At 44.3% G+C, this 144,179-nt stretch overlaps 2 protein-coding genes and 1 long non-coding RNA gene across 6 annotated transcripts; all 3 read right to left on the bottom strand.

Annotated features, from left to right (window-relative positions):
• Window positions 1–58,422: 58,422 nt before the first annotated feature.
• Window positions 58,423–100,232, bottom strand: ZNF232 (zinc finger protein 232). Of its 4 annotated transcripts, XM_036836257.1 has the most exons (7): window positions 100,028–100,173; window positions 95,304–95,373; window positions 70,375–71,591; window positions 63,243–63,666; window positions 61,701–62,178; window positions 61,301–61,427; window positions 58,833–59,636 (listed from the first exon to the last, which is right to left on the bottom strand). In XM_036836257.1, exons 5-7 carry the CDS (start codon window positions 62,118–62,120, stop codon window positions 58,876–58,878), a joined length of 1,308 nt encoding a protein of 435 aa, XP_036692152.1. In that variant the 5' UTR covers window positions 62,121–62,178; window positions 63,243–63,666; window positions 70,375–71,591; window positions 95,304–95,373; window positions 100,028–100,173; the 3' UTR covers window positions 58,833–58,875. The 4 variants fall into 4 exon arrangements, 3 of the variants coding, with proteins under 3 accessions (XP_036692154.1, XP_036692152.1, XP_036692153.1); XR_005017746.1 differs by having other exon boundaries at window positions 58,423–59,636; window positions 61,301–62,178; window positions 63,243–63,568; window positions 68,978–71,591; window positions 100,028–100,232; XM_036836259.1 differs by lacking the exon at window positions 61,301–61,427 and having other exon boundaries at window positions 58,423–59,631.
• ZNF594 (zinc finger protein 594) lies at window positions 86,110–88,658 on the bottom strand. Its single transcript, XM_036836256.1, is given in 1 exon segment — window positions 86,110–88,658. A coding segment is annotated over 1 exon segment (1,992 nt). The 3' UTR covers window positions 86,110–86,666.
• A 9,716-nt stretch (window positions 100,233–109,948) lies between the features above and the next one.
• On the bottom strand, window positions 109,949–127,914 carry LOC118886871. Its single transcript, XR_005017814.1, has 5 exons — window positions 127,783–127,914; window positions 118,099–118,222; window positions 116,041–116,104; window positions 113,376–113,449; window positions 109,949–111,560 (listed from the first exon to the last, which is right to left on the bottom strand). It is a non-coding gene; the product is annotated as an uncharacterized LOC118886871 (long non-coding RNA).
• Between the last annotated feature and the right edge of the window lie 16,265 nt (window positions 127,915–144,179).

Genomic DNA, 144,179 nt, shown 5'->3' with positions numbered 1-144,179 from the left:
AATTAATTAATTAATTTATTTATGGCTGTGTTGGGTCTTCGTTTCTGTGCGAGGGCTTTCTCTAGTTGCGGCGAGCGGGGTCCACTCTTCATCGCGGTGCGCGGGCCTCTCACTGTCGCCGCCTCTCTTGCTGTGGAGCACAAGCTCCAGACGCGCAGGCTCAGTAGTTGTGGCTCACGGGCCTAGTTGCTCCGCGGCATGTGGAATCTTCCCAGACCAGGGCTCGAACCCGTGTCCCCTGCATTGGCAGGCAGATTCTCAACCACTGCTCCACCAGGGAAGCCCAACGTGTTGGTTTTAAAGGGTCACAGTTCTTACCCCTCCCGTGTGATCGTCCCCAGCCCAGGGCCTTGTTTTGACAACTCACCCAAGGGCAGAGCAAACCCAGCAAACAGTATAGTTTACCTTTAAGGTAGGTTTAACATCTTCCCCCTCACCCAAATAGATACTTCTGTGGAGCACACTTTCTGGAAAATAAGCCCATAGATGAGGTTTGATATCTCCCATTAGAAACTCGCAATCTTTGGAACTTAAATCTCAAAGAGGCCTTGAGCAGCAGCACTGACTTTGGGGGACTGCAAGGAACTTTAGAGAACATTTAATCCGTCATCTTATTGTATTTATTTTTAAAAAAAACTATGGAGGGTCTACTGCTTAGGACGCATTCTCCTATGTGTTTTGGATGACACAAAAGTCATATTAAATATCTCTGTCTTCCTCTCCTGCCTTCTTTCTGGAGAGCTCTCTGCCTCCCACCAAATTGTTCTTTACAGACCCCACACTTTTCTGCCTCTGTGTTTTTCCTAGAAGGTCCTCCACACCTGACAGCCCCCTTCGACTGGCTTCCTCCTGGCACCCAGGAGTCTCAGCTTAGCTGCTGTCATCTCAGGAAACCTCAATTCCCTCAGTCTGGGTTGGGGACCCTTTTCCTTTCCAGCTTATCCTGGACACATCTCTGTCACTACATGTACCATGTGATGATGCAGTTGTGAATTTTGTCATCTCCCCTTGACTGTGGAATCTTTGAGGTTAGGGGACTGAACCTGTTTATCTTTGAGTCAGACCGAGATTCTCCTCGAGCAAAGACTAGCAGGAGAGAGAAGCCATCATGAGGCTTATAAAAGGAGTATAACAAAGTAGGCATGGCAGATATCACGAGAACAGTAAAAGAGTAGCATTAAGTCACTCTCGGCTTCTTGGCAGTAGGCTAGAGCTAGAAGTCCACCTCCAGCTGAAGGAAGTAGCCCGGGAAGCAGTCACTTGCTTCTAAACTAAAGACCTTGAGTCCTGGGGAGGTTCTATCAAGCGTAGAAGCCTGAGTCATCAACAGGTGAATGTTCTGATTGACAAGGCAGTGAAGAGTAGGGGAAGGAGCCCAAGACGGGGTGTCAGGAGACCTGGTTCTAGTTCATACTTTTTCCATCTGATCCACTTTGGTCCACATGAGAACCCATTGGCCAAATGGGACTCCCCAATATGTCATATCTTTTCCTCGGCCTAGAACAACTTCTGTCCTTCCCCAACTGTCTTCTGGTCAGAATACTGCTCTCCTTTAAGATCCAGCTCAAATCCCATCTCCTGAGTGAAGCCTTCAACTTCCAAACCAGATATGAGGTAAGGGTGTCTCCTCTTTGCTCTGAACCCCTATGGAAAAATGTATATACCTCTTTTAGGAAACTTAATCTTGTTCTGCTTCACTATTTACTTATGAACTTCTCTTGTTTCTCCTACTAAATTACCCCCATTAATTTTCCCCTCCTTGAGAGCAAAGATCATATTTGTGGAGCTCCCTTATTTTATTACCTAATTTATGGTAGATGCTCAAATCTTTGTCGACTGAGAGAAAGATTCCCTTTTATTCAGTAAAGAGTCGTGGCCAGTGGCATGGACTCTTAGCCACTCACAAGCTGTGTGACTCTGAGCAAGTTACTTAAGCTTTCTGTGCATCAGCTTCCCCGACAGTAAATGGGAATAGTAGTACCTACTTCACAAGGCTGCCTTAAGGAGTCAGTGAGCATTTAGCCTGGAATACTGTGTTAACCATTAGTCCAGTCCTCCTTCGAAGAGTGTCAGCAGGAAATGCTGTCATTAGTATGGAAACACCAACAGGTAATTCGAATTTTTCCCTCCCTGACTTAGTGACTTCTTCCCCCATCCCCAAATCTGCTGTGACCGAACCACTGGTGAGTTGTAAAATCCTCCCAGACGGCTTTACATTGTTCTAGATATTTGTATGGATTCCTTGGTTTGGGTATACAAGTGAGTTTGGAAAAGTAAGATTCTGCATTGTGTTTTCCAGTTAATCTTATAGATTTATTTGTTAATTTGCATTTGTTTTGTTTTTACAAGAAGGAATGCCTTTAGATAGGTTCCTGAGAACACACAGAGGTTTTTCTATTAGTGGAGTTAATTAGAGATAGAGCAGTGATGTCCCAGAGGGTTAATAGTGACCAGGTCCCCCAGTAAAGTCAATGTCTTGTGATGATTAACACAGTTTACAACTTAAGTGAACAAAGACAGCTTTCTATACCAAACACTCAAACAAATGAAGATTCCTGTAACATTCACAGGCTCGAGGCTATAGACAAATGATTCTTAGAATCATGAAAACAGCCCTTCTAATATTGATGGAAAAAGCTCTTCGACCCTTTAGAAAAACTAAAGGAAGGACCTACTGTATAGTACAGGGAACTATACTCAGTATTTTGTAATAACATATAAGGGAAAAGAATCTGAAAAAGAATATATATATATATATATATATATATATATATATATATAAATAACTGAATCACTTTTTAAAAAAATAATTAGGTTGTGCCAGGTCTTAGTTGTAGCAGGCGGGCTCCTTAGTTGTGGCATGCATGTGGGATCTAGTTCCCTGACCAGGGATCGAACCCAGGTCCCCTGCATTGGGAGCACAGCACAGAGTCTTAACCACTGTCCTACCAGGGAAGTCCTGATAACTGAGTCACTTTGCTGTACACCTGAAACGTTGTAAATCAACTGTACTTCAATTTAAAAAATAAGTAAATAAATAAAATAAAATGGGAAGGTTAAAAAGAAAAAGAAAACTAAAAGATCCTGAACCCCAGTTTTTGCAGGACAGGATACAGAACAAGTAAGGATTTAACTTACATTTTGTGGTCCCTAGTATGTAAATATTTCCTCACCTATTTCTTATCTTTCTGGAAAACCAAGGTTAATGGCTAGCCCAGGGCTTGCCTTTCTTAAGCACTTCTATCTACACCAAAAGTATTTGGTGTTATAGGTTTTTTAATTCCACCTGCTAAGTTTGGATTATCAGATGAAAGGGGTTGAGATGCTACAGGGAGAAGAGGTGAGATAACATAACTAGTGGAGTGAAAGGAAAAAGAAACATGTTGCTCTGATTGTGATTCTCTGCTGTTAAGCACGGCGAAGTTGGGTGCTGCTGGCCCCCGGCCTGTTTTGCTGCCCTCCACCACAAATAACTTGTTTCAGAAGCTTTTCCTGTTGTTAAGGCCTGGGTTGGAGCGGTGCTTTTTACAGTACCTGCATCTGGCACCAGGGGGAGGCCTGCAGGGAAAGGGAGCCTTTTCAAGCCCTGCTTTCTTTCAAGGAGGGGACAGACTACAGACACCCTTCTTTGGGATCTTCCCCGGCACGGACCCAAGCTTGTCTGCCTGTCCCCTGCTCCGTACAGGCTGGAGTGGGCTAAGGAGGAGGCTGCCTGGGCGAGCATCGTCCTCCTCTGCAGTTGCTTGTTTCCTTTTAAGGACATTTATTTTGTCTCTGTTCTGACAAACAAACATGAAGATTTTCCATGGAGGACTGGACGATCAGAGCAACTTCGAGGCAGGGGGCCTGTTCCTGCTTCTGTACAGCTTTGCAAGGGGGGACGGAAGGAGAAGGGGGAGGAGACCTTAGAAAGCTTAACTGTGCATCCTGAGCAGGTTTTATGTTTCCATTAAAAGAACACTGCAGTTTACCATCATCACACACTGAGTGCTCCCCTGCAGCTGAGAGGGAGTTCAGGACAGTAACCATGGAGACATGGCACTCCCAAAAGCAGCATTCCGCTGTTGGAATGCTGCATCCAGATTGAAGAAGACTAACAGCCTGAGGAGGTTCAGAGGTTAGACTTCTTTGAGCTTTAGACACTGGACTAAATCGTTGAGTCACTGAGGTTATGAGAGACATAAAGAAGCAATCGCAACATATTCTCTGGTCCCATTTTTTAAAATTTATTTATTTATTTATTTATGGCTGTGTTGGGTCTTCGTCTCTGTGCGAGGGCTTTCTCCAGTTGCGGCGAACGGGGGCCACTCTTCATCGCGGTGCGCGGGCCTCTCACTGTCGTGGCCTCTCTTGTTGCGGAGCACATGCTCCAGACACGCAGGCTCAGTAGTTGTGGCTCACGGGCCTAGTTGCTCCGCGGCATGTGGGATCTTCCCAGACCAGGGCTCGAACCTGTGTCCCCTGCATCGACAGGCAGATTCTCAACCACCACACCACCAGGGAAGCCCTCTCTGGTCCCATTTGTATGAACTATTCAGGACATGTACATTTCTAGAGACAAAGTAGACCAGTGGATGCCTAGGGCTGGGGTGAGGTATAGGATGGAGAGTGACTGCTAATGGGTACATACAAAGTTTCTTTTTGGGATGAAAAAAATGTTCCAAAATTAGGTTATGGTGGTGATTGCACAACTCTGTAAAACCACTGAATTGTACACTTTAAGGAGTGAAATTTATGGTATGTGAATTATATCTCAATAAAGCTATTAAATCAAAGCTTCCCCTACCCTGTCCCCCAAGAAAAGCAAATTCCAAATCTAACTGTAGTTAAGGAGGCAAATGTCCCCACTGAGGGTGGGGTTATAGATGAAATAAGATTGACTGTGAGCTGATGGTTGCTGAATGAGGGTGATGAGTACTTGGAGGTTCCTTGTGCTATTCTCTTGACTTTGGTATGTGTTTGAAAATTTCAGTAGTAACAAGTCAAATGAATTTTTAAAAACTAAAACACACACAAATCACCTAAAATGCTGTGAGAAATGAAAGGACAGAAAATGGGCGATGGTAAAAGCTGAATCCCACAGTTACCACCTAAAGAAGGGTTACCTCACGTGTCAGGGAAACGTGAAGAGAGCAGGTTCTGTTGTAGGCATTGAGAACCTGGCCGACCAACAGAGAAATCTAGAAGGTCCATAGCTGGTAATTTGCATCGTCACTAGTTTTTCTTATCTTTATTCAAGTTTTATTTTATAGATACCAAAAAATGGGTGAGAGAATGGCTGGGCAAGAGAATGCCAAAGCGAAAATAATGTTACCTTTTTTGAGACGAAATAAAGATTTTAAAACAATCACTCTGAAAACAGCACGGTAAAAAAAAAAAAAATTCATGTGAATATGAAAGGATATGTATAAGGAAAAGTAGGTCTCCTTCCTATGGTGGACCTCAAGTTTTTTTTTTTTTTTTTAATCTTTTTTTATTGAAGTATAGTTGATGTAGGGCCTCAAGTTTTATTCCCCAGAGACAATCGCCAAAACTACCAGCAGTTCTTATAAATGCAGAATGTGTGTGTTTGTGTGTGCGCTCGTGCACACGCGCATACAGGTATACACATACACACTTACCTTTTTTCTTATATATATGAGTATATGTATATATAAGGCATACCTCAGAGATATTGCGGGTTCAGTTCCAGAACACAGCAGTAAAGCGAATATCACAATAAAGCGAGTCACATGAATTTTTTGGTTTCCCAGTGCATATAAAAGTTGTGTTTACACTATACTGTAGTTTATTTAATGTGCAATAGCATTATGACTAAAAAAAGAGACTATACATATCTTAATTTAAAAATACTTTATTGCTTGGGCTTCCCTGGTGGCGCAGTGGTTGAGAATCTGCCTGCCAATGCAGGGGACACGGGTTCGAGCCCTGGTCTGGGAAGATCCCACATGCCACGGAGCAACTGGGCCCGTGAGCCACAATTACTGAGCCTGCGCGTCTGGAGCCTGTGCTCCGCAACAAGAGAGGCCGCGATGGTGAGAGGCCCGCGCACCGCGATGAAGAGTGGCCCCCACTTGCCGCAAATAGAGAAAGCCCTCGCACAGAAACGAAGACTCAACACAGTCATAAATAAATAAATAAATAAATAAAAGAACGTGAATTTCAAAAAAAAAAAAAAAGAAGTGGTTACTTAAGAACCATTCCTTAAAAAAAAATAAAAAATAAAAAATACTTTATTGCTAAAAAATACCGTCATCTGAGCTTTCAGTGAGTCATAATCTTTTTGCTGGTGGAAGGTTTAAAATATTGGGAGAATTACCAAAATGTGGCTTAGAGACACAAAGCAAGCAAATGCTCTTGGAAAATGGTGCCAATAGACTTGCTCGAAACAGGGTTGCTACAAGCCTTCAATTTGTAAAAAATGCAAGCACAATAAAGAGAAGCACAATAAAATGAGGTACACCTGTGTGTGTGTGTGTGTGTGTGTGTGTGTGTGTATTCTTTTGCACCTTGCTTTTTTTTCACTTAGTTTATCTTAAAGGAAACTTAATGGTCACATTTTTTTTTTTTTTTGGCTGCACCACGCGGCATGCAGAACTTCCCCAACCAGGTATCAAACCCGCGGCCCCTGCAGTGGAAGCGCAGAATCTTCACCACTGGACCGCCAGGGAAGTCCCTGGTCACTTTTAAAATATCACTAAAATGTCCCCCTTGCCCCCCACAAGTTAGATGGTGATTTTCAATGACCAAAGAGAAGTCTCAGCCCTACAGCAAAATAAATCTCTAAGTCAGGCAAAGGACAATTCTCCCTTTGCCTTTCATGAAAGAATCATAGGTCCCCAGTAGGTCTGAAATCAGGTCTGGAGGCAGGACTGGGAGAAGAAAGAAGGAAAGACATCAAGGAGCGTGGGGCGGTCAGACCTGAGTCAGGCTCCGTGCTCTTAGTCTGACTGTCCACAGCCTTGCTGTTCTCCCTGCCCAGGCACCTTTGAACCCGTGGGGAGAAGTCCCGATCCATTTCTGAGTGTTGTAGACCCTACTTCTCCTCTGTTACTGCAGGAGTTCCCAAACACAACCTGCACGCTGGGGTTTGCCCTGGACCCGAAGGAAGTGCTTGGGTACCCCGGACGGTGTGTGTGCAACATGTGTGAGAAGGTTACCTTTGTTGGGAAGGCTTTTCCTTCATTCTGAAATTATTTCCTTCCTTGTTTTCTTCTTTTTCTTTCTTTCTTTTTTTTTTTAAATAAAATGATGTTGATAGTGTTCCCCTTGCCAAATATCTTTATTGACAAAACTGAAAGACAAGTATTTGTATTAGAAAAATGTTCTAAAATATATGTTGGGCTCCACAATTTAGATTTCCCGGGTAGTAAAATTGAGAATAAAAATGTTGGGAAGCACCATGTTGTCATACAGTGAGCCCCTTTGTCAACACAGCCTGTCTACCCTGTTGCTACAGACTGCTCTCCTTGCCCCATTCCTGTTCGTGGAAATTCTCATCATCCAGGCTCAGCTCAGAATGCCACGCCTGCAAGCACAGAGAGGTTAATAAGAGAAGAGGCATACCTCAGAGATATCCCCTAGTAGTATGAGAATGACGAAGGTCATATTACAAAATTGTGGGAAGGGGGAGAGTGGAAGGATTATTCAATAAATAAATGGGAAGTACAAGTGACCAGTAAGCATATGGAAAAAGTGCTCTCTCTGAATAGGTATCAAAGAAAGACAAAGGAAAACATATTCTATCAATATTTTTGGTTGGTTAGAATTCAGGGAAAGTCTCAAACCCTGCTGGCATAAATTGGGAGATGAAAGAAGGATCTAGTTACCAACAAAAGGAAAAGAAACACTGGGTAGGTAAAAACAGCAAGGGCCCATTGCAAAAGTTTTCAAATTCTGGTCTTTTTTTTTTTTTTTTTCTGGATATATTCCCAGAAATACAATTATTGGGTGAAAGGGTATGGACACATTTAAGGTTCTTGTTTCTTTCCCAAATGATGCTGATTTATCCTCCCATTAGTACAGGAGAAAACCAAGCTTTGAAAATTAAAGATAAAATAACCTATGAACCAAGTGAAAAAGTATAACAGAACTATGACTATATCTAAGCAAACTGTTGAGTGCTTGGGAATCTCAGGGAGTCTAGTCCTGGCTCTGGGTTCTGGGCTTGGCTTGGACACCAAACTGAGCTGTGAGCAAAACTCCTGCTTTTTGTGTCTCATCTTGTACAAGTACTAAAAGAGAGTCTTGGATTAGCTGATTTTAAAAGTCTCTTGCAGCATTAATATTTTACAACTCTAGGGACTTCCCTGGCAGTCCAGTGGTTAAGACTTCACTTTCCAATTCAGGGGTTGTGGGTTTGATCCCTGGTTGGGGAGCTAAGATCCCACATTCCTCGTGGCCAAAACACCAGAACATAAAATAGAAGCAATATTGTAACAAATTCAATAAAGACTTTAAAAATGGTCCACATCAAAAAAAAATCTTTAAAAAAATTTTATAACTCTATAATAGCAGTTTCTATAGAGCTTTCAAAGGTTTGGAGCATTTAACAGAGGAGTAATAGCTGACATTGTTTGTTTCTAGGAGCCAGGACAAGTTGATACCCAGTGGAAGGAGTCCTGAGCAGGAGAAGTGCATGAAATGTCTGGTGTCAGCCTGTGGATGACCAGCCTTGTTCATTGGTACATGTAAGACCTCCTTTGGGGACCCCTACAATTACCTGGGGGAGCACTTTGCCTGGATTTATGGGTCCACATTGTGAGGTAGAGGCAAGATCTGCTACTGAAGACAGAAGAGCACGCATATTGATTAGGTATGTCCTAACTGTACTTTTAGTCAACAGTTATTTATAGAACACGTGTTCTGTGCCAGGCACTGTCCTAGGCTCTAAATATTTAACAGTAAGAAAAAAAAGCCTTTCCCTCAATGAACATTCTCATGGAAGGAAAAGCAATAAAGAAAGCAAATAAGTGAAATAAATAGTATGTCAGATGGTGACAAATTCTATGGAGAAAAATAAAGCAAAGAAAGAGAATGAGGGAGCTGTGGGAAAGATCACAATTTTTATTTTTTTAATTTTAATTTTATTTTTTAAAATTAATTTATTTTTGGCTGCGTTGGGTCTTTGTTGCTGCACGCGGGCTTTCTCTAGTTGCGGCGAGTGGGGGCTACTCTTCGTTGCGGTGCACGGGCTTCTCATTCCGGTGGCTTCTCTTGTTGCAGAGCACGGGTTCTAGGCACACGGGCTTCAGTAGTTGTGGCACGCAGGCTCAGTAGTTGTGGCTCGCGGGCTCAGTAGTTGTGGCACACAGGCTCAGTAGTGATGGCGCACAGGCTTAGTTGCTCCGCAGCATGTGGGATCTTACCAGACCAGGGCTCCAACCTGTGTCCCCTGCATTGGCAGGTGGATTCTTAACCACTGTGCCACCAGGGAAGTACACAATTTTTAAATTTTTTAGAGCAGTTATAGGTTAACAGCAAAGTTGAGAAGAAGGTACAGAGATATCCCATGCCAAGCCTCCCACATTAACAGCATCCCCCATCAGCTTGGTACGTTTGTTACAATTGATGAACCTACATTGACACATCATCAACATGTTCCAAAGTCCATAGTTTACATGAGGGTTCACTCTTGGTGTTGTACATTCTGTGCATTTGGACAAATGTATGATGACATGTATCCACCATAGTATCATACCGACTTGATACAGGGAGGAGGAGGTATTGAATAATATCCTCCAAACTGAGAAGGAACTTTGAGACAGAAAAACGAAGCAGGCAACTCCAAAGTACAATTATGAAGTTTATTGTGGGGAACTTACATATGGGCAGGAAGACTTGGGCAGATGGACAATCCAGAGGGTACAAGGGGATGTAAAGTGGCCAAAGCTAATAATAGAATCTGACTACCAAGTGAGAAGCATGGCTGCACAGACTAGAACCTGGGTTTTTCCTCCCCCGGGGGTGTATCATGACCGTTAACTATCTGCACCAGCAAAAGACATTCTTCCAGCTTTCGTATCAGACGAAGGTAAGGGTAAAAGTTGATAGGAAACTTATCTGGCTTGGGCGCATTCTTTGTGAACACAGAAAGGCGAGGGAATAGAACCGCGGTCCTAAGGTGGAGCTGACAGAATGGAGTCAGTGTGGTGTGGTTCAGCCACACAAGAGCATTTTCACTGCCGGAAAAATCCTCTGTGCTCTGCTTATTCATCCCACCCTTCCTCCTAACCTCTGGCAACCGCTGGTATTTTTACTGCCACCATAGTTTTGCCTTTTCCAGCCTGTCATAGAGTTAGAGTCATACAGTATGTAGCCTTTTCAGATTGGCTTCTTTCACTTAATAATATGCATTTAAGTTTTCCTCATGTCTTTTCATGGCTTGATAGCTCATTTCTTCCTAGCAATAAATAATATTCCATTGTCTGGATGTGCCACAGTTTATCCATTCACCTACTGGAGGACACCTTGGTTGCTTCCAAGTTTTGGCAATTGTTGATAAATTTGCTTTAAGCACCCATGTGCAAGTTTTTGTGTGGACATAAGTTTTCAACTCCTTTGGGTAAATACTGAGAACATGATTGATGGAGCATATGGTAAGGGTAGGTTTAGTTTTGTAAGAACTGTCAACTGCCAACTGTCTTCCAAAGTGGCTGTACCATTTTGCATTCCTATCAACAGTGAGTGAGAGTTCCTTTTGCTCCACATTCTTGCCAGCATTTGGTGTTGTCAGTGTTCTGGATTTGGGACATTCTAATAGGTATGTTAGTGGTATCTCATTGTTGCTTTAATTTGCATTTCTCTGATGACATATGACATGGAGCATCTTTTCATATGTTTGTCACTTGTGTATGTTCTTTGGTGAGGTGTCTGCTAAGCTCTTTAGCCCATTTTTTAATCAGGTGGTTTGTTGTCTTATTCTTGAGTTTTAAGAGTTCTTTGTATATATATATATATTTTTTTTTTTAAATTTATTTTATTTATTTATGGCTGTGTTGGGTCTTCGTTTCTGTGCGAGGGCTTTCTCTAGTTGTGGGAAGCGGGGGCCACTCTCATCGCGGTGCGCGGGCCTCTTACTATCGCGGCCTCTCTTGTTGCGGAGCACAGGCTCCAGACGCGCAGGCTCAGTAATTGTGGCTCACGGGCCCAGTTGCTCCGTGGCATGTGGGATCTTCCCAGACCAGGGCTCGAACCCGTGTCCCCTGCATTGGCAGGCAGATTCTCAACCACTGCGCCATCAGGGAAGCCCAGGAGTTCTTTGTATATTTTAACAGTCCTTTATCACATATATCTTTTGATTTTCTCACATTCTGTCACTTGTTCTTTCATTCTCTTGACAGTACCTTTCACAGAGCAGAAGATCTTAATTTAGTAAAGTCCAGATAATCAATACTTTCTTTCATGGCTCATGCCTTCAGTGTCATATCTTTAAAATCATCACCAAAGCCAAGGTCATCTAGATTTTCTCCTATGTTATCTTCTAGAAATTTTATAGTTTTGCATTTTATATTAAGTCTGTGATCCATTTTGAGTTAATTTTTGTGAAGAGTGTAAGGTTGTAGATTCTAGATTCATTTTTTTTTACATGTGAATATCCAATTGTTCGAACATCACTTGAAAAAAACTATATTTCTCCATTGTATTCCTTTGCTTCTTTGTCAAAGATTGGTTGACTATATTTATATGGTTCTATCTGGGCACTCTATTCTGTTCCATTGATCTATTTGTCTATTCATTTATCAATGCCACAATGTCTTGATTACTTAGCATTATAGTAAGTCTTGAAGTCACATGGTGTCGGTCCTCCAACTTTTTTCTTCTCAATATTTATTGGCTCTTCTGGGCCTTTTGCCTCTTTAGAATCAGCTTGTCAATCTTTATAAAATAACTTGCTGGGATTTTGATTGGGTTTGCATTGAATCTATAGATCAAGTTGAGAAGAACTGACATCTTGACAATATTGTCCTCCTATCCATGAACAGGGAATATCTCTACTTATTCAGTTTTTCTTTGATTTCTTTGAACAGTATGTATGCAATTTTCCTCATACAGATCTTGTATGTATATTTTTAGATTTATATCTAAGTATTTAATTTTTGAGGTGCTAATGTAAATGGTATTGTGCTTTTAATTTCAAATTCCGCTTGTTCATTGCTGGTATATAGGAAAGTGATTGACTTTTGTATGTTAACCTTGTATCTTGCAACCTTGCAATAATAGCTTATTAGTTCCAGGAGCTTTTGTTGTCAGTTCTTTCAGATTTTTCTACATTAAACAATCATGTCATCTGTGAATAAGGACAGTTTTATTTCTTCCTTCCCAAGTGGTATATCTTTTATTTCCTTTTCTTGTCTTATTGCATTAGATTTCCATTACAGATGTTGAAAAGGAGTAGTGAGAGAGGACATCTTTGCCTTGTTCCCGATCTTAGTGGGAAAGCTTCAGCTTTTCACCATTAAGTATGATGTTAGCTGCAGGGTTGTTGTTGTTGTCGTTGTTTAGATATATATTTTTTAAATTAATTAATTAATTAATTAATTTTAAAATTTTTGGCTACACTGGGTTTTCCTTGCTGTGCACGGGCTTTCTCTAGTTGCAGTGAACGGGGACTACTCTTTGTTGCGGTGCATGGGCTTCTCACTGCGGTGGCTTCTCTTGTTGCAGAGCACAGGCTCTAGGCTCACGGGCTTCAGTAGTTGCGGCACGTGGGCTTCAGTAGTTGTGGCTCGCGGTCTCTAGAGTGCAGGCTCAGTAGTTGTGGTGCACGGGCTTAGTTGCTCCATGGCATGTGGGTTCTTCCGGACCAGGGCTCGAACCCCTGTCCCCTGCACTGGCAGTTTGGATTCTTAACCACTGCACCACCAGGGAAGTCCCAGGTATTCTTTATAAGTAGAGGAAGTTCCCTCTATTTCTAGTTTGCTGAGGGTTTTTTTTTATCATGAATGTATGTTGGATTTTGTCAAATGCTTTTTCTGAATTTGATATTAATATGATCATGTGATTTTTCTTCCTTAACCTGCTCATGTGATGGATTATATTAATTGATTTTCAAATTTGAACCAGATTTGCATACCTGGAATAAACCACTTAGTCATGGCATATGATTCTTTTATACATTGTTGGATTCTATTTGCTAATGTTTTGTTAAGGATTTTTGCATCTATGTTTATGAGAAAAATTGGTCTGTAGTTCTCTTTTCTTTGTCTGGTTTGCTGTTAACGTGATTCTGGCCTCAATAGAATGAGATAGGAAGTATTCCTCTGCTTCTATCTTTTGAAAGAAATTGTGGAGAACTGGTATAATTTCTCTTCCTTAAATATTTGGGAGAATTCACCAATGAACCCAAACTACTTTCTGTTTTGGAAGGTTATTAATTATTTATTCAGTTTCTTAATAGAAACAGGCCTTATTCTATTCTTCTTGGTGAGTTTTGGCATAATTGTGTTTTCAAGAAATTGATTCATTTTATCTGCGTTATCAAAATTTGTGGGACTAGGGTTGTACATAGTACTCCTTTCTTATCCTTTTAATGACATGAGCTTTGTAGTGATGTCCCTCTTTTACTTCTGTATTAGCAGAACACATCTTTTTTTTCTTAGTCAGCCTGGCTAGAGGCTGTCAATTTTATTGATCTTTTTACTGTTTTTTATTTTTACTTTTAATTTTTTTGGCTGTGCCACGTGGCATGCAGAATCATAGTACCTCTGACCAGAGTAGAACCTATGCCCTCTGCAGTGGAAGTGCAGAGCCCTAAACCACTGGACCACCAGGGATTTCCCTTTATAATCTTTTTAAAGAATCAGGGGCTTCCCTGGTGGCGCAGTGGTAAGAATCACCCTGCAATGCAGGGGACATGGGTTCGATCCCTGGTCGGGAAGATCCCACATGCCAGGAGCAACTAAGCCTATGTGCAACAACTACTGAGTCTGCGCTCTAGAGCCCGCGAGCCACAACTACTGAGCCCTTATGCCACAACTACTGAAGCCTGCGTACCTAGGAGCCTTTGCACCACAATAAGGGTAGCACCCCACTTGCCCAACTAGAGAAAAGCCCGGGCGCCAGCAATGAAGACACAAAGCAGCCAAAATAAATAAATAAATTAATTAATTAAATAAAAAAAGAATCAGATTTGTTTTCATGATTTTCTCTATTGATTACTGTTTTCAATTTTATTGATTTCTGCTCTAATTTTTTTTTTTTTTTTTGACTGTGTTGGGGTCTTCGTTGTGCACGTGGTGCCTCTCTCTAGTTGTTGCCAAGCAGGGGCTACTCTTCGTTGTGGGTGTGGGCTTCTCATTGTGGATGACTTTTCTTGTTGCGGAGCTGGGCTCTAGGCACGTGGTCCAGTAGCTGTGGTGCACCAGGCTTAGTTGCTCCATGGCATGTGGGATCTCCCGGATAGGGATCGAACCCATGTCCCCTGCACTGGCAGGTGGATTCTTAACACTACACCCCAGGAAGTCCCTCTCTCTAATTTTTAAAAAAATATTTAATAATTAATTTATTTATGACTGTGTCAGGTCTTAGTGTGTCACTCGGGATCTTCGTTCAGCAGGCAGGCTCTTTGTTGTGTGTGCAGGCTTCTGTCTAGTTGTGTTGCACGGGCTCCAGAGCATGTGGGCTCTGTAGTTTGTGCACGCGGGCTTAGTTGACCCAAGGTTATAAGTGCGATCTTAGTTCCCCAGACCAGGGATTGAACCCGTGTCCCCTGCATTGGAAGGCAGATTCTTACCCACCGGGCCACCAAGGAAGTCCCTCCACTCTAATTTTTATTAGTTCAGTTCTTCTCTACTTTAGAGTTAATTCTGGCTCTTCTTTTTTCTAGTTTCCTAAGGTGTAAGCTTCGATGATTGATTTTAGATCTTCTTTTCTAATATATTTCGTTCAATGCTATAAATTCCCTCTAAGCACTGCTTTCACTGCATCCTATAAATTTTGATAAGTTGTGTTTTAATTTCATTCAATTCAAAATATTTTTAAAATTCTCTTGAGATTTTTTTCTTTCTTTTTTTTAAAATTTATTTATTTTTGGCTGTGTTGGGTTTTTGTTGCTGCATGCAGGCTTTCTCTAGTTGCGGTGAGCAGGAGCTACTCTTTGTTGCAGTGCATGGACTTCTCATTGCAGTGGCTTCTCTTGTTGCAGAGCATGGGCTCTAGACGCGTGGGCTTCAGTAGTTGTGGTGCAGGCTCAGTAGTTGTGTGCTCCACGGCAATGTGGGATCTTCCTGGACCAGGGCTTGAACCCGTGTCCCCTGCATAGCAAAGCGGATTCTTAAACCACTGCGCCACCAGGGAAGTCCCACCCCTAGAGTTTTTAACTCTTAGACTTGTTCACACTCTCAGAATTGCCTCCAGTAATTCATCAATTTCAGTTCAGACTTCCCTAGCCCAGCACTGGTTCCAGTGGAGGTTTCTGCTCCAGTATGTTGTGATTCTCTGTATTTGCCTGTCTCTCCAATTTGGGGGGCAGTCGTTTGCCCTGTGACCTCACTTCTCTTATGGATCTTAGGAGAGTTTTTGATTTTTCAGCTTGTTTAGCTTTTTACTTGTTGTTAGGTGGAAGTGGGCAATTTCCAAGCTTTGTACATGTGGAACTAGAAACTGCAACAGATTACAGTTTTAAGTAATGAACTCTCTTGACTTCCTTGCTCTATCATAACCTTATCACCCGCCTGAATTCACATCTCTTCATCTGTCTCTTTTCTAGATTCCAGGATTTTTTCAATTTAATTTTTAAAATAACCAGTACATTTGTGTGGTACAGAAAACAAAACAAAAGGGCATCAGAACGAAGTTTTCTCCCTAGAATAAGGATCTCCATCCTTTTAGAGACAGGCTGTGCATATACAATCAGATTTGTGGGGTTTTCCTTCCTTTGTTTTGTTTGTGTGCTTTTGGTTACACAATGGTAATGTTCAGTAAAGACTATTCTGACCTTATTTTTATTTTTAAGATAGTTTCATATTGGTTTATAAGAGCTTCCTCATTCTTAGTCGTGGCTATAAGGTATCCCATTTTATGCATGTATCATAATTTATCTAACCACTTCCCTGTGGATCCATTTAGACTGTTTCCAAACCATTTGCTATTATGAACAGTGTTGCACTAAATAACTTTGTACGATTGTGATTTTACACACAATAAAGCCTATCTGTAGAAACACATTCTTAGAAGTAGAATTGCTCAGTCAAAGGTGCATGCATTTTTCATTTGGGAAAATTTGCTCTCCCTGGAATTTGTACCAGTTGGCATTCTTCCAGCAATGAACAAGGGCTCATGTCCCCACCTTGCCTCACCAACAAAGTTTTATGAGGTTTTTGTTTTTGTTTTTAACCTTTACCAATGAGTTAGGTGAAAATATGACATGAGTGGCCGAAAAATGTACACCATACTCCATATAGAGTAATTCATACTGGAGAAAAATCATATAAACCTAATGAATACCAGAGTTTTCAAAGGGAAAATGGAATTCGTTAGGTATTATTGAATTCATAGTGGAAAAAACCTTAGGAATGTAAGGAATGTGGGGAAACTTTAGGTGGCAATCTTGACTTGCTCAACATCAAGAGAATTCACAGTGGAAATACGCCATAGGAATGTAATGAGTGTGGGAAAAGTTTCTGGAAGAGTTCATACATTGTTCAACATCAGAAAATTCATTTGAGAGAAACCTCTATGAGTACATTGAGTGTGGAAGAACCCTCAGCTACAGCTTAGGTCTCATTGAACATCAATGAATTCACACTGGAAAAAATCTTATGAATGTAAGGAGTGTGGGGAAACATTTAGATATAATTCAGCCTTACCAGTTCAGAGACTTCATGTTAGGAGAGAACCTTGTAAATGTAATGACTGCAGGAAAGCCATTCCTCAGAGCCCGCATCTTATTCTGCATCACTGAGTCTACTCATGAGAGAAACCCTATAATTTATTGAATGTGGTAAAACCTTTAATCAGCTCTTGAGTCTTATTCAACATCAAAGAATTCATTCTGGAGAGAAACCCTGTGAATAACATCACAAGTGCTGGAAGGCCTTCGGTTATAGTTGAAACCCGGAGAATTCATATGGGAGAGAAACTGGCTGTAATAAATGTGGAAATGTTCTCTGACCTAGGTCAAGCTTTACAGCAACATCAAAGAATTCATTTCAGGGAAGAATCCTATGAATGTAATGAACGTGAGGATACCCTCAGCTAGACCTGTGCCTGTGAATCTGCTTTGTGAAAAAAGATGATAAAAACTTGAGCAAATTGGAATGTCTCTGTGTATTTATTTTGTGACGCGAAGCTGCTAGCTGATTTCTGTATGTACTAGCCTTGGTTCATGTATTTCTTATGCGAATAATGGATCAAATGGTAAACCTGGAAGTAAGTTTGTCTACAGTTCCTCTTTCTATATCATCAGAAGTGCCACATCAGTTGGAAAAGCACTGGTTGCAATTCTTGAAATTATGGAAACATTCTGACTTGTCATGCCATGTAAGTAGCTCAGACGTCCTTGTCAATAAGGGTCAAAGCTCCTGATAGCTCTTGTAGTAATTTCCTACCTGGAATCAGGGGAAATGCAAGAAGGCCTTGAATTGAAGGGTCCTGGCCAATTTTCTCCTGCCAAGTACTTTATACTGGGAAGAAAGATTCCAGGGTGCTGTGGTAAAAGAGGCCCTTATGCCTTGAAACTGTTGAAGGTTAGAGGGGCCCTGGTAAAAATGAGAGAAGTGGATGCTGGCATTAAAGTTATTTTCTGGTATTTAATGTTGATTGAATTACCCATTGGGATGGTGTATATTAAAGAGGAGGAAATGAAGATGCATTCATGCTCATATGAATTAATGCTTGACTCTTTCCCAGGACCTGGCTTCTGTGTTTCTTCTCATACATGCCCACGCAAAACTGAGGGATACAGGTTCCCATGCAGAGACTCTTTCAAGACAAAATGTGGTGCCAGGACGAGAGTGAGTGCCTGGGGTACAGAATTTACAGAGGCACTCGCTATCTTGCATGACCCTAAGAGTGATGCCACCTTAAATATTGTGGCCTTGTGCCTCATTTGCCTCATCCTACTCCTGGCCCTGGAGGGAAGCCCTAGAGCCTGAATGCCTTGCTTGGAAGGGACTAAATGGAAATCTGGATCTTGGCGGTCTTGGAACAGCTGGAGGAGAGAGAAAGGGATGGAAGGAAAAATGAAGGAAACACTTGGGAGGAAGCTAGCCAAGGGTAAGAGCTGTAGGAGTGGGCTTAGTCACAGAACCACAGCTGGAAAAACTGGGCAGCTCTAAGACACAGATCTCACATCTCCAGAGGCACCAGTATTGGCCCTCCCTATATTCATTGACTCATTCACTGAGTGCTGCCACGCTAGACACATTGCTGTTAGAAATATGCTTTGATTGGTCTCTTTCCAAGGAGGTCTTCAGAAGCTAGCTCAGGTAATGGTTCTTTATTATAAAGATGTTAGGTTTATTATTATTATTAATTTTTATGGCTTTATTGTAAAAATAGAGGGAGAACTCAGCAGGTCTGGGCTGCACAAACTCTGCACATTCCCAAGATTTTCAAGACTGGCCCTTAACCAGCTCCTGGGGGAATAACCTTTGAGCCCGGAATATCTTGCCTGCTAAAAGTATCTTTGTATATCTGAGGCCTTGGGCCATACCAGATAGTTTATGCTAACAATGTGATGCATGGTGAATACCTGTTTTTGTATGCCTAGGGGCTTTGGGCCACATCTGGGCTGGAGACTGAACAGCTAAGGTCAGTCACACAGGCTTTCCATGCTTACATGACTGACCCCCAACAGAAATCCTGAACTCCAGTGCTTGGGTGAGCTTCCCTGGTTGGCAACACTTTGTATGGGTTGTCACACATTGTTGCTGGGAGAATTAAGCACTGTCCATGTGATTCCCCAGGAAAAGGAGAACCAGAAGTTTGTGTCGGCTCTCTCCTGAACTCCACCCTATGCCCTTTTCCTCTTTGCTAATTTTAATCTGCATCCTTTCACTGTAATAAACCAGCTTTCTGAGTTTGGTGAGTCCTTCTAGCAAATCATCAAATCTGAGGGTGGTCTTGGGGACTCCCAACATAGATATTCTTGTAGGAGAACCCAGGAAGAGCAGAACAGGAAGACTTCAGATTGTTTTGGATCCAAGGCAGCTTGAAGAACTTCTATTTTTTCAAAAAAAATTCTCAAGGACTTCCCCGGTGGTTCAGTGGTTAAGACTCCATGCTTCCACTGCAGGGGGCACAGGTTCGATCCCTGGTCTGGGAAATAAGATCCCGCATGCCACGTGGCGTTGCCAAAAAAAACAAAAACAACTCAGTCACAGAACTTTATTTTTAAACCAATTATAAGTACCCAAAGATAAAGGTTCCCCAAAAAAAACAATCAAAAAGAGCACGAACAGCTATAGTTGTCTATATGTTGCTAAATCTAGCAGCCCAAGAAGAATTCCACCGAATATCAAACAAAAGACGTCTCTGGACTAGAGGCAAGGCAAAGGGCCTTGTTTGTTTCTGGCTATCTGGGAGGAACCCATCTGTGACTTTCCCATTTAATGGGCCTCTGGTCTTTACTCTCAAAGCATCCCTTTTCCCAGGGGAAATGACTACTACTAAATACGTAAGTACAGTGTATTATCTACTAGTCCTTACTACCATCCCAGAAAGTCTCCGTAAATATAAAAGCGAACTACTTGTTGGAAAAGTGCCTGTCCATGGTGACTCAATAAGGATTTATTGAATTATTAATACCTTAAACTTCACCTCCACTTGTTACTCTCATCTCAGAAACCTTTGGCCTTGATTAAGCCCCACTGGTTACTAGTTTGGTGACTAATTCAAACAGCTAGTGGGAGAGCCCAGCTGTTTCAACAGCAGGAGCTTTGCGGGTCTTCACTTAGTCTTCCCACTCTGGATTTTCCCTTCTCCTTCTCAGACTGCACTGAAAGAAGACTCAAATTAGTGATATTTGTTACTGTATTATTGTCCACATTTCCCCTTCTCTTCTCAGTCTTAAAAGTTTGAGAGTTGTGTTCACATCTCTGTCACCGTCTTCTCTATTCATCTTCCATTCTTTTATCCATACATATATATTTTTTATGCTAGGTTTTCCCCCCATCTTGTTTGTTTATTTATTTATTTATTTATGGCTGCGTTGGGTCTTCGTTGCTGCGTGCAGGCTTTTCTCTAGTTGTGGTGAGTGGGGGCTACTCTTCGTTGAGGTGCGCAGGCTTCTCCTTGCGGTGGCTTCTCTTGTCGCAGGGTGTGGGCTCTAGGGCGCGCGGGCTTCAGTAGTTGTGACTCATGGGCTCTAGAGCGCAGGCTCAGTAATTGTGGCACACGGGCTTAGTTGCTCCGCGGCACGTGGGATCTTCCCAGACCAGAGATCGAACCTGTGTCCCCTACATTGGCAGGCGGATTCTTAACCACTGTGCCACCATGGAAGTCCCTTATCCATATATTTTTAAAATACAAAAGTATTCTTTAAAAACAAAACCAGGGTTCTTACATGGAGTATCAGTTGGATGGTGTTTGGCTATGAGTACCAAAGACCCCAAATAAAATGGCTTACTCGTGATTTAAATTTATTTTTCTCTCACATAAAAGGCCAGAGGTAGACAATTCAGAGTTCCTATGGAGCCCTTATAGTCTCTTGGGATCATCCGTAGGGTGCAGCCCCAGGCTTCAGGTACAAGGTGGAGCTGCTGGCATCAAAACCATGTTGCAGGCAGGGAATGGAGGAAGGTACTTGCCATCTGTCTCTCAAGGAAATTTCCTACAAGCTGCCCTTTCCATTCACGTCCCACAGGCCAGGGCTTAGCCACACGTCCACACCAGCTCAAGGAGAACTGGGAATTGTACTCTTTATTGCAAGAAGCTATGCGCCCCGCTAAATCTCTGGGATTCTAGGAGGGGGGGGTGATATTGGGATAGGCAACCTCCCATCTCCGCCACAGTTGTCACGAATCTTTGTTACATTTTCCTCTTTTCTTTCTCCACCAGGGCCATTGTTTCAATGCCGTATTTGCCAACAGAAATGGCTTGTCTTGTTTGGGATGCCGGTTATGATATTTTTATATTAAGTAATACACATACATACAGTAATGCATGTTTCAACATGTCCCTTGATACAGGAATAACTAGAAAGAATCTGGATGAGGGGAACGGTCTATATATTGAATTTTATGGGTCCATTAAAATGTAAACACCTGACTTCAGACACCACATCTATTCAAAGTGGCAGCTGTGTCAGGTTGACAAGTGCTCTGAGATTCAACTTTTTCACTCCTCATCTACTTTCCCAGGCACGGCTGGACTTGGTTTTTAGGCTTATTGCGCCACCTGACGCCCATTGAGGACACTGCGTCTTCATCCCCGAAAATCTCTCCTCTCCTTATTTGCACCAGCAGTTGCTGCAGTGGTAACTGCCATTGCATACATTCTAGTGCCTGGCATATGCTACGTGCTTTTTGTGCATTATCTCACTTAATTCTCACAAGAGCCCTATGTACTAATATTATCCCATTTTACAGGTGAGGACACCGAGGCACAAAGCTGAGGTAGTTTTCCCAAGTATGCAGAGCTAGTAAGTAGAGTGCAGGGCTGTCTCTAAGTCCATGCTTTACCAGTCGTTCTCAACCCTGGAAAGCACTTTTAATATTTATTTATTTTATTTATTTGGTTGCGCTGGGTCCTAGTTTCGGCAGGCTGACTCTTTAGTTGTGGCTTGCGGGCTCCTTAGTTGCGGCATGTGGGCTCCTTAGTTGTGGCATGTGGGGTCTAGTTCCCTGACCAGCAATTGAACCCAGGCCCCCTGCACTGGGAGTGTGCAGTCTTATCCACTGAGCCACCAGGGAAGTCCCTGGAGAGCACTTTTAAGTGTATCATTGTGTTAATGGATAAATACATTTTTGTGGGTTGTTAGGAAAACTTATCCAATAGTCATAACAATGTTCTGAAGGTAAATAAATGTATTTCTGGTTTCAATAACTAATCTAAAAATGAAATTTAGGAGCAGCTCCTGCATGTAGGCTGAAGGATGCCTGTATACTTATGTGTCTTGGCACATGTTCACTGAAATATTCATCATTCATTCTCTTGAGTGTGAATTTTAGCGTCCAGGCTGGCTGTGTTACTTGGATACTGAATTTAAATTGAAAGGCTGGGAATTCCCTGGCACGGGTTTGATCCCTGGTCGGGGAACCAAGATCCCACAAGCGTGCGATGCGGCCAAAAAAAAAAAAAAAATCGAAAGGATTGTTTCTTAGGAGTAAGGTGACTTTTTTTTTCTTTTTTTTTTTGGCCATGCGGCACGTGCGATCTTAGTTCCCTAACTAGGGATTGAACCCGAGCCCCCTACATTGGGAGCGTGGAGACTTAACCACCTTGGAATTAAAATACAGATAGCTCTGACCCCGTCCTAGACCTTCAAAAGCACAGTCTGCTGAGGTGGGCCCCACAATCTGGAATCTGTCTTCTGCTCAATAAGGGAACTGCCTTATATCTGTGTGGTGTTATTGGATGCATTTTATGAGATGTTGAGTAATTTGAAAGCATGTGATATGAAATCCATTTGATACAAAAAAAGCAAAATAAAGCCAATCCCCTCCAATTAAAACAAAATTTCAGGATTCACAATTTGAAAGCTCATGAAGGAAATTGGATACTGTTCACGCTAATGAACAGGTAAACGAATGACCGCCTCCTTTGTGAGTATCATGAAAACTTGGCAGTTGTTTTGATTTGCTTCTGCGCCTCCTGTGGTGATGTGGATTGAGCTGTTATTTTTAAATGTACTGCACAGCCAGGAGGAGCCTACAGAGGCATGACAAATAAAAGCAATGTGGTGTTCTGGATGGGATCCTGGCATGGGAAAAGGACGTTAGGTAGAAACTAGGGAAATCTGAATAAGATATGGATGTTAGTTAATACCAGTGGATCAACTGGTTCCTTAATTGTAAGATATGTACCATTCTCAGGTAAGATGTTAATGTGGGAGGACTTCCCTGGTGGTGCACTGGTTAAGAATCTGCCTGCCAATGCGGGGACATGGGTTCAAGCCCTGGTCCAGGAAGATCCCACATGCTGTGGAGCAACTAAGCCTGTGTGCCACAACTACTGAGCCCACGTGCCTAGAGCCCGTGCTCCGCAACAAGAGAAGCCACAGCAGTGAGAAGCCCGAGCACCGCAACGAAGAGTAGTCCCTGCTCGCCGCAACTAGAGAAAGCCCGCGTGCAGCAATGAAGACCCAACGCAGACAAAAATAAATAAATAAATAAATAAATAATACATAAAAAGATGTTAATATGGGAAATTGGGTGTGGGGTATATGGGACTCTCTGTAATACCTCTGCAATTTTTCTATAAATCTAAAACTGTTCTAAAGTTAAAAGTTTATTTAAGGGCTTCCCTGGTGGCGCAGCGGTTAAGAATCCGCCTGTCAACGCAGGGGACGCGGGTTTGAGCCCTGGTCTGGGAGGATCCCACATGCCGCGGAGCAACTAAGCCCGTGCGCCACAGCTGCTGAGCCTGCACGTCTGGAGCCTGTGCTCCGCAACAAGAGAGGCCACGACAGTGAGAGGCCCGCGCACCGCGATGAAGAGTGGCCCCCCGCTCGCCACAACTGAAGAAAGCCCTCGCACAGAAATGAAGACCCAACACAGCCAAAAATAAATAAATAAATAAATAAATTCAACTGTTTCTTTAAAAAAAAAAAAAAAAGAATCCGCCTGCCAATGCAGGGGACACCGGTTGGAGCCCTGGTCCGGGAATATTCCATATGCTGCGGAGCAACTAAGCCCGTGCACCACAAATACTGAGCCCACACGCCACAACTACTGAAGCCCGTGCGCCTAGAGACCGTGCTCCACAACAAGAGAAGCCACCGCAATGAGAAGCCCGCGCACTGCAACAGAGTAGACCCCGCTCGTCGCAACTAGAGAAAGCCCACGCACAGCAACGAAGATCCAGCACAGCCAAAAATAAATAAATAAAATAAATAAATTTATATAAAAAAAGTTTATTTAAAATAAATAAAACAAGGAAATTCCCTGGTGGTCCAGTGGTTAGGACTTGGTGCTTTCACTGCGGGGGCCTGGGTTCGATCCTTGGTCGGGGAAGTAAGATCCCCGCAAGCCACGCGGTGCGGCCAAAAAAAAAAAAGGTAAAACAAAGAATTACAAAGGTGGCAAAAATGCGCTGTTATAATTTTAAATGTTTTTACATTCTATAACCTCACCCTTGTACTTGTTGTGTAATGGTGCTAATGTTAGCACTGAAAAATGAAAGTGAGATGTAATAAAACTCCGTAGAAAAGTTTCAAGAACTGCTATGCCACTTGATCCTATACGTTTAGGAGAGAGTACCCTGTTAAATTGTATACATCATAAACATAGCCTTAAAGCAAAACATATTCATTGATTATAGGTTTATGAGCTACGTGATGACACCAGCTCACTTTATTCCTTTTGGGGAAATTGCCTTAAATTATGTGATGTCTCCAGAAACTAATTTCTTGCCTAAAACTGTCAGCTCTGTACTTGGTGGTTTTCTCATCAGGCATATCATGGGCAGACGTGCCATGTCTGCCCATTTTCTGATAAGGAAGCCAAGAGGTTAAGTCACTTATTAAGGTCCCAGAAATACTAAATGGCAGAGCCAGGACCGGAATCCAGGTCTTGTGATGCTTAATCCAACACTCTTTTCACCTCTCCAAAGCAGGAGCTGGGACCGAACCCTTTAAAGGGTACGCCTGCCCCTCTTCCTCCTTCCTGTCAGGAGGCCACTTTCACTCAGGTATCTACACCTGCCTGGAGCACCTGAACTCCAGAGAAGCCAACTGGGTCCCAGATCCAGGTGGCTCCCCAATAGTCTAACCAGGGATTCTTAACCTGGGGGCACTTTGGAATTCCCCCGGGGAGCTTTGCTGACGCTTCCACCTCACCTCCAGAAATTCTGAAATATTTGGTCTACAGAGCAGCCTGGGATTTTTTTTTTCCCTAAAATTATGACATTTTGTGGTTTAATGTTGCTACCAAAGAACAGAAAAGGATCTGCTCATTAAACCTGCTTCAAAGGAGGTCATGGAGTTCTGCATGGATGTGGTTTCTGCTGATCATCTCAGAAGTCAGAACACCTCCCCCTTTGAAGCAAATGCCTGGCTTTAGGCAAAGCTCTTTGGCTCTCCTCCCCACAAGGTAGACATTCTATATCTCAGGATATAAAACAGAATGCATCTGTTGGATGGTGTTAGGGTGGAAGGCTAGTCCCACAAGCTGAGGGCTGAAACAAATCTAGTCATACCTGGACATTGTGCACTGTTGTTCAGCGCGCTATTCTAAAGGGGCAGGATAGTCCTTTGACTGGTCTCTGAGGGGGTTGAAATGTCCATTGTCTCACGTAATTTAACACTTAGGCCTTGTCCAGGGAAGGGAATCCCCCGATTTTGACAAGACCTAATATAATCATTTATGTCCCTCTCCATGAATCCCAGTCTCCTCCAGGTTCAGCCCCTTTCTTCTCTCATCCTAACAACCCACATCTCATATTAAGCAGTATTTGTTAGGATGATGGGAGGTGTGACGTATTTGCCTAATTTAAGGTTGTTTGTCCATCTCCTCCAGGGATGCTGCTTTTCCCTCTGGGCTCTGGAGACTTTCAACAGTTGCCCTCTAGTGCTGGAAACAGTCCCAGATTCTTACAACATCTTGGCACCAAAGATACTGCCTGAATCAGTGTGTCCTCCCTTGGGGTCCAGCATGGTAGGTCAAATTACATACTCAATCATGATTAAGGAAAGGTCTAGTTTGACTATCTAGAATGTATAATTTTATAAGATTGATTGTTGCTTATCCAGGGGTGGCCCTATCCAAAATTAAAGAATGAAATTAACCAAGCTTGATGGTTGATCCATCTGGTTGCTACGTTTTGGTTCACTGACCCTCCTATGTTAGGCAGAACTTGTGGACGCTAGGGTCGGCTAATGTTCCTTATCCACCCTGTGAAAAAGTTACCAATCCCATGATAACTGCTGATCTAATGGGATATAAGGAGTTTTGCAAAGCCAGCTGGCTATATTTGCTCTTTTAACCAGCTTTATCCTGTGCCCTAAATTCCTGCCATTACTCTTCTGGGTTAAGGTACTGCTCCTTGAGGCCATTGTTAAAATTCAGTTTAATCACAGAAGACTTTTCCAGGTAAACATTTCTCAGTCAACATGTACAGACTGTCTCTGGTCAGCGCTGTGCTCTGGGCAAAATCCCAGAGGGCAGGTTGGGTTTTTATCACTAGGTGGGGAGATGACAAATAGTCTTACAAGAGAATACAAGATACAAAAGGTCAAATTAGCCCAAATGCCAGGGGTCAGGAGGACAGTGGAGGAGCGACTGAGATGAGAAGAGAGGAATCAGGGAAGTCTTTGTGGATGTGATTTTTTGGAACCGGGTCTTAAGTAGGGAAGCCAGATAAGTAACCCAAACACCCTCATCGTGCAGGACTTTATTCCAGTAGATGGGGGATACTTTATGTACATGTAAGGCGGGTGTGGATTTTTCTGGATGTCACATTTGAAATTTCCTCTCTGCAGCTGACTCTTGGTCAAAATAGTGGCAGAACAGGCCTGGACAAAACAGAGCCCCATTAAGAGATGGAGGTAGATGTGTATTCAGTGGGACTTTAGGAAGGCAGCCAGATTGGAGTGAGGAGAGTCTGAAGATGTGGGTGCTAATCTAGTCTCCCCTCATCTTTTTTTTTTTTTTAATTATTTTATTTTTGGCTGCATTGGGTCTTTGTTGCTGAGTGCGTGTGGGCTTTCTCTAGTTGCGTGGCCAGCAGGGGCTACTCTTCATTGCAGTGCGCGGGCTTCTCATTGCGGTGGCTTCTCGTTGCAGAGTAGGGGCTCTAGGCATGTGGGCTCAGTAGTTGTGGCTCACGGGCTCTAGAGCGCAGGCTCAGTAGTTGTGGCGCACGGGCTTAGTTGCTCCATGGCATGTGGGATCTTCCCGGACCAGGACTCGGGCCCGTGTCCCCTGCATTGGCAGGCGGATTCCTAACCACTGTGCCACCAGGGGAGCCCCTTCCCCTCTTCTGACCTGAGTAAACCTGGACAAGTCGTTAAATCCTTTGGGTCACCATCACCTGTGAAAGACTCTTCTACAGTTGCCATAGATAGCCTAAGCTTCCAGAGACCCTGATCATGGCTAGTTTATATGAGAGGGCTTTGTAAACTATGTTAGGTATTTGTAAGGTTTGGATTTATTGTTCTTTTAAACCATGCCTCAAAGCTTGTATTTTGCCCACTTGAATAAGATCTATACATCATGATATCGTATATGGATGGCATTAATGTAGTGAGGTTAAGGATCATTTGAATGACTCACTACTGCAGAGAGAGTTTGAACGAGGGAGGAAGGCAACAAGCCCAAGATAAATCTAGAGAGAAGACGTGTGGGTGTTGGCAGCAGAATTAAGCCTCAGAGACAAAGGGATCCTTTTGCTTGAGGAGGACCCTGAGGTGTCATCACAGCTATGGATTTCAGTGGCAGTGGACCCAAGGACAGCATTGTGGGCAGGCGTGTGGCGTAAGAGAAAATACACTATGAAGAGCAAGTAAACAGAGTGTGGGAGATGGCAAGTGGATCGCATTAGCCTGAGAGAAAGGTTGCATCATAGAGAAGGGATCTTGCTGAAGGACTGAATAGTTCATCTAAGATTTTGTTAAAATTGAAGTATAGTTGGTTTACAGTGTTGTGTTAGTTTCCAGTGTACAGCAAAGTGATTCAGATATATATATATATATATATATATATATATATATATATATATTCTTTTTCAAATTCTTTTCCATTATAGGTTATGACAAGATATTAAATATAGTTCCCTGTGCTATACAGTAGGTCCTTTTTGTTTATTTTATATATAGCAGTGTGTATCTGTCAATCCTAAACTCCTAATTTATCCCTCCCCCCCACCTTCCCCCTTTGGTAATCATAAGTTGTTTTCTGTGTCTGTGAGTCTTTCTGTTTTGTAAATAAGTTCATTTATATCATTTTTTAGATTCCACATATAAGTGATATCATATGATATTTGTCTTTCTCTGTCTGACTTACTTCACTTAGAATGATAATCTCGAGGTCCATCCATGTTGCTGCAAATGGCATTATTTCATTCTTTTTTATGACTGAGTAGTATTCCATTGTCTCTTATCCACCACATCTTCTTTATCCATTCATCTGTTGATGGACATTTAGGTTGCTTCCATGTCTTGGCTATTGCAAATAGTGTTGCTATGAACGTTGGGGTGCATGTATCTTTTCGAGTTAGAGTTTTCATCTTTTCCGAATATCATCCATGATTTTTAGGGGTTGTATCTTGAGCTGGGAAAACAGTACCATGAAGACAGAGTGAGGAGTCATTCTGGCCTCCTTCAGGTTCACTAGTCACATTGGAAACTTATATGTCCCTGTGATGGTGGGAGCCACTTGGACTTGATTTTCCTCCCATGTTGTTTCTCAAAATAGAGGCTCAGAAATATTCATGTGGGACTGCCTTGGCCTGGTTGGCAAATAATTTCTACTCATATGGGAATTCAGACTACTTCGCAGCAGTTTCCTGAAGTGTTGTGGTGAGCAGGCTCTAAGGCAGATTCGGGGCTTGGTGGGCAGGGGTGCTGTCACGGCTCAGTGATGTCTTAGCCCTGGTGGCAGGTGGGCTCATTATTTTGCTGACCTTGTGAAGACTCCAGATCCCTGGGGCGGAACCTTGTACCCTGGGGCTCCTGGTTTGTCCTCTGATCACTTGCTCCCCTGTACATTCTGCTGTGTCTATTCCAGTGCATCCCCTCCACCACCTCCGGCTTGCCTTCCTCAAAGCCCAGCACTGACCCCTCTGCCAGGGCAGCCTTCTCTTCTCTGCCTCTCCACCTGGCACTGAACCATGGAGCAGTTCCTGGAGAGTAAGGGTTTTCAGGTGTTGCTGCATTTTATTCCGTGTGAAAGGGGCCATGGTTTCACCTGAGAGAGAGACGTGGACCTTACAAGGACCCTGAGGCACCTCTTAGGTTTAGAACTTGCCCAAGAAGGATCTGCTATCTTGGCTCAGTGGTAATATGACCTTGCTGGATCAGGCTCAGAACTGGTTGGTCTGAGCTCCTTGGGGTAATTGGTAACTCTAGAAAAGGAGGTTGCCTTTTTGTTTTACTTCCTTGTATCTTCATAGCTGAAGGTGCAAGGGGAACACTGAAGACTTTTTTTTTTTTTTTTGTCTCGCCGCAAAGCTTGCGGGATCTTAGTTCGCCGACCAGGGATCTAACCTGTGCCTCCTGCAGTGGAAGCATGGAGTCCGAACCGCTGGACCGCCAGGGAATTCCCTGAAGACTTAATTGAGCCTTGACTCAGCTTCAGCCAGTTGCTTTAGTGTGTGGAGGTGAGATATGAATATTTCAGGTCAGCCTGTTTCTACTAACATGGCCCAGTACGGCCAGCACCTCTCTGGGACATGTAACACAGTGCTGGCTCTCAAGGAACGCTCTGTCTATATGGGGGGGAAGGTATGTTTGTAGGAAATGGTTAAGTCACATAAGGCTAGATGCATTTGTGTCATGCTGAGTGAGACTTTGGTCTGTAGGATGTACTATGAGGTTGTGCAGTTGAAAGGAAGGAAGGCAGGATCAAGGAGAGAGGTGATTGATAGTGATAAAAGAAGTGGATGTGGGGAGTTGGGAAGAGGAGAGAAGTTTACAGGAAGAGAAAGCTATCCAAGTGAGTGTCCTTGTGTCCTGGCCCAGGGTTATTCACCTGGGAGAGAAGGGTTTTGAAAGGCCTGAAGGTTTGCAGGGTTGGTGCTTTTGGTCATTTCTTCCAGAATCCTAACAATGACTTACATTCACAATGTTATTTAAATCTCAGGGGACACTGAGTGCTGTTACTAATAGTTTGGTAGTAGCTTGGAATATGGTCCATAGACAATAGAAAATATAATTATGATCAGCACTAGGTCCAATCAGAGTTGTAAACTAATCTGAGAAATGACACGGTTTTGTAGTATAAGATAGGAGAGTAGCCAGTACTGGTAGCCCTCCTTCCCACATCTTCCACAGCTAGAAGGGACAAGGTCGAGCAAGAGCAGTATGGCTTTTATTTTCCCATGTACCTGTCTCTGTGTGAATTCAAGAGGGTGGCCAACGTTCCTACCTGCCATTTTTTCAAAAGGAGCAAAACTTCTCATACTTGCCTCTAATAAGACTCAATTCGATGGAAGTCCTGAACCTGTTAGGAGACAGTGAAACATAAGCCCCTACCTAGTCATACACATCCTCATACACACTGGGCATGAGAATGGTATTTGTGGACCATGTGCCTTGGCCTCCTTCCCTTGGTAGGTCCCTGTTACTCCAGACGGCCCCTAAATTGGCTAGTGTAGTGAAGCAGATGGTGGGCAGGGGAGCATCCAGGAGGACACAGCCTATCTTTTTCCTGTTTATAACCCACGTACAGCGGCTGATCAAGTGAAAGCACTGTTAATGTCTGGACCAGTGATACCCAAACTTTAGATGCATTAGAAACCCTAAATGCTTGTTAAAACACAGATTGTTCAGCTCTAATTCCAGAGTTTCTCATTCAGGAGATCTGTGGGTGGGGCCTGAGAATTTGCATTTCTAACCATCATTCCAGATGCTGCTGATTCAGACACCACACTTTTTGAATCACTGACCTAAGCTATTGGTTTTTCAACCTTGCTGGCTGCATATTGGAATTGCTTGGAAAATAAACAAAACAATAAAGCCCAGACTATATCTCAGATCATTTTCAACAGAATCTATGTGGGTGGCACCAGACATCAATATTTTTAAAGATCCCCAGGTGAATTAGTCAGTAAGGAAACACAAAGCAAAACCACTATAAGAGGCCACTAGATCTCTATTGTAATGCTCAATTTAAAAAGAAAAAGAGAAAAAGAACTGATCAGATCAAGTGTTGGCGAGGATGTGGAGGAAAAAGACTCATACACGGCTGGTGAAAATGTAAAATGTGCATCCACTTAGAAAATGGTTTGCTGGATTCTTTAAGAGTTAAATATGTGCTTACCATATGATACAGCCATTCCACTCCTAGGCAGCTATCCAAGAGAAATAAAAGCTTATGCATCTGTGCATATAAAGAAGTATACACAAATGTCTTAGCAACTTTGTAATAGCCATAAACAAGAAACCACCTGACTATTAATAAGTGAATAGATAAAAAAATGTGGTGTATTCAAATAATTGAATACTGCTCACTAATAAAAACATATACTTAAAAAAAAGCTCCCCAGGTGATTCCAATGTGCAGCCAAGATTGAGAATTACTGATCTAGGTTCTTGAGACAGAAGACTGTTAATGTAGGTGTACTAGATAAAGACAGTAGAACCAAATGTCTCCCATTCTTGGTCTGCGGCAGGATACTCTCGTAGTATGGACATCTTTCCTTGGGATGAATGCAGGTGGCAGTGATTGTGATGGTGGGTCATGGCTTGGACAGAGGTTCAAGCAGAATGAAGAAGGTTGAAATAGCAATCATGAAAATGGTAGACAAGCTGACTAGGGAAACAGAAGATGATTTCTAGGCAGAAGTGAAAGACCTCTGGGAGACCATAAATTTATTTTGGGGTTCTTCTCCAAAATGTATGATTTTCCCCACTAGCTGTCAGCAGCCTGGGCAAGGAAAATGGACATTTCAACTGATCCAGGGTTAAAAAAACTTCCAAGGCAGTTGCAGACAGTAGGGCAAAGGAGTTAAGGATATTGATGTGAGAATGGCTAAAGTGATGGACCCTACAGTCTAGGGCCTAATCCCATGAACTCAAGCAAAAGCTTTTTTTTCCCTTTTCTTTCTTTCTCTTTTTTTTTTTCTGATAGGTTGTGTACTAGATATATACATATATCACTTTCTGTGAATAGTCACTCCCTTCCTTATTCCATAGGATTATGGTGAGGCAAACACAGAAGCCTGCCCCACAATTGGGGCAGACAGGTGACCCAGATTTGGCTAAACCTACTATCCCTTTCCCCTGAATACAATGATTAGTCCAGGGGTGAGCACCAGACGTAAACAAGGCCAATCATAGTCCTTCCCTGTAACTGATATTTGGGAGGGGTATCATAGTTTGAGGCAACATTAGATAGGATGGAAGGCTTCTCCTATGCAGTTACCTTCTAAGTGAGACACGAATAACAAGAAGCTTGTTGCGCAAAAGAAAGGCAGAGGAAGTAACAAGCACAAAGGTGCTGAGTTGAGAAGGGTCAAGCTGTTCAAGAAATAAGGAGGCTAGGGGAGAATGCTGTTCCCATTGCCGGAACCGCTGTCCCCTTCACTCTTGACACGGGTAATTCCCGCTCAAACCTTCAGATTTCAGCCCAACATCACTCCCTCCAGTAATCCCTTCTTGACTTCAAGAGCGGATCTCCCTTCGCCCCCAGCAGATGACTGGCCTGTTTCTAGGATGTAGGGGTCTGTGTTTACCAGACTCGTGTAGTTCAAGGGAGGGAGTGACGGGATAAGGGATGCAGGTGGGGGCGTTAAGGGGGTCGCATGATCTCTGCCCGGTGAGAAAGCGAAGCCAAATTCCAATTTCTGAAGTCCAGATCAATGCTTGGGGAGTGACAGCAGCGCGCAGAGCGGCCGATCCCAGGGCGGAAGTGCATCCCTGGAGCCTTTCTAGGAAACTCGGAGGACCTAGCTCGTCAGTGATCCTGGGGCTGAAGTGGGCATCGCCAGGCGCACAGGGCCACTTCAGAGAGCTGGTGTGGCAGGCAGCGGCGAGATGGGGCTCGGGTGAGCGCGAGAACCGGCGCAAAGCAAGCCAGGAAAGGGTGAGGAGACCTCAGCCTGCCGGCCACCTGTTCCTCCTGGGAGTGCGGCGCGCGTTGATTGGCTGGAGTGCAGCCCGGGTACCGGAAGTGGCCGATGCCCGTAGCCAGTGAAACCCAGACAACAGCTGCGGGTTCTGAAGCAGCGGGCGGAGCAGCGCGGGGAGCCCGAGAGGAGCGCGTGTGGGGCGGTAGCTGCCTGAGGTGAGACCTCATTCTGTCCCGGCGGGGGTGGAGGGTGCTGCGCTCCCGAACCCCTGGCCCACTAGCCCTGCGGAAACCCGACGTTTAGGCCCGTGCCTGACCCGGGTTCGCTCTGTGACCTTGGACTTTATGGTCTCCCACTCCCCATCGGGTCCCCACCGGCACATACCCTGGACGCGGCCAGGGCCCGTCTCCGCCCTGTTCCCTGCCTGTCAGCCGCGAGCACGGGAGCAGCAGGGACACCCCCTTCCGCGGTCCTTACGTGGGGGATGATGGGAGCTGTGGTTTCCTCTGACATTCATCCCCAAGTAAACTGCGAGGACGAAATGGCGGGCAGTGTCATAAACTTCAGGCCTCCTGGCAGACTGTGCCCAGGGCCGGATATTGGTTTAAGAGGGTTAGTTACGGAAAAGAGACAGGTTTCAGTGCAGAGTTAATAGAGCCCTCCTGATTGTGGGAACCAGGAGGACAGAGGAAAAGAGGATAACAGTGCTTCAAATTAAATGTCATCCAGATTGGGAGAAGGAACTTATTTTTACAAATAGTTATTGATGTCAGCTATGTGTCAGACACCGATCTAGGCTCTTTAGATACAAAATGAATGAAATATCCTGTTAGTCCTCAAGGGTGTCACAGATTAGTTATGTAAATAAGATATTTACACAGATTCATTTAACAGATATTTAGCAGGTACCCGAAATGTGCTTGGCGCTGGGAATATCAAGATGAATAGAACATCATCCTTGTTCATGGTCTGAAGAAGGAAGCAGAGATGAAAATAGAGTAACAGTACAATGAGGTAGCTGCAACAAGGTGAAGGAGTCCTAGGGACAGAGAAGAAGACAGAGGGGACTGTCTGTGTCTGAGCTGAGTCTTGTAGATGTTTGTTAAGTGTAAAAGGTGGGCAGTAGTATTCCAGGAAGTGGAATAACCTGTTCTCAAAGGCAGAGAAGCTTTGAAGAATAAGATAAGAAGTGTTTGAACTGCAGCACCCTGAGCATGACTGCAGCTCCACCCGTCATTGGAGAGCATGGGACAGGAGATGGGAAGGGAGACAGGGGCCTGACCAGGAAGACATGATGAGCCATGTTAAGAAGTTTTTATTCTGTAGCCATTGGAGAGCAGTGAACAGGAAGCGACATGATAACTGTAGTACAAAGAAAGAGGTGAGTGAAATGCTGATTCAGAGGACCAAGAGAGAACCTCCTTCCTGTAGGTGTAAGTGAAGACTTTGGGGAGGAGGTGATCCTTGTACTGGATACTGAGTATTTAATAGGATCTGACCTTTCAGAAGTTAAGGGAAAGTATTTTATGAATTAAGATGCTTTTGTCCATAAGTCACAGGATACAATTCAAGCTGGCCTAAAAAATAAAGTGTATAAGCTCTCATTATTGGAAGTCAAGAGGTAAAGTGGTTTTCAGGAATGACTGAATCTAGTGGCCTTGCTGGCTCCATTTCCCCTCGATTTTCTCAGCTTGTCCTGCCTTCATCCACAGCTGGTAGTGAAATGGCAGCAGCGGTTCCACGCAACAATATGTAGAAGTCTCTTCCGTGGTTCTCTCAGGACAGCAGGAGACTATTCCCAGAAGTTCCCAGCAAACTTCCTCAGAGTATCATTGACCCAGATGAAGGCATTTGTCCATTCCTGAATCAATCCGTACTGTTCTGAACAGTCACTGGCAAGGGGAATGGTATTAACTTAACTGGGTTAACTCACTTGGAGCTCACTCCTGGAGCTCTTGGGTGAGGTCAGATCTCCTGCAAAGAGTGCGAGGCCACTGCAACCTTTTTTGCTCAAATATCCCGTAAAATAATTTGAAGAGCTTTGTGTATCTCCTTACATGTTTGTAAGTTGACATCCAAAATGTTTCATCATTTTTTCATCATGAATTTGAATAGTTGCAGAGGATATTACTTTTGGTATGTTATAAATTTTGACATTTCAAAATTAAACCTCGTGCCAATTTGCAGGATTCCTGCCCTTGATCCGTGTGCTCACCACATCCTTCACCCTGTCTGTAACCTCCACTCTTCCCTCTTTCCCCCACTTCATTTGTCTCTCTGTCTCACTTGGTCATCTCAGCTGTGTCCTGGCTAACATCCTCAAGTCCCTCACTCTCTCATTCTTCCACCACACGTGTCCCCAGATTCCCAGCCTGCTCTGGGGCTGTCAGAAGTGTTGCTGGAGAAAGTCAGGAAAGCACGCCAATTGGCTGATTTCGCTCCTCTCTACACTGATGCCTCCAGCATACTTGTCTCAGCAAGAGGTTGTAAGGGTGTAACAAGAGAATGTGTGTAAGTTGCTTGGCACATAGTAAGAGCTTTCATTACTCCCCAGAAGGTTAGTGCATCCTCACTTATCTTCTCTCCTTCTTTACCCCAACTCTGCACATGCTACATTGAGGTCAGAATGTTCTTTCTGTTCCTTTTCTTATTCCTCCTGTACTTCCTAGTCTCTGAGGCTTTGCTCACCCCATGCTCTGCCCAGAATGCTGTTAAGTGCAGTAGTCTTCAAATGACATACATGGAGGGAGTCCACAAACATTTTCTATAACATCTGTAAGTGCATGGATTGTTGAATGGAAATCAGTCTCTAGATCCTTGACTTCAGTTTGTACCCTTGCCTACCACCAGTGTGCTTGGGAGTGGACCTGTGGCCTATAGATTTCTCTTTTCCACCTCCTTTTTCACAATTGCTCTTTTCCTCCTTTACAAAAGAAAGACATACCTCTCACCCATGCCCTCCTTAATTTTACTATGGCATATCACTCTGGGGTGGAAAAACCTCTGGAGTGCCACACAGGGGGACAGTTTACTGAGGAAGTAAATGATTCTTGGACCTTTTATAACTCAAGTCCCAATCTTTGCTTTTAACAACATTTTAAAAAGACCTAATCAGGCTGTCAGCTGATAGATTATTTAATGATTTTTTACTAAAAATCACTATGTTTTTGGCAGATAAGTTCAGAGGACTAAGTGATATTGCTATCCCAAGAGATTGCTGTAAACTCTGATTTAGGCAGTTTGGGCAAACTCAGGTCCAGTCACAGTAACTAGGGTCAGTCTGATAAGCGTAATGGAAATGTGACCTAGTTAGTTGTATTATATTCCCTGTCTGCTCCCAGAAGTTTAGGGTAGGGGTGGGGGAGGGGTCAAGTTGGAGGGCAGGAAAAAAGAATGCAGGGCAAGAACTGGCAGTGTTATCTGTAATCCTGCTGCTTTGCACATGTGTTGATCTGCTTGGTGGACCAGACCTTGGTAGAGATAGATGCACCAGATTGAGAGTTAGATAACTCCAGTCACTCAGACTATCTAACACAGTGGTTTCCAAACCTGATAGGGCATCAGAATCAACTGGGCACTTGTTAAAAATACACATTTCTTTGCCTACTCCTGGAGATTCTGACTCTGAGAGGTCTGTTGTGGGACCTGGAAGTTAGTATTTTTAGAGGTTTTCCAGTTGACTTTTCTGCATCTAACCTAATTCCAGGCCAAGAATCATTATTTAAGAATCGTTCATTAAAAAAAAAAAAAATCTTCCTGCTATGATTGTAAGCCATCTAAACAATTTTTAGGGTTTTATGTGGCTTCTCATGTAGACAGTATGGTCCTTTTGAAGTTTTATTTCTCATGGTTAATTAATAGGCGGATATTTGGTTTATGCATCAGTATTTTGTGAATGAGGATTTCTGAGTGCATTGAAAAAAAAAAATTCCAGATCTGCAGAGTCGAAGACCCTGTTCTGAACTATGGAGACCCAGTAGATGCTTGTCATCCCCCAGACTGAGGACCAAGAGTGGTCATCCTACTTCTAAGATGGCACATCCATCTTATCTCTCTCCAGAAACAACTAATTTGAAATTTAGAAACGTGAAGAAGTGACAAAATAGGAAATTATGTTTGGAAATTTAAATTTATGCTATGAGTAGTAGAGTGTTTCCATATGAGGACGAGGTCTAATGTGTATCTGTGCCTCTGGAAAATCAACCAAAAGGAGAATGGCTTTGGGACTTCCCTGGCGGTCCAGTGGTTAGAACTCTGCGCTTCCACTGCAGGGGGCATGGGTTTGATCTCTGGTCAGGGAACTAAGATCCTGCATGCCACACAGTGCATCCGAAAGAAAAAAAAAAGGAGGATGGCATTGATTGGTATATGAGAAGGTGTCTATTAAACAAAACAATATTTAACAAATGGCATTAATATCGTGTCACTGGTGGGATGCAAAGTAAAAGAATAATCAGAGGGGGCAAATTTTAGTTGGGGAAGACTTTCTGGACTAGAATTTTGAACCAGGTGTTGAAGTTGGGGATAGATATACATACCTAACTTCTGTGTCTTGCATCTTGTTTTACCGTGGACACGTGATTTTCCATATGGTGTGGGACAGATGTGGGTTTTATGAATGCTGACTTTGTATGGAGCTTGATGCTGGAAAAGAAGTAACTATAGGAGAGATGCTGGTGAAAAGGAAAGGCCAGTAAGGGGGTCAGAAGTAGATAGGGACTGAAATACCAGCTTGTGGAACTTGTTCTTGGCTGAGCATTAGAGAGAAATTTATTTAAGACAGTGCTTTCTAACTCAAATAGTACCATGGATGAAGATAGCTAAATTCTCTACAATGGATTCTTACAGTTACATAGGTACACATTATGTATAATTTTCAAAAATTTCAGTGAAAAGGAGAAATCCAGTTTTTGGGTGCCTGCCCTTATGCCAAGGGAAAATTAGAGAAGGCGCTGAGAGGGGGAAAGTTGAAGAAGATTCCAGGTTATTTTTAGGGGTAGCACAAAGAGCTTCCAACACTTCAGGATTTCAGTAGGAGATCAGGTTCCTTCCAGGTGTCAGGAAAGAGGGCTTACCAGGGCTGCACCCCTGAGTGACTAGGGAGGCCCCAGGGTATGGTCCTGTGGATGACTGGAGGCTGGGCAGAGAAAAAGGGCAGTACAAAGGGCACCCCAAAATCACCCCTTTCCCCTTCCCTTACCACTTGACCCCAGTCTCTCCTGCCTCTCAGGATCTTCATTTCTTCAGTAATCTCATCTTTTCTTCCCTCTTAACCTTTCTCTCTACTGGCACCATCCTTTCTAATATAAGCATGTTCAAATCTCTACCATCAGAGAAAATCCTTCTTTGACTTTCTTTGACCTTTTACACTACTGCCCATCTTGGTCCTCTCCTTCCACCCAAATTTTTTGAAAGAAGCAGCAAATTAATTAATCAGTCCACTGCCACCTGGCTTCTGCTTCTGTCATTCCATTGACTCTGTTTTCACATGTCATCTGTGACCACCTAATTGTCCCAGCAGACGTTTTCCAGTTCTTATCCTACTGGATCTATCAACTGTGTGTGACGCTTTGTAATTCCCTCTGCCATTGCCTTGGTGACTTTTATGATACTTTTTCTGGTTCTTCTCCTACTTCACTAACCATTCTTTCTCTCTTGCAGGCTTCTCTTCCTCTACCTACCCCTTATCATTAGGGTCCTAACAGGAACAGGTACTTCGCTCAAATTAGGATAATTTGAGTAGGGTTTATTTGCAAAGAAGTTAATATAAAAGATGTAGGTGTAGGCAGGGTACTGAGGAAGCTGGGATTGGCAATAGCAGAGTAGTCACCAGCCCTAGGCCAGAGGAGACAAGAGGTAGTGGAGGGCCTGGAACCCACAGAGACAACTGGGTAGGATGACTCCTTGAGAGGAGTAATGAACTTCAATTGAGGGACACCATGAACCCAAGGTGATCTCATGGGAAGGAACCAGGAGGATAAATACTCTGACCTCACTCTCCTCCCTCCTTCCAGCCCCCTGCTGGGGCTCCCCATTGGCAGAACACAACTGGAAGCCAGAGGGCCTCTTGATGAGTGCTATATAGGTTACCTTCTAGGGCAGAGAGCAGGGTGAAGAAAAGTTGAAAGATCTGGAGGGGAACATGGAAGTTAACTGGAGTACTCTTCAGTGTTGGCCTTGGCTTTCTAGGTTTCTGTCTTCAGTATCTGACAGTTGTCACAACTATACTCATTATTGTCTATGCTGAGTACTCTCAAGTCTGTATCTCTAGTCCTGACTGCTCTAAGCTTTAGACCAGTGTATTTTGACTGATTCCTTGGTATTTCTGTATGGATGTGTTGAAACTCATCTTGTCTAAACACAGCTCATTTATCATCTCCCCCCTAAACTAGCTGCTCCTCAATATTCCCAACCTTGGTGGTATCACTATCCATCTAATTACACCTTCCTTACACCTATATCCAATCATACCCCAAGTCTTAGAGAATTTGTCCTCTCAAGCACTTCTCTAGTCTGTTCCTCTTCATTCACACTACCACTATTACCCTAGTTAGATCTCATCACCCTTTGCCTTGATGACTGCATCAGACTTCTAACTGATCTCCTTTATGTCCTGGGCTGCTGCTTTCTGGTTCAGCCACTAACGGCCACTTGTGTGCATCTACCTGAAATGCTAATCTGACCGTGAACTGTGTCATTCCTTGGCTTAAAAACCATTCCATGACTCTGCAATATAAGGATGAAGTCCCATAGCTGCCCCATTCCCCCTTGAGAATCACCTTCTGCAGTTAAACACTTTTATTGATGGGAGGATTGTGTTGCTCAGATTTGCTGTGGTGCACAGATGCACTGCTCTAGGCAAAGGGCCTCTCCTCTTCAATATTAGCTCCTGGTTGCTTAATACCTGAACAGAAGCTGGGCTCATTTCCCCAGCATTTGGACCTTACTTCTGTGAGGGGATAGCTAAATCCCTGGGACCATTGTACCAATTAGGAGCAAGTTTGCTTCATAAATTAAAAAACCGTAATAGCTTAAGCAAGGAAAAGCTTGTTTCTCTGTTAGATTAAAGAAGTCCAGAGGCAGGCATTCCAGGGCAAGTATGGCAGCTCCACAGAGTCATCAGGGACCCAGGTTCCTTCCTGTTCTTGTCCCACTGTAGGGTATGCTGGTGAACTCATGGTCCAAGATGGCACTTCAGCTACCGCTTCATGCCCCAGGCACAGCATAGAAGAAGAGGGTGAAGAGATGTATCCCCTTACTTTTAAGGAGATATCCCAGAAGTCCCTTGTGCTGTCATTTGCATTTTACTGTCTCATTGGCCAGAAACTGGTTACATAGCCAAATCTAGCTGCAAAGAAGGCTGAGAATATATTCTTTAGGCAGCCTCATTGCTACAAAAATAAATTCATTATTCTGTTGCTGATGAGGTGGGGAAGAGTGGAGACTGGGATAGACAACTAAAAATCCTTGCCACAGCCTTTTAGAAGTTTTAAAAAAGTATAGGCTTTAAGATTTATAAAAGTGCTAAGAGGGGCTTCCTTGGTGGCGCAGTGGTTAAGAATCCGCCTGCCAATGCAGGGGACACGGGTTCGAGCCCTGGTCCGGGAAGATCCCACATGCTGTGGAGCAGCTAAGCCCGTGCGCCACAACTACTGAGCCTGCGAGCCACCACTACTGAGCCCACGTGCCACAACTACTGAAGCCCGCACACCTAGAGCCCGTGCTCCACAACAAGAGAGGCCACTGCAATGAGAAGCCCGTGCACCACAGTGAAGAGTAGCCCCTGCTCGCTGCAACTAGAGGAAGCCCGCGCCCCGCAGTGAAGAGTAGCCCCTGCTCGCCGCAGCTAGAGAAAGCCCGCGCGCAGCAACGAAGTCCCAGTGCAGCCAAAAATAAATAAAATAAATTTTTAAAAAACTAAAAAAAAAAAGTGCTAAGAAAATTACATAAAGAGACCAATTACAATATTAGTAAGTAAAAATCAACAGCATTGCTATATGTATGTATATATATATGTGTATATATATATACACACACACACATATATATATATAATAACAACCAGTTAGAAAATATAAGAAAAACTCACTAAAAGAGAAGACATACAGAAACGTGATGGATATAAAAACATCAGGGTAAGTTTGGAAATTTTACAAAATTATACTAAAATTTATTTGGAAAAATAGGAGAATAGACAGGAATATTTGAAAAAGAAGACTAATGAGAGAGCACTTTCTCTAACATATTAAAAAATTTAAAGCTGCAGTAGGTTGAACAGTTTGGTATTAGAGAGGGAATAGATCAATAGAACTGAATGGAGCCTGGAAATTGACCCAGATATATATGGAATTTTAGACTATGGTATAGGAGGCATTTCAAATTAGTAGGGAAAATTAGGTATTGATACAATTAGTAACCGTCTGGAAAGATTAAGCTAGAACCATACTTCATCCAAATATATGGGAGCCAAGGGTGGTTCCTTCTGTCCTGTTATAGCTAAGTCACATTAACCTTTTGAATAGGTAACCCCTACAACATATACAATCCCCTATTCTCTAGAGCTGGTGAGCGCCACAGAATGGGCTAAAGATAGTTCTTCTTGCTACTCATTTCTGGTTTCTTCCTCTATAAACCCAAAGGTTATATTAGTCATTTTTGTCCCTTTCCCAACCTTTTCCATGTACCATCTATTAATATGGCCACAATTTTCCTTAAATGTTTTTATTACCAACCTCAGGTTCTGCCTCAATTCACTGTTAATATTATGGAAACTTTTATCAGCATCTTCTTACCATCCATTTCCTATTTCTCTCCTTAAATCTCTTCCTCTGATAATTTCCCTCACTCTTTTCAGTCAGCGTCAGCTCTTTGTGTAGCATGTCCACCATAATCCTAAATCTTTCTCTTCTCTTCAACAGCGTCCTGTAATCTCACCAGATACAGAGAGTGCTTTTGGGTGCTGTCAGAACCATGTCAAGCTCCATACTCCCTAGTATTGGCTTCATTTAGCTGTGATACAGCCACTTCACAGACTTACCCTCTCTCATTTCAGATTGTGAGATGGGGACTGAGAACAAGGAGGTAATTCCCAAGGAAGAAATTTCTGAAGAATCTGAACCACATGGGGCAATATTAGAAAAACTTCCAAAGGTGGTTTATCAGGGTCACGAGTTGGAGCAGCATGTGAAGAAGACATATTGGAGGAGCATTCCAGAGAGTCCACAGAAGAGATTCTGGAGCAGGTGTCTCCTGAGGAGAGAGACTTTGCATCAGGTTGATTATCTTTAAGAAATCACCCTCAAGTGAGAAAGACCATGAGAATAATGAAAGTGAGAGAGTCTACTGTCCTAGCTCAAACCTGATCACATATCAGGGAGATACTACGGCAGAGGCAGTTAGCACATTTGCTGCTTCTGGCCAAAACTTCATAGAGAATTTAGGACCTAATAAACACATAGAAGTCCTCTGGGAGAAAAAGCCTCATACATGTAAAGAATGTGGAAAAGCCTTTAATCAGAACTCACATCTTATTCAGCATATGAGAGTTCATAGTGGAGAGAAACCCTTTGAATGCAAAGAATGTGGAAAAAAACATTTGGAACTAACTCAAGCCTTCGAAGGCACCTGAGAATTCATGCTGGAGAGAAGCCCTTTGCTTGTAATGAATGTGGAAAGGCCTTCATTCAGAGTTCACATCTCATCCACCATCACAGAATTCACACTGGAGAGAGACCTTATAAATGTGAAGAATGTGGTAAAGCCTTCAGTCAGAATTCAGCCCTTATTCTACATCAGAGAATCCACACTGGGGAGAAACCATATGAATGTAATGAATGTGGGAAGACCTTTAGGGTTAGCTCACAGCTTATTCAGCATCAGAGAATTCATACTGAAGAAAGATACCATGAATGCAATGAGTGTGGCAAAGCCTTCAAGCATAGCTCAGGCCTCATTAGACACCAGAAAATTCATACTGGAGAAAAACCCTATCTGTGTAATGAATGTGGGAAAGGCTTTGGTCAGAGTTCTGAGCTCATCCGGCATCAAAGAATTCATACAGGAGACAAAACCGTATGAATGTAATGAATGTGGGAAAACTTTTGGCCAGAACTCAGAGATTATTAGACATATTAGAATTCATACTGGTGAGAAGCCCTACGTATGTAAGGAATGCGGGAAGGCCTTTAGGGGAAACTCAGAACTTCTTAGACATGAGAGAATTCACACTGGAGAGAAAACCCTATGAATGCTTTGAGTGTGGAAAGGCTTTTAGGCGGACCTCTCACCTTATTGTCCACCAGAGAATTCATACTGGAGAGAAACCTCATCAATGTAATGAATGTGCCAGAACCTTTTGGGATAACTCTGAGCTGCTTCTCCACCAGAAAATTCACATTGGAGAGAAACCTTATGAATGTAATGAGTGTGAGAAAACATTCAGCCAGCATCCCAACTTATCATACATCAGAGAATTCACACTGGAGAGAAGCCTTACGAGTGCCAAGAATGTCAGAAGACCTTTAGTCGGAGTTCTCACCTCCTCCGACATCAAAGTGTTCACTGTATGGAATGATCTGCAAAACATGAAAGCCTTCTGTGGAAAAGCTGAAGTCAGACTTATTGTTCTCAGTCTGTACCCCAAGTTCTCAGATCAAATGAATGGACAGAACCTCCTCTGTCCTTTTACTGATTTTTATTTTAAACAGTGGTCAAAAAGGATGAGGCACTTTTATGAACTATTCATGAGAAGTTTCAGTGTATTGAGTTAAATCATAAAAGCTGTTTCAGGCCTTAATTCTCCACTATCCCTTTTTCCTTTCCTTCCTCCCTCCCCACTAGTGGATCACATAACATTAGGGTCTTTACTGGCCATCTAGCCCAAATGTTACTGTTCAGGAAAAATGGAGGAACATTCCACCATCACTTCCTAGGAATGACAGAGTTGACCCCTTGAATATTATCTCCTGAAATGTTTAAAGTCATGGCCTAGAAGACACACCTCTGTCTTTCCCACTGTTTAGCATTGGAATTTAGTAAGCTTTTATTAGCTTCAAAATCTTCCAAACTTGCTATCAAGTTCCCTTGGAAGATGGCAGCATTAATGAAGAAGCAGGAAGCTTGGGTCATTTCCCATCTCCTGCTAGGCTTCCTCAGTCATCTGAGAGGGTGCCATGATGGAGGAAACTGACAAGCAATTTATAGGATTGTAAGTGAAGGCCCTCAGAATCCAGAGGGGCTGATTAGCAAGGCCAGGGGGATAAACAAGTGAGGCCAGACTACTCAGCATGGGCAGAAGCAGCTCTTTTGCAGCTCTTTCCCACTTCAGGGCCACTCAGACTGACTGCAGAAGCAGCTCTTTTGCAGCTCTTTCCCACTTCAGGGCCACTCAGACTGACTGCAGAAGCAGCTCTTTTGCAGCTCTTTCCCACTTCAGGGCCACTCAGACTGACTGCTCCCAAGAACTCGCTGCATTCACTTTGGGCCCCAGCTTCTGCTGCTGCTGACAGATCCTGTGTCAGGAAATAACAAAGAGGACTGCAGCTTCATCGTCACTAGGCTCCTGGCCACAGTGACGAGCTGGTTCACCTGACTGACCAGGACCCTGCCCTGCCGAAGCACTTAGGCTCTCATGGCCTGGGCCCCACTGCTGGGGTCCCTGGCTGATAGGCCAGGATGTGACAGCCTCTTCTCAGTTTGCCCTTGGCTTTGGAATTCTCTTTCTTCAGCATCTCTACATGTGTTTTCTGTGTTCTCTTACGTGTTTTTTTTTTTCTTCAAGGAAACACATCCTCGATTTTTCATGTGTCAGTGTTTCTGAGGCAGTGAGTGGTAGTGGGAATTGCACTAACGGGGATCCAGCTTGCTTGGGGCCTGGTCTTAGAACTAGACCTTGAATAAGGCACTTCACCTGTTGATCCCTAATTTCCTCATCCGTAAAATGAGGGGAGTTGAACTAAATGATCTCAAGTTTCAACTGGCCCCAATAATTCCTTTTTTCTTTTTTTAAAAATTTAACTTTATATATCTTCAGTGTTTTATTCTTTAATCTCTTTATTACACTAATACTAATCACTAGTGTTTATTGAATTTTTACTATGTGCCAGGCACAGTGCCAGGACAGTTTACATTTTTGTTTCACAGCCTCCCTATGATGTGGGTACTCTTTTTTTAAAACAAACAAACAAAATGGCTTTATTGAGGTATAATTTACATACCATAAATTCACCTGTTTAAGTGTTCAGTTGAATGCTTTTTAATTTATGGAGTTGCACAACCATCAGTGATGTGGGTACTCTACCCCAATTTGAAAGGTGAGGGGCAGGGGAGATGTCAAGTAAACTTGCCCATGATCACACAGCTGGTAAGTGCTAGAGCCAAGACTCCAGCCCTGAGCTGTGCTCCTAAGCACTGTGCTGTACTGTGAATAGGTGCATGCATTACTGCCTTATTCGAAATCCTTTGTACATTTTCTATTCATTATTAATTACTACATGAATTTGAATATAATGGATTAAATCATGTTCTTGGAAACATAATTGGTCATAGCCAAAACCCATCAAGTGGGTTATTCTGTACCCCAATATGTGCCCAACCCCGGGCTCATGCCCTTGGCTTGAGAAAAGGCCTGTACAAGTAAAACAGTTGATGGGGACTTCCCTGGTGGTCCAAAGTGGTTAAGACTTTGCCTTCCAATGCAGGGGTGTGGGTTTGATCCCTGGTCAGGGAGCTAAGATCCCACATGCATCAAGGCCAAAAAACCAAAACATATAAGCAGAAAGCAATATTGTAACAGATTCAATAAAGACAAAAAATAGTCCATATCAAAACAAACAGAAACAGCTGATTACACAGTTTCCAAATCCTTCCAGGTACCTCTGTCTCTAGTAGTTAGACGTTGGCAGAAGTTCTTTAACTTATCTCTTCCATAGGGTGTTTTACAAGTGCAGTGTGCTCTCATTCCTTTTTCATCACTCAAGCTCAATTGAATTATACCCAAACATATCTTTCTCACGTGAAACCTGGATGTTACCTATCCCTTAACTTCTTATTCCTGTGTTTGAATATTTTATTTGCACATTCACCCCTTGCCAGCCCTTAATATAGAATCAGCACCTCTTCAAGCTCCCCAGAAAGGATCCCCTCACAGAAACATCCATGAGTAATACGGACCTTTACTCAAGATTCTGGTGTGTAAGAGGTGGAGAAGGAGGGTTCAGAGAGGGCTGTCACCTCAGCTCCTTTTAGGCCCTTCAATAACAGACCACTCATTGGAACACTAGAAGGCAATTTAGTGACCAATTTTTGTTGTGCCTGATCATATAAAGGGAGGAAGTTCTCACCTCTCATTCTAAGAAGAATTTTCCAACATATATTAGTGCTTTCCCAAGAGAAATTCTGGTGATGAAATTATTTCCACCTTGTTATATACACTATACACACATCCTGTAACCTCACTACCTGCCCTTATCCACCTTACACCCAGCTAGCTCAGAAATATTTCTCTTTTCCTTGTTGCCCCCTCCCCCTTCAAATTTCTTGGGAGCCAAATCTGACCATAATATAATTGACTGCTAGTCATAATCTAGTGCAAGTAGAATTCTATCAAGGAAAGAAAGATGTGAATTTTCTTAATTTTAGACCCATTAAAAATACCAGCCTCACAGTCTCAAAAACCTACCAAAATACCCAGAAATACCCTTCAGAATTTTTGCAGACTTAACCATGTACATTTTAATCCTTCCCTAATTAAACAGTTTTACTGGTATATAACACTTTATGTAAATAAAGTATTTCTTACAATTTTACTGATTTGATGACTTTCTAAGTATATTCCAAAGTACATTGTTTTCATTATGGTCTTAATATGACTTTGTATGCCATTTTCCTGCCATCCTAAAATTTCACCTTAGTACCCCAACATATGCTCTGGTAGCTTCCGGTTTTACGTAAGCTGTTCACTCTGTCCTTTTATTTATTTATTTATTTAAATTAATTTATTTTTGGCTGTGTTGGGTTCTCATTGCTGCGTGAGGGCTTTCTCTAGTTGCGGTGAGCAGGGGCTACTCTTCGTTGCGATGCGTAGGCTTCATTGCAGTGGCTTCTCGTTGCGGAGCACGGGCTCTAGGCTCGTGGGCTTCAGTAGTTGTGGCACGTGGGCTCAGTAGTTGCGGCACACAGGCTTACTTGCTCCACGGCATGTGGGATCTTCCCGGACCAGGGCTCGAACCCGTGTCCCCTGCATTGGCAGGCGGATTCTTAACCACTGCACTGCCAGGGAAGTCCTGTTTACTCTGTCCTTGATCTTCTGCTTTGCTTGGTGAGGTCTTTTATCTTTCATAACAGGGCAAATGTTACCTACTTTGTTTATCTAGATAGATACAGTTTTTCATGATTATCAACTTAATGTAAGGTATTCTGGATCTAGAATTTCGTGGTGATCCAGTGGTTAGGACTCCGTGCTTTCACTGCTGAGGGCCCGATCCCTGGTCAGGGAACTAAGTTCCCACAAGCCTTGCGGTGCAGGGGGAAAAAAAAAGTTATTCTGGATTTTAAAAATATGTTACTGAGATTTCTGTGCTGGTGTTTATTATTGTTTTGTTTTAACATGTTCTCCTGAGTGACTCCTGGTCTGAGGCAGTTTCCTTAGGTTGTTAGGTACGGGATCTTTGAGACTCAGGAAAGCTCTACCTAGAAAAATGTGCATGCAAATTCAGGGAATTCATGGACCATCTGAAACTCATCTTTGGACCCCTGTAGTCCTTTACACGGTCCTGAAATCAAACTTTTACCTATAAAACAAATTACCAAGTAACCCGCAATAACCTCTCCCTCATCACATCCCTCAGCTTTGGGGATGAAGCTATGACAGGACCATCCGCCTGGGTGAACCCCTGAAAGTGAACGGGAGTTGGAGCCTCAGTAAAATCCAGTGGGAAGCGGGGCGTGGTGATTCTGGTGATAACCTGAGGCACGGAGCCTCAACAGCGGGGCCGCTGCACATTCATCAACCACCTGCTGAGCCCCTACGACGCGTTGGGACCTCTGCGAGGCGCGGGGGCTAAGCGCTACGAGGCTGGTGGGGACTTGAGCTATGCAGTAGAGGTCAGCGCTGCGGAGGGGGGAGTAGGCGAGAAGGCTTCGGTTCTCCCACGGAGCAGGAAGCCCGCCTCCTCCCTGAGAGCTGGGGAGCGGCGGCCGACGAGGCAGGCGCGGCCCCCTCCTCGAGCCCCAGGACGCGAGCTCACCCCTCTGCACCCGCTGGCCGTCCCTGCCACGTCCTTGTCTCCAGCCCGGGCCTCGCACTGGGACTCGGCCGCGACTCGCATCTCTCCTGCGGTGCCGCCGACGAGAATGCTGATGTTTTATTTATTTGTACTACGCTTTGCAGGCAGTGTTTTCATCGGTGGACCCAACTTTGCCGGCACCGACACCGACGGACCTCTAAGTCATCGAACGCGCTCGGCCGCCACTGCCTCCGGGACCAAGAGGTATTGATAGGAGCCTCACCGAGCCCTGAGGCTGGGGCCGCTCTCGGAAGCCTGGGGACCCTTGTCCGTGCGCCACCTGGCGGGCGGGGGCGGGCCGGGGCGGCGCGCGACGTGATTGGTCGAGGCCCGGGGTGCCTTTTTGCTGGTGACCGGTGGGGACAGGAGGCTGAGGCGGGAGGGCCCCGAGAGTGGGCCGCTGCGCGCTGCTGACCCCGAAGTCAAGTCTTGGGGCGCCCGCCGGACGGGACCTGGGCTGGTGTCTCTCAGGCCGCCGTGATTTTTCGTTTGTGAGGACGTTTCACATCCCAGGGTGGGATCTATTCCGCCGTTCCCAGATATTCATGGAGTCCTTGCCGCGGCCCACGTTCTTTCGAACTTCCAACCAGGCCTATTAAGATACTTATCTAATAACTAATTATTAAAATTTAATTTAGTGGCAGTGGGAAAGGACATACTCAAGGTACAGAAGGCAGGTTTGGCTTCAGAAAGAAGGAAGAAAGCACTGTCCTCTGAGGCTGCTGGAGGAACTAAGACGACAGATGTGGAGGGAATGAGCGCAGGGTGGCCAGCAGAGTTGATCATTTGAGGCCTTTTGCTAAGAAGGGTGATTATGCATTGGAGTGGGCAGATTACCCAAAACATCCTCTAGAAAGGAGAAAAATGCTTCTGTGCCCCTGATCTGCTGGTTATGTCGGCATTCTCTGAGCTGGGCTGTGCTGGGGCCAGGGCGGAACTTTAGTCACAGGAGGGCTATAACCCACACTCCACTCCACTGACTCCCAAGTGGGAGGAATCCCAGGAGTGCAGCGAATGTGGGGAAGAGCCGAGAGGTCTTCATGGGGTCGGGTGGAGCTGAGATTCTCTGCATCAGAGAGTTCACACTGGTGAGCAACGCTGCTAGTGTAATGAATTCCACCTTCAGACAGAATTCCCACCTTGGAGTTCATCAGAATACTTGTATTGGAGAGGCCCTTGGAATACCAATGTGGAAAAACCTCTGATCTGAACTCTCACCAATTTCAGCGTCAGAGCATCCACAGTGCACAGCCATCTGGGGATTTACTCACTGTAGGACACTTTCATTCCAGCCTGAAACTTCGCTCTGACCTTTCCTCTTCTTTACTGATGTCACTAGACTGGAAATGCCCTTTGCGTCAGCTGATTTTATCCTGCTCCTTGAGGACAGGGCTACCTTGTTGTAGAAGAGCGTATCGCATTCAGCCCAGGGTTGCCACTGAAAAATTAACCAATGAATGACTTAAATAAATAAGAGGCCATAAATGATGAATTGGACATTTCAAATTTAATTAACTGAATGTAGAATCATAATGCCTTTGCTGTCCTTTATTTTTCCATGCAGATCCTTTATCCCCTAAAATGATGGTCATGGCATTAAAGGTCTATATCACCCATCTAATATAAATTGTATCTCTTTATGTGATATGGGGACACGTAAAATGTTAAACAGTTGAGCCAAAACCTTTCTTTAGCTGAGGGAATTGATCCACTATACGATTTACTCAAATACAAGATAGCCACAGATTGCTTTAAACACACCTCTTTTCCTTGCAACTTTCAGCACTGAAACAAAACAAAACCCAAATCAGGTACTTCACCTGTACCATCCTCAAAATCTTTCTTTCATAAGAGCCTTTGTTTACTTCTTGATCTCGTTTCTGTTTTTATACATTATTTCCATCCTTTTGGATATATTATATTGTTTTCTTCATGTGAGCTGTATCTTAAATGTATTTGCTGGGATTCAGTATTCTTATTTTTGCAGCTGCTTCAGCATCATCACAGGCTTATGTTTTCTTCATATGTAGTAGTATGCTCAGGATAATCTTGAAAATTAGTTGTTTTTGTGTGTTTTGTTTTGTTTTTTTTTTTGGCTGAGCCACACAGCTTGCGGGACCTTAGTTCCCTGAGCAGGGGTTGAACCTGGGCCCTCAGCAGTGAAAGTGTGGCGTCCTAACCACTGGATGGCCAGGGAATTCCATGAAAATTAGTTTTTAAATGACTTGTTATTGAAAGGATTAGAATCTATTGCAGGACAAACCATATGTTGGGAGCCTCACTATCTACAGCAGAACCCTGTCAGGCTGGATGTTCTGTCCATTGAATACAGGCAACGCCTCTTAACTCCTTCCTTTTTCTTTCCTTTCCCCCTTCTTCTCCTTCCTTCTCCCTTCTCTTCCTTCCTTCCTCCTCCTCCTCCTTCCTCCTTCCTTCCTTCCTTCCTTTCCTTCTTTCCTTCTTCTTCTTCCTTTCTTTCCCCCCTCCCTCCCTCTCTCTCTCTTCCTTCCTTCCTTCCTTTCTTCCTCTCTCTCCCCCCTCACTCCCCCCCCCCCTTTCTTTCTTTCCTTCCTTTCTACAGAAATTTATTTCTCACAGTTCTGGAGGCTACAAATCCCAGATTGAGATGCCAGCCAATTTGGTTCCTACTGAGAGCTCTTCCTGGCTGTGGATGACCACCTTCTCACTATGTCCTCACATGGTGGAGGGAGAGGGAGGGAAAGAGGAAAGAAGGAGAGAGGGAGAGCGGGAGAGCTTCTTTTTCTCTTAAAATGTTTGCTCAGGTACCTTGGGAAAAAGTGTCCCTTTTTTCTCTCTATGCCACATGGACCCATTCATTAGCTAGAAATAAATTCCAATTAGGCAAAGAAACAGTAGTAATGCAGGAAATGCAAGTGAATCAAGGAAAAAGTAGCCATTTGGTTTTAAGGCAAACAACCAAATAACCAGTGCCACCAGCCTGTAAAGACCCCAAACACACCCAGAAGTCCCTTCAGAATTCATCATGGATTGTCTAATCTTGGTTATTCCCTGAATTTCAATTTCCTTATCCATAAAGTGGGGAAAATACCCACCCAAGTTTGTGGGAGTATAGTACAAAATGGTATATCTGACAGTCCACTGCTTTGTGTATAGTAGGAACCCAATAAATGCAGTTTCTTTTCTCCTTTACCCACTTTCTTTCTCCTCTGATTTACCCCAAGTTAAAGATGCTTTCTCAAAGTGTTAGAATTCAAAGAGAATAAAAATTGCATCTTAACCACTACATTGTACTTATTTTTATTTCCTGTTTTTTTTTTCTTTCTGTGTTTTATTTTAAATGTACATTATTTCATCTACCTTAAGGACACTAAGTAGCCCTTGTGAGTTGACATGGGAAGCTAATTACCATTATAACACTGTTTCTTTGTCAGGGCCAATGTATTATGTTTGCAGGTCTATCACAGAAGATTTCTTCCTTTACAAGTGGGAATTCCATTGTGAAGTGCTTATAGGAAAAGTCAATACTTCTTTCTACTGCTTATATGTTTTAGTTCTTGTTTCTAAAATGAAATTCCATATCTCAAGCAATTCTGTTGCCTATGTATTTATTACTGGCTTTAAGCAATTCGATTTTGATAGTACCTTGGTGTATCTGTCTTCACGTTTCTTCTGCTTTGTGTTTGTTGAACTTCTTGGATCTGTAGATTTATAGTTTACAGCAAATTTGGAAAGTTGTTAGCTGTTATTTCTTCAAATGTTTTTCTGCTTTCCTCTTTCTTCCCCTTGGGACTCTAATTACACATGTATTAGGTTGATTAAAGCTGTCTCACAACTTACTGATTGATGCTTTGTTCATCTATTTTTAAAAAAAAAGTATTTTTTAATCTCTGTTTTTCATTTTGGATAGTTTCTATCCAGTACATTTTTCATCTCAGACATATCTTTCATCTCTAGAATTCAATTTGGGCCTTGTTAATATCCCTTCTCTGTCTTTCTCCGTGCTCATGTTTTCCTTTACCTTTTTGAACATACGGAGTATAATAGCTGCATTCAGTGTCCTTGTCTAATAATTACCATCTATGTCATTGCTGGATCTGCTTCTATCGATCTTTCCCCTCATTATGGATCATGTTTTCCTTTTTCTTGCATGCCTTTAATTTTTGATTGGGTGCCAGGCATTGTAAATTGTATGTTGTTGGGTACTTTTTTTTTTTAAATTTAATTCCTTTAAACATTTTTGAGCTTTGTACTGGGGCACAAGTAAGTTATTTAGAAACAGTTTGATTCTTTTGAGGCTTTGATTTTATGCCTTGTCAGCTAGGACAGAGCAGTGCTCTAGTGGTAATTTGGCCCATCACTGAAGCAATACCCTCTGGAGTGCTCTGCCTGATGCCCTGTGTATTACAAGTTTTCTCCACTCTGGTTCTTTAGAACATAGACTATTCCCAGACCTGTGTGAGCTCTAAGAATTCTACCAGCTTCTTACCAGAGGTTCTTTCCCTGGCTACAGGTGGTTGCCTCACACAAATGTGCTGATCAGTACTTAGCTGAAGAATTGAGGGGAACTTCCTGTAGATCTCTGGAGCTCTGCTCTCCTCTCTGGTACTGTGTTCTGCCTTGGCCTCTCTGAATTCTCAATTCTGTGCCTTCACCTCAGGGAGTCTGCCTGCTCTGTACTGCAGCCTGGAAACTCTCCAGACAGGAAGCTGGGCCAATCCTAGGACTCATCTCAATTGTTTTTCTTCTCTCCCTGTCCTGCACTGCCTGTTGTCCAGTGTATGTTTCATATGTTTTGTCTGGTTTTTTAGCTGTTTAAGAGGAGACGGTAAATCCAGTCCCCATTACTCCATCATGGCCAGAAGCAGAAGTCCTATCTATGTATTTAGGTTTGTTCATTTGATCTCTAAGGTTCTTGTTTATACTGATTGTGTGGGTGACAGACCTCTTTCAAGGTTGTTTTCATTTTTGAAATAAAGACCATCCTTTTTCATTGTTCCATTATACAATTAGGAAGATAGGATTAATTTGTAAACCAGAAATAATTTAATTTTGCCTTGGTCCCTGGAAGGCAGAGAAAGTCAGGTCTCAGATCAAGCACCCACCTATCTTGGCAGCAGTGCTGACCAGAACAGTGAGTGTGGCTCTTCCTGCCTCACATGTTAAGTTAGACGTGCAAAAATCCCCACTTATTCTTCCACTTCCTTGCAGTTTTGTTGAGTAAACAACCTGAGCTCTGTGAGCACAGGGTTTAAGACGCACTTAGGTTCCGATTTTCGCTCTGCCACTTGGAAGTTACGTGACTTGGGAAAATTATTAAATCTCTTTTAGTCTCTTTTTTCACCTGTAACATTGTATTATAAGGTTGGTAGTGAGATTGAGAAACTGCTTCATTAGTTTTCATTGCCTGGAGGAAGAGAAGAAGGCCCCTAGGCTGACTGACTCCCTAGGCCAGCCCTCTGCCATGGCCCCTTCTACTGCTCCCTGGTTTGCAGCTCTCCTCCCTGACCCCCAGATTCCAGCCCACACTGCCCATAGGGCTGCCCCTCTGCCACCAGGACCCAAGAGGCTGGCCCAGGCAGCTGCTCAGGGTCCCCTCAAGTGTGTGCAGAGGCAGGTGTCTGGGAAAGGCTGCGGAGTGGAGCTCCTGGACAGAGTCTGAGGCTCTTGGGAGGGAACCTTGGAGCCACATGCACTACTACTTGGAGCGTAAGTAGAACTAGAGTCTAAGGGAGGAAGGAAAGTAGGCTGGTTTCCACCTGGCAAAGTCAGATCTACCCCCCAAAGTCCTACTGATTCTGCCCGCTTCACATCCTTGCAGTCCATCTCCTCTTCTTCATCCCCGTGCCACTACCTCAGTTTACGCAGCCGTGACGTCACTCTGGAGTTACCCCAGCAACCTCCTGAAAAATACGTTTTCAGTTTCCCACACTGTAGCTTAAATAATCTTTCAGAAGTGCACAGCCAAACCCCTGATGGTGTCACTCCCCATTACCAGCTTCCTGTCCTCTTAAAATCCTTCAGGTGGCGCACAAGGCCTGTGCCAACTGCTAAACCTCAGTTCATTTTTCCAGCCTCTTTCTGTTCCTTGCACTTAGTTTAACAAGTATGCCAGAAAATCTTCCCTCACCTTTCCTGGCCTTTCCGCCCGGAGCCCCTTTCCCCCTCTTCTTTGCTAACCCTCCACATCACACCTGCAGCACTGAGCTCCGGCTGCACCTTCTGTCCTCTGCGCTCCCACAGCAGCTTCCTGCCGGGACACACACCCCAACAACCCCAACCCCCTGTTTACTTGTTTCTCCACTTCCCCCACGGTTGTAAATTTCTTCCTGGTAAGGCACCTGGAATTTGATGAATGGATATGTAAATAAACGGATGCATTGACGCATGACACACAAAAGAGCAGGATAGGCAGGGATCTGTGGCTTCTCTAAGAATTAACGACTTAAAAGTCCAGGCAATTTTTACTTTTCCCCCAATTCACATCTCTCTCTCTTTTTTTTTTTTTAATTAATTTATTTATTTCTTTTTGGCTGCGTTGGGTCTTCGTTGCTACGCGCGGGCTTTCTCTAGTTGCGGCGAGCGGGGGCTACTCTTTGCTGATGTGTGCGGGCTTCTCATTGCGGTGGCTTCTCTTGTTGCGGAGCACGGGCTCAGTAGTTGTGGTGCACGGGCTTAGTGGCTCCACGGTATGTGGGATCTTCCCGGACCAGGGCTCGAACCCCTCTCCTCTGCACTGGCAGGCAGATTCTTAACCACTGTGCCACCAGGGAAGTCCCAGTTCACATGTTTTTACTCTGCTTATTTGATGCTGCCTAATTTTCACAGGTTGAGACCCCTGGGAAACAGGCCTGCAGTGGAGAGTGTGCAGGAAGTCTGCGAGGGAATGCTCTTGGGAACACCTGTGAGAGAAAAGGGGCCATGGGCTGGGCAGAGGGAGAAGTTAAATGGCGATGCAGCTGCAGCGAAAGCCTTCTCAACTCGAGAGAAGTATGGGAGGACCTTTCAGATATGTCTCCCATCAAGAAGGGTGGCCAGGTCTTTGAACCCGTCTCCTTTTCTCCAACCCCCAACCCCAAGCCCATGGAGTAGATGTGGGCTGCTCCTGGGAGGGGACAGACACTTGGGTGTGGCAGCTCCCTTTAGACGAGGGCAGTTCCTGGGCAGGGATAGCTGTCAGCAGCAGCAGTGTCCGCTGTGAACAGAAGTGTGGGGGGCACACCTCGGCATCCACTGCACTAATTAAGACTTCTTTTTCTCTTCTAACTGCTTGCATATGAACAGGACTATCAAGGTACATGAAAAGTGTTTATCAAATACTTTTTCCTTCTCTACTTAACTTATTCCCTGGGTGGTATTTTAGATTCTGGAATACTCAGACATAACTTAGGATACTGCTGCCTTTCAACAATTTCATATCACTAATATAAGCTAACATTTTTTAATGTTACCTGTTCTGGTCACTGGGCTAGGTGTTATTGAATTTAATCCCCATCACCACCTATGGATGGGTACTATTATTTCCCCCATTTTACAGAGGAGAAAGCTGAGACTAGGAGAGTGATTTACCCAAGGCTGAGTTGTGTCTCCCACAGAATTCATGTTGAAGTCCTAATCCCTAGTACCTCAGAATGCGTCTGCATTTGGAGATAGGGTCTGTAAAGAGGTAGTTAAGTTAAAATGAGGTTATTAGGGTGGGCCCTAACCCAGGATGACTGGTGCTCTCATAAGAGGAATTTAGGCCACAGATGCAGAGAGGGAAGACCATGTGAAGACACAGGGAGATGATGGTCATCTGCAAGCCAAAGAAAGAGACCTCAGAAGAAACCAACCCTACCAACACTTTGATCTTGGACTTCCAGCTTCCAGAATCTTAGGAAAATAAATTTCTATTGTTTCAGCCACCCAATCTATTGTACTTTGTTAGGGCAGCCGTCATGAACTCACAGGATCACCACAGCTAGTGAGTCCTGAGCTTTGCGATCTGTACTGGCTGCCTGCCTCCAGAGCCCACCACCGCTGAACTGACCACTGCTGCTGAAAGGGTTCTCTCAACTACAGGCTGCCTGTCAGCTTCCTGAGACGGGGAACAATCTGTTTCTTCCTCTATCTCCTGCTGTGGACAAAAGACCACACTCGTTAGCAGGTACAAGTTCTTTTGTTTATTCAGCTGCACAGCTAGGGGAACTTTCTGCTATCAGTGAATTCCAAAATGCACATGTGAGCAGGGCACTCATACATAGAAACACAAACAGATTATGATTGGACCAGTATGGCACCTTTAACTCCCAGGAGCCCCTCTTGGATACGGAACTAGTTCCTGTAATACAACCAGACTAAGTATACAGAACCTCTGCTGTTGGAATAGCTTCTTTTGCACTAACGAAGTCAAAAGAGATGGCCTCAGGTCAACATTTTGCCTACGAAATATTCTGGTTTCAGCTCTTCTCAGTGACGAATACAGGGTGCTGCAGTCAAAATGATGGCTATTTCTGGAGTGACCACCACCAAGACCAAAGCTCTAATCCATACCCTTGACGTCTTGACCACATCCTGCTGCTTCCCAGATCCTGCTCTGCCTTTCAGGGACCAGGACTCTCCTTCCCCAGTTCAGTCCCTCAGCACCAGGCTGCAGAAGTGGGGAGATGTTCTGTGGGGTGGAGCACTGCTCATGGTCTTCCCAAATTTGTTCTCTCCTTCTCCAGTTTTAATTGGGCAAATTGTCACCCTGCTAGAGGTGTTTTCCAGCCTCCCTGGTAGGTAGATGTGGCTGTGTAGTTGAATCTTCACCAAAGGATTGGGGCACCTTCTGTGACACCTGCTGAAAAGGAAATTGCCTGTCCTTGAGACCATTACGTCACTCCTCCTGGGAGCTGGAATGTGGATACGGTAATGATCCAGCATCAACCATGCAGACAAACACATCCTAATCTAGGGGACAGAGGAGCAAGGTGGGTCCCTGACTTACCTGGTGAAATTAAACTGAGCTGTCCCTTAGACCAGGGCTTGAAAAAAATTTCCTGTAAGGGGCCAGAAGTAAATATTTTAGGCTTTGTGAGCCACAGTCTGTCACTCTTCTTTCCTGCTTTTTACACTTAAAAAAATGTAAAAACCATTCTTAGCTTGTGGGCTTTAAAAAACAGGCCGCAAGATGGATTTGGCCTGTGGGCTGTTTGCTGACCACCTGCTCATGTCTGGACATTTATGTGAGAGAGAAATAAAACTTGTATCTCAGAGTCAGGGAAGGCCTCTCTCAAGAGGTGACACTTAAGTGGAGATCTAGACAAAGTAAAATGTGACTTATGTAACTATCTGGGAGGAGAGCATGGAGTTAGGGAGTGGAGAATGAGGACAGAGGTCCTGAGGTGGAAAGGAGCTTATAACATGGGCCAGTTAGCAAGTAATCACCTCCTCACGCCAAGTCTGCCGTCCCCTGCCGTACTCTGTGAGACTGGAGCTGGACCTGTCGACATCTCCCCTTTGCCAGCTGGCACAGTGTCAGGCTTTGCCAGTGAAGGGCACTGGAGGGACAAAGCAAAGGGGAAGGGGCTTCTCCTTCTGGTAGTTTTCTTTCTTGTCCTTACAGCGCAGCACCCGTCCTCTGGTGTTTGCGGGCACCTCGACCAGTGGCTTCCTGCTCTGAAGCGCCTTGATGAACTTCACCAGCTAGTGTCAATATTTAACAACTAGTTAAAAAAGAAAAGCCCTGATTTGTAGCGTTTCCTGACTTCCACGGCATGAATACTCTCACCATGACCAATTTCAATGCAGGCTGGCGAAAAGAAGTGCAGAACTGGCTGTTGCAAGCCCGTACAGACCAGCTCGCACACACCCCTGGGGCAGCCACACCTGTCCAGTCAGGCCTGAATTTCACCTGTGCAGAGTCTTGGGCTGGGAGTGCGGGGGGTGGGGTGGGTGGGTGGGGGAGGGTTGGCTCTCCTAGGTCTGCTTCTTCCTCTGGTGCTCTCCCTCAGTCCTAGAGGTAGTAGCTGTTCCCCATGCTGCTTTTTTTTTTTTTTTTTTTTTTAACTTTGGGTTTTATTATTTATTTATTTATTTATGGCTGTGTTGGGTCTTCGTTTCTGCGCGAGGGCTCTCTCCAGTTGCGGCAAGCGGGGGCCACTCTTCATCGCGGTGCGCGGGCCTCCCACTATCGCGGCCTCTCTTGTTGTGGAGCACAGGCTCCAGACGCGCAGGCTCAGCAATTGTGGCTCACGGGCCTAGTCGCTCCGTGGCATGTGGGATCCTCCCAGACCAGGGCCCGAACCCGCGTCCCCTGCATCGGCAGGCCGACTCTCAACCACTGCGCCACCAGGGAAGCCCGCCATGCTGCTATTTCTATACTAAGATCTCATTACCTCCTTTAACAGATAATCCCCCTTTACTAGCTAGCACTTCTTTGTATTAAACGTTCCCTGCTCAAAGAACAAGTGTGGTTTCTGTCTCATGCCTGGACACTTGCAGATGTGACCCTGTCCCAAGAGGCAGCTCAGTATGGGGCTGAGGAAGGGCCAGGACCGAAGACCCATTCACAATAATACTAATACAGGATGGTCACTGCCTGCACAGCTGCTCTGTGCCAGGCCCGGAACCCTAATGAAGTCGGCATCTTGGCTGTTACTCGCAGCCAAAGGCATGCTAGTTGATACAGTCATCTCAAACAGAGGGCATGAAGCGATGAGCTGCAGGTGGGACTAGGTAAACATTTTTTCCTAAATCAAGAAAGACACAGGAAAAATCTTAAGGTGCTTATAACTTTTATGGAATATAGTCCTAAAACTGATTAGACAAAAGTACAATTCTGTCTGGAGACTTTCTCACCCACAGTCCATTGGGAAGGCTCTTTTCTGGCATGAACTCTCTGATGTCTGATAAGCTCAGAACTCCATCTGTAGGCCTTCCCACATTCTTTACATAGGAAAGGTTTCTCTCCACTGTGGATTCTCAGATGCTGACTTAGATATGAGCTTTGACTGAAGGCCTTCCCACACTCATTACACTCGTAGGGCTTCTCCCCTGAATGAACCCTCTGATGTTGAACAAGATGAGCACTCCACCTGAAGGACTTCCCACACACATGACATTCATAGGGTTTCTCTCCTGTATGAATTCTCTGATGCTGAATGAGGTTTGAGCTCTGGTTGAAAGTTTTCCCACAGTCACTGCACTTATAGGGTTTCTCTCCAGAATGGATTCTCTGGTGGATTATAAGGTGTGAGTTATAAATGAAGGCTTTACCACATTCACTGCATTCATGGTCTTTCTTCCCTGTGGGAGTTGTCTTAAGGGTGACAACCATCTGCCTGAAGCTTTTCCCCTGAGCGGGGGACTGCTTCAGTCTTTCCCCTTTGAGATTTCTCTGCTGCTGCTCTAAAGGGGCCTCAACTTCAGAGGCAGCTTCAAATGTAGAGGTGCTGGTGGTGAGTTTTTCTCTGAGCACCTGTGATTCCACGTCAGTAATGGGTGGTTCTGGCAACGACCCTTTGTCCTTGGGCTCTGCATCATCTTCTGCAACAACTGATGGAAAATGTAAATATACCTGTTCTGGATGTATGGAGAAATGACACTTGGATTAGGATTTCTGGCATGAAAATAAAAGCTTAAAAAATATTCAATATACACACATGACAAAATTCAGAAGGGAAGTCATTTAAATATGAACACTGGTCATCTGTTGGTGATGGGATTGTGTAGGGGAGAAGGTTTCTCCTTTTTTCTCCCCCCTCCCCCTTATCTGTTTTTTTCTAAATTTTCTTTAATGGAACACTGCAAAAATGTTATTTGAAAAATAAATTTCAAGGCAGGACCTTCTTTTAGGATTTACTCTTAAAAAATATGAGCAAAATAATATTTTCAAGAAACTGGGGAGTGATGTTGTGTGGGAAGGGAAAAATGAGAATCACGGTTGAGGGAAAAGGGATGTTCCTAAACGCACAAAGACCCTGCTCCTCCTGACTCCGTGACCTTCACCTCTTCCCAGTCATTCCCTGCCCCACAAATCTCTAGCCACAGAAAAGGATCCCCAAGCAGCTGGCTCCTTTACTGAAGGGACGACTGCCTTCTTGGTGCTTTCTGCCTTTCCCTTTGAGCTGCTCCTTAAAAAATGAAGAGAAGAGTGCTTTGCGTTTTGGTTTTTAAAACATCTCTAACGCTTTTTGTGTTTTAATTGTAACGCTTTCTGTAGTCTAAAGAGGACAAAAAGCAATTGCTATAAGGTAATGCAAGACTTTAAAAATACATTTTTTTTCAGGTTAAATGCTTGTGGTTAAAGAAATCTGAAACATGCTTGCTGAAAAAAAATGTCAAACAGTAGTTAGCTTTGTACAGAGACTTACAAAACAGAAGTAAAGAAAACAAGGAGAACTCTGCAAGAAAGGCAAGGAAGTGCTGGGAAATATAAACATACTTATGGAGCAGACACTAAGATTAATCTCCATTTCTGGTTTTTCCCATTTTGTTGCTAACAAGAATTTGAATTTTTATATGCTTTTGTCTGGAGGTGGTGGGGTTGTGGTGTAAAACGAAGTTATTAAATAGAGTCTTCTTGATTAGCAACATATTCATGTCACGTTCCCGATGGTTCATGAGGTCATACAGCACTCAGCAAGGACAGTGCGTGGTCCTGAGGCTCTCACTCTAGAGTTTGCCGCAGGAGAGAGGAGAGCATGTTTGTGGGGATGAAGGCAGGCCGGGAAGGAAGTTTCTGTGGTGAATCTGAAGGGCAGAAGTGTAGATGGAAGAGAATATCAAATAGGGCTTTTAGGTGGGGGGTAGGTGGTAGATAAAGGTGATGACAGGCTGTGTCTCACGCGGAGTGTGTTATGGCTTAAAAAGTATGTTTTGGGAGTCATGAGAAAGTTAAAAGAGAAAAGACTTCCAGGCTGGCCTGTAGCCCAGGGCAGTGGAGATGATGAGGCAGGAAGTGAATGAAGTATTTTCTGGTCCTGTTGTAGGGCTCTCTAAAGCCCTAAAGGAGATGCTGGTGAGGCTTTACAGCCAGATATGATTGAAATTTAATCCTTACAGCTACTACATGAGGTAGGTTATCGTTATTCCTAATTTTGTGAGTGATGAAACAGGCTAAGTCTCTCACCTAAGAGGTAAGAATAGTAAGGCCAAGATGAGGAGAGCCAACTTCTGACCACCTACTCTGTGCCCTTTGTCCTCTCTCCTCCTCCTCTCCTTCCCCACAGAATCCTGCTCCTCACCGCTCTCTGGGAAAGGCTGGGTCTCTTTAGGCTGGAGCTGGATGCTTGGTTTCTTCTGGGCAGCTCCCACAGCTTCCTTCTCCTCCCACGGCTCTTCCTGTGCAGGTCCGTGTGCCGGGCCTGGGACCTGGAGGTGATCAGGCACCACTCGGTTTCTGTGGAGCCAAAGCTTCCAAGGAGACTTTAGAGAGCCTCCTCAGAGTCAGCACAGGGGCAGGAAGAGGAGCTAGAGTCCTATTCAGGGCTTGAGGGCAGAAAAAACACACAGAAACACACACTCACTGCTCTACCTGGCCCAAAAGAGTTTTGAACTTGGCAACTCCCCCTACTGCTGCCCCTCTGTCCAGCCTGAAGGTCATTGATCTGGCTCCCACAACAGATCGTATGTTCCCCTTCCCACCTGCAGTCCTGGTTCATCAAGTCCTTTCTCTAAATCCTCCAGCACAGTCACAGCCTCCTCTCCACTCTTAGGGTGATGTCCCCGCACCCAGGACTGGAGCTTCTCCGGTAGGATGGTCAGGAATTGTTCCAGCACCAGTAACTCCAGGATCTGCTCCTTGGTGTGCCTCTCGGGCCTTAGCCACCCACAGCAGAGTACCCTTAGTCGGCTCAGGGCCTCCCGGGGACCAGGAGTCTCCTGGTAGCAGAGCTGCCTGAAGCGTTGGCGGAAGATCTCCTGACTGGGAGAGTGGTTCCCATGTAGCCTGGTCTCATACTCCCAAGACTGTTCCTCTTCCTTTGGCTCCATCATCATAATCTTCTCTTGATCCCGTGTATCCTGAAGGGCCAGAGTTTCAGCTGCTGTTAGTGATCCAGCCATCCTAGCCTGGACTGGCTCTGTAGAAGGCCCATACTAGCAGGAGTCTTTCAAGGGCACCCTGTAACATAAGTAGAAATCATTCTTTTTTTTTTTTTAAATTCATTAACACACACTCAGCATCTACCAAGAGCCAAACCCTGTACTATACCCTTTAATACTTTTTTCTCCATTCCTCTCCAGATTCCTATTCCAGTAAGAGTCATTGCCTTTGAGATATTTACAATCTGGTAGACAGATATGTAAAGAGTTTGCTACACTAGATAATACAACTAGATAAATGCTATAGCAGGAGAAAACAGCAGGAAAAAAAAATGTGTTCCGGGATCCCACTGGAAGAAACAAGTCTTAAGCAAAACCCAAGTTTCCAGAGCTCAGAGCTGAGTAACTTTTCAGTGCAAGGTGACTTGCCTGTTTTCAATTACTGACTCTCAGAGGTACTGAAGAGGCAGCCTCCTCCCAGATGGCCCCTCCACTCTTTCTCAAATTTCTGTAGTGGCCACAACAAAAGAAAAATTTAAATTTCCTATGAGGCAATCTTATTCAAACGCCCAGGATCTGTAGCAGGGTCCTGAGATGCGGCTCCTATGGGCAAGACGTGGTCTCGGGTAAGGTGTCCAGCGTCAGGAGAATCTAAAGGGAAGGAGGTGGGACGCACCCAGAGGCCATTAAAGGCACACAAACAGGGGCGCTGGCCGAGGACAAAGGAAGCGCGGAAGACGAGCGCAGAAGGCTGTTACATCTCGGGGTGATGCTCCGGCGGCGACAGCCCCCAGCTGAACTTCTGCGCACGGCACTGGGCAGGGGACCGCCCGATCGCCTGGGGAGGGGGCTGTCCTCCATACCAGTTACAATTCCCCACCCTTCACTTTAACCCCTGGGATCTCCAGAGAAGAGAAGAGGGGCACCGGGCCAGCCCCCGCCCTCCACAACGCGTGACGCAATCCGTACAACCGGGCGCGGGAACCGTGGGGACCCAGACCCCGTTCCGCGCGGTCTGGCCTCGGTTCCTCACAGGGCTGCCTGAGGGATGTGCTCACTGCAGAAACCGCCGCTGCCTCCCGGGACTGGCCATAGCAGCACGGGCCAAAGAGCGACACCCGGGGCGCCGCCGCTAAGACTCACCTCGCAGGACCCGGAGCTCCCATCTGACCACTTCTGCGCAGCGCGCTTCCAGCCCACCCGCGGGGGCAGCTGTGCGCCTGCGCACCCGCGGTCGTGGCCTCTCCGGTCGCGGAGGGCTCTGGGAATCGCAGTCCTTGGGCAGGGGAGCGGGGCCGGCGTGAGCGGGCCTTTTGGCTTAACGGCTGGAGGGCCTCGCTTTTCTGTTCAGTTGTAGGTCCAGGGGCCGTCCAAGCCGATTTAAACAGCAGGGAAATTCCGGCCTGTGCGTGGCCTCTTTGCAGCATTTCCTCCTCTACGTTCTGTTTTCTAGTTACATCTTCCCAGACCTGATTAGAGGGTCACAGCCGAGGAGGAAGTTACCCCCAGGGAGAAAATATTCCCAACCACCGGCCTATGCGTGTCCGTTAGTAAATAAAATCAATTCCTGCGGAGGAGTAAAAAGAAATGTAAGGTTGCAGTTTACTGGGGTGGGGGGAAAAGGACTTGTTGATAGAGGAAATCACTGTCATCTTCTTTTCCAATAATGAGAGAAACATGCGTCTGATTATGAGTTCTAGGGAAGGTAACCATTATGAGAATGGAAAAGTACAGTAGAACGTCCAAATTAACAAGGGAAAAAAATAGGATGCACTAGAACTTGAGCAAACTAGTAAAAATCAGAAAGAAAATCCAACTGGATCAAAAGAGGAAATCAAAAGCGAAATTACAAACTCTTGAATTCTGCAGGGGGGATCAGGAAAGCCTGAGATAAGAATTTGGACAATTCATTAGCTGTTTAGGGACAGGCAATAAACAGAACACTTCGTGGTAAAATCTATGGGACCTAGCAACAGCCATGCTTGAAAATGTATAACCTTAACTACCTCACTTGTTAATGAAAACAGATATAAAACAATTTAAATCACCTTAAAAAACTTTATTTTTTTTAAAGCTGAATTTTCTTTTTTTTAAAAATTAATTAATTTATTTTTGGCTGTGTTGGGTCTTTGTAGCTACTCCCGGGCTTTCTCTAGTTGCTGTGAGTGGGGGCTACTCTTCGTTGCAGTGCATGGGCTTCTTATTGCGGTGGCTTCTCTTGTTGCAGAGCATGGGCTATAGGTACGCGGGCTTCAGTAGTTGTGTCTCGCGGGCTCTAGAGTGCAGGCTCAGTAGTTGTGGCGCACGGGCTTAGTTGCTCCGCGGCATGTGGGATCTTCCTGGACCAGGGCTCGAACCCATGTCCCCCACATTGGCAGGCGGATTCTTAACCACTGTGCCCCCAGGGAAGTCCCAAGAAACTTTAAAATCATAGTAAAATAAACCCAAAGAAGCAAAGACGAGTGAATCAGTAAAGATAAAAACTAATTAATGGGGACTTCCCTGGTGGCACAGTGGCTAAGACTCCGTGCTCCCAATGCAGGGGGACTAGATCCCACATGCTGCAACTAAGAGTTCGCATGCTGCAACTAAAAATTCCGCGTGCTGCAACTAAAAAAAAAAGATCCCACATGCTGCAAAGAAGATCCTGCGTGCCGCAACTAAGACCCAGCGCAGCCAAGTAAGTAAATAAATAAATACTTTTTTAAAAAAAGGAAAAATTAAAAAGAAGAGATAAATTCAAATGCTAATTTCTTTAAAATGAGCAATAAAACCGATAAACTTGTTTAGAGCCTTATGAAGAAAAAGAAAGATTAACCAGAATGGGAATGAGAAATAGAACATAACCATAGAATCAGAAGAGACGAAAAGAATTACAGACCATTTCATTAGGGTAGGACTTTAGGGTAGGATATTGGAAGACCTAGATGAAATGGATGATCTTCTGGCAAAATATAAATTACCAAAATTGTGTGCACCAGCCAAATGTATATAAAAGAACCCTGACTAGGGGTGGCGGGGGGCGGGTAAGAAGACCCCAAGAAAGTGCTAGAGAGCAATTACATTTAAATGTAACATGAAGCACCACTTTCTGGCAAACAACTGAATTTCAAATGGGAATCATTAAAATACTTAACTAGAGGGAATTCCCTGGAGGTCCAGTGGTTAGAACTCTGGCACTTTCACTTCCGGACCGGGGTTGGATCCCTGGTCAGGGAACTAAGATCCCACAAGCTGTGCGGCACAGCCAAAACAACAACAAAAACACTTAACTAGAAACCAGTCACCAAGTTTAATTTGAAATAAATGGATACTTTGACCAAGCAAGCAAAATTAATTTAACCTGAATTTTTTTCTGCAGTGACTAGTTTATGGTTATATCTGGAACGGAAAGAAAAAAAAGGAAATTACATATACTGTGCTCCTGTGATGACTATAGTTTTCAACAACTGCCACAAAACTAGAAAATTATAAACTCGGACATTCATTCAAACATTTATTGAACAAAAATATATACGTAAGTCTAGGTCTGGGTTGGAGGAGAGGGGATACAAAAATATAGTTCCCTGCTTTCAAAAAGCTAAATGTGTAGGGAGTGTGAAGAAAAAAGGAGAACATGCATAAAAGATTTACAATGTAATAATGGCTTCCGGTAAGCTGTGAGACTGGAGAAACAAAGGACTTTGGTTTGTTCATTCAAACAAGTCATGCTTCAGTGTTTGAATTTTTCTTACAATGAACAATGTAAAAAAAAAAGCGACAAGGCATTTTCCTTTAAAGAATTGAGTGTGTGCCCGTCAGAACCTGTCAGACACGTTGCCTGTGTTTAAAGAAAAAGTTAGTTTAAGCGGTGGGGACTCTGAATGCCGCAGGGGATCAGGAGAGCCTGAGATAAGAGTCAGGACAATGCATTAGCTGTTTAGGGACAGTAATTAGACCAGACCTCAAACTAAACGCCAAGCCAAGAACTTTTACTTTAGGTAACGGGCAGCCACTGGCTACTTTTTTTAAAAAAAGAATTCCTTTATTTTTATTTTTATTTATTTATTTATTTATTTTTGGCTGTGTTGGGTCTTCGTTTCTGTGCAAGGGCTTTCTCTAGTTGCGGCAAGCGGGGGCCCCTCTTCATCGCGGTGCGCGGGCCTCTCACTATCGCGGCCTCTCTTGTTGCGGAGCACAGGCTCCAGACGCGCAGGCTCAGTAGTTGTGGCTCACGGGCCTAGTTGCTCCGCGGCATGTGGGATCTTCCCAGACCAGGGCTCGAACCCGTGTCCCCTGCATTGGCAGGCAGATTCTCAACCACTGCGCCACCAGGGAAGCCCCACTGGCTACTTTTTGAATGTGAGTTTGCATGTTTGTGTGTGAGATAATAAAAGCAGTATTTCAAGAGAATCAAATAGTGGTGTGTATGATGGATTAAAAAGGTGAACAGTTCTGAGGCAAGTAGAACAGCAATGGAAGACCAAGGCTCAGAGAAGCCTAGTTCACTTTCACTCTCAGGATCTCAAGGTGCTGCCAGATCTGATCCAGAGATTCTTTATGCTAAGAGGAAAGAAAGCACATGGGGGTACAGTCTCCTTGATCACACATCTAAAAAATGGTCATGGATACCCTTCAGAGGTAATGAGGAAAAATCATTTTACCCAAGATTCTAATAAAACTCCAGAGACAGAGAAACCAGTCCTTCCAAACTCGTTCCCAGCTGTTCAAGGCCCTCTTCATCACAGGCTTAACTCATGCCCAACCATACAAAACATGGCCATAGTGTCACATGACTGACCAGAATTTTAGGTCTTCTAATCTCATAAACTTCAGAGGTAGGGAGAAAGTTCCTCCAAATCTTTATTTCATGAGAGATTCAGAAGCTGAAAGGAGAAATTATTTGTACTCTAGCTGCAGCCAAAGGACATCAACATATTTACCTGCTCTATTTTCAACATCCTCAGCTGCTACATTCAAACCCATCCTGCTTCAGGGAAGAAATGGTTTGGAGGAAAGGAGCCAGCTAAAGAGGAGATCTGGTGACCAATGTCACTGGTGTGCTTGGTAAAGACAGATTTGACAGTGTGTTGGGAGAGGGATCTCAATGGGTTGAGGAAGAGAGTTAAGAATTGGAGACAATGTGGGAATCCCCTGGTGGTCCAGTGGTTAGGACTCCGTGCTTTCACTGCCGAGGACCCGGTTTTGATCCCTGGTTGGGGAACTAAGATCCTGCAAAAACTGGCTACAAAGGGAGATGATATAGGGAAAAAATGGGTTGGGGTTGAATTTTGTTTGGTTTTTAGGATGCAAGATACTTGAACATATTTGTACACATCTGGGAAGGGGCAGTGGAGAAGGGAGGTGAAGATACAGGAAGGAGATGGGATAATGGGATGGAGTGAGGTCCCAGAGGGAGTGGGATAGGAAGCACAGACAGAAAGATGACCCCCTAGATATGAGAAAAGGCAGTTCTATTAAGAAGGGAGCAAAGTTGGGTACAGTATATGAGAGATGTGTGAGGGAAAGGAATGGAAGAAAAAAGTTGAAAATGTTTCTGTGCAAAGGTCTCTACTTTCTTTGTGAAGAGATTGCGTGCTAAGAAGGGTGGTGGGTGGGTGGTTAGATGTGCAAAGAGAGGGGGAGGTGTTAAGTGGTATTACAGATAATGGGAGAGAGTGCCGACTAGAGATTGCATTAGTGTTGAGTGCTCAAAGGCATAAGTCTCCCTAGGTTTGTGATTTTCTTCCTCAACCCAGGTGCAGGCTCAGGAAAGGACAATTAGGACTGTCCATGGTAGTTTTGTTTTGGCTAGGTACACGTGACTGAAGAATGAGGCAAAAAGGATATTGGTAAAAGAGTGGCTGAAGTGTTGGACAGAGGTATCTAATAGGAAAGGGTAAAAACCAGGGAGGGACAATGGATAGAAAGGTCACTGGACTGGAGACCTGATGAGTTATAAGAACACAAAGATTAAACCATACAACAGTGCCTTGACTCCTTTGAAATAGTTCAGATGGTCGAAAGAGCCTTTCCAACTCACTACAATTTGCCTTTTATGATATGGCCTGTAATTTGCTCCCTTCCCTCTTTCTTCCTTCCCTTCCCTTTCCTTTCTTCCTTTCCTTCTTTCTTTCTCTCTTTCTTTCTCTCTCTCTCCCTCCCCCTTCCTTCCTTCCTTTCTTTCTTTGATATCTTTGTCTGGTTTTGGTATCAGGGTTTTGTTAACTCTGCTCTAAACGTTTGATAGAATTCGCCTGTGAAGCCATCTGGTCCTGGACTTTTGTTTCTTGCTTTCTATCATGTGAAAAAGTTGAGACCTCCTTATTTTCTCTGATTATTACTGTCTCAAAACCAGTTAAGCCACCTACAGGAATTAAAGTTCACTATCATATTTGTAGGATACTTATTGATTTGACCTCTTAATACTTTCAGCTTAACGCTAGCCTCTCCAAGAAAAATCTTAATTCAACTCTATAGTGCTATAGTAACTTTTCTCAGATTCACTGCTAACTTTATTATTCCAAGATACAGCATCCTACAGAAGGACAAATACTGCATGATTCCACTTATACGAAGTACCTAAAATAGTCAAAGTCACAGAAGCAAAGCGTAGAAAGGTGGTTGCCAGGGTTTGGGGGGAGGGAGAAATAGGGAGTTGCTATTCGGCAGGTGCAGTTTCAGTTATGGAAGATGAGTAAGTTCTAGGGGTCTGCTGTACAACACTGTGCCTATAGTTAAAAGACTGTATCATACACTTAAAAATTTGTTGAGGGTAAATCTCATGTTGAGTGTTCTTACCACAAAAAAAAAAAAAGAAAAAAAAAGATACAGCATCCTTGAACATTTGTATAAATCCCCCCCACCCCCGCTTTCCCCAATCCTTACCATTTACTTACACTAAGCCAAGCCCCTTCTGACTTCAAGTAGGATCAGGAAATGCAGAATCATGTAATTTTCCAGAAGACTTTAGCCTGGGAGAATATGTTGTCTCCTTTCCTTCAAAATGCCTTAGATAATCACCGCCCATAGGAACTACTGATAAAAACATCTATCATTTGTTGTATACTATGTGCCTAGAACTTTGCTAAGTGCTTAACAAAATTGTCTCATTTAATCTTCAAGATAGCCCAAGGGAGGTATCGTTATCTTGATTTTACATATGAGAAAACCAAGGCTCAGAAACAAAAAAAAATTGCCTAAGATTACATAGATTAAAGTGACAGAACCTGGATTTCAGTATGTCAGACTCCAAAGTGCCATTATACTTTTAAATCCTACAGAAGAGATTTCATCACAACTTCTACCCTTATATGAAAGAAGGTAACTGTCCTATGATTTACTAGTCACTTCCTTTTCCTAATTAAACTAGCTGCTTCTGTATCTGATTTTACTAGGAATGGAAGAAACAAGCTCAAACTCCCTAATCTACTCATATTGACATTTATTCTAATGAGAAAACATCAGGACCATTTTCAGACTTTTGGATTAGACTCTGTCCCAGGAAGAACCATTCATTCTAGAGTTCAGGATATCACACCTATCTTATATTCCCTTGGTACATTTCATATTATGGATAAAAAGATGGGAAAAGTTATTAGATTCCTGATGCTGCTGAAGAGGACACACGAGGACACAATTTTGTGATGATGTAGGTGCTTTACAAGCAAGTTCTTCCATTTGCAAGATTCCCCTGTGGTGTGGAACCTCTGATGATAAAGTAAGGAGTGAAAATGTAATTAAAGGCTTACCCCATCAAGGTCTTTGTGGAAAGTGTTTAGGAAGGACAAATCTGCACACAGCCTGAGGCTGAACACTCTAAACTGAATCAGATGAAAATCGCTCTTAAGAAGCTTAGAATTTTCCAAGTATTATAGTTACAATGGCTAAAGGTAGACACAACAGTATTTAAAAACAAATATATATATATATAGACATTTTATCATTACTGTCTTCCTAGGGTTCTGTGTGGTGTCTCTGATGCTAAGACCTGAGCTCTGACTGAAAGTTTCTCCATACTCATTACATTCATGAACTTTCTCTCTGGTGTGAATTTTCTGATGCCTAACAAGGTCTGAGCTCCACCTGAAGGCTTTTCCACATTCATTACATTCATAGGGCTTTTCTCCACTATGAATCCTGTGATGTCGAATAAGGTCTGCGCTCTGATTAAAAGTCTTGCAACATTCATTGCATTCATAGGGTTTCTTTCCACTGTGAATTCTTTGATGCTGAATAAGTTGAGAGCTCCCCCTAAAGGCTTTCCCACATTCACTGCATTTATAAGGCCTCTCACCAGTATGGATTCTCTGATGTTCTATAAGGACTGAGTTCCTGCTGAAGGCCTTTCCACATCCACTGCATTCAAAAGGTTTTTCTCCAGTGTGAATTGTTTGATATCTAATAAGATCTGAGCTGCCTAGGAAGGTTTTTCCACATTCATTACATTCATAAGATTTCTTTTCCTTGTGAATTGTCTGCTGTCCGTTAAGTTCTGAATCTGAACTGAAGGCTTTCTCATATTCAAGTTTTTCTCCAATATGAAGTCTCTGATGTTTAAGAGAAACTGTGCACCCACTGAAGGCTTTCCCACATTCAGGGCATTTGTAGGGTTTCTCTCCACTATGCTGAATAAGAAGGGAACTCTGCCTGAGGGCTATTCCACATTCGCTGCATTCATAGGGTTTCTCCCCAGTATGAATTCTCTGGTGGTTAACAAGATGGGAGCTCTGACTGAATGCTTTCCCACAGTCATTACGTTCATAGGGTTTCTCTCCACTGTGAATGCTGTGATGGATAATAAGATCTGAGCTTTGACTGAAGGCCTTCCCACATTCATTACATACATATGGCTTCCCTCCACTATGAATTCTCTGGTGCAGGATAAGGTTTGAGCTTCCCCTGAAAGCTCTTCCACACTGATTACATTCATATGGATTCTCCTTGGTATGAATTCGCGGATGTCGCATGAGATTGGAGCTCAGCTAAAGTCTTTGCCACAGTCACCACAAACATAAGGTTTCCTTCCCGTGTGAATTCTCTGACGTATAAACAAGTTAGAGCTCCTGCTGAAGACCTTTCCGCATTTGTTGCACTTATAGATTCTCTTTATGGTATGGATTTTCTGATGCTGAGTAAGTCCTGACTTCTATTTGAAGCTCTGGCCACATGCCTTGCACCTATAGGTTCTTTCCTCTGTTGAAACTCTCTGATGTGTAACGGTTGGGGTCAGATCACAAATTCTCACTTTCTTATTAACGTCAAGCTTTCCCTCTCCTATAAGGGTTTTCTTAAGGGTAATGCTCACTTGGCTGAACCCCTTTTCCTCAAAAGAAGAGTGTAGCAGTCCAGCCTCTGCTGAGTTTACCTGTTGCCTCTCCAAGCTGTTCTCACTTTCACTGGGTCCTAAAAATTTAGATCCATGGGGTATTTGTACAGGGTGTCCTGATCCTGTTTCTTCAGAAATTTCCTGCTTTAGCTTCCATTCCTCCTTCTCAGTTTTCTTTTCATTATCTGAAACATAAGTTAAAAGTATAAATGCTGTGATGGATAATCAGATCTGAGCTTTGATTTAAGGCCTTTCCCACATTCGTTACATATATATGGCTTCCCTCCACTATGCTAGGAGAAAAGAAATTCTTAGAAGGGGAAACAAATGTTCAAAGTAAAACATTTCTATGATTGGGTTGAGCTTCTAGATTCTCAAAAATGGTGTTATAATCTGGGAAAGAGAAAGGCTTCTAAACCTAACTTTGGTCTCTATGGTCTGTAAAAGCAGTTCCCAAACTCGGCGGATCGTCAGAAACACACGGGAGAGCTACTGAATCAGACTTTGAGTCCACATCATTCTCTCGGCAAACGGTCTTTTTCCTTTAGTACCTTAGCTCCTGGATCTTAAAATTTCCTTTATGCAAAAGACCAGCCCTGTATTAACTAGATTTCTTTAGTTCCACTTCCAAAATCTTAGAAAAGAGAATCAGTTGTCCCAGTTTAGGTCAAGTGTTGACTTTGACTGTAATCGGTGGTGGTAGGGGCTAGGGGGTATCACACGGGATAAACTTCGTTGCTGGGAGCCCACCTCTGGAGGTGAGAAGGGCAGTCAGGTGGATCATGGTGAGCAGCCTTGATACTTCAAGAGTTGTTTATGACATATTTTTGCCTGAGAGGTGAGACCCTTAGTTACAGTTTCATCTTCTTGGCCATTTAGTGGATATACCCAATAAATAGGGAGAAGAATGGCAAGTAGTTTTATCTCAGCTGTCAACCATGAAGGACTGAAAAGTAATTGCCTCAAAGCACCACTTTAAATGCAGAGGCTGCCTCTGGGCCCAGTAAGAACACAGCACTGTGCCTGATTACACAAGTCTGTGGGGAAGTATAGAGAGTAGTGGAGGTAAAGGAAGGATGGGTGGGCTTGCTGTCCCTTCAAAGGAGCAAAGTAAAGATGCCAATAGAACTTGGAAGAGATTACTCTTTAATAATAAACCAGCAAGTATCAACATATAATGGCTGAAATTATCCACATGTAGAAATAACTCAAAGAGGTAAGGAAATCCTGGAATTCCTAAGTCCAATCACAGTTACCAGGACCTGGTTTCAGAGGAGCACTGGATGGAGTATGATTATAATAATCAAGACAGGGGAACTTAATCAATTGTTTTAAACCCGATATGAAGAAACAGTAGGTTTCTACATCTAGAAAAGATGGACTCAGAGAGCAAAAATGTGCCTGTGCCTCCAGCACTGGTTCAGGGGAGGGTGCTCACTCCAGCTCATGGGGGTATTCTCTGTGGATACAGAGAGGGCAGACACCTGCCCTCCTCCCAAGAGCACGTAGATATACGAAGTGATCAGAGCAGGATGACATCTGCATTAATATTACCTGACAACGCCCTTGCTTTGCTTCCATGCCCACTAAGCAAACTTTTCTTTTTTTTTTTGGCTGCCTTGGTCTTTGTTTCTGCACGCGGGCTTTTTCTCTAGTTGCCGCGAGCATGGGCTACTCTTCGTTGTGGCGTGTGGGCCTCTCATTGGGTGGCTTCTCTTGTTTGCTGAGCACGGGTTCTAGGCATGTGGGCTTCAGCAGCTGTGGCGTGTGGGCTCAGTAGTTGTGGTTCGCGGGCTCTAGAGGCACAGGCTCAGTAGTTGTGGTGCATGGGCCTTAGTTGCTCCATGGCATGTGGGATCTTCCTGGACCAGGGCTTGAACCCGCGTCCCCTGCTTGGCAGGTGGACTCCCAACCACTGCGCCACCAGGGAAGCCCTAAGCAAACTTCTGATTAGAATTTACCTTCCTCTATAGGTTTTCCTAGATAGAAAATGTGTTGACAGCCCGCCTCACTTTCTGATCAGGCAGTTGTATTTTCCCGTTTTTATACCACTCTCTTGTGGTTTGGGTAAGTCTGTTCCTGGCCTGAATAATTCTGGATAGGTACACTGACAAGTAAATTCTGGACCTGGAAAGTGTAGGACCAGACCCTGAAATCTGGTGATCAGAGCGTAAGGCCCAGCTAAAGAGCCAGCTGGACTTCCTGGACAAAATCTATACCTCACAACCAAATGAAATGGTGAAAATTTTCTCTTGGAAACCAGATTATTTCTAAATTTACAATTCTGAAACTGGCATGTTTTTCTAATATTCTTGTCTCTGGTAATGCCCTGCCCCAAGTTCCTAATCTTACATTATTCTGAATAATTTTTTCCCTACTGTGCTGCATTAAATGGTGTCCCCCTAAAATTCATGTCTACCTGGCACCTATGGACGTGACCTTATTTGGAAAATAGGGTCTTTGCAGATGTAATCAAGTTAAGATGATGTCATTACAGTGGGCCCTGAATCCAATATGACTGGTGTCATTATAAGAAGAGGGAAATTTGGACAGAGAACCAGAAGTAAGACAACCATATGAAGATGGAGTCAGATATTGGAATTATGCTGCCACAACCAAGGAACCCCTAGGGCTACCAGAAGTTGGAAGAGGCATGAAAGGATCCTTCCCTAGAGGCTTCAGAGGGAGCATGGCCCAGCCAACAGTTTGATTTTGGACTTGTAGCCTCCATAACAGTGAGGGAATAAATTTCTGTTGTTTAAAGCCACTCAGTTTGTGGTAATTAGGAAACTTAATACGCTTACTATGAAGTCCAGTTAATTTTTCAGAAAAAATGTCATTCTTTTCCATTCCTGTAATTTCCCCCTGGCACCACTCATGGCTTTCCGGATTTCAGAAGATACCATAAAGACTGAGCATAGTCATTAAGAACATGGGCTCTGGACATAGGCTGCCTTGTCTGCCTCTTACCATTTATTTGCGGTGTTTTGTTGTGACCTTCAGTTACTTAACCTTTCTGTGCCTCTGTTTCCTCATCTGTCAAATGTGGACAGTAATAGCATTTAAAAAGCGGTTTTGTGAGGATTAAATACATGTAAAGTGCTTAAAATGACACCTGGCAGAGTTAGCGCTCAATAAATAATGGATAGTTTAAATTTTGTTACTTGGTTAATGATCTTGACACCAAGATTTTCCCGCTTCAGTTCAGACTGGACAATGCTATTAGCTATGCATCACTTTCGTCATGTTCATCACTGTTCAGAAACCTTTAATTCTGTGTATTACTGTACCAAATCTAACTTACTTTAGTTGAGTGCAGGAATAACTGCAAGGCATCAGGATGTCGCATTTTATTTGCTAGAGGCATTTTTTGGGGGTGGGGGGGGAGAGGGACGAGCACTGGCGCAGTGAGCCTGACTTTTTAGATAATAGTTCAAAACGGAACAGAGACAGTTCTGTATCCCAGAGGGATTCAGAGGTCTGTGATGCTTGTTCCAAATCCAAGAAGCCACCACCCTGACCCTCATCCAACCCAGAAGAAACTTCGTTTTGCGAAGGTCACAAGGTCCCCATAAATAACTCTTGGAGTCACTTTAGAAGCTCCTTACCCAGCATGACCTGGTCCCCTTCACTCTCCTGCACTCGGTTCTCTCGGAGACCGCTTTGTGCGTGGACTGGCAGCGCACCGGGCCTGGCCGCATCCCGTACGGGCTCTGCTCCCGTAGATAACAGCCCTGGAGGCGCTGAGCCAGGAAGGGCCATCCTGCCTACCCGGGCTGGGTGGGCCGCCCGGAGGACCTCAAAGCTGCGGGCTGGGGCTGCGAGCGGGAGACCACGGGATGGGACCGTGACTGACTGGGGCCCTGGCGGCTGGGCCAGACTGGCGGAGCCAGAGACCTGGGCCCAGGAGCCCAGCGCCGCACACACCGCCACTGCGGGGCCTCGCCGCCGGGCCACCCTCAGTGTCCCCATCACTTAGTGCTACCTCCGCCGCTTCGGCCATTGTGTTCCCCCCAGCAACTTGTCACGGGTGGAGTCGCGGCCAGCCAGGGGACGCTCGGGGCCAGGCCAGCCCGCCCCTCGCCCCGCCCCCCCCCCCCCAGGGCGCCAGAACCGGATGGCCACCAAGTCCAGTCCTCCGGTCTTCCTAGACAAGCCCGGGGGGGGGGGGGGAGGGGCGCCGCACTTCCGCCCACGTGAGCTGTAGTCTCCTCCCCAGTCGCTGAGCTTGCAAAGATGCGGACTGCGTCTTTGTCTAGGGTGGGCTCCGTCTAGTGGGGCGACTAGAAAATTAAAATTACTGTGTTGTGGTGGCTGTGGCCAGTGGGAACAGAGTGGAAGCGCTCAACTCGACTGGGTGTGTGTCAGGGAAGGCGACTGGGGGGGTAATGAGGCGAACGTGAAGGAGTTGGGAGACACAGTACTTAAGTGCCTAAGAAAATGGGCTTTGGAGTCAGGCAGTCCTGGGTTTGAATCCCAGTTTCTTCACGTACTAGTTTCGGGTCTCTGGGCAAATTACGTTGCCTTCTTGACCTTAATTTCCTGTTTAGAAAACGGGGATAACAGTAGTACCCACCAATTAAGACTGAGCCAAAGAATGCAAGAGGAAATAAGAATGCAAGAGGAAACTTACTTGGTGGTAAGTCCTTGTCACAGTACCCAACACATGGGAAGTACTAAAAAATGGAGCTAGGTAAGGAAGGAGAGAGCCCTTCTAGCAGAGGGAACAGCTCGTGGAAAGGCAAGAGGGTAGTGCCTAGGTCTTTGGGGAACTGCAGATAGTTCAGGGGTAAATGTTGGGTTTAGAAAGGTGAGCACTTTGCAGAAAGGTCCCCACTGCAGTGTCATGCCTCTCCTTTGTGCCACTTACAATGGTTGTAATTTAACTTAAGATTCTAATTAATCTCTCCTCTGCTATTATAAATAAGCTCCAGGACAGAGACTGTTGTCTGTTTTTCCTCTTCATACCCCTCAGTGCTTGTGGTATATTAGAAGCTCAATAAATATTTATCGAAGGAGTGGGTGAATGGGGCCAGATCAGAACACATGTGTCCCCGCTAAGGACTGGACTTCAGGCTCAGGTTAGTGGGAAACCACTGCAGAAGTCTGGAGAGGGTGGCACTATCAGATTTATTCTAAAGAACGATCATTCAGGCTGCTCTGTACAGAAATGGAAGCAGGGAGGCTGTGGTAAAAACACGAGATGAAGATGGTGGCTTCTGTAAGTAAGGGCATCAAAAATTAAGAAAAGTGGACTAAATTGGCAGATTACTGGGTAACATTCCCTTCCTCTACTATATTCACACACTCTGTCCCCAGGTTGTAGCAGTCTTGTTTCCTATGAAATATTTACATGGAGCAAACGCTTAACCCACATTCCAGTCACCCCTGTTCCTCAAAGAGATTTGACGCTCTCTCAGCTTTGATCCTGAGTTTAGTTCTTTAGCTTTTTAAGGTCTCATGAAGGTAAATTTTCATCCTTCAGGCTCTTTTCTGAAAGTTCCAGTGTAGGCTACTCCCTAACAGGTAGATCTTATTCTGTAGCACTCAGCTTTACAAATTGGACAGGAAGTTTAATACTTAAGTCTGGTTATGTCATACCAATCAGAAGTATGATTAGTGGTTATACATGAATTTGAATAACAAAAAATAAAAGAATTATTCTTTAATAAATGCAGTTTGGCAAACAAAAGCTTTTGAAACACAGGGCACAAGGGACTAAAAAAGAGGGCTTTGGTGTTTAAAAGTTGGAAACCACTGCATTAAATTACCTTCAAGTCCATTTTCAATATCCTGCTTATCCTAAAAAACATCACTCTCACTGTACAGCACTATAAATACAGGTAAAGGAGACGGGGAAAGGCTTTGCAGAATAAATTCCTAATTCTTTTATAAAAATAGAATGCAAATATGTTCTGGTTAGCTAAAGGTTTTGAATAGTTAGAATCTGGGATAACTCAAAAAATTTAAGTATCTTTAATTTTTAATCCAAGTGTATCACTGAGGATAGCTATTTTGAATTCCTTTTGCATCTCAAATATATTTAAAGATATTCTGATATAAAAAGATTATTCAGTTTATGTGAAGTTGCTAAAGAGCTTAAACCTTTGAGGCAGGTGATGGGGGCAGGCAGGCTCCTGGACCCCTTGTGCCACACATCATCCACAGGCAGGCAGCCAGCTTTCTTTCTTTCTTTTTTTTTTGGCTGCACCGCACGGCCTGCGGAGATCTTAGTTCCCCACCCAGGAATTGAACCTGGTCCCAGGGCAGTGAAAGCACCGAGTCTTAACCACTGGACCGCCAGGGAATTCCCCAGCAGCCAGCTTTCAGGGATGGTGTGGATAGGCTTCTCCACTTCAAGACATCCCACTACTGTTCAGGATGCCCCTCTGGGGAAGCCATAGGCCCCAGTGCTTTGAACTTTAAGGGGTCATATTCTTTTTTTTCAAATAAATTTATTATTTATTCATTTATTTTAGGCTGCATTGGGTCTTTGATGCTGCGCGCGGGCTTTCTCTAGTTGTGGCGAGCAGGGGTTACTCTTCATTGTGGTACGCGGGCTTCTCATTGCGGTGGCTTCTCTTGTTGCGAAGCACAGGCTCCAGGCGCACAGGCTTCAGTAGTTGTGGCACGTGGGCTCAGTGATTGTGGCTCTTGGGCTCTAGAGCGCAGGTTCAGTAGTTGTGGCGCACAGGCTTAGTTGCTCCATGGCATGTGGGATCTTCCCGGACCAGGACTCGAACCTGTGTCCCCTGCATTGGCAGGCGGATTCTTAACCACTGTGCCACCAGGGAAGTCCCAGGGGGTCATATTCTTTACACCAGCCATGGGACACCACTGTATCTTACACATTATATATTTTGCTTGTAAATACTTCATCTTCTGTTTTAAAATAATTGAAGCTCTAGATGCCCTTCTATGTGTCAACAGTAATTTCAGTTTTCTCATTTAAACCTCACAATTACACCATGAGGTAGATCATTTTATCACCATTTTATTAAGAAAATAAGGATCAGAAGGGCTACATAATTTGTTCCAGGTCCTGAAGCCACTATGTCATACTGGGATTCAAACCCACGTCTGTGCTCCCTCTACTACACCACGTTGCTTCTCCTGAAACAGTTCATCAAACTACAGTTTTCTATCAGACTCTGGGTTCCCCTTGGGATGCACTGCCACCACCCACATCACACTGAAGTGCTTGCTTAAGTGGCCCCAGGTGACGTGTTCTAAATATCCAAGGGCAGGGTTTCTCAACCATGGCACTATTGACACTTAGGGCCAGATAATTCTTTGCTGGGGAGGACCTATATATTGTAAGATATTTAGCAACATTCCTGGTCTTTAGATGCCAATATTTTCTTCTCAGTTGTGACAACCAAAATGTCTCTGGACATTGCCAAATGTCCTCTCGGAGGCAAAATCACCCCCCCTGAGAACCACTGATCACCTCTGTGCATCTCACAAGCCACTCCCACTGAGGAAAGATATGAGGTTGAAATTCTTGCCTTACACTGTCCCATTCAGTAACTTTCTTATCTGCTGATTTGTGTAAGTTCATATACAATCTACCAGTAGCTCAGGGTACAAGAAATATTTGACGATTGAGTTTGATTGCACAGATATGCAATGCACAGATATAAATGCAGGGCCTAATTACCAATATCAGTTATCAGATTAAAGATGACTGATCTCTTTTTTTTTTTTACATTTTCACAAGCTTTTTATTGTTTTAATTTATTTTTTATTTTATTTTTTTTAGTTCTTGATTTTTTTTAACATCTTTATTGGAGTATAATTGCTTTACAATGGTGTGTTTCTGCTTTATAACAAAGTGAATCAGCTATAAATATAGATATATCCCCATATCTCCTCCCTCTTGCATCTCCCTCCCACCCTCCCTACCCCACCCCTCTAGGTGGTCACAGAGCACCAAGCTGATCTCCCTGTGCTATGCGGCTGCTTCCCACTAGCTATCTATTTTACATTTGGTAGTGTATATATGTCCATGCCACTCTCTCACTTTGTCCCAGCTTACCCTTCCCCCTCCCTGTATCCTCAAGTCCATTCTCTATGTCTGCATCTTTATTCCTGTCCTGCCCCTAGATTCTTCAGAACCATTTTTTTAGATTCCATATATATGTGTTAGCATACGGTATTTGTTTTTTCTTTCTGACTGACTTCACTCTGTATGACAGTCTCTAGGTCTATCCACCTCACTACAAATAACTCAATTTCGTTTCTTTTTATGGCTGAGTAATATTCCATTGTATATATGTGACACATCTTCTTTATCCATTCATCTGTTGATGGACACTTAGGTTGCTTCCATGTCCTGGCGATTGTAAATAGAACTGCAGTGAACATTGTGGTATGTGACTCTTTTTGAATTATGGTTTTCTCAGGGTATATGCCCAGTAGTGGGATTGCTGGGTCATATGGTAGTTCTATTTTTAGTTTTTTAAGGAACCTCCATACTGTTCTCCATAGTGGCTGTATCAATTTACATTCCCACCAACAGTGCAAGAGGGTTCCCTTTTCTCCACACCCTCTCCAGCATTTACTTTTTGTAGATTTTTTTATGATGGCCATTCTGACTGGTGTGAGATGATATCTCATTGTAGTTTTGATTTGCATTTCTCTAATGATTAATGATGTTGAGCATCCTTTCATGTGTTTGTTGGCAATCTGTATATCTTCTTTGGAGAAATGTCTATTTAGGTCTTCTGCCCATTTTTAGATTGGGTTTGTTTTTTTTGATATTGAGCTGCATGAGCTGCTTGTATATTTTGGAGATTAATCCTTTGTCAGTTGCTTCATTTGCAAATATTTTCTCCCATTCTGAGGGTTGTCTTTTCATCTTGTTTATGGTTTCCTTTGCTGTGCAAAAGCTTTTAAGTTTCATTAGGTCCCATTTGTTTATTTTTGTTTTTATTTCCATTTCTCTAGGAGCTGGGTCAAAAAGGATCTTGCTGTGATTTATGTCATGGAGTGTTCTGCCTATGTTTTCCTCTAAGAGTTTTAGTGTCTGGCCTTACATTTAGGTCTTTAATCCATTTTGATTTTATTTTTGTGTATGGTGTTAGGGAGTGTTCTAATCTCATTCTTTTACATGTAGCTGTCCAGTTTTCCCAGCACCACTTATTGAAGAGGCTGTCTTTTCTCCATTGTATATTCTTGCCTCCTTTATCAAAGATAAGGTGACCATATGTGGTGAGTTTATCTCTGGGCTTTCCATCCTGTTCCATTGATCTATATTTCTGTTTTTGTGCCAGTACCATACTGTCTTGATTTGTAGTATAGTCTGAAGTCAGGGAGCCTGATTCCTCCAGCTCCGTTTTTTCTTTCTCAAGATTGCTTTGGCTAGTCAGGGCCTTTTGTGTTTCCATACAAATTGTGAAATTTTTTGTTCTGGTTCTGTGAAAAATGCCATTGGTAGTTTGATAGGGATTGCACTGAATCTGTAGATTGCTTTGGGTAGTATAGTGATTTTCACAATGTTGATTCTTCCAATCCAAGAACATGGTATATCTCTCCATCTATTTGTATCATCTTTAATTTCTTTCATCAGTGTCTTATGGTTTTCTGCATACAGGTCTTTTGTCTCCTTAGGTAGGTTTATTCCTAGGTATTTTATTCCTTTTGTTGCAATGGTAAATGTGAGTGTTTCCTTAATTTCTCTTTCAGATTTTTCATCATTAGTGTATAGGAATGCAAGAGATTTCTGTGCATTAATTTTGTATCCTGCAACTTTACCAAATTCATTGATTACCTCTAGTAGTTTTCTGGTAGCATCTTTAAGATTCTCTATGTATAGTATCATGTCAACTGCAAACAGTGACAGTTTTACTTCTTCTTTTCCGATTTGGATTCCTTTTATTTCTTTTTCTTCTCTGATTGCTGTGGCTAAAACTTCCAAAACTATGTTGAATAATAGTGGTGAGAGTGGGCAACCTTATCTTGTTCCTGATCTTAGTGGAAATGGTTTCAGTTTTTCACCATTGAGAACGATGTTGGCTGTGGGTTTGTCATATATGGCCTTTATTATGTTGAGGTAAGTTCTCTCTATGCCTACTTTCTGGAGGGTTTTTTATCATAAATGGGTGTTGAACTTTGTCAAAAGCTTTTTCTGCATCTATTGAGATGATCACATGGTTTTTCTCCTTCAATTTGTTAATATGGTTTATCACATTGATTTGCGTATATTGAAGAATCCTTGCATTCCTGGGATAAACCCCACTTGATCATGGTGTATGATCCTTTGAATGTGCTGTTGGATTCTTTTTCCTAGTATTTTGTTGAGGATTTTCGCATCTATGTTCATCAGTGATATTGGCCTGTAGTTTTCTTTTTTTGTGGCATCTTTGTCTGGTTTTGGTATCACGGTGATGCTGGCCTCATAGAATGAGTTTGGGAGTGTTCCTCCTTCTGCTATATTTTGGAAGAGTTTGAGAAGGATAGGTGTTAGCTCTTCTCTAAATATTTGATAGAATTTGCCTGTGAAGCCATGTGGTCCTGGGCTTTTGTTTGTTGGAAGATTTTTAATCCCAGTTTCAATTTCAGTGCTGGTGATTGGTCTGTTTATATTTTCTATTTCTTCCTGGTTCAGTCTCAGAAGGTTGTGCTTTTCTAAGAATTTGTCCATTTCTTCCAGGTTGTCCATTTTATTGGCATATAGTTGCTTGTAGTAATCTCTCATGATCCTTCATATTTCTGCAGGGTCAGTTGTTACTTCTCTTTTTTCATTTCTAATTCTATTGATTTGAGTCTTCTCCCTTTTTTTCTTGATGAGTCTGGCTAATGGTTTATCAATTTTGTTTATCTTCTCAAAGAACCAGCTTTTAGTTTTATTGATCTTTGCTATCGTTTCCTTCATTTCTTTTTCATTTATTTCTGATCTGATCTTTATGATTTCTTTCCTTCTGCTAACTTTGGGGTTTTTTTCTTCTTCTTTCTCTAATTGCTTTAGATGTAAGGTTAGGTTGTTTGAGATGTTTCTTGTTTCTTGAGGTAGGACTGTATTGCTATAAACTTCCCTCTTAGAACTGCTTTTGCTGCATCCCATAGGTTTTGGGTCGTTGTTTTGTCATTTGTTTCTGGGTAGTTTTTGATTTCCTCTTTGATTGCTTCAGTGATCTCTTGGTTATTTAGTAGTGTATTGTTTAGCCTCCATGTGCTTGTATTTTTTACAGACTTTTTCCTGAAATTGATATCTAGTCTCATAGTGTTGTGGTCAGAAAAGATAAGTATCTTTTCAATCATATCAAGTATATGATTTCAATTTTCTTAAATTTACCAAGGCTTGATTTGTGACCCAAGATATGATCTATCCAGGAGAATGTTCCTTGAGCACTTGAGAAGAAAGTATAATCTGCTGTTTTTTGGATGGAATGTCCTATAAATATCAATTAAGTCCATCTTGTTTAATGTATCATTTAAAACTTGTGTTTCCTTATTTATTTTCATTTTGGATGATCTGTCCTTGGTGAAAGTGGGGTGTTAAAGTCCCCTACTATGACTGTGTTACTGTTGATTTCCCCTTTTATAGCTGTTAGCATTTGCCTTATGTATTGAGGTGCTCCTATGTTGGGTGCATAAATATTTACAATTGTTATGTCTTCTTCTTGGATTCCCTTGATAATTATGTAGTGTCCTTCTTTGTCTCTTGTAATACTCTTTACTTTAAAGTCTGTTTTATCTGATATGAGAATTGCTACTCCAGCTTTCTTTTGATTTCCATTTGCATGGAATATCTTTTTCCATCCCCTCACTTTGTCTGTATGTGTCCCTAGGTCTGAAGTGGGTCTCTTGTAGACAGCATATATACGGGTCTTGTTTTTGTATCCATTCAGCCAGTCTATGTCTTTTGGTTGGAGCATTTAATCCATTTACATTTAAGGTAGTTATCGATATATATGTTCTTATTACCATTTTCTTAATTGTTTTGGGTTTGTTATTGTAGGTGTTTTCCTTCTCTTGTGTTTCCTGCCTAGAGTAGTTCCTTTAGCATTTGTTGTAAAGCTGGTTTGGTGGTGCTGAATTCTCTTAGCTTTTGCTTGTCTGTAAAGGTTTTAATTTCTCTGTCGAATCTGAATGAGATCCTTGCTGGGTAATCTTGGTTGTAGGTTTTTCCCTTTCATCACTTTAAATATGTCCTGCCACTCCCTTCTGGCTTGCAGAGTTTCTGCTGAAAGATCAGCTGTTAACCTCATGGGGATTCCTTTGTATGTTAATTGTTGCTTTTCCCTTGCTGCTTTTAATACTTTTTCTTTGTATTTAATTTTTGATAGTTCGATTAATATGTGTCTTGGCGTGTTTCTCCTTGGATTTATCCTGTATGGGACTCTCTGTGCTTCCTGGACTTGATTGACTATTTCCTTACCCATAATAGGGAAGTTTTCAACTATAATCTCTTCAAATATTTTCTTAGTCCCTTTTTTTTTCTCTTCTTCTCCTGGGACCCCTATAAGTCAAATGTTGGTGAGTTTTATGTTGTACCAGAGGTCTTTGAGATTGTCCTCATTTCTTTCATTCTTTTTTCTTTATTCTGCTCTGCATTCGTTATTTCCACTAGTTTATCTTCCAGGTCACTTATCCGTTCTTCTGCCTCAGTTATTCTCCTATTGATTCCTTCTAGAGAATTTTAAATTTCATTTATTGTGTTGTTCATCATTGTTTGTTTGCTCTTTAGTTCTTCTAGGTCCTTGTTAAACGTTTCTTGTATTTTCTCCATTCTATTTCCAAGATTTTGTATCATCTTTACTATCATTACTCTGAATTCTTTTTCAGGTAGACTGCCTATTTCCTCTTCATTTGTTTGGTCTGGTGGGTTTTTACCTTGCTCCTTCATCTGCTGTGTATTTCTCTGTCTTCTCATTTTGCTTAACTTACTGTGTTTGGGGTCTCCGTTTCTCAGGCTGCAGGTTTGTAGTTCCCATTGTTTTTGGTTTCTGCTCCCAGTGGGTAAGGTTGGTTCAGTGGGTTGTGTAGGCTTCCTGGTGGAGGGGACTGGTGCCTGTGTTCTGGTGGATGAGGCTGGATCTTGTCTTTCTGGTGGGCAGGACCACGTCCAGTGGTGTGTTTTGGGGTGTCTGTGAACTTATTATGATTTTAGGCAGCCTCTCTGCTAATGGGTGGGGCTGTGTTCCTGTCTTGCTGGTTGTTTGGCATAGGGTGTCCAGCACTGTAGCTTGCTGGTCGTTGAGTGGAGCTGGGTCTTAGCGTTGAGATGAAGATCTCTGGGACAGCTTTCGCCGTTTGCTATTACGTGGGGGCTGGAGGTCTCTGGTGGACCAATATCCTGAACTTGACTTTCCCACCTCAGAGGCTCAAGCCTGACACCCGGCCAGAGCACCAAGACCCTGTCAGCCACACAACTCAGAAGAAAAGGGAGAAAAAGAAAGAAAGGAAGGAAGGATAAAATAAAGTTATTAAAATAGAAAAAATTATTAAAAATTAAAAAATTAAAAAGTAATAAAAAAAAGAGAAGGAAAGAAGAGAGCAACCAAACCAAAAAACAAATCCACCAATGATAAAAGTGCTAAAAACTATTCTAAAAAAACACAAATCTAAAAACAAAAATGGACAGTCAGAACCCTAGGACAAATGGCAAAAGCAAAGCTATACAGACAAAATCACACAAAGAAGCATACACACACACACTCACAAAAAGAGAAAAAGGAAAAGAATATATATATGTATAAAATAAAAAAAGGAAGAGGGCAACCAAATCAATAAACCTACCAATGATAATAAGCTCTAAATACTAAACTAAGATTAACATAAAACCAGAAACAAATTAGATGCAGAAAGCAAACCCCAAGTCTACAGTTGCTCCCAAAGTCTGCCACCTCAATTTTGGGATGATTTGTTGTCTATTCAGGTATTCCAGAGATGCAGCGTACATCAATTTGATTGTGGAGATTTAATCCGCTGCTCCTGTGGCTGCTGGGAGGGATTTCCCTTTCTCTTCTTTGTTTGCACAGCTCCTGGGGTTCAGCTTTGGATTTGGCCCCACCTCTGTGTGTAGGTCACCTGAGGGCGTCTTTTGGGAAGTCTGAGGTCTTCTGCCAGTGTTCAGTAGGTGTTCTGTAGGAGTTGTTCCACATGTAGATGTAGTTTTGATGTATTTGTGGGGAGGAAGGTGATCTCCACGTCTTACTTCTCTGCCATCTTGAAGGCACCCCCCCACTGATCTCTTTCAGAGTTCTACTTAGACTCTCCAGTTCTCAAATAATTACAAAGGCCTGGTTCAAGATAAAACCACTCTCCTCTAATCACCTGACCTTTCACAGTTGTTGCTTTCTTCTAATTCCCAGCAACTCAGGTCACCTAAATGCTCTTCCCTGGCACTCAGTCAATTCCTATTCCCGACACCCACTGTCCTTTCTTTGCTCTTTCATTTCCTGATACTCCTAATCATCACCATTCTTTCTCTGGGGAATACCTCACTTGGCTCTTGTGTCCTGGCCTTCAGCTCTCCTGTTATCAAGTCATTTCTATTATTTTTTGTTTCTTCTCAATTAATGCGGTGGTCCCCAACCTTCTTGGCACCAGGGACCGGTTTCGTGGAAGACAATTTTTCCACAGATCAGGGGTGGAGGGGGAGGAGGATGGTTCAGGAGGTAATGCGAGCGATGGGGAGCGGCAGATGAAGCTTCAGTTGCTCGCCCGATGCTCACCTCCTGCTGTGCGGTCTGGTTCCTTACAGGCCTCGGCCCAGTACTGTCCACAGCCCAGAGGTTGGGGACCCCTGAATTAATGGATCATTCTAATTAGTATTATCACATATGCATAAGCATATTTTTATAAGGAGATAAAAGGGGAATATGTATAAATATATATCTAAACGGGAAGAACTCATCCCAGAGAAAGATTAATCACTCTAAAGTACCTAAAACAGATTTATACTTGTCACTGGACTAGGTAGTTGAGATTGAAATGGCTCCTTCCATGAAGAATTTAGTTTGGGGGTTGTTGACAAAGTGATTTCTAATGATTTTATTAACAATGGAAGTACCGTAAAACATTCTCAATTAATTTTATCCTGGGGACCATACTCCAGTGTCAACTCTGAGGCAGAAAAAAGGTGATTATGTCCAAGAGCTTTCCCACATTACACTTATATGTTTTCCATCCAGTAGGGCTCTTCTAATGTTTTCCTACCTTCAAAGAGTTTTCAGCAATAAAAACCTTCTATTGTGCAATATGATGTGGTCTCCATCCGGTTTTTCCTATGTTCATTAGGTCTCTGTTACCTATTAGAATAAGTCCTGTTTGTGGACGCTCTTGTGTTCCCCAAGCTCCTTTCCAGTATGAAGTTTCTGATGTTTAAGAAAAGCTGTGTGCCCACTGAAGGCCTTCCCACAGTTGCTACATTCAAAGGGTTTCTCTCCAGTGTGAATTCTCTGGTGACTAACAAGGTGGGAGTTCTGACTGAAGGCCTTCCCACATTCAGGGCATTCATAGGGTTTCTCTCCAGTATGAACACGGTGGTGTTTAATGAGATCTGAGCTGCCCCTGAAAGATTTCCCACATTTATTGCACATATAAGGTTTTTCTCCACTATGAATTCTGTGATGTCTCATAAGGTCTGAGCTCTGATTGAAAGTTTTCCCACATTCTTTACATTCATAGGGTTTCTCTCCTGAATGAGTTACCTGATGTCGGATGAGGTCTGAGCTGCCTCGGAAAGTTCTACCACACTGACTGCACTGATAAGCTTTCACTTCTTGGCAAATTCTCTGCTCTTCTCTAAGCAACTCTTCCTTGCTGAATGTTTTCTCACCTTTCTCAAGTTTCTCTCCAGTATGAAGTCTCTGATGTTTGAGAAAAGCCGTGCGCCAGATGAAGGCTTTTCCGCATTCCTTACATTCATAGGGTTTCTCACCACTGTGGATTCTGTGATGCTGGACGAGGAGTGAACGCTGCCGGAAGGCTTTCCCACATTCATTGCACTGATAGGGCTTCTCTCCAGTGTGAATTTTCTGATGTGTAACAAGGTGCGACCTCTGGCTAAAGGCTTTCCCACATTCACTACATTCATAGGGTTTCTCTCCAGTGTGAGTTATCCAATGCCGAATTAGATCTGAACTTCCCCGGAAAGTTTTTCCACACTCAGTACATTCATAATGTTTTTCTTCCCTGTGAATTTTCTGTTGTTGGATAAGAGCTAAGTCAGAAGTGCAGGCTTTTTCACATTCAAGTTCCTTTACAGTATGTAGTCTCTGATGTTTAAGAAAGGCTGTGCGCCCACTGAAGGATTTCCCACATTTGCGACATTCATGGGGTCTCTCCCCACTGTGGAGTCTCTGGTGTTCTGTGAGGCGTGAACGCTGCCTGAAGGCCTTTTCACAGGTGTTGCACTTGAAGGGTTTCTCTCCAGTATGAATTCTCTGATGTGTGACAAGGTGTGAACTCTGACTGAAGGTTTGTCCACATTCATAACATTCATAGGGTTTCTCTCCAGTGTGAATTCTGTTATGGATAATAAGATCTGAGCTTTGATTGAAGGCCTTCCCGCACTCATTACATACATATGGCTTCCCTCCACTGTGAATTCTCTGGTGCAGGACAAGGTTTGAGCTTCCCTTGAAGGCCTTTCCACACTCTTTACATTCATAGGGATTCTCGTCGTTATGAATTCTCTTATGTCGGACCAGGTTAGATCTCTGATTGAAGTCTTTTCCACATTCATGACATATATAAGGTTTCTTTCCTGTATGAATTCTCTGATGTATAATAAGATTTGAACTTTGATTAAAGTCTTTTCCACATTCACTACATACATATGGTTTCTTTCCTGTATGAATTCTCTGATGTACAATCAGGTTTGAGCTCCGATTGAAAGTTTTTCCACATTCCTTACATTCATAAGTTTTCTTTATATTACCGGTTTTCTGATGTTCAGTTATTTCTGACTTCTGTTTGAAGCTCTGGCCACAGACTTCATATCTGTGGGATCTTTCTCCTGCAGAAAGTATTTTTTCTCTTTCCTTACATCCATGGACTCTCTCTCCTGCAATGGCTTTCTTGGGGATCAGATTCACTTCCCTGATACCTCTCTCTTGGGAAGGGGGATGTCCCACTGCATCCTCTAAGGGGCTTACCCAATACCTCAATAACCTGTCCTCAGGATCACCAGTTTCAACTAACCCACATTCCTGGGAGATCTGTCTTTGGAGTCTTTCTGATACAGCCCTTGCTGAATCTTTTTCTTCAGAAATTTCCATCTTTGTCTTTCAATCTTTCATCTTATTTTTGGTCTCAGAATCTGAAATAATAAGTAGACCATTCTATAATTCCTAAAATACAAATTTTCACCTCTTTCCTACACTGGGAAGTCTCAGAGGGAGGAACAAGGAACTTGGAAGAAGACTCTTCCCTGCTGGAGCTGAGATTCAGACGTTTTTCAGAGGGATTGTGGCTACCACAGGAACACACACCCTATTGGTGGAGAAGAAACTTGCCGGGGTGCAGGCTGGAGCTGGTGTGTGTGGGTGGCCTGCAGGGTGGTGGAAGAATTCACTGGAGGTGGGCAGTCTGGAGCTGGAAGTGGCCTGTTTGATGGAGTAGGAACCTGCTGGGCCCTGAGGCCAGGCCAGAATGGGTTCACAGGAAGCAACTCACTAGGGTGATTGCCACCAGGCCTCCCACAAGTTGATCTGCTGGGAGCCACACCAATAAATAAAATAAAATAGCACACCAGCACCAGGAAAAGAAGTTCCTTCCTTTTCCTATGGCCTTGCATTTCCCTCCAGCATCCTCTATTGACAAAATCTAAATCTTGTACCAGCTGGCAAAGGAGAAATGGTCCATATCCCGTAACTTAAGCAAAGCAAAGAAGGGTAGATTTGGAGTTGAGATATGATAAATTAATAACTGATCCACTAACCATTCCTCCCAATATATCATGACATATTTAAACAAATATGAAACTATGCCTCAGAATAAAAATGCTTGGCTGCCATTTTAATAGAAATCAATTCTCCCTTTCTCAGACCTGGCATTTTTCTTTCTGGTATTCTGGTGGAACTGCCTCCTTTGTATGGCAATTTTGTATCCTCCTGCAACTGGAAGACAGATGAGTTTATTGCTTTTGAGTGTTCATATCATTAAATCCCTGACCTTGCCCAGTCACAAAAACACATTTCTGAGCTCCTTGAGAGAGCCATTTCACCTTGGCCCGGGGGATTGGAACACTCTAGTCAGTAATCTTTTTGCAATGAATAAGAGGCAACACAGCATAGAGATTAAGAGTGTGGATTCTTAACTGACTGTCGGGCAAACTGCCTGGGTTTGAATCCTATCTCCATCACTTACTGACTGTGTGATGTTAGGCAAGTTGCTGCAGCTCTCTGTGCCTGTTTCCTCATCTCTAAAATGGAGATAATAATAGTATTTACCTCATAGAGTTGTTATGAGAATTAAATATCTGTAAAACATTTAGAACCATGCTTGGCATATAGAAAGCACTATGTAAGTGTCAGCTGCTGTTACTATTACTACTATTATCATTAATCATTACCCTTTATGCCCAAGAATTATCATTAAGTAATGTGTCCCTAGCACAAACCTCCATATCTAGGCTGGATTTTATTTATTTAACATTCAAATAAAATACTGGAAAGAATTGGCTTTGTCATAATTTTCCCTTAAAGTGATTTTTTTGGGGGTTTGTTTGATATATAGTGTTCAAAATTTAGAAACAGTTTAAAAGATGGAAAAGGCATTTCTCAAAACCCACTGAAAACAGTTAAAAGAATGACAAATGAGGTGAACTCCATCTTCAAAAAAAAGGTCATGTACAGATGTCTCCCAAAGTATCATATCCTGAAAGGCATGGTCAGTGATCTTCTAATTAGAGTGAAGAGATCTAGAGCCATGGCGTGGAGGCGGGTGACAGAAGCAGGGACTGTCCCATAGAGATCTAGTCTGATATATCAGAGTGGCAGGGGAAGATGCTAAAGAAGAAACAGTGCCGGCAGATCATTTAGGTTGTCTTCCACCTGGTACCTGGCTGAGGAACACTGGCAGCTGTGGAGCAAGATGAAGAAAGGAGATGAATGTGACTGTCAGACTGTGCTATGAAAGTCCAGTGATCTACAGGGCTTTTTCTGTGCCATGTTGATCTCCAAAAGCTGAAGGGAGATAATGCCTGTAGATTTGATGAGAAGGTGTTTGTGGCAGCAGATCTGCCTCTTGCCTCTTTCATAGAGAACCTGCTTCATGCACTGTTGCGTAGTAATCATTCAGGTAACTTTGTGGGATGTGTGCTTGAAAACAGGTGGTTGTTGCTTTAGGAAAGAAAGCAACATGGGTAACAGAGGGATTAGGAGCATACACCCAAGAGGAACAGCAAAGGAATTAATAGGACGCATTCAGCAGAGCTCTCCACTATCTCAAAGAAATTATAGACAAAACCACTGTTTAAATGAAAACTCAAAGAAGACATATAAGAGCTCAAAATAGATTGTAGATTATAAAAGAATAAAAAGAAGTGAGAAGTAATCTGGCAGAGCTGAAGGAAAAAAGTGGAAGGGAAAACTAAATGCATTACGTAGATGAAACTCATCAAAGAAAAAAGAAAAATAATCACTACAGGGACATGATGAGGCCTGGAGAGATGACACAGAATGCAGTGGATATAAATATGATTATAGAGAAAACAAGTTGCTACAGAAAGATATTCAAATATATATATAATTAGTGTTCCTAAAGAAGAGAAAAGAACAAACAGAAGGGGAAAAAAACCATTCAAACATAACAGAAGGAAATGTGGCTGAAATAAAGACTTGAGTCTATTTGGAAGGATACAGTGTAGTCCATAGAAAGTTGATATAGAACAGTCCACACCAAGGCATAGCCTGGTGAAGTAACTAAATTTCAGGAATAAATGAACAAATGAAGATCTGAGGCAGAGGAGCAAGTAATGGGCAAGAGGGAATTTCAGGCTGAGTTTATACTCCTCCATGTTACACTCATGCCAGAGTATAGTAATGCCTGTAAAGTTCTGAAGAGACACAAAGTGTGACTTGATCATTTTTTACTTGGCAAACTGTTCCCTCATATTAAAATAGGCAAACGTTCTCAAGTAGGTAAAACTCAGGGAGTATGACAGGCAGCCCTTTTTGAAAAGAACTGCTGGGCAATGAGATATAGCCAATGAAGAAATGAGTGAAAATAAACATTCAGGACCTCAGAGAACATTGTAAAACAATGGATGAGTAGTGTTGAATCAATTTAAATATGGAACTGACATTAAACAATTGGAAATTATTTTTGTAGAATAGAGGAGGAGAGGTAGTGGGAGTTAAGTATAAATTGTGTTAATTTGCCTATCTGTCATGACAGGGATCAACAGATAGCATCTCAAGTAGAAATACATAATTTTAAAAGAAGATCCAAACCTTTATATGTTTCATGATTGGTCTTTCCCCATAATTTTAGAGGAATAATCTTTCAAAATTACAGAGAAACAGACTTCCCTGCTGGTCCCGTGGTTAAGACTCTGAGCAGTGGTTAAGACTCTGCGCTTCCACTGCAGTGGGCGCGGGTTTGATCCCTGGTTAGGGAACTAAGATCCCGCATGCCACACATAGTGCAGCGAAAAATAAAATAAAATTACAGAGAAACACTTTTTTTTTTTTGGCTGCGCCTCGTGGCATGCAGGATCCTAATTCCCCGACCAGGGATCGAACCTGTGCCCTCTGCAACCCGCGCCTCCTGCACTGGAAGTGCAGAGTCAACTACTGGACTGCCAGGGGAGTTCCCACTTTTTCCATTTTTGATCATAAAAATACTACATGCTCATTATAGGAAAAATCAAGAGTAGAGAAGAGCACAGAGAAGAAACTAAAGATAACCAATATTTTGTTGTATATTCTCCCAGTCTTATTTCTGGGCATAAATTTTTTTCTGATACAAAAATGGGATCACAGTATACATGCCCTTATTGTCCTCTTTGCCCTGCTTGTGATACTGGAGCTGGACCCTGGAAACAGTTCCCTTTTGTTGGCTGGCTTTGTCAATAGAGGGTGCTGGAGGAACACTGTAAGCCACACAAAGAGAAAGGGGTTTCTCTTGGTACTTTTGAGCTGCTTTGTCTTTTGGTGGGGCCCCCAAATCAATATAAGGGAGGCTTGATGGGGTAGACCAACCAGCTCTGGCCTACCCAACCCTCCAGTGAGTTTTTCCACTACCCAGCAGGCCTTTCCTATGGATTACCTCTAGCCTGCCTGCACCCTTCAGTGAATTTCTCTGTCATTTGGCAGGCCATGCTGACAGACATGCCCTCTGACAAATTTCTTTACACCAGCAGGCTATGTTTCTTTGGCAACCACAACCCATCCAAAAAAGTCTGAATTCCTGCTTTGGGTTGGGGGGAGCCCTCTTCTAAATTTGTGGTTCCTTCCTTATTTACTCCTCCTTAGTCCTAGAGGTAAGACGGCTTCCTGCGTTATCTATTTCTATACTCCTTAGAGTTTTCTTTAGATCCTTTTAGTAGTTAGCTACCTTTACCGGTTAAATATTCTTTATATTAAATGTCCCTTGTTTAAACTACTGGTATAGTTTTTGTCTCCTGACTGGATCCTGACTGATACAGGTACATATTATCATTTCATTTTAGATCTAGAACAAAGTGAAGATGATACAAGAAGAATAGGAAGGGGGCTAAGAAAGAGGAAACAAAAATTTGTTTAGAAATAGTGCTAAAAGGACTCCTCTCCGTAAGAATCATTAGGGTCAACCTTTACCACAGGCATAGGTATGGCAAAGTACCCAGTCCTTAGTCCCACACAGCATTCCCTGCAGAGATGAATGGCATTCTCTGCTCAACATTTTCATCCAATTCCATAGGTGAAAGGAATAGGGAGTAATTTAAGGAACTCTTCGCCTCAGAGGATGTCTGGAGAAGGGTACAGTATCTGAAACATAGGCTTGATCAGAGATGAGTCCTCCTCTACAATCCAATCCAGCTGAACTCAGAGCTTCTGGGAAAAGGGCATTGTTATTTCATATCATTCACTGATGTGTTCACCTAACTTACATTAACTAAGCACCCACCATATTCCAGACACTGTACTAGGTACTGGCAATACAAAGGTGAACATCCCTGCCCTCAAGGAACTTACAGTTCAATGAAGGGAGATATATGTGTAAATGGACAAGAAGATAGTGTGGCCAGTGCTGGAATAAGGTGAGCACTGTCCAGTATGGGAGAACCTGAATCAACGAAACATGGTAACTGCAAGTGGGGGAAGAAAGGATTCAAGAATGACTTTCAGTTTTCTGGCTTAGGCAATGGGTGGGATATGGTGCTGTTTATGAAGACAGGGGTCAGAGAAGGAAGAGTAGGTTTGGAGGGTGGGAGAATAGGTCCAAAGATCTGAAGATGAGTCGAGTTTCTCGTCATCTCTTGGTTTCTAACAGGAGCCAAGCTCAGGGAAAGGCAAGGAGTTGTCAACTCCACAGATTAGGCTAGGTGCCCTTCAACAAAGAGCAGAAGCATCTTATCTTGTCTCCAAGAGTCAAAGCCATTGGGAATCCTTAATCCTCCAATTCCACTGAGCTCTTTAAAACCTTTTCTTGTTTTTTGCTTTTCAACTGAAACTCAGAGAATTCGGGGTGCATAGAATCTAAGTTAGAGGACAGAGCCCCTACTCGGTGAGACCAGCTCTGTCTCTTCCTCTAGTATCTCTGCCATGCAGGGATTCCACTGAGTGTGGACCTGAGGCCCAGCATCCTTCTGCGATTCATTCACAGCCACATCCTGCAACATCTTGAATTCCTGAAACAGAAGTTCCTGTTCTGCAACTACCCAATAGGGAGTTGGCAGCAGATACTCCATAGCTTTCCTTTCCTTTTTAAATCTCTACTACTTCCTGCATTCCCTTGGTCTCAGTAGATAATCTTGCCCCTCGCTTTAAAAATATGAGACCACGTGGTAAAAATCACCTCACGTTACTCTCTCTTTGCAATGACTCCTCATCTTTACTGTATTTTGTCTCTTCCATTCTCTAGTATTTATTGCTCTTTAACTGAGCCCCTATGATGGGCCAAGCACCATGCTAGGTGGTTAGAATACAATAATGAGGACAGAGTCCCTGCCCTTGACTAGCGTGTGGTGTTAATTAAATGTGTTAAATGCACAATAAGGGTAAGTGTGGGTGCCGTGGGACCTCATGAGAAGAGCACAACCTGAGGGGGGTGGGATGGATGAGGAAACTTCCTGAAGGAAGCAGCTTCTAAGGTGAGGCCTGAAAGACAATTTGAGATAACTAGACTAAAAGAAGAAGGAAGGGCTTTTCAGATTGAGGCTGAAGCATGTACAAAGGCCAGGAGGTGAGAGAAGCTACGATGTGTTCATGGATGCACAATATGACTGAAGCCCAGAATACAGACAGTAAACGATGAAGCTGGGGAAGCGGCGGTCAAACCATGGAGGGCCGTGTATCCCAGGCTAAGAAGCTTGGCCTTTCTCCTGAAGGCAGTGGGGAACCCCGGAAGAGATTAAAGCAGGAGAATGACACAATTAGATTTATCTTTTTAAAAGACTGCTCTGACAGCTTATGGAGAACAGACTAGAGGGTGCAAGGCTGAAAGCTGGGATATTGCTTAGGAAACTACAGCAGAATCTATGATGGAGACAGTGAGGGCCTCATCACTGACAGTGAGTTACTGGGACTGGAGACATTTTAAAGTATATTAAAGAAGCAAAAACAGGGAGAATCGGTGCTGTCCTGAATGGAAGGTGTGAGGGAAAAGAGAAGGCATTAAGGATGACACCCAAGTTTCTAGCTTGGACAACTGCCTAAGCTGGGTAGTGGGACTAAAAGAGTGGCGGTGAGGGGGAGGAGGTGGTGAATTCCACTTCAGACATGTTATATTTGACGTACCTGTGCGGCATCCAGGAGAAAACTTCTGAGAAGCCAATGAATCAGTGGGTCAGGAACGCAGGAGGAAAATCTAGAATGGACACACAGATTTTGGAATCATCAGCATATAAGTAGTATCTAAAGCAGAAAAGTGACACTGGCGATTACAGCTCGGAGGCAGCTTAGAGTTCTGAACACAACAGGGCTTTGGAAGCAAGCAGAACCAAATTAGAATCCCAGCTTCTTAATCTCCCCCAACTATCATTTCTGCAAATGTAAAGCAGAAATACCACTTACTCCAAAGTGTTATTGTACACATTTTTAAAAACCCACCCCGGGAATTCCCTGGTGGTCCAGTGATTAGCACTCGGCACTTTCACTGCCGTGGCCTGGGTTGGGGAACTAAGATCCGCAAGCCACGCGGCACAGCAAAACAAACACCAACAACAAAAAACAACCCCCCCCCCAAAAAAAAACCCCACCCCAATGTATATAAAGCCACACACCTCTACAGTGTAAGCCTCCCAAGAGTGTAAGCTCTGTGGGGATGGGGGTCTTTGTTTTGTTCAGTGTTGCAACAGTACCTGGACCATAGTGGGTGCTCAATTAAAAATCATTGAAGGGACTTCCCTGGTGGCACAGTGGTTGAGAATCCGCCTGCCAATGCAGGGAACACGGGTTCGAGCCCTGGTCTGGGAAGATCCCACATGCCACAGAGCAAATAAGCCTGTGCGCCACAGCTACTGAGCCTGTGCTCTAGAGCCTGTGAGCCACGGCTGCTGAGCCCATGTGCCACAACTGCTGAAGCCCGTGCACCTGGAGCCCGTGCTCCGCAACGGGAGAGGCCACCGCAATGAGAAGCCCGCGCACCGCAACGAAGAGTAGCCCCTGCTCGCCGCAACTACAGAAAGCCCACGTGCAGCAACGAAGACCCAACGCAGCCAAAAATAAAAAATAAATAGATTCCCAACCCACACTTAAAAAAAAAAAAAAGAATAGTCAATTAAAAAAAAAAATCATTGAATAGGGGCTTTCCTGGTGGCACAGTGGTTAAGAATCTGCCTGCCAGTGCAGGGGACATGGGTTCGAGTCCTGGTGCGGGAAGATCCCACATGCCGCGGAGCAACTAAGCCCGTGAGCCACAACTACTGAAGCCCACGCGCCTAGAGCCCATGCTCCGCAACAAGAGAAGCCACCGCAATGAGAAGCCTGCGCACCGCAACAGAGAGTAGCCCCTGCTCACCGCAACTAGAGAAAGCCTGCGCGTAGCAACAAAGACCCAACTCAGCCATAAGTAAATAAATAAATAAATTTATTTTAAAAAATCATTAAATAAATGAATAGTAGGTTAACTCTCGTCCCTCTTTCCCTTGACTAATCCCTGAAATTCTTTTCTCCCTTGGCTTCCATAATGCATGATACTCCACCCACTCTACTTTTTTTTATTGTCTTTACCCTTTCAGCTTTTCCTTCCTTCTAGTCCTCTCCTTTTATATTCAGTATCTCAATGACCATATCACCTCTGGCTTCAGTGATCACTTTTGTCCAGAATGAATCATAAATCTAAAACTCCTATCCCTCACCTACATTGTAGTCTATATTCACAATGCATCTCCAGTCCAATGTCTTACTGACAGTCAAGAAGAATCAAATGCATGAAAATGAACTCAACATTTTGCTTCTAAATGTATTGCCCCTTCTTACTATCTATTTCTGCCTAAATGACCAGTTTTCACTGAACAAATATTTAACATGAGCCTATAGTGTCCAGGCACTGTTCTAGGCCCTGTGATACTCTGGTGAAGAAGCCCCTAATGGGGCTTGTATTCTAGGGGTTCCTAAGCCAGAAACGCAGTAGTTTTTTTTTTTTAATTAAAAATACTTTATTGCTAAAAAATTCTAACCATCATCTGAGTCTTTAGTTAGTCATTATCTTTTTTCAACAGTAACATCAAAGATCACCAGTCACCATAACAATATAATCATAATGAATAGCTTGAAATATTGCAAGAATTGCCCAAAATGTGACACAGACATGAAGTGAGCAAGTGGGTGTTGGAAAAATGACACTGATAGACATGCTTAACGCAGGCTTGCCGCAAACCTTCAATCTGTAAAAAATGCAATATCCATGAAGCACAATAAAGCAAAACACAATAAATTGAGGTATGTCTGTACTATTGTAGAATTATCTATTTCTCCTTTCAGTTCTGTCAATTTTTGCTTCATATACTTTGCAGTTCTGTTGTTAGATGTGTATACATTTATAAGTCTTACATTTTCTGGTTACTGCCACCTAAAATGTGACCACACACCAGCCACAGTAGCCTGAGGAGCTTGGCTGAAATGCCAATTCTCAAGCACCACCCAGACCTACTGAGTCAGTCTCTGGGGAGGGCCCAGCCAATCTGTGCTTACCCAGCTCACGACTCCAGGTGATTCTCAGCTTGCTACAATCTGAGAAGCACCGCTCTGGGAGGCAAGTCATCTTGGACTCCTCTCTCTCTATCCCTTCTATCCGTACCTACTAACTAACTCTGAAAACTGTTCCAACTCCATCTTAACCCAGAACCTTCTCACCTCATGCTTGGATTCTCGTAAAATCTCTAAACGTTTTCTGGCTCCACATCACTGCTGATAAACACTGTCGGATGAAATAATTTTCTAAAGCACTGATGACACCAATGATCAAAAATCTACCATGACTTTTCTATCACCCATTAAAGGAAATAATAGCTTCTTTTTGACTCACAGAACTGTAATATATCCTAGGGCTGCCATGACAAAATACCACAAACTGGGTGACTTAAAACAACAGGCATTTATTCTCTCACAGTTCTGGAGGTTAGAAGTCTGAAATGAAGGTGTTGGCTGGGTGGCTTCCTTCTGCAGGCTCCTAGGGATAACTGTTCCATGCCTCTCTCCTACCTTCTGGTGACATCTGGCAATCCTTGTGTTCCTTACTTTGTAGATGCAGTACTTCAGCCTCTGCCTCCACCTTCACATGGCATTCTCGCTGTCTCTGTCTCTTCACCTGGCCATCTTCTTATAAGGACACCAGTCATATTGAATTAGGGGCCCATTCTACTCCAGTATGACCTCATCTTACCTAGTTACATCTGCAATGACCCTATTTCCAAATAAGGTCACATTCTGAGGCACTGGGGGCTAAGACCTCAACATATCCTTGTTGGGGGACAAATTCAACCCATAACAATAGCCCCATTCTATGATTCACGAAAGAGCAAACCTATGCTCTCGTATTCTCCCTAAATTCCCATATACTAGGCTTCTTCCCATTCTGTCCCTGTGCCCATGACTCTCCTATTTGTGATGTCCTTCCTACTCTTCTTCATCTACATCAATATCAAATGCAGCAAGAGGCCAGGCAGTTAATCAGAATGGGTGAAGCAAATAAGGTGATAAATGACAACTGATACTTTGCTGCAGTGTCCGGGAGGCAATGATTACTGGGGACTGGGGATCTGCAAATTTTGTACTGAGTCGAAAGGAGGGAGCTGCTACTCAGTTCCTCCTAATTGCACCATGCAGACATGTGTGCCCTATTTGGCCACATCTTCTGATTGTCCAAGAGGTGCTGAAAATCCAGATTTTTGAGTGAGTGGACGTGAAAGAAATTTTCTGATTTTAAAATGTTGGCCACTAATTCAAGTAAAAACAAACAGCATGAGTCAGGAAAATGTGTCTACAGGGAATTCCCTGGCAGTCCAGTGGTTAGTTAGGACTCTGCGCTTTCACTGCAGTGGCGGGGTTCAATCCCTGGTCAGGGAACTAAGATCCCCGGAAGCTGCAGGGAGCGGCCAAAAAAAAAAAAAGTGTCTACAGTCTAATCTGGCCCAGGGGCCATACTTTTACAACCTCTGACTTACACAAATTCCTCCCACTGTTTTAGGCTCACCTTAGTTAGTACCTTCTAACTATTTCAATCCTTTTAATTCATATTCATGTGCATGCATTAGGTGATGCTACACAAGATGGAGTCCCTGCCTAGGGGCCTGGAAGACTTAGATAAACAGACACACAGGGAACCAGGTAGTAAGCGTTTGTGAAATAGACGCCAAACAAGCTAAAAAAAGATGAAAAGCTTAAAGAGGGAGGGAGGGAGTTGGCAATCCTGGAAGGCTTCCCAAAGAAAATAACTTTAGGCGCTACCCCTAAAAGAATATGCAGACGTTTACAAAGAAGAGACCAGCCCAAATCCCTCCCTCCTCCGAACTCCCAACAGTACGAACATTTTAGATCAGGTATTACAACATGTCTGAACCGTACAGTTCATTCCTGTGGTTCAGTCAGTCTAGTCTTCCCAAGGGGTCTGTCAGTTACTCCTGGAGCGTTCTACGCGCCTGACACGGCATTGTGCAAGGAACAGGGTCAATTCATGCCTGGGGTTTGATTCTGGGCCTGGGGGAGATGCGGTTTGCAGTACTCACAGGAGGGAACTGGAACAGACTGGAAAAGGGGGACGCGGCGCGGGGGTGGGGGTGGGGGTAGGGGTGTGTGGTATGTGTGGAGATGGGCGAGGTACGCCGAGACCCAGGAGAGGGCCAAGGGCATAGAAGGTCTGGCCGCGCGCACCCGGCGCCTAAGTCCCGGAGGCCGCAGCCTCTCCCGGTTCGGAGAAATGAGGGGTCAGCGCCCACCTCCGAAGATCTGCTCTCCACCCCGCTTCCCCAGGGGACCCAGGCGCTGGGGCCCCCAGTTCTGCGATCGCAGCGGGGTCTCACCTCCAGGACACCCCTAGCCTCCCGCTCGACCGTGGCCACCTGCACGGCCGCCAGCGATCAGCCCCAGCTCCTCCCTCCGGCGCGGCGCCACCACCCTGGACATCGTGACCGCGGCGGCCGGCCACTTCCGGCGTGCTCCACCAGGCGGCCGTCCTTCGCCCCGACGCCGGACCAGGCTGTGCCCACTAATCCGCGGGCGCGCCCCCAAGCCGCCTCCCACCCGCTCAAGGGTCTTTCCTGCGCAGGTTCGGCGTCGTTCGCTCGGTCTCGCGCGAGCAGAGTCCTGAGGGTCCAGCGCCGTGCAGGTTGGTGCACCTGCAGGCGCCAAGTAACGTATGCGAGGCCACCACCGAGACGCAAGTCCTCCGGGGGGTCCTAGAGTCGCCCACAGCTGGCCTCTGGCCAGTCGGTCTGGGTGGGGGACCCTGTCAGATAACCACGCTTTTGTTCTAATTTTTAATTTTTTTTGTTTCCCTGCGTGCTTTTGTGGTCTCATTCATTGATGCCTTCTGTTTGCAGTGCCCTCTCAAAGGCTTGGTAGTACAGAGATAAACAAGGATAGCGAAATGTTTAAAAGGGCAAGTTCTGAAGTGAGAACATAAAGACACTCAAAGTCAGACAGAATCGCTGACCCACCATTTATGGGCTGTGTGACTTTGGGCAAATTACCTAACCTCTCTGAGTCCAATTTAATGGATTATCCTACTTTTCCTCACTGATTTTTGTTTATTTTAACTTTATCTATTTATTTTTGGCTGCACTGTGTGTTTTTTGCTGCCTGTGGGCTTTCTCTAGTTGCTGGGAGCGGGAGCTACTCTTCCTTGCGGTGCACGGGCTTCTCATTGAGGTGGCTTTGGCTTCTCATTGCGGTGGCTTCTCTTGTTGCAGAGCACAGGCTGTAGGCACGCAGGCTCAGTAGTTGTGGCTCGTAGGCTCTAGAGCGCAGGCTCAGTAGTTGTGGCACAAGGGCTTCTTAACCACCGTGCCACCAGGAGGGCCCTCCTCACTGATTTTTAAATGCTGTTGTTTTTTAAAAAAATATTTATTTATTTATTTATTTATATTTATTTATGGCTGTGTTGGGTCTTCGTTTCTGTGCGAGGGCTTTCTCTAGTTGCGGTAAGTGGGGGCCACTCTTCATCGCGGTGCGCGGGCCTCTCACTATCGCGGCCTCTCTTGTTGCGGAGCACAGGCTCCAGACGCGCAGGCTCAGTAGTCGTGGCTCACGGGCCCAGCTGCTCCGCGGCATGTGGGATCTTCCCAGACCAGGGCTCGAACCCCTGTCCCCTGCATTGGCAGGCAGACTCTCAACCACTGCGCCACCAGGGAAGCCCCTAAATGCTGTTTTTATCATTAACTAAATTCACACATGTCCTTGGTTATGTATTTGAGGTACTTTCTGTCTGCTTATCTGTTTCTCTCTCTCTGCTTTGATAATAAACTGTTATAATTGTGAGCTTTTAAATATGTTTTAAAATCTGGTAGGGGTAGTCCTCTCTTCATTTACTCTTCTTTTTTCAGAAAAAAAACTTATAACCCTGAATGTTTTCTTGTATTTCTTATATTACTTTTAAAAGAACAAAATAGTGTTTTTGTTTTGTTTTAAGAACCAAAATCTGCTTAAGCCAGAAGAATGAAAATGGAGGGGAGAGGGAAGAACAGTAGCTACATTTTTGTTGCGAAATGTAAAGTCGTTGAGAGTGGTTTGCTTTGGCTTTTTAGTCATTTTTTAAAAAAGAACAAAAAAACTGTCTGATCTCATCTGGGTTTAACATGCTGCGCCTGTCAGCAGTGTGAATTCATTATGTGATTCATTTGCTCTACAAATACGTACGGTGTGCTCGCTCTCTGCCAGGCGCTGGTGATTCAATGAATGCTGAGCAAACCCAAGGCTGTCTCATGGAACTTAAGGTCACGAAGAGGAGCTATTTAAACAATCCCATGAATAAATATAAAATGTTAACAGTAGTGAGTGCTGTTCTGGAGAGTACAAAGTGCTCTAAGTGTTTATAAAAGAAGATTTGATGTACACAGGAAGGTCTGTGAAAGCTGCCTGGAATCAGGCTCTCCCTGAAGAGTTAAGCAGATGAAGGACAAGAAAGTAACAGAAACCCACCTCTACTTAAACATATGTGACAGGAAAGTCCAGGGGGTTGACTGGCTTCCACAAAGGCCAGAATTCAAGGATTTAAGCACTGTCATCAGGACTCTTTTCTCTCTCTCCATTTCTTGATTTCGCTTTTCTCTCTGTTAACTTCATAGATTTTTTCCCCCCACATGGAGATATGTTTCAGTGCCCAGGATTGCAGAAGGGCATCTATAGAAATTACAGAAAAAGGACTCTGATTGGTTCTGCTTGGATCACATGTCCAACACTGGATCAATCACTGTATCCAGTAGATAAGGTACTTTGATGGATCAGCTTGGATTACACGTTGGGATAGGGAAAGGGAGCCATGTTACTGCTAGACCCATCGGGGGATGGAAAGAAAAGTCAGTTTCTTGGTTTCTTTTTGTTTTTACCAGAAAAATGAGACAGCTCTTAAGACAGGCAAAGTAGCAGATGTCTACTATGGGAGGCTGCAGGAGAGAGCATTACAGGCAGCAGGAACTATCTGTGTAAGGCCCTGTGGCAGTGTCTGAGAAGCTGGAGGCCAGTGTGAGTGGATGGTGAAAATGAGATGAGCTTGGAAAGATTGGGCCACAGAGTGTCTGGAAAGCCACATGTAGGCTTCTTGGCTTTATCCTAAAGGTAACAGAGACCTATTAAGGGTTCAACAGGGCAGGGTACCTGGGTGTGAGATGGGGGAGCCACCATCCCACTGCACCTGCCTGAAAGACCTGGAGCGGGAACTACCCAGCCCAGCCCAGCCCCTTATGAATTCCTGACCATAGAAACTGCGAGAGAGAATGAGAGGTTGTTGTTGTTTTAAGCCAGTGAATTTGGGGGCGATTTGTTAAGCAGCAATAGATAACCAGAATGTGAAGCATCTGTCACTATCATGTAATCTTCTTTGTATCAATTTTCTTTGCCATATTCTTATACATCAGTGGTGTTGCTTGTGATTCAAGTCATTTCCCCCATCACTTTTATGTACTTTGTGCAATGCTTCTTCTTTTGTTGGAAGATTTGTAACTTTACTTTGTAATAAATTTTCATTGTACAGTATTTTAATTTTATTATACAATGTTTACATCACCTGAGGGACAAGATGTTAACTAGATAGGTGGGACTAGACATGGATATTAAGTCAGGGGGGATTTTTGCAAGGGGACTAATTGGAAGTTGGGTGAATATTTTCCTGTTTTGATGAATTTTCCCTACCCAGATTCATAACTGTGGAGATTTAGATAGGGAGTATTTGAAAAATTAGGACTCCCTGGTAATCATCTTTAGGGCAGGGCTGTTTCGTTGGTGATGAAGGGTAAGAACTCCTGAATCCCTATATTGGAATGATTTTTGGTTGCCTTTGAAATCTTCGTAATTCACCATGACTTCTTTGACATAGTTACTAACGTTCAAGAATCATGGAGATGGAAGACACTCTGAAGATTATAGCCTTCTATCTCTTTTTTTGAGCATAATCAACCTTCCTTCCTCCCTTTCATCTTCTCTCCTTCCCTCCCCACCTTCCTTCCACAATATTTATTGAGATCCCTTATGTGCTAGCCATTGAGGATACAAAAGTGAACAAAAACGGGTATTGAAAAAAAGGCCATGGGACTTCCCTGGTGGCACGGTGGTTAAGAATCTGCCTGCCAATGCAGGGCACACAGGTTCGAGCCCTGGTACGGGAAGATCCCACATGCCATGGAGCAGCTAAGCCCATGCACCACAACTACTGAGTCTGCACTCTAGAGCCCACGAGCCACAACTACTGAAGCCCGGACGCCTAGATCCCGTGCTCCGCAACAAGAGAAGCCACCACAATGAGAAGCCTGCGCGCAAGGAAGAGTAGCCCCCGCTCGCCGCAACTAGAGAAAGCCCCCGCACAGTGACGAAGACCCAACGCAGCCAAAAATAAATAAATAAATTTATTTAAAAAAGAAAAAAAGGCCATGGATGTTTGTGTTTTCTTTATCATGAGCAAACGTTTATTGGGCAGTTACTATGGACTGCTGTTTTTTTTCTGCATGCAGTTTAAAAGAATCTCTCACTATGTAAATCAGAGACCAAGTAAAAGCAAGAAAAGAGGAGAGAAAGGAAAATATCTTTAAGTGAAGACAATAATCTATTAATTTGTTTTAACCATTGATTTTGCTGTTTGGTCTGAGAAATGTTAACAAATTTATCTAAATTATCTTAAGAAAATCCTCCAATGTACGTGCAAATTACAGGGGTAACAAAGAGCTCTATATTAATTATCTCATTTCTAAAAAAATCTTTAATAATTCAATTTTCTGTCTGAATTACAGAATACCTCCAAACAAGATCTGGGCAAAATATTCAGTTATTTTTTTTTCTTAACAGCAAAGACCATTTTGCCCATAACGTGTGGACTTCTTTTTTTTGGGGGGGGGGGGTGTTATTTATTTATTTTTTTTTTTTTTTTTTTATGGCTGTGTTGGGTCTTTGTTTCTGTGCGAGGGCTTTCTCTAGTTGCGGCGAGTGGGGGCCACGCTTCATCGCGGTGCGCGGGCCTCTCATTATCGCGGCCTCTCTTGTTGCGGAGCACAGGGTCCAGACGCGCAGGCTCAGCAACTGTGGCTCACGGGCCTAGTTTCTCCGCGGCATGTGGGATCTTCCCAGACCAGGGCTCGAACCCGTGTCCCCTGCATTGGCAGGCAGATTCTCAACCACTGCGCCACCAGGGAAGCCCATGTGGACTTCTTAATGCACCAGTAGGTGGCAGTAGTTTGCAGCCCGTGGTTATTAACAGATTAAAACACCTTAAATACACTTTTATTTTTAGACAATAGACTCCTTCTATTGTCTATTGTCTTGAGACAATAGACAATAGACTCTAGGAGACTCCTAGTCTCCTACAAGAATCATATGGCTTTTGGCTATTCCTACCCTGTGAACTAAAAGTCTACATCGGTGAAAAATGTCCACGAAATACAGTACAGTTAAATTTTAAAGCAAGTCCAGTGGTTAGGACTCGGTGCTTTCACTGAGGAGGGCACAGATAATGTTTGCACTTTCTCCCTCAGTATCTCTGTCACTTCCTTCACTCCTTACACAAATACTTACTGAGCACCCACCATGTGGGTCACTGGAAATATGGGGGTGAGCAAAGCAGCAATAGTGCAGCCCCCATGGACCTTGTAGTCCCCTGCAGATGAACAGATATGTAAGTTCCACTTTCGTATTACAACAAACAATACTAGAAAGGACATTTTTATACACGTTCTTGAGTTTCTCTTGGGCAGTGGTTCTCAAAGTGTGGTCTGAGCCATGAGAGCGAAACTATCTTTATAAATAATATTAAGATGTTATTTGCCCTTACTCATGCTTGCTGTCTCATGAATGTACCATGGAGCCTTCCAGAGGATACATGATGTTGATTTGCAACACACTGACTGAAGAATCAGATATGAGAATCTGGGTATTTTTTATTAAGCCAGGCATTAAAGAGATTCACAAAAAACATAACACAATGCCACTCTTCTCACTAATTTTTTTTGGTTTGGGAAAATGTAATTATTTTAATTAAATTTTATTTACATTAATATGAAAGAATTGTTATTTTAAATGAATTTACAAGTGTCTTAAGTCTTTCTCGCTTTTACTTTCCAATAAGGTAAATATCAATAGGTATCTTCTGCATAAATGGAATCTCTTTGGTGTTCTCAGTCATTTTTAGAGTATGAGGGAGACCTGGTACCAAAAAGTTCAAAAGCCACCGTTCTAGGGTGTGTATTCTGAAGTAGGGTTGCTGGGTCATATAGGATGTCCACAGTTTTAATTTTGCTAGATGTTGCCAAATTGCTCTCCAAAGTGGCTAAAGCTGACCTTTTTAATAGGAATTTTTTTTTTAAATTTATTTATTTATTTATTTTTGGCTGTGTTGGGTCTTCGTTTCTGTGCGAGGGCTTTCTCTAGTTGCGGCAAGCGGGGGCCACTCTTCATCGCGGTGCATGGGCCTCTCACTATCGCAGCCTCTCTTGTGGCGGAGCACAGGCTCCAGACGTGCAGGCTCAGTAGTTGTGGCTCACAGGCCCAGTCGCTCTGCGGCATGTGGGATCCTCCCAGACCAGGGCTCGAACCCGTGTCCCCTGCATTAGCAGGCAGACTCCCAACCACTGCACCACCAGGGAAGCCCTGACCTTTTTAAAAAATCCGTATACCGTTGTTGTTTTTGTTTTCAGGCAAATATGAAACTGTAAAGAATCATAGAATTGTTATTAAGCTAGGCTAATGATACAATAGAGATTTAATATATGAAATATTGAATATTTTTTCTAAACAACAGTGAGAAATTCAGGGTAATTTTATTTTTAGTGTACTTAGAGGAAGAAGTTTTTCTTGGCCACTGAGAATAGTGTTGTAGAGTGTCAACATTAAAAGTATCGGAAAATTTATTTTTGTTTGGCACGTCATGGGAGGTAGATGTGTACAAGTTATGCAAATAAACTTTTTTTTTTTTTTTTTTTTTTATTATGGGAATTTCATTTTTCTTAAATACTACCTTCTGCAGTTTTAGTTAAAACCTAAGTTATATTCCACTGACACTCAATTTGTAAAAAAGTGCTGAGGCATCTAATATTAGAAAAGTAATAATTCAAAAGCTGTTAGTTCATAGGTCATTTTGTGAGAGTTTATTTTAAGCAACTCAGGGTGCTTTTTTGATTGTAGAATATTCAAATTGTACAAGCGTAGTTGATCTAATACTTTAACTGCCTTAAATTTTGGCAATGAGATGTGGGTAAATATACAAACTGACTTTTACAGTTGAAGGACCAAGATGCAACAGTATTAATTGGCTGTTTCTTACAATGGTTTTGCAGATAGTGATTTGTACACTCCACTCTAGTAAAATGCAGTGTGACCACAGTCAACTGCTACCTGTCTATTTATGGTGGAAGGTTTTCAGCAACCAAGAGTTAACCTAGGTGGGATTTCATTCTGCCACACGGCCATGACAGAGCATACAGAGAAGGTGGATGGGCTAGGTTAGAAACTGAAGCACAATTCAGGAGACATGTCTGAGCAGTAATAAGACTGTTGATGCAATGCACATCACAAGAGCAAATGGAAATTGGTTTTTTGTCTGTTGTTAGGAGATTATCCAGCTACTAGTGGGGCTACCTGAGGGAACTGTGTCTTCAGCTGAGAAGAAGATCTGCTGTATCTATTTGTGTCAATAGCCAGACTCCCAGCAGGTAATGGTCTCTAGAGTTGTTGATCCAGGTGTGAATATGTTTGAAGGTGTAATTCTATATGGCGTGTCCTTTCGAGGGGAAGATAAACTAAATCTGCTGGTTTTAGCCTTTTGGATTACTGACTTTATTTGAATGACTGCAAGCAGTAAAGAACTTAGAAATCATCTAATTCAGCTATTTTTCTGATAGAAGAAAATGAGACCCAGGGAGGGTTGCACATTCATGCATTCATTTGAAAGATATCTTTTTAACACTCACTCTGTTGAGGGCAGACACTGACCTGATCATGATTAAGTAGAGTGAACGTATAATTTATTATCCAAGCCAGGACACTTTTGAGAGTGAAATGGGGTGCTATTAATAATTATGGCGAGGCATTAAACAAAAGCCAACACTCCTGGGCAGGGTCTTCCCTGGTAGCGCAGTGGTTAAGAATCCGCCTGCCAATGCAGGGGACATGGGTTCGAGCCCTGGGTCGGGAAGATCCCACATGCCATGGAGCAACTAAGCCCGTGCGCTGCAACTACCGAGCCTACGCTCTAGAGCCCGCGAGCCACAACTACTGAGCCCGTGTGCCACAACTACTGAAGCCCGCGTGCCTAGAGCCCGTGCTCCAAAGCAAGAGAAGCCACCACAATTAGAAGCCTGCGCACCGCAATGAAGAGTAGCTCCTGCTCGCCGCAACTAGAGAAAGCCCACGCACAGCAACGAAGACCCAACGTGGCCAAAAATAAAAATAAATAAATTTATTTAAAAAAAAAAAAACGGGTTCGATCCCTAGTCAGGGAACTAGATCCCACATGCATGCCGCAACTAAGAACATGCCACAACGAAGGAGCCGGCGAGCCACAAATAAGGAGCCCTGGAGCCGCAACTAAGGAGCCTGTGTGATGCAACTAAGACCTGGTGCAACCAAATAAATAACTAAATAAATATTAAAAAAGAAAGATCCTGTGAAATCCTGATATAGCTAATTATATCATCCAAACTGGAAACAACTCTGTTGGCAGAAAACATGGTTTTATTACAGGTGCCCTGTATAAAATCTCAACCAAGTTACACACACCCAGAGAAAAATAATTTGTTTTTGTCAAATTGGTAGGTTTTCCATTAATGATAAACATTCAATAAATATTTATTAAGTGCCTACTATGTACCAGGGTTTGAGATGGACACTGGGAATATAGCAGTGAGCCAGATAGCTTTCACCCCAAAGAACCCCCAGATTAGGAAGGAGGATGGAAAAGTAACTAGGCAATTATAATGCAGAGCTAGAAGTGTTTCTTTAGGGCCAAGTACAGGGGGAGCAGTGGGATCCCAGAGGAGTTCATTCATTCATTCATTCAGTTGATCATCATTCAGCATATTTATTGAGCGTCTACAATGTTCCTGGGCACTGTGCTAGGAACAGAGAAACAGTGGGGAAGAGAGAGACACAGTCCCTGTCCTCATGTTGCTTTCAGTCTGGTGGAGAGAAAAGACAGGTAAACAGGTAGCTACAGCTAATGCTATGAGAGGGGAGCCTCTAAGAGGGCACTAAACCCAAATTCGGGGTGGTGAGGTAAGGATCTAAGCAGAGATGGGAAGGATCGTAAGGTGGGGAAGAATGTTCCAGACCAAAGGGACAGTACTGTGCATAGTCACAGGGGCAAGAGAGGCCACGGATAAAGTCATTTGAAGTGGATGGAGCAAAAAGCTGGTGGAGTGCAGCTGCAAGGTGGTGGGAAAGGAGAGCGTTGGCAGGAGATAACCAGTGACCAGAGCCTGACAAATCTTGTAACCCAAGAGTTAAGGAGTTTGGGCTTTTTCTGATGATAATGGGTAAAGAAGAGATTTAAGCAGGAGAATGAAGTGGTCAGATGTTCACTTAAGAAAGTCACTGGCTGCCATGTAGAAAGGGGATTGGAGGGTGAGATGCCAGGGGCAGGAGACCAATTGGGAGGCTGTTGAAGTTCCATTGGCAAGTGCTGGCAATGACCTAGGAACATCCAAGGAGAACATGGACTGATCAGAGAGCTACTTGAGAGGCACAATCAACAGAAAGTGGAGAAGGACTCCAGACATATGCTAGTTTCTGACTTCAGCAATGAAGAAGATAGAAGAGCACCAGAAGTTTGGAAGTGGGGATAGGTAATCAGTTCTTTTCAACGTATGTTGACTGTGAGGGGCCTATGGGAGAGGCATCTGGAGATGTCCTGGGGGCGACTTGGTCTGGAACTGAGGAGAGAGCGCAGCTGGAGTCTGCGATTGGAAGTCTTCATAATAGAGGGGGAACTGAGCCCCTGGGTGTCGGTGAGGTCACTCATGAATGTGTGGAGCGAGATGAGGGTGGGGACAGGGACAGGACCCTGAGAAAGACTGGCATTGAAGAGAGGCTTCAGAAGGAGGCAGGCTCGCAAATAAGGCAGAGACAGGCCAGTCAGGCAGGAGGAGAACCAGGTGATGGCGGTGGCCAGAAACCAAGAAGGAATTAACACGTATCTGGTATTTACTTTTAACTTTTGGCGTAGATGTGGATGGTTTACAGACAATTTATAAGGGAAAAGCATACATGTGAAACCCTTCTATCCTTTAGCCTTCTTTTCTTTTTTTTTCCTGTAATTTAAGAAACGAGTCCTCTCTTAGGCTCACAGAATACCAGAGTTCCCTAAGGCCATAGTTAGAGAACCACTGGCCTAAAAGGAGGTATTATAAGACGCTGGAAGTTTCCTTGGAGTCTAGAAAGAGAGAACCGGGAAGGAAGGACACGTCCCCACTGCTCCTGCAGTGGTTGAGGGCGGAAGCTTAAATATGGCAGGAACATATTTTCAATCTCTTGAGGAGGAGCTCAGTCCAAGGGTCACCTTTCCACCATTCATGGTGCTCTCCCTGCAAGCCTGTTAGCTGGATTTCCCAGGGGTCGCTTAGAAGTCAGCATCTTGTGAGTTTGGTTAGAAAGTGTCAAGTCCTCGGGCTCTAGCAGATCAACCTGAAGGAACCGATGATGTTCAGGGGCCTCCAAAGCTGACGTGGGCCTCGGCGACCCCTTAGGACACTTGTTTAACAGGACAGCAGCCCAGCTCCCCGGGCATGTCATTAGCTGCAGCATATTGTATTGGAGTTTCTGCCTCCCAGCTTGGGGACAGGGATCTGGCAGGGAGGGGCTTGACGCTGTTTGCCTTGAACTCTACACAAGGGAGGAAACAGTAATGAAAATATCGGAGGAGGGTATTTAGCCCCCTGAACTCTCATCTAATCACGTAATCACCCCTTTCTTTCCTGTTCCGCATGATTTTTCCTGGGGAAACCTACTTTCCCTGTAGCTCCCCCAATATACAAAATGAACACCTCTGTGGGTAACTTCTGTCCTGTGGTCCGGAAGGTGACTTCTGTTCTTTGTTGATTGTTATGGTGCAGCTGGCAAGCAGTGGAAAAACCCTGGCTGGGAACTTGGGTCTCTGTGGTCAGTTTGGCTGACATCATAGAGAGGCCCTGGGGTTTGGGATCGTGTATTTGGGGAGGGTCCACAAGAACAAAAACACTCCCCCACCCTTGAAGGACACACAGGGCATGACGGGTGGCTTGCACACAAGAGCGCTTAGCTGTAACTACCACCCATAGCCGCTCAGTGTGGGAGATGGGGTGTGGGGGGGCAAGACATGTGCTTGGTGAGGGCTGTGCTGGGGATAGGAGCCTGGGAGGCTCTGTACAATCAAACGCCAAGTTTTAAGATCACTTAGAACCACACAAACAGGGGAAGAGTGCCGGGAACTGAGCGTTTCCTCGGGTGGGGACTGCGGAACCCAGTGGTCCCCTGCCTGGAACCTCGCTCAGCAGAAGCTCAAGGCCTGACTCCTCAGAGCTGAGCATGGGCGTCTTTCCTCTGGCTGCAATTATCTGATCACTGACGCTTCTTCATCTACAATTCAGGAGGTGCTTATCTTACAGAGCTCTGTACCATTACCACTGCCTTTCGGACCCGGATACCCACTGAAGTTCGACCATTCTTGACTGTTTAAAATAAGCTGTATGAACGAACCCTCTTCTGCTTGTCAAAAAGAAGAAACGGTTGTTTCAAGATGATGGTTTTCCGTATGTACAGGGTTATCAACATCATCATAGTCATCTTCAGGCTCAATATAGCTTGGGACGGCCATTGTCTTCTTATTTCTAACTTTATTTACCGATGAGTATGCAGCTGGTGGCCAACTTGGGGTTTCCTGTGGGGCTAGAATACACAAAAAGGTATTAAATGCAAAGCTATTGTGTGTTTATATATTTTTGACCAAGTGGCTCTGCATGATTTTCATGGGTTTCGGTGATCCTCCCACTTCCTGGTGGACCAGATCCCCATTTTACAGAGAAAACTAAAGCCCAGACATGACACAGTCTCAGGCTCACCCAGGTGAATAAGTGGCAAATATTGGTCAGACATCTTGACTGGCGTGTTTCTTTGCCTCACTGCACTGCAGTAGGAACCATGAAACAGAAGTTTAGACAAGAAGCTGACCAGAGCTAGTAGCCAAATGAATAGTGTTGTGTTTATAGATACTAATTCTCATAAGGAAGTGATACAAACTGTATTTCCTTTTGGGCACGTCCCTCACAGTGACTTACACTGCTTTCCAGAACTATCTATAATTGCTCATGTCCACCATCCCTCTGCTAAGAAGGAGGTGGGCAGTGGTGTTTTCAAAAGGTGGAATTAGTGGAGGATGGGTACATAGCAAATGGACTAAAGTGGTAGGAAAAAGATAGTGAAACAGCTCAGCTCCACCTGTGGTGGGGCCTGGAACTGCCTCACCGCAATCTCATCTTTTCCTAAGAGAACCTGAAAAACAACCACCATTTCATTTCACACAAATTAGATCTGCAGTTAGATCCAAGTTCATCTTCAGGGTCCAGCAGTCACTAGCTGTGTGGCCATGAGTAGGTTGCTTAACTTCTCTGTGCCTCAGTGTCCTCTTCTGTCAGAGGGACATAATAATGTACCTGCCTCATAGAGGTGTTGAGAGGATTAAATGAGATAGTACCTATAAAGTGCCTAGCATGGGACCTGACACACAGTTCCTGCTCAATAAATGTTAGCTAATATTATTATTTATCCATTCAGTTAAAACATTTTCATCCATTACCTACTAAGCTCCAGGCACTGTTCTTAGTGGTGGGTAAACAGTGGTGAACAAGACAAGAAAGGCACCTATTTCCTAGAGTTTATATTATAATGGAGGAGATAGATAATGAACAAATGAAGGATAACTAAATAAGCCCATTTAGGATTATTGCCATAAGCCTCATAAGGAAAATTAGCAGGATTTCTTTATATAGGATGGTCAGGAATGGCCTCTCTGAGGTGGTGACATTTGAACTGACACCTGAAAGGTGCGGTAAAGCCAGCTCTGTATACAGCTTAAGGAAGAACACTCCAGTCAAGGGAACCAGGCAGATTTTTTCTGATAGGATGTCTGAGAGGCCCAGTGTTCCTTTATACCCATGCTGCAAGCTGGAATTTGAATATGAATTCACACATTGAATATTGGAAGCATTGGTACTTATTCTACCCCCTTAAAACTTAGTTCATCTCTTTAAAACAGGTTGCTGCCATCTGCAAATTCCAGTGCTATAGACTGAATGTGTGTGTCCCCACAAAATTCATATGGTGAAGCTCTAACCACCAGTGTGGTTGTATTTAGAGATGGGGCCTCTAAGGAAGTAATTAAGGTTAAATAAGGTCATAAGGGTGTGGCCCTGATCCAATAGTATTAGTGTCCTTATAAGAAGAGACACCAGAGAGCTCTCTCCCCTCCATGTGAGGACACAGGGAGAAGGCAGCCATCTGCAAGCCTGGAAGAGTCCTCACCAGAAACCAGATTGGCTGGCACCTTGATCTTGGACTTCTAGCCTCCAGAACTGTGAGAAAATTACTGTTGTTTAAGCCACATTGTCCATGTTATTGTCTTATGGGCAGCCCAAGCTGACTAAACACCAAGATAAATTTATTATTCTACCCTGAATGAGACTGTTATCAACAAAATACACTCACAGGCAACTTCTGGAGAAAGCACACCCCTGGGTGGCAGAGGGGGTAATTGAACTGAGAGTTGATTGGTAACATTCCTGGAAGAGAGGAAGAAGAGGAGTCAGTGTTTGGTTTTGATCACGCCTACTGATTTAAAAGAAAACATCAAGGAAAGTGGATAGAGTTGAACATTCAAATCTTGATCCCTGAAAACTGGAAGCATTTCCTTCCCTTTCTAGGTCTTGTATCCCATTTGTAACTGGCACTCTAAAGAAACCATTTCCTTTAGCCCAGGGACCAGCTAGATTTGAGGGAAGGGAGTTGAAGCACTATAACTTAGAGCTCATCTTCCTGTGTTCATCTGAGCTGGATTAGAAGGGGGAGGTAAGCACCAGGTGTATTTTGATTCGAAAAACAGATGTACTCCTAACGCTAAATGTACACACACCATGTGACAGCAATACTGGGTATATGTCCTGCTGATCACCAAAAGATACGTTATAGAACGTTCATAGCAGCGTCGTTCATAACAGCCCCAAACTGGACGCTACCCAAATGCCCATCAGCAGTAGAATGGATAAATTCATCATGGTTCACTCCCACAGTGGAATACTCTATGGCAATAAGAATGAACAATCTATGACCACACACAATGAATCTCACAAAAAAAGGCTGAGCAGAAGAAGCTAAACACCAATAACACATACTGTCTAATTCCATGTATATGAAGCATAAAAAACAAGGAAAAACGAGCCTACACTATTTCAGGTAGTGGTTATCCTTGGGGTTTAATGGCTGAAAGGGAATATATGGGGCTGAGGAGCTGGTAATTTCGTTTCTTGATCTGGGTGTCACCTACCAGCTCTGTTCAGTTTGTGGAAATTCATTGAGTTGTACTCTTACCATGTGTACTTTTCTGTTTATATTATACTTCAGTAAGAAGTTTTAATAAAAAGATAGACTCCAAGAAAGCTTCCTTACCCAGACACCCCATCCCCTCTGTGTACTCTGATTTCCAAACTGGTACTAGATTCTTCTGAGCTGAGTTTTGGCCTCCTGTATGTGCTTAAGTCCCCTGGAATGCAGAAGCGTTTCTGGGGTGAGTGGAGAAGGGGACATGTGGCTAGAGCGCCATCAGTGACCTCACTCCACCCCTCCATGGCTCTTCCCGGGAGAGGAGGGACATTTACCTGACTTGGGGAAAAATCTAGCTTCTCTCACTTTCTCCTCCAGAGCCGGCCTGAATGCCTAAAGCATATATTCTGCTTGAGTCTTCGCTGTTCAGAGAAAGGGCCCTGCCCTGTAGGGGAGACCTGAGGCTGTCCAGGGCTGCCTATGTACCATGCAGGAAAGTTTGCCTGGTTTTGAATTAGGAAGCAAACTTGGCCATGGAGAAGAGCCACATTCTGCAATGCTGGTTTTATCCTCAATAAAGGCAATACTTTGGTTACCTAACTGCAGGATACATTTGTCTGACTCCTCAAGGGGATCAGAATTGGTGGGGAAGAGATCTGTTATTTGCTGAATCCCTTGAGCCCCAACGAAAGTCACTTTAGAATGACTTTATATTTTTGTTTTTTAATTTATTTGTATTTTTAAGAAACATTATTTATTTATTTTAATTTTTACTTAAAAATTTTTTTGGCCACACCATGTGGCTTGCAGGATCTTAGTTCCCTGACCAGAGATTGAATCCAGGCCCTCGGCAGTGAAAGCGCAGAGTCCCAACCACTGGACCGCCATGGAATTCCCTGTGCATACGTTTTAAAGAAAGGACTGGCCCTGGACCAGCTTCTGGGAGATAATCTCTAAACCCTTGGAATATCCTGCCTGATAAGAGTGTCTTTGTATTAAGGGGCCTTGGGCTAGCCAGATAGTTTATGCTAACAATGTGACTGATGGTGAATGCCTACTGTGTTTGCCAGGGGCCCTGGGTCTTTCTGTATCAGTTTGGCCTCAGGAGACTGAATTACCTAAAGTAGGTCATGCAGGCGCTCCTTGCCTTTGTGACTTGCCCTGATAAAAACCCTAGAAACCAAGGTTTGGGTGAGCTTCTCTGGTTGGCAATGCTTCACACATGCTGTCACACATCAGTGTTGGGAGAATTAAGTGCGGTCTGTGTGATTCCCCTGGAAGAGGACAACTGCCCTGGACTCCACCTTATGTGCCTTTTCCTTTGCTGAGTTTAATCAGTATCCTTTCGCTGTGATAACCTATATAACCTTTTCTGGGTCCTGTGAGTCCTTCTAGCAAATAATCCAGCCTAAATGTGGTCTCGGGGACCCCCCGACAGAGATAGCAATCACAAAGCCTCAAAGATATCAGAAAATACAAAAGTAACGCGAATGGCATATTTTTATTCAACACAATAGCTTTTAGAAGACTCTACTTGTAATCCAGCTAAAGAAAAGAAGGGTAAACCTAACCCTGAGTGGTGGGCCCAGAACACAGCGCCCGACCCGTGACCTCTATCAAACTAGACGAGACTTGGGAGGACTTGGAGAGCAGAGAGAGCCAGGTGGTGCCCTGCACCCCCAAAGCCCTGAGGTCTCTCCCCTTACAGTGGGGAGAGTTGGCAGACACGATATTTCCCTGGAATTTAAGGCACACATTCTTAGCGCGGGCGCAAGAATGGAAGTGAACAGGTGGTTCTTGAAATTAAAAAGCAGAAGTGTTCCCCCCCACTTACTCATACATTGTTTCTTCATCTCTCTGCTTTTGTTTCAAGGGCTTGGTAATTTCCCATTTCTTGCCTAAGGAAACAAATAAGCGTATTCATTTAGGAAGAATTATCAAAATTTGTGATTTTTAGAGTTTAGAAGAGATCAGAGACCCGGCAGGTTCAGGACATGTGGGAGAAGAACCATCCAGAGGAAACAGACTTAGGGACACAGAGCTCACAAGTGATAGAGCCAGAATTTTTTTTTATAGATGTAGTTACATTTTGTTTTATTTTATTTTATTTTGGCTGCGCTGGGTCTTCGTTGCTGCACGTGGGCTTTCTCTAGTTGCGACAAGGGGGAGCTACTCTTTGTTGTGGTGCGTGGGCTTCTCTTCATGGTGGCTTCTCTTTTTGCGGAGCACAGGCTCTAGGTGCGCAGGCTTCAGTAGTTGCAGCATGCGGGCTCAGTAGTTGTGGCTCGTGGGCTTAGTTGCCCACGGCATGTGGGATCTTCCCGGAGCAGGGATCAAACCCGTGTCCCCTGCATTGGCAGGTGGATTCTTAACCACTGGACCACCAGGGAAGTCCTAGAGCCAGAGTTTTACCCAGGCCGTCTGACCACAGAGCCTAGGCACTATCCAATGTAGGCTGTGCCTGTTTCCTCATTGCCTAGTACTATATCTACCTAGCACGTAGCTGGCATTCAGAAATACTGGTCGAGTGAATAGCCAAAAGTATGGTTGGGAGGAAATGAGATAAAGAATGGGAAAAGCAGTTTGTAAACTGTGATATGCTGGACATGTAAGTTCTTATTAATTATAACCTGCTTGTTAATAGGAGTGGGATCAAGTTAAAAGAGAATAGGTAAAGATTTTGTTCAGGATCATATTTTTGTCCATATCTAAAGATGAAATGTTTTAAAAATGTATAAAGAACACTAGGGGCTAGAATACACTTTTTGTATTAAAAAAGACTAATTACCATCAAGGGGTGGAGGGGAAAGAACATTGAACAGGCAGCCCAGTGAACCTGCGTTCTGGTTCCAACTCTGCTACCAATTCCTAGGAGACCTCAACCAAGGATCTGCCTGTCTCTGAACCTTAACTTTCTTATCTCTAAAAAGAGATTGAGAAGAATGACAAAAGTTTTCACTTCTTGAACAGCCCTGACCTTTCAGCACTGGTTCAGCAGGATTCTGAGGCTGTGTCCAGATGCAATGGGAGGACAGTGCCTTGATCATGGAGGGATGCCTGCCCAGGTTACCCCAGGGCAAGATGGCTGTACCTCTCAGTGTATTTACCATCCCCAGGTGTACTCCAGGCCTAGGTCATTATGTAAAGGGATAGGATCTCAAGAAAACACACCATTGAATCAAGGGTTTCATGTTTCTGGAGATGAATGGTAAAGTAGAAACCCACTTGTAGATCATCTAAAGTTACATTTATCCTCCAGGAAGCTGCTTATTTATGTCCGAGAATGCTAAGAACCTCTATCCGAGGCAGATGTAATACCAGAAAATTCAGAGTATGGTCTTAGAGTAGGCGATCATAGTGCTCAGACTTGTTGGTCATGGAATGAATCCATTTTTCATGCCTCAAGACATTTTTTTAGACCACTTTATTGGGGAATGATTGCCATACAAAAAGCTGTACGTATTTCATGTATACAACATGCATACAACTTGACGTGTTTGGAATCAAGACAGTTTTTGACATTCCATGGACTTGTACTCTCTTTCAAGTTCCAGAGGTAGGATGCTGTGATTGGCAACCACACTGAAGAGAGATAGCATTAGTGCACAGTGTGCCCTGAAACAGATTCTGCTTTCACCCAAACCATTGGAGCTGGAAGAGTTCTTGGAGATTAGGTAACCTCCCTCCCTTCACTATGCAGAGGGGGAAACTGAGGCCCAGAGACACAGATTAGTGGCAGGGCTAGGACTCAAACCCAGAATGCATGATGCTAAATCCAGAGTTCAGCCTATACAGGCCCAGAACTAATCTTTTGCCCTAAAGAAACCCTAATACACTGATAACCACCTCTCCCCTCCCCTACCTCCACCTGCCCAAATGAGATGGTCATTACCTTGTCTAAACAGATGCCTACAGACACAGAACAGGAAGATGCTCAGGCCCACGGAGACAAAGATGATGGCCACAGCCAAGATGATCCAGAAATTGTCCCTCCACCAATCCATTGCCATGGGATCCTGAGAAGAATGGAGAGAGAGGAATGAGGCATGAGTGAAAGGCTTCCTGGGGCGGTGGGGGCAGTTATCTACCATGTTGTGCAGCTGCATCTGCTTAGGGACCAGGCAGGCACTGGTTCACAGTCAAACCCTGCTGATTAGCAGCTGGGAGACCTCAGGCAAGTGACTTAACCTTCTCCAAGCCTCAGTGTCCTCATCTGCAATATGGGAATGATACTGTCTACTACCTCAGGGAATTTACGAAGATTAGAGGTAAAGACATGTACTTATTAGTTACTCTATAAACTGTAGACATATTCACTGTTCTTTCTTATACTGTTAAACATGCAGCAGGAAGGGAAAATGCCATTTAAAGCAATAACTCTCTGCAGTTGTTCTTTTTTTAAATTAATTAATTAATTAATTTATGGCTGTGTTGGTTCTTTGTTTCTGTGCGAGGGCTTTCTCCAGTTGCGGCAAGTGGGGGCCACTCTTCATTGCGGTGCGCGGGCCTCTCACTATCGCGGCCTCTCTTGTTGCAGAGCACAGGCTCCAGATGCGCAGGCTCAGTAGTTGTGGCTCACGGGCCTAGTTGCTCCGCGGCATGTGGGATCTTCCCAGACCAGGGCTTGAACCCGTGTCCCCTGCACCGGCAGGCAGACTCTCAACCACTGCGCCACCAGGGAAGCCCTTCTGCAGTTGTTTTTATATCAAAGGGGCAACATAGACTTAATTCATAAAAGGCGAGATAGAATTTTGAGAGCTTTTTTGTTTTTTGAGGTGGGGGTTAGAAAAATACCTTGATGAGTCTCTTTGAGTGAGGCACAGTCAGAGGGAGAAGGTAAAGATGCAAAGCAAACTGAATTAGTAACAGGAACTTGGGGGCTAAAGCCTGGCTGACTAGAGAGGAGGAGAGTCTGGGAAGAGGGTCAAAGCAGAGGGAGAGGTCACGAAGAGAGTAGGTCTTAAATGTTCTCCCCACAAGAAAGAAAGAGTAATTGTGTGACGTGATGGAGGTGTTAGCTATAACACTATGGGGGTAATCATTATACAATATGTAAGTGTATCAAATCAACAGGTAGTACACCTTCAAGTTATGCAATGTTATGTGTCAATTGGAGGTGTTAGCTAACACTATGGGGGTAATCATTATACAGTATGTAAGTGTATCAAATCAACAGGTAGTACACCTTTAAGTTATGCAATGTTATGTGTCAATTACATCTCATATAAAGCTAGGAAAACAAAAAAGAAGAGAGCAGAAAGTTGGAGCATCAGTAGAAAGTCCCCTTGGTGGAAAATGACCAATGCGTTTGTAGGAAAGTTACATCTAATATTCAGTCTTCAATTGTTGCCTATAAAATGCTGTGCTGTGATTGTCTTTTCCCATCAAATCTTCAATAAAATTAGACAACAGAAGCTTGTATGAACAGAACCTGGGGAGAAATGACATGTGTGCAGTGGTTTTTCAAGCCAGGGGTGACACACGGGCAAGTAGAACAGCAGCTGCCAGGCTCCAAGTGACGGTGGGGAGCAGGCTGCAGGATGGACTCGTAGGAGTAACCTCCAGGAATTCAGGGAGATCTTGGGGAGGGGCTGGGCTCCCCTCATCTGTGGAATGGACACTTTGCTAGTTCATTTGGATGTTAAAATAAAAATGATTCTTGGGGCTTCCCTGGTGGTGCAGTGGTTAAGAACCCACCTGCCAATGCAGGGGACATGGGTTCGAGCCCTGGCCCGGGAGTATCCCACATGCCGCGGAGCAACTGAGCCCATGCGCCACAACTACTGAGCCTGCACTCTGGAGCCCGCGAGCCACAACTACTGAAGCCCAGGCACCTAGAAGCCGTGCTCTGCACCAAGAGAAGCCACTGCAATGAGAAGCCCGCGCACCGCAACAAAGAGCAGCCCCCACTCGCCGCAACTCGAGAAAGCCCGTGCATAGCAACGAAGACCCAACACAGACAAAAAAAAAAAAAAAGATTCTTGAGGCCTGGGAGATATCCAGACATGTTCTGGTTAAATGAGAATCACCTTCCTGTGTCACCATTTAGCCAATGGAAACTCACCCATGCATGTTCATGTACTGCCATTTCTGATTCATGCTTTTGAGCTATTATTAACAACATCAGTGGGGACCCAGGCAGGGGGCCAAGGAACAGGGGCCAAATTAGGCTGCTGCTAAAGCCATTATTACTACAAAGACCTAATGACTTGGCTTACTATTTAAACATGTGTTTGTATTCCTGGCATAGTGTCTTCATTTATTAAGTTGTTATATAACGATTTGGATTTTTAGTTGCAAACATCATTTCTTTTGTGAAGGTTTGGCTTGATCAATATAATGTTCTTTGGCTATTCAGAAAGTTACATGTGGCAAACCAATCACGTGTAACTAGTACTCTTCTATAAACGTGATTCTGCAGCTTACTTTTTTGTTCAACATTATGTTTTTGTCATTTATTGATGTTGGTAGATGTGCTGGGGATTCACTCTTAAGGGAGTGAAGTGTCATCTACGGGGGATATCACCCCCACAAAGCATGCACTCAGCAGATGTTTTCTTGTAGATCACCTTCTCAGGGTGCACAAAAGAAAGCAAGAGAGGAAGAAGACCAAAGGGAAAAAGGAAGACCGTGGAGAATGGAAACTTGGTTCTCAGCAGGGGCCCGTGAAATTTGGTTGTGCAGAGCCCAGTGTGGTCAAAGGGCACTGGACTTAAGAAGATGCCACATGGGCTTCCCTGGCAGCGCAGTGGTAAAGAATCCGCCTGCCAATGCAGGGGACACGGGTTCGAGCCCTGGCCCGGGAAGATCCCACATGCCGCGGAGCAACTAAGCCCTTGCACCACAACTACTGAGCCTGCGCTCTAGAGCCTGTGAGCCACAACTACTGAGCCCGTGTGCCACAACTACTGAAGCCCACGTTCCTAGAGCCCGTGCTCCACAACAAGAGAAGCCACCGCAGTGAGAAGCCCGCACCGCAAGGAAGAGTAGCCCCCGCTCGCCACAACTAGAGAAAGCCGCACGCAGCAATGAAGACCCAATGCAGCCAAAAATAAATAATAAATTAATTAAAAAAAAAAAAAAAAGAAGATGCCACATATCAGAAGGCAGCCTCTTTGTTCTACAAACCTAAATTGGAATCTCACCTTCTTTAGCTCTAGGGAACCAGTTAGATAAATAGATACACAGATACATGGAATGATGGATGAATGGATGGATGGATGGATGGATAGATAGACAGATGGACAGAAATTTCTTCCCTCCATTTTCTCATTATCTTATTTATTTATTTTTATTGAACTATAGTTGACTTACAATACTTTGTTAGTTTCAGGTATACAGCAAAGTGATTCAGTTTTATATATATACATATATATATATATATAAAATATTCTTTTTCAGATTCTTTTCCATTATAGGCTATTACAAGATGTTGAATATAGTTCCCTGTGCTATACAGTAAATCCTTGTTGTTTATCTACTTCATATATAGTAGTATGTATCTGTTAATCCCATACTTCTAATTTATCCCTCTCCTCCTTCCCTTTTGGTAGCCGTAAGTTTGTTTTCTATGTCTGTGAGTTTGTTTCTGTTTTGCAAATAAGTTCATTTGTATTATTTTTTTAGATTCCACATATAAGTGATATCATATAATATTTGTCTTTCTCTGTATGACTTCCTTCACTTAGTATGATAATCTCTAGGTCCATTCATGTTGCTGCAAATGGTGATATTTCATTCATTTTTATGGCTGAGTAATATTCCATTGTGTATATATACCACATCTTCTTTATCCATTCATCTGTTGATGGACACTCATTCTCTTTTCTCTTATTTAAATGTCTCCTGGTTCTTAGTCTAATTTTCCCCTCATATTTTCTATCTCTTCGTCTTTTTCTTTTACTCTTGAAGGATTTCTCCAACAAGACACATAAACATACTCTTTAGACCTATAGAAACACATACCAGACATAGAGTTAAAAGCTGTGCATCTGAAGAGTATGACTGGACAGGAGGAGGGAAGTGGGAGACCAGGCAGCTGTGACTTTTCACTATAAACCCTCTGAATTCCTTGATTTTTTAACTTTTGCATTTACTTTGATAACATTGAAAAAAGGGCCAGTTAACCATATAGCGTAGCTTCCCATTGTTCAGATTTCAAGTTCAAAGAAATTTTATTCTCATCAGATTCTTGGGGAAGAAAGAGGAAGTAGGATGATGTCAAAAAGTGAAACTATGGGTCACTTTTCAGAACTATGCAGAATGGTAAGCATTCTGCAGTTTTTTTGTTACAAATCGAACGGATTTGAATTGCCATCAGGTGTTTCGCGTGTGTTCGGTGCGCCAAGCATTCTGCAAGAGTTTTCTCATTGCTCACCTCATTTCATGCTCACCACCATAGCCTTTTCTAGACAGGGGCCTGAGACAGAGGTGAAATGACCTGCCCCAGGTAGGAGGGAGGGCAGAACGCTTTCTCTCTGTGTCACAGGGCCTTCCTCTGTTGATGTTAGTCATGATGCCTCCAAATCATCAAGGAAAGGCCAAATGGGGGTCAAGATACCTTACTTTGAAAGGAGCACTGATGTGGTAGTGATATGGTGGTGTGAGGGCCCAAGGGATTCCCTAGAATGAATGATCAGGGCCCACAGCTGAGAATGAAAGTCCCAAGTTCCCCACAATCTAAGATCAGAGAAACAGCACTCTTCCCCATGGACTGCTGACAGAGGCCTTTTCAACAGAACCAAGAAGAGCTTGTCTTCTTGGAAGAAAGCAGCTGAGAGAGGGGGCCCACGAGAACCACATCCCGTTCCCAGTCAGATGTTCTCTGGACTACCAGGCTAGTTTAATAGCCAGGGTGTCCCCAGAGAGGGGAGAGGAGCTCTGGGGAGAGATGGCAGGGAGTACAGCCAGTGGGGAGTGTGTCACGGCTGCATGGTCAAGTTCAGGTCCTGGAAAGGTATAGAAGCTGAATCCCACCTGTGTTGCCAGGCCTGGAGTAGATAAGGTTGCGGGGCGCAGACCTCCTGAGAGCTACTGAAGTGTGGGGCAAAGAGGTGTTTGCATGAGAGGATGCTGGCAGCCAGCCCAAAGATGCAGCTGAGTCTCTCAAGGGACCGCAAGGGACCTCTCAAGGGCCAGGGGTTGAGTCTCCACTCAACAGCACAAACTTGATCAGCAGCAATGGCCCAGTGAGGGGAGACTTCCTGGGGAAAACTGTCTGTCCCTGTCTTTCCTCCTCAATCTCATACCAGGGAAGTAAATGCAGGGAAGTTAAGGAGCTGAGACAGCCCTCACTCCTCTCTTTACTCCCCTCATTGGGAAAAGGGGGGGAGCTTTGAGTCAAAGATAAGAAGGAAGTTTTCATTTTTATTTATTTGGCTGCACCAGGTCTTAGTTGTGGCACATGGGCACTTAGCTGCAGCATGTGGGATCTAGTTCCCTGACCGGGGATCGAACCTGGGCCCCCTGCATTGGGAGCGTGGAGTCTTAACCTCTGGACCATCGGGAAGTCCCAAGACGGAAGTTTTTAAATGAGCATGACTAAATTTTTAAAACTGAAATGAGTCTGCTTAGTAATCAAAAGTAACTTAAAAGTTTTGGAATTGGACTGAAATGTCACTGGGGGAGGCGGGAGCCCAGGCAGCAGCGGTCATTAGAAACAAAGTGTACTTGTTTGCTATGGCTGCTGCAACAAATTACCACAGATGCAGTGGCTTAAAACAACACAAGAGTATTATCTTATAGTTCTGGAGGACAGAAGGCCAGCATGATGCCACTGGGCTAAAATCAAACTATGGGCTGGGTTGGGTCCCTTCTGGAGGCTCCACTAGAGAAGCCATTTCCTTGCTCTTTTCAGCTTCTGGAGGCCACTTGTGTTCCTTGGCTCATGGCCCCTTCCTCCATATTCAAAGCCAGCAATGTTGCATCTCTCTGACAGTTCTTCCCTGGCCACATGTGACCTCCTCTTGCCTCCCTCTCCCACTTACAAGAACTCTTGTGATTACATTAGGCTCACCTGGATAATCCAGGATCATCACCCCATCTCCAGGTCAGCTGATTAGCAACCTCAATTGCACCTACAACCTTAGTTCCCCTTTGCCATGTAATCTGACATATTCACAGGTTGCAGGAATTGGGACGTGGACATCTTGGGGTGGGTGGGGCACCACACGAACCACTTCATGCTCACACGGCAATAAGATTCTAGTTAAAGTTGTTCCATGGGTTTACACATTTTAAAATTTCATTTTTTTTGCCTTCTATTGATGTCTCCAGAAGGAAAAAAAAGTCAGTGATAATTCTGCCATCTTTGACCAGAAGCCCACCACAGAGTGCTCGATGTTGCTGACCCAGTGAAGAAGCAGTGGAGACCTGCCACAAGGCTGGGGACAGACACGGGTCTCTTATAAAAAGAAACATTTATCAGCTTGGTGTCAGCCTGGCAGAGTAAAAAGAGCACAGACTTTGGCATCAGACAGAGCTGAGCTGCAATCTTAGCTTAGTCAATCTAGACTTAGACTAGTCTAGTTAACTAGACTAGTTAAATCTAGTCTTAGACTAGCTGTGTTGCCTTTAGCAAATTGCTTAATCTCTGAATTCTCTCTTTTTATCTGTAAAATGGGGGTAATAAGAACACCCCCAATACCAGGTTATAATAAGGATTAAGTGATAACATGTATATCACTGGTTCTCAACATTGGCCTCCCATTAGAATCATCTGGAGAACTTTACTAAAACAAACAAACAAAACCCCAGTGGCCAGGCCGCAGGTTGGGAACTTCAGCTATTCCTCAAGCTCTTGCCCTGGGGTCTGACACACCAAGGCCCTTGATAGCTAACAACTAAAAGCAGCTCCCATAGTTCTCTTACTCTTCCTTCCTCCATTTATGGTGTCCACCAGATGCTCCCCCAGCTGGCAAGACTGAGGTCAGGCCCTGCAGCTCCCTGACCTCCTCCCGGCAGCCAGGACACCTCACCTGTACTGTGGACTCAGCTCCTCACCCTCCCATGGCCTGGGACCTGCTGACCTATGGTTCAGGGTTGGACCAGCTCTGGCCACGCCCAAAAAACAAAAAGTCTGAGGTCACATGAAGGTTCTCAAGGCCGGACTTGGACTCAGAGATAAGGCAGGGCCCTGTGAGCCAGAGTGGGGGCCCATGGTACAGTATAGACCAGAAGAGGGTAGGATCCAGTGTGGCCCCAGAGCTGGGGCAAGAACTTGAGGAATATCGGAAGTTCGCAACCTGCGGTCTGGCCACTGAGGTTTTGTTTGTTTGTTTTAGTAAAGTTCTCCAGATGATTCTAATGGGAGGCCAATGTTGAGAACCAGTGATATTCATGTTATCATTTAATCCTTATTATAACCTAGTGTTGGGGGGTGTTCTTATCACCCCCATTTTACCGTAACAGAACTGAAAGCAGAACCCTCGGTCAAGAAATTCCAATATTGGCAAGACCTCAGCTTTTAGCTGTGACTTGTTCCAAATCATAAGAACCTCAATATGAGAATGCATTTTAGAAAAGTAACATACATTATGTGCTACTTTACCATGAGTTCAACCACTCTATAAGGCAGGTCATAATTATAATCCCATTTTACAGATAAGAGAATAGAAGCTTAGAAGAGCTCAATTAACTTGCCTAAGGTCGCAGATCTAGTAAGTGGAAAAATCCGAAGCTGAACCCAGGGCCCTAAATTGTGACCATCAAGCCAGAGCTTTGGGAAATGTATGAAAATGCAGATACCAGAGTCCTATGTCCCTACTCTACTCCCAGTTCTGATTTGTAGGTCTGTTGTGGGACTCGGGAGTCAGCATTGTTAACAAGCAGTCCAGTTGTCTCTCAGACCTCGGGGAGGAACACTGCATCCAGCCATCCTGCAGAGCCCCCAGCTGGGGCAGGTGAGGAAGCTGGAGGCTTGTTCCCTGCAACATTCATAGGCAGTAGCAACAGCAGTTGAGTAGAATGAAAGCACTGAAAAAGACTCCTTGGGCTTCCCTGGTGATGCAGTGGTTAAGAATCTGCCTGCCAATGTAGGGGACTCGGGCTCGATCCCTGGTCTGGGAAGATCCCACATGCCGCGGAGCAACTAAGCCCGTGCGCCACAACTACTGAGCCTGAGCTCTATAGCCCGCGAGCCACAACTACTGAGCCCCCATGCCACAACTACTGAAGCCCACGCGCCTAGAGCCCGTGCTCCGCAACAAGAGAAGCCACCACAATGAGAAGCCCGTGCACCACAACAAAGAGTAGCCCCCGCTCGCCGCAACCAGAGAAGAGCCCGCAGGTAGCAACGAAGACCCAACGCAGCCAAAAATAAAATAAATAAATTAAAAAAAAAAAAGACTCCTTGAACCCAAAGACCTCTCCTGTTTGCTTGTCACAGTGATGATGGAATTCCATCATCAAGTCACTCTCTTCAGAGCAAAGTTCCACGCTCCCTCCTCTCCCCACTTCCCATTTGCTTGGGTGTGCCAGACACTGAGGAAGAGGAGCTGATTTTTACTAGGATGTGAATGACTTCAATGGAGCCTCAAGATTCCTTCCCCAGGGCGCTGGCAGGAGCAGGGGCATCCTAGAACCCTATCCAGAGTCCTTAGAGGATAGTCATAACCGAATATGACATAGGAATGAAGTTCCTGCAGGACTAACAAGACCCAGGAAGACCCTGTTGTCTGGCCATAGTCCTCCCTGCTTGTCGGGCCCCTCCCTGCTTCACAGATGCTCCCTGCTCCAGAGCTTAGTGTCCTGCAGTCTCTCCCCCGCTTTCTCCTCAATCATCCTGTCCTCAGGACAGACTCTGCATCTCATTCACTCCTCTGATAACAGCTTAAAGGGAGCTCTGGTCAGCCTGATGAAAGCCCAGAAGGCGAGGGAAGCCTGAATTTCAAGAAGGGAGGAAAGTGAGTTTGTTTCAAATACAGAGAGTCAGCGTGTTTATATACTGTGAAGGTGTCAAGAAAGAGGACAAAATGAAATACAGGGATAGAAGAGAGAGCAGGAGCTACCTTCAGGGGCCCAGATGGAAGGATCCACTTTTAAAAGGGAACAAGGGTGGAGAGAGGGCTGTGCTGCTCAGGGGAACCAGACTGGGGTGGAGGCCGGAAGCTGAGAGCTCATACCGAAAGCTCCCATTCTCTCTGAATTAGGAAGAGTCAACAGGCGGGGTTCCGGGTTGGGGGAGGGGCAGACATCCCTGCCTCCCCGCAATATGTTATGATCAATATGCTAAATGCATTTTTCCTCCATCTGAGCCTGCCTACTCTTACTGTAACAGCTGTCTGTTGGCTTATTTGATGTTCATTGTCTGTCTCCCACACTGGCCTGTGAGCTCCAGGAGAGCAAGGGCCCGGCTGCTCCCTTTTGCACTCTTTCTAGCGCCTAGAACATCGCCTGGAGCGCGGTAGGCCCACCATACGTATCTGAGAATATACGACTGAACGACCGACGCCCCGGCCTTTTCCCCTCTTTCCTCCGCCATTGGCAGACTTCCCCTCTAATGATGCAGAGCAGTAGGCGGTTTGGATCCAGGGTCTGAAATTCGAGTACTGGGCGTTCTACTTCTAAAGCACCTCACCTGGACACGCGACCTTGGGCAGGCTCGCTGCTCTCCTCCTGCCTTTGGCCGTGGGCGTCAAGCAGCTGGCTGGGAAGTAGAGGCCACGCAGACGTTGCAGGGTGGAGTGGCAGCTTCTTTCTTCTTACTCAGTCCTCCAGTAGCCTAAGGCACTCGATTCTGAGTAGTGCCAGGGTAGGAGAGCAGTCTAAAAGCAACCACCACCCCAGCTCTGACTCTCACTTCCCCAAAACGCATTTCCGGGGACTCGGTGACAGAAATTACATTCACTGTCCGTCACAGGGAATTCTGGAGACTTTGGGTTTATTCAGGAATCTGCTTTTTTTTTTTTTTTTTTCTTTAACCAAGTTCCTCTAAGACGTAGAATTTACAGTGCGACAGCTACACATATATTCACATGAATAAAACACATTTCAGGGCTTTCCTGGTGGCGCAGTGGTTATGAATCTGCCTGCCAATGCAGGGGACATGGGTTCAATCCCTGGCCCCGGAAGATCCCACATGCTGCAGAGCAACTAAGCCCGTGCACCACAATTACTGAGCCCACGTGCCACAACTACTGAGGCTGCATGCCACAACTACTGAAGCCCACGTGCCTAGAGCCCGTGCTCTGCAACAAGAGAAGCCACTGCAATGAGAAGCCCGCGCACTGCCACGAAGAGTAGCCCCCGCTCGCCACAACTAGAGAAAGCCTGCGCACAGCAACGAAGACCCAACACAGCCAAAAAAAACAAAAACAAAAACAGGTTTCACAAAATGTCTTTAGGACACGTGATGCACTCCAACTAACATTTTCTCACCTATACTAGCCCATTTCATGAGAAAAGTCCTGAGTGTAAACCCCTCAATTTATTTCAAAATGGTCATGCCCTGTGTATTAAAAAACTCGAGTTTTTCTCATGAAAAAGAAATGATCTGAAATAGCCATGAGTCCCAAAAGGTGTGGGTAGAATGCACGTGTTGGGGGGGGAATTAGAATTTCAGAAAGTTGGAGTTGGAAGAAGTCTCTGTGGGAAGAGGCAGACTTGTAAACAGCTTAGCAGGAAGACAGGGAGACCTGAATATGAATCCAGCTCCTCACGCTCTGCCATTAAGGGCTTCGTGGACTTGGACACAAATCCCTCTACCCGAGGCCTGCACTGTCCAAGACAGCAGCCACTGGCCCTGTGAGGCCATTCCACTGAGCACTGGCTAGATGGTTAGTCGAGGCCGGGATGTGCTATAAGTGTGAAATACACACTGGATTTCAAATATTTGGTACAGAAAGAAGAACATAACAGATCTTATTAATAAAGAACCTGCTGTATAAAAAAATAAATAAAATTCCTAAAAAAATCTCATTAATAAATATTTATCTCGATTACATGTTGAAATGATAATATTTTGGATATAGTGGGTTAAGCAAAATGTATTATTAAAATTAATTTCAGCTTCCCCCCCCCCTTTCTAATTTTTCCCCCCAGTTGAAAATCCCCCCCTTGACCCTCCTGCTCACACTCAAATTCTTAGGATTACCATCTGGGCATTACTATACTTACTGGTATCAGCTCAAACATTGTAACACTGTGTAAAAACAGAATGGAATTCAACAGCAGAATGGATAAGTAAGCTGGTATAGTCATACAATGAAATGCTACCCAGAAATTTTAAAAAATGAATTCCTGATACACACAGCAGCATAGATGAATCCTGACAACATTACAGTAAGTGAAAGAAGCCACATTTGGAAGAGTACAATCTGTATGAGTCTCTGTGTATGAAGTTCAAGAACAGACTAAACTATTGTGATAGAAATCAGAATAGTGGTTTCAATGGGGGCAGAAAGGATCTGGTTGGAAAGGGCACAAGGGGATGGAAATGTTTACATCTTGTTATGCAATTGTCAAATGTACTGAACGGTACATTTAAGGCCTAGGCACTTTATTGATAATTATACATCATCAAAAAATAAAAATAAAAAATAGAATGAGCTGCCTTTCAAGCACTTAGCTGGCTGGGCAGGGAATGAAGTTTGCTGGTAGGAACTGGATGGAGACTGTTGAATTCCTCTGGGTATTGGGGCAGGGGTGGGGGTCTGGAGTTCTGGGGGAGAATGGGAGGAGGAGAGGAAGGGGAGCCAGCTGGATGGTTGGAAAGTGGGAGAAGCATCTGGTCGAAGATGATCAGGGATGGAGTGGCCAAAGGGCCAATGGCATTTTAAGAACAGGGCTGTATTATGTCAGTTTGCAGTGGTTTGCATTGCTGCATTAGAAACTTCCCCTATGACCCCATCCAATCTTTAGTAAAGTCTACTGCATCTGCCAATGCGTTGGTGCAGTTTTGTTTTGGTGATGTGGGGAGTGAGGTAATGACTGAGTTTCATCCCTGGGTCAGTGCAGTATGGAACAGAGGCTCACCCACAGGGGCTCGGAGCTGGGCTGGCCATGGGAAGGTGGAGGCCTCCTGGGGAGCCCACAGAAATCTGTAGGAGGGCTTTGGACTTCGCAGGGCATGGAATGAGGGTTTGAGCTGCTCTCCACCTAGATCTCAAGTGTCTGGGAGATTGTAGACAATATTGAGGCTACACTTGCAAGTCAGCATGAGCAGTGCTTGCCCGAATTCGCCTCTTGTTCCCAGACTGTCACTGCCCAGGCTCAGTGAGGCCAAGTTCCCACCTGACCACCTCACTGTTGTCAGCACCAGAAATGGCCATGTGGATAGTTGATGGCCACTTAAAATCCAGCTGTGGCTGCGGAAGGGCAGGGCAGTGTAGTAAAAGGAGTTCAGCCTCTCTTCTCCCTCTCTCTATCCTTCCATTTCTGTGAAAGGCTAAATATAAGGCCTAGAGAACTAAGAAGGAGAAGGCAAGCCAAACATATACTTTTTTGCACATGCTGCCTTCAGTATGACAGCTTATCACACCAGCTCTCAGATTAATCTTGTCATCTGGTTTATTTCATTATAGGGCTTGACTCTGTTTCACATTGAAATATTGACACATTCACCCATCATAGTTTATTGCTCCCCTGGCCACAGTTAGAAACTACATCTATTTGCTAGCAAAAAATGAAAGATGATCACAAAATCCTATCCTGGCAAAGTTATAGTGAAACGGACCCTCCCACAGGGCCAGTGGTAGTATACATTGATTTCATTTTTTAAAAAATTTATTTATTTAATTTATTTATTTTCGGCTACGTTGGGTCTTCGTTGCTGTGCGCGGGCTTTCTCTAATTGCGGAGAGCAGGGGCTACTGTTCGTTGCAGTGCACAGGCTTCTCATTACGGGGGCTTCTCTTGTTGTGCAGCATGGGCTCTAGAGCTCAGGCTCAGTAGTTGTGGCACACGGGCTTAGTTGATCCGTGGCATGTGGGATCTTCCCGGACCAGGGATCAAACCCATGTCCCCTGCATTGGCAGGCGGATTCTTAACCACTGCACCACCAGGGAAGCCCTATACATTGATTTTTTTTTTTGATTTTTATAAATTTATTTATTTATTTATTTAATTTTTGGCTGCCTTGGGTCTTCGTTGCTGCGTGCGGGCTTTCTCTAGTTGCGGTGAGCAGGGGCTACTCTTCATTGCAGTGCGTGGGCTTCTCACTGCAGTGGCTTCTCTTGCTGTGGAGCACGGGCTCTAGGCTCACGGGCTTCAGTAGTTGTGGTACACGGGCTCAGTAGTTGTGGCTCGCAGGCTCTAGAGTGCAGGCTCAGTAGTTGTGGCACACGGGCTTAGTTGCTCCATGGCATGTGGGTTCTTCCCGGACCAGGGCTCGAACCCATGTCCCCTGCATTGGCAGACGGATTCTTAACCACTGCGCCACCAGAGAAGTCCCTACATTGATTTTTTAAAAATTTTTTGGAAAGAAATTAGTAGTACATTTGAAAATGGGCTTCCCTCCATCTTATAACATTACTGGAGGATGTAGCTGGAGACGGCTGGGAGAAAGCACAGAAGAGTGAATTTTGATTGTTTAGTGTGTGAGAGTAGGATCTGTCTTTCTTTCCCTGCCACCCAGCCTTGCTGTGAGGCATAAAGCAAACACAGTTTCAAAAATTTAGGTATCACAGTTTATAAGAGCTTCTGCTCCCTGCTCCCAAATAGGTTGATATTCTAGTATCTTTGAGATGTTCTGGGTGATGTGAGCCTTTCAGAGCTGCAGATCATTCAGGCTTCTTAGTAAGTTTATCCCAGAATTTCTACAACCCAAGATTCCTTCCCTGGGTCCAACCAAATCGCCTCTTGCTGTTGCTTACTTTCTTATTTGTTTGGCTCTAAGAAGGCGGAGGGGAACTTGAACCTGTCGCTCAGGGGCTCTTTGGCAGGAATGCTTGTGTCATGTTAAGTAGGTGGAGGGGGTCAGGGATGCTGGTGCCTGATGACAGCGATGACGTCTGTATTTCTATGTCTAGAATGTCCTTACATCAAAACAAAACATAGATAACTTTCCAAAACAGCTACACCTGAGAAAAAAAAAGACTGGCAGGCAAGACAGCAAACTCTTTACTGTGATTATTGTGAGGTGGTGGGATTTGGGGTCATTGTTTCCCCTATTGCTCGGCAGTTTTCTAATTTTCAGAAAGGGAAAAAAAGATGCTAAAAAAAAAATTAACAAGAAGCTCCCAGTCTTTGTCTTCTCCAGGCTCAACAATCCCCACTTTTGATGCTTCCTCAGAGGTCCACCCATGCAAAGGGACCAGGAAAGGGAGTGGCTTTAGGGACAACTGATGCATGAAAAGGTGGAAGTGAAAAGGACAAAGCCGAACCCAGGTCTCCTCCGCAGTCATTTTTTCCAGGGGTCAAGAGCAGACTGCTCAATTGAGATCTGACCCCAGCCCAACACACCTTGACCTTGAGGCCTCTGGAAGGCAAGATGCCTGAAAGATAAATCCCTGAATGCCAGAGACACAGTGACAAAGACACCAAAGCTGGTGGTGTTCATCCACGGGTTTCAAGATGTAGCCCAAAGTTAACATAGTCAATGCCTCAACTCCCACCCCGCCTCCAGCACAGACCAGTTAGGGTCCTCTCACAGGTCAGTTACCCAAACTCGCCGTCAGAATCCAGAGAACGATAACAACCCTCTAGTGGTACACACCTCTCACTCTCGGTCATTACGTCATTGCAACCTGAGAAGTAGGCCTCTTCATGGCCCCACCATACACACAAGGAGATGGAGGCCCAAGGAGGTGAGGTGATCCCGAGGTCACCCAGCCAGCCAGCCAGCAGCAGGGTGAGCTCTTCAAGACCAGTGTTTCTCCAGCCCCACCCAGCGGTCATACCAAGGCCCTAGGCTACAATCCCCCAGCCCAAGCCCAGGTGGTCACTCGCACTGACACAGGCCCAGGTGCTTACTAAGCTGCAGGAGGTCCAGCTGTGAGCGGCTGAGGGACCAGCAGTGCTCTGAGAGTCATGGCTCAGCGCAGCTGGGGAGAAGTGGTTCCTCACCCACAGGCTTTCCACCCACCCGAGCCATGAGTGTCCGCCTGACCACACTTCCCCTTTCTGCTCAGCCCACCAGGGAGAGGCCCAGGCGCCGTCACCAGGCAACCAATCCCTCTTCCAAGAAAGCTGACTCCTGAGGCCTTCCAGGAGCCAGAATCTTCTTGCTGCCCCTGTGCTCCTGCAAGTCCCACTGGCAGACCGTCCTGGGGTGGAGGGATCAGGCCCCAGGGCGGAGGGGGTTAGGGTGGGGTGGGGTCCCCACACATGAGCGTGCCCTGAGCAGCCCGGAGCTCCAGAAAAGCTAAAGGAGCCTGACTCCCACCCAGGCTCAGAGACAGACCTGGGTGAGAAACCAGTTCACGGGTACCAATGCCGTCCCACAAGGAAAACAGCTCTCACAAGCCCCGGGAGCCCTGGCACTGCTGACCCAGCTTCTGCTCGGGGAGGCGAGGGGAGCCTCCTGTTTCTCAGGGTGTGTGACAGGCCGCGTCAAGAAATGGGCCCAGCGGACCCCTGGACTCAGTTGCCTTCCCACAGCACCACCTCTGAAATGGGGGCCGGGGGTGGGGAAGCCAACCGACCGTTTGGTGGACTTGACTGTGCTGACTGAAATGAATGGTCACGTCAGTAAAAAGAGCCAAACTGGCGTGCCTTGTGTCTGCCCGGGGTGAACAAGTTATGATTATTCTCAGCCATGATGATGATACCCTGGGATGTCTGGTAAACGTTTAACAACAGGCTCTCAGGAGACAGAAAGATTCCTGGTTTGTAGTGTTTGCTCATTTCCGTGATGTAAATATCCCCACGGCGGCCGCTTTCAAGCTACCAACAGGAGTCGCTGGACTTGGCATTGGGAGGGGACGCACACAATTGGCTGCTCACCACAGAACTGATAAATCCCATTAGGGAGCAGCTGCTGGGGACTAGGGCCCGAAACCGGTGCCCTTATCTCACCCCATCTTCACTTACCTGGAAGATTATTGTCTCCATTTTACAGGTGAGAATATCGAGGCTCTGGGAGATTACATCGTGAATCAACACTGCACAGCCCGGGAAGGACCTTCAACCCAGGTCTGTCCATTTGCAAAGTCTAAGTTCTCTCTTATTAGGGTCGATCCAAAACTTAGCGGCTCAAAAACGTCTCTTAGAGCAAATCGTAAATGATCTTTTGAGAAGTGAATAAATGCTTCTGTGGGTAGAACTCATCTTCTGCTACCAAGGTGGTGACTCCTTGGTTTGTGTTTCACTGACTCATCCAATAAGCGATTTTGCTAAGGCTTCGGGACGGCCGTGTTCAGCTGTGATGCAGTGAACTTGATAAACCTACTGCTTCGCACAATGCACTTGTCACAGCACGTCCGAGTGGGGCTGTTAGGAGATCCAAGTGCCAGACTCAGTCTGCCAACACCTTCCTATGTGAACCCCTCCCCTCCCTGAGCCTCAGTTTCCTCGTTTGTAAAATAAAAGAGTTTGATAAACATGAAGGTGCTTCAGAGATTGTACCATAAATCACTCTTCCGTTATTGTCTGTTCTCCGCAGCTGGGACAGGGCACCTCCTCAACTATCCTCCACAACCCGGGCACCCAGCACGGTCCTGGGCACAACAGAAAATGCCTGATAGATACATGTCGACTGAAAAAAGAAGCCAAGTAGTCTACAGGGAAAAGAAGTGAGTTACATACTCCAAAGGAGGCAACTTCATTCTAGCAAACTTGAGGGCCTACTTTGCCAGGTCCTGTGCTGGGTGGTATGAGGGCCAGAGAGAAGAATCAGACCTAGTGCCTGTCCTCAGGGAAGCCACTCAAGGTGTAGGAAGAAGGTGGAAACATAATATAATGCTGGCGAGGTTCAATGCCCTTTGCTTTGTGCCAGGCCCTATGCTCACGTCTCTGCTCAGAGCTGAGCAAGTTGTCCCTGGGAGAACCCATGTTCTTCAGGACAGAAGGGCATGTAACTAATTACTATTGAAAGCAATGAATACTGGTGTCATGGGAGCACAAAATGGGAGGGCTGAGAGGGCATTCGAACTGGGCCTTGAAGGATGTGTAGGAGCTCACCAAGTGGAGATAATATGGAGAGACCAACCCAGAGTGTTTGGACAGCAGCAGGTGGTTGTATGTCTGGTGGAGAGTGAACGTGTTGGCAGAGGGAGGCTGAAAGCAAAGTTTAGGGCCCCCACCAGGTCATTTGGACCTACCCACTTCCTTGCCGTCCACACTCTTCCCCTGGCTCCACCACCGTCTTCCTACAACAGGAGGAGGACAGGAAGTCGGGGTGGTCTGTTTGGCCTTCCTTGTGCACATCTGAAATGCTGCCCGCTGGCCTGGGTAGCTAAAGACGCCCCTGCAGGGGTCAAGGCACCCTCTGGTGGTCATCTGTGGAGCTTTCCTCTCCTCAGGATTCAACTTCACCCTGTGGTTCAAAGTATCAAACTACCTTAAACTGAAAGAAAGGAAAAAGAAAAAAGCAACAGTTCTTTTTTTTTAAAAATTAATTAATTAATTTATTTTTGGCTGTGTTGGGCCTTCGTTGCTGTGCGCAGGCTTTCTCTAGCTGCGGTGAACGGGGGCTGCTCTTCGTTGCGGTGCTCGGGCTTCTCATTGCGGTGGCTTCTCTTGTTGTAGCATGGGCTCTAGGCGCGCGGGCTTCAGTAGTTGTGGCGCACGGGCTTAGTTGCTCCCAGGCATGTGGGGTCTTCTTGGACCAGGGATCGAACCCGTGTCCCCTGCATTGGCAGGCGGATTCTTATCCACTGCGCCACCAGGGAAGTCCCTCAAACTACCTTAAACGGAGAGAATGGGGGAAAAAAAAAAGCAACAGTTCTTATTTTGGACTAGACTCTAGTGTTTTCCCATGAAGACTTATAATCATTGCCCAGTCCATGAAATAACTGAACAATCTGCCCAAGGCCTTGCTGCATGTACCCTGCCTCTCGGGTAGCTTTCTTGGGAACTCACCCAGCCTGAAATGCAAACAAGTGTTGGTCACTGGAGCAGGAACCTCCCTTGAACTGTCTAACGGCCTCTGAAGTTGCACCTCCGTGCGCACATCCTCCATGTGAGATGAGAGGTGATTGTGCCTCTGCACTCGGGGGCAGGGGAGAGGACCTCCGGAGAAAAGCAGCAATGATGTTGCATGACACCATGTGTTAGTGCTCATTGATTTGACCAAATATTTACTGAGCGTCTCCTATGTGCCGGGCACTGAGTACAGTGATGAACAGACCTAGTTCCCATCTTCTGGTGACTCACAATCCAGTGGGGATAAAGACAGGTGAGTAGATTATTACAGTCCGGATAACTGTGCCCGTGACACACACTCTCACAATGGAGAGTCCTGACGCTTGGGAATTTAGGATATGACGGTGGCATTTCAAATCATCATGGGAAAGAAACGTTATTCATTTCATGGTACTGGCTAGCCACTTTGAAAAACTACCTAGCTAGATTCCAATCTCACCTCTCCCAGGAGAACACATTCCAGGGTGTTCCAGCAAAGATTTAACTTTAAAACATGAACTTATAGGAGCGCCAGAAGAAAATATGGATCATTTTCTTTTTAAAATTATCAAGAGTGGGGAAAGACTTTCTAAGTTTGCTACAAAACCAGAAGCCATAAAAGAAAACAGTGATAAATTGGATTATATTTTTAAAAGGTTTCTGAAGGATAAGAGAAACCAGAGAGATGACTGAACAGGAAAAAATATTTGTTACATAAATAGGGAAGGATCGATGTTTCTAATTTAAAAATGTCTTTTATAAGCTAATAAGATGTAAAATAAACATGTCAATAGAAAAATGGGCAAAAGGCAGTTCATGGAAGAAATACAAATAGTTGGCAGACATATGAAAAATGATTACATCTCACCAATAATAAAAGAAATGTATATAACCATAGTTTATTATGATGAGAATTTAAACCAATACAGCCTTTCTGAAGGGCAGCTTGGCAACATGCATCTGTATTAGTTTTCAAGGGCTGCTGTAACAAAGTATCACAAACTGGGTGGCTTAAAATGAAATTTATTGTCTCATAGTTCTGGAGGCTAGAAGTCCAAAATCAAGGTGTCAGCAGGACCATGCTCCCTCTGAGATTCTGTGTAGAACGTTTCCTTGCCTCTTCCAGCTTCTGGTGATGCCTGGCAATCCTTGGCTTACAGCTGCATCCATCCAATCTCTGCCTTTGTCATCCCATGGCCATCTTCACATTGTCTTCTCTTTCTGTGTGTCAGTGTCTGTGTCCAAATTTCTCCTTTATATCAGGACACCTGTCATATTGGTTTAGGATCCAACCTAATGACCTCATCTTAACTTGATCATCTGCAAAGACCCTACTTCCAAATAAGGTCATTCACAGTTGTTAGGGGTTAGGAAATTGACATGCTTTTTTGCAGGGGGCCTCGCCATGCGGTTTGTGGGATTCTTAGTCCCTGACCAGGGATTGAACCTGCGCCCTCGGCAGTGAAAGCGTGGAGTCCTAACCACTGCACCGCCAGGGAATTCCCTGGCATACCTTTCTGAGGAACACAGTTTAACCCATAATAGTATCCAAATGTAAAATGAACATACCTGTGACTCAGTAATCCCATATTTAGAAATTTACTCTCAGGAGATACCTGGACGAAAAGCAAAGAGGTTCAGGATAGTATTGTTTATAATAGTGAAAAATTAGAAGCAATCTCGTAGTCAGTTGTGTATTGGTTAAAAATGTTATTCTATACAATACTATGAAACCAATAGAAATGGAGATGTAATTCTATATTTATGGCCATAGACAGGCAATCACAACATGTTGCATGAATGAAGCAGATTGTAAAACAGCATGTGTATTGACTTTGTAAACTTGTACACTTAAATCTAAGTCAAGAGAGATGTACCCCAGTATAACAGTGGCTCCCTCTGAGTCGGTGGGATTCTTAGAGATTGAAATTGTCTTCTTTCCATTGTCTGAGGATGTTTGGGTACGTTTATAAGTCACAAAAACAAGAACGCCTCTGACCGGGGTATGGGAGGCCAGAGCACGTGGGTGGAACTGGGAGTCGTCTTGAAGTCCACCGTGTTGCTCTGTTCTCCCCCAACAGCAACTGCCATGCGGGCCTTGCACCTTCTCCCCGGCCCCCATGCCTTCCCTGAGGTCACTGAGGGGAGATCTTCCCGGCCCAGATGGAAGGTCAGCGTGTAGATATTTGGGGGGTGTGGTGGGCAGGGGACAAATGAAAGGGGTCCCTGCCCACTTCTCCCCATTTCTGGAGGCGAAGAGCCCCATGAGAGAACCCGTGAATATGTTGCCTTATACGGGCAAAGGAACTTTGCAGATGTGGTTAAGTTAAGGACTTGGAGGTGGCGAGAGTACCCTGGATGATCTAGGTGGGCCCCAGGTAATCACCAGGGTCCTCCCAAGAGGGAGGCAGGGGGCCAGAGTCAACAGTAGGAGATATGACCGTGCAAGGAAGAGGTTGGAGTGACGGAGGAAGGGCCTGAGCCCAGGAAGACAGGTGGCCTCTAGGAGCTGAAAGAGGCAAGGGAATGGATGCCCCCCTGGGACAGCTATGTGGAGACAGCAGTGATTTCAGTTCTCACCCGTGAACTTTACTCCTTCTCCTGATTCCCAAATGCTAGTTCACGAGCCCTGCTACCACTCAACTCTGACTGGGGCTCAAGTTGGGCCTGCTCTGTTCATAATACCTAGAAATTGTATGTGTCCTGTCAATTCAACGTGGCTATCTCTCTGCTGGGCATCCTTCCCTAGATATACTTTGCAGTGGTTTTAAAACACGACCACAGATTCTTTGACACTCCTCCCACTGAGAAGGGGTCTCTGTCCCCTCTACTTGAAACTGGGTGGCCTTAGTGACTCATGAGTCACCCACAGCATGTAGTGAAAGTGAGGTTGCGTAACTTAAGAGGCCAGGTCAGAATAGGTTTGCAGCTTCTGCCCAGTCGTTTCCGGACACTCACTCTGGGGAAAGCCAGCTCCCCACCCACCCCCGCCGCCACCCCCATGCCTCCAGGGGGAAAAGATAACTCCCCACTTTGTGCAAACATTGTACCTGTCCATCTCTCTATCACAGCTGTAGTGGATGCCTGTTATTTTGTCTTCCCAGGCCTTCACACCTTCTTTTGTGACTAACAACCCTTTCTTTTGGAAAGTGTCCCCCTCTGCCCCTGCCCCCCATATCAACCATGTTTTTCCAGTCAGAGCTGCTCTTGTTTCCTGCTCCAACTGTTGGTTCCTGGACCAACTGCCATGATTGTTTGGTCCAGGGATGAGCACCTGGCACAAGGTGTCTTAGATTAAGATGCCCCAGAAGCAGACCCTGAGTAAGGATTTGAGTGCAAGTAGTTTATCTGGTGGTACCAGTAGGGGCATGGGAAAGTGAGATGGGGGGAGGGAAGGAAGTCAACACAGGGAGCAGCAAAGAGCGGGTTTCCACTGTGAGTAACTGGGACTCAGTCCTGCTGGGAACTGTGTGGGGAGCACTGTAGACATTTCCTACCCAGGGGGCGAGGGAGCTCAGGTGTCTACCAAGTCCAGTCAGCCATTGGTTGAGAGCTGCTCTCCTAGACTTGAACTATCCAAGGTTAACTTCCCAGCATTTCCAGCCTGAGGCAGAGCTCACTCTGGTGGCCAGAGAAAGGCCAGGCCAAGAGTCACAACCTGTGGGCAGGAAGCTTGTTGGGTCTACAGGGGAACTGTGAGTGCCAAGCAGAGGGGTGAGGGCGGGGCACCAACAGCATCTGCCGTACAAGGCAAGCCAATCACAGCACTTCCCTGGGACTTTGGAAACTGGACCAGAGAGAGAGAAGCAATCTTCCTCCACTGGAATGTGAGGTTCAGGAGTTGTAGGTGGATCTGCAACTAGAGAGGAATAAGCAATCACACACAGAGAAACAGAGTTGTGGCTGTCACACATCTGTCTTTCCATTTCTTCATCCATTCTTTTATGGCCTGGTGGCATTTGCATCCCTGGCTCAGTTGTCCCTAAGGCCCAGTGGCCTTCCTTCCCTTCTCAAGGCTTGGTCCTTTAACTCTTCAAAGATCTAATTGCATGAGATCCTCCACATATTCCCCAGTCCTTGGGTTACACATCAGCACATGAAGATGAATGGTTTACTTAGTTTCAAGGATATGGACATAGAGATGTATCAAAAGGGCACAGAAAGGGCATAATAATGACTAGAAAGACCTTTGTCACAACATCCCAAAGACCAAGCATGAAAGGGTTGTACAAAGCACACAGGAAGCCCAGAAGGAGCCAGAGACACCCCTCCCCAGGCAGGATGTGCGGAGGAATATGGGGTGTGAGTATGTTTAGCAATGTGACAGGCACATCTGAGTACATCCAGTTCAGGATCACTGAGCATTCCTGCCCTGATGGGGATGTCCAGGCACGTCCACATGAGCCTCACTAAGCCATCTACAGTAAGCTGAATGAAGACGTCCCAATCCCCAGAACCTGTGAATATGTTCTTTACACAGTAAGAAGACTTAAGTTAAGGATCTTGAGATTGAGAGATGATCCTGGGTTATCCAGGTGGGCCCAGTGCAATCACAGCGGTCTTTCCAAGAGAGAAGCAGGAAGATCAGTCAGTGGTAGGTGAAAGGACCATGGAAGCAAGAGGTTGGAGTGACAGAAGAAGGGTCACGAGCCAAGGAAGGCCAGCAACCCCTAGGAGCAAAAAAAGGCAAGGAAAAAATTCTCCCTGAGAGTGTCCCGAAGGAACCAGCCCTGCCAACCCATTCTATACACCTGATGTCCAGAACTATAAGAGATTAAATTTATGTTGTTTTAAGCTACTAAATTTGTGGTAATTTGGTACAGCAGCAACAGGAAACTGATACTCCTCCAGCATCTCCAGAATCCTACCAAGCCTTCTTGTTTATGTCTAAGCCAGTTCAAGGATGGTTTCAAGGTCATTTGCTACCCAAACAATCCTGTCAGAACAGCAGCAAGCATCATGCGGACAGATGTCTCCCCCTCACACTGTCAGCTCCTTCTTTTTACCTCCTCCATTCTGTTCCACGGAACCTTCTAGATGGTGGCTCACAGCTGTTGTTCGTTGTTTGTTTGAGAACTAAGGGGGTTTGGTGGGAGGAGGAAGGTTTATTTTTAAAAATCACATATGCACATACACCGAAGTTCAGTCTCTGAGAAGCTGTGAAATCATGTCCAATTTCAGCTTTACCCACAGGAACCCACCCAGAAAAGTATTCAAATTAGCAACTCTTTCTTTTTTTTATTTTATATTTAGATAAAATGTAAATAACATAAAATTTACCATCTTAACCATTTTTAAGTGTACGGTTCAGTGACATTTACACTGTCATACAACCATCACCACCATCCTGCTCCAGAACTTTTTCATCATCTCAGAGTGAAACTCTGTCCCTGTTAAACATGAACTTGATGCCGAAAACTCAGCCTCTGTGCGTGCACTGGTGCCGAACCAAATCTCGGAGACAGTTTTGCGTGAAGTAGAAAAGAATAGCTTTATTGCTTTGCCAGGCAAGGGGGGACACAGTGGCTGGTGCCCTGAAAAACTGTACGTCCCATCCCGGGAGGATTTGGTGAGGAGTTTTAAGTTTTATAGCAATGGTTCAAGGGTGGCTTTGCTGATAAGGATCAGGGTGTGTGCAGGGCCTGCATTCCTTTAATCTGTTCTCAGGTAGTCTCTTGATGAGCTTCTCTGGTTCTTTTAATCTGGCCTTGGGTGGTCCTCTCTGGAATGAAGAATGCTAACATCTTCCATTTGTTGGGGGTTTTAGTTCTGTGAAGAGCTCAAAGATATTGTTAAGGATATCCCCTGGGAGGACCCAGGACCCTGCCCCAAGGCTGCACCATTGTTTCTTGGCTGCTCCTCCCTTGTCTCTGCATCCCCTCCCTTCCCTGATTAGCAACTGTTTGAAAGGCTTTTGTGCCCGGGAGCCCCATAGGGTCCTGCTCGGTTTCAAACTCCCCATTCCCCCTCCCACCAGCCCCTGGTAGCAACTTTTTCTTGAAAAAGGCTAAAGAATGTTAAAACCGTCAAAAGCCAACCATTTTACCTCCTGGCTAGCCAGGCTCTGGAACTGTTTTAGGGCAAAACTACACAGAAAGCTTCAAGGCAAGCCTCCTCCCACGACTCCAGAAACTTTGCCTTCAAGACAAGATCACCAACCACTTGTGCTGCTCCACGTGGGGAGCAGGACAGGACACAGAAGTGAGATCTCCACCAGAGGCCAGAGGGCAATTGAAGGGGAAACAGGTCACCCTGGTTGTTCCCCCTGAAAGGGTACCCCTCCAGGTGTCAATGCCAGAGATCTGGGCTTTTCTGGGTGCAGGGCCTACCCATTTTAGTGTTAAAAGATAATTTTCAATGAAAGATAAAATCATGAATCTCATACAGATATAAAAATGAGCACCTGTTCAAGTTTTTATTCTACTAATTAATCAATGAGGCAACCAGGCAGATGTTAGAGTAGGTTTAAAAGAAAATCCAAAGGACAGATTTATAGGTTAGGAGTATTGAAATAAATGTGCAAATGTGAGCCAAACTGGTTTTTCCATAGAGAGGGTTGGGTGGGAGGAAAGTCATTCCAACCTCTACAGGATAGGACAGAATTTCCATATCCATAGATAAGAATTATTTTTGTCTTGCTATCAATTATCTCTACACTTTACAGAGAACCAGAATCAGAAAACTCACAGGGATGACCTCTAGAGTTTAGACAATGCATAGTTTCCCACTGGAACAATTTTTTTCTCTACTTGAGAGGTGAAGGAATTAAAAGAAGAGCAGATCAGTGGAGCTTCTGAGAGAAGAAGGGCCTCAGGAGTAGAGAAAAGAGTCCACGTATTTCTGGAAGATACTAGAGCTTCAGTTGTTAAGTTGTTACCCATTGCCTGGGACACCGCTGAATTTTGCAGTGAAACTCTGGTGTCAAAGAGCTGAGGGTTTGCTTCAGCGACAGCCAGGAAGGGGAAACCACAAAGCAAGGCTGGACCCCAGAGCCTTCATGGGCAGGAGACCCGCAGTGTTGAAATGAAGGCAAAGCTGCAGGGGAATGGCACTAGTGCCACACAGGCAGTCTGACCAAGGCTGGACCTCTCAGACCAGGTGCAGCCTTGGGTGTTCTCCACGCCAGACTGGCCCTGAGGCCCGGGCCTGAATGGAGGGGTGTGCATTCCAGAAGTGGGAAGGGCAAGGTTACCCCTAAAGGTAGAATTTTGAGAATGTGAGGGAATTCCTGCCTGTGGGCATGGAACAGTCTGGAGTCCCTATGAACACAACATAGGGAACTCTGCTTGTGATTGCTGCCCTGGCACCCCCAAAGCTGAGTGGAGGGAAGGAACCACGTCAGCACCCACTGAACTGAAGAGATTCTCAAGAAAGTAAATCCTGGCTGGTGTGGCTAAACCCTTCCTCTTCCTCCATCCAGCCTCTTTCTGGGATTCTCAGTGGAAATGATAAATTGCTGAAAGTCTGGAAACATTCTCATCTCTACCACCAGATGGCGCCACTCACCACCACACTGGCTAATTGTTAAACCAGATAAGAGGTTCTCACACTTACAGAGGAGCCTGGAAGAACCCAACCCAATCTGCTCCCCTGGCTCGGCACAGAAACCATGGGAATTTCTAGTCTTTGGGCTCAGGGGAGGAGCAGAGGAAAGCAGGTACTGCCTGGAGAGCTGAGAACCCAGACAGGAAAAGAAGATCCTGATCAGAACTCTCTCTCCAATCTTCCTCACCACACACTGCTCTTATTTTTTCTATTGTTTCATTTCACTTTCCACAGAGTTTGAAATTCCACCCATTAAAAATTCATTGGTTTAACAACAAAAAACTAACAACTGGATTAAAAAATTGAAAAAGTACTTGAATAGACATATCTCCAAAGAAAATATACAAATGACCAACATCACATGAAAAGATGCTCAGCATCATTAATCATTTAGGGAAATGCAAATCAAGAACCTCACACCCATTAGGA

This window comes from Balaenoptera musculus, chromosome 20 (genome assembly GCF_009873245.2).
Source record: "Balaenoptera musculus isolate JJ_BM4_2016_0621 chromosome 20, mBalMus1.pri.v3, whole genome shotgun sequence".
NCBI lineage: Eukaryota > Metazoa > Chordata > Mammalia > Artiodactyla > Balaenopteridae > Balaenoptera > Balaenoptera musculus.
The sequence above is the reverse complement of the archived record's forward strand: the minus strand, read 5'-3'. Positions and strand labels throughout refer to the sequence as shown.

What these genes read in the sequence shown, in the direction of transcription:
- ZNF232 (XM_036836257.1), bottom strand. Translation starts at nt 62,120, where the DNA reads ATGGCTGGATCACTAACAGCAGCTGAAACTCTGGCCCTTCAGGATACA. An exon ending in TTGATGAACCAGGACTGCAG is followed by an intron (nt 61,428 to 61,700) that starts GTGGGAAGGGGA and finishes GATCACCTCCAG; the next exon opens with GTCCCAGGCCCGGCACACGG. An exon ending in CCAGCCTTTCCCAGAGAGCG is followed by an intron (nt 59,637 to 61,300) that starts GTGAGGAGCAGG and finishes CCATACATCCAG; the next exon opens with AACAGGTATATTTACATTTT.